The following is a 138,583-nucleotide window of genomic DNA, read 5'->3' on the forward strand; positions in this document are numbered from 1 at the left end:
GCACAGCACAGCATTGCAGCCACCCTGCCTCAGTTTCCCCAGCCTGTTCCAGCTGCAGATTAGACTCGGCAGGTAATGAGTTCAACCTCTTCTGGAGTAACAGCGTCCTTTAGACTTAGGCTGACCAGAGCCCAAAACAAACTTCTTTCCTGCCAGGCTGTTCCCAACTGCAAGGGCTCAGGCTAGCCCCACCCCTCCTCCATAGGAACAGAACAGAGCAGCCCCAATCAGCACCAGCTGCTGGACTCTCCACCTCTAGGGTCAGGTGTAGCAAGGCCGGGCTAATGGAACAGGGCTGGCTGGAGACCTTGGTTCTAATCCTAGCTCTGGCTTGCTAGGTGTGACCTTGGGCAAGGTACATCCCTGCTCTGTGCCTCAGTTTCCCCATCAATAGATATTCTTATGGCTCGGAAGGTCCATGGGAAGCAGGGCAGTGGATGCCGATCTACATTGCAGGCCAGCTCCAACTCCTCTTCCCCGCCCGGGGCAGGCTCCCCAGGGGGCTTGCATAATGGGGCCAAAGGCCAGGCAGGAAAGAGACCTGGGATGGGGACGAGAGCTGCGGAGAAGACTCTTGCACCCACAGAAATGCAAGGGGGTGGGAAGGCTTCTGAGCCTACAGGGGGGCCCTGCTGGAGGATCGAGCCCTGTTTGTTTCCATCCCCAGGGGCTGACGTCCGGGATAATCAGGGACCCCTCCTCTTCAGCACATTTAAACCCAACGGTCTCAGCAAAGATGACAATGCGGACGAGCCAGCCCAGCTGGACGATGCCAGTGCTGGGCTCAGCATGGCGCCAGCCGGGGCCCAGAAAGAGAAGCAGCCTCCTGGCTCTCAGAGGGACCAGGGCACCTATACCAGGGTAGGAATCAGCAGCTCTCGATCCAGCCCCTTGTGGCTTCGGCTCACAGCACCACAGACCCGAGAGGTGTCGGACTGGCCGTTCTCCAGTTGCTCGGGGCTGTGCAGGGCTCTGTGGCGTGGGGGAAGAGCATCTGGTGGGTGCAGAATGAGGGGAGCTGGGGGAGGGTGTCCTGAGTGTCTGTCTGCTAGAGCGGGTTAAATAATGGAACAAATGTGTGTGCTGGGGGGGGAAATGTATCGGGTACTGTATTCAGCCCACTCTTCTGTCCAGCCACCCATCTGTAATGAGGCATTCACCCTACAGCATCCATCCACTCACCCACCCACTCCACAGTATCCATCCATCTGTCCACTCCATACTGCCCGTCTACCCGACAGTACAGCATCCGTCCATTCATTCATCTGTCTGTCTACTCTACAGTATCTGTCCAACCATCCACCTTCTGTCCACCAGTCCATATGTCTATTCACTGTACAGAATCTATCCGTCAATCCATCCATCCATCCTTCACTAGCTGTCCATCCGTCCACCTTTACAGTATCTGTCCATCAGTCTATCCATCCATCCACCCTACCCTGTTTGTCCATCCAACAACCCTACAGTATCTGTCCATCGTCAATCCACTCTAGAGTATCCATTCATCCATCTGTCCACTCTATAGTACTCGTCCATCCGTCCATCCTTCTATCTCCCCCCTCCTATATCTATCCATCCATCTATTAGTCTATTCACTCGAGAACCCTATAGTATCTCTCCATCCGTCCGTCCATCCTGGCTCCTGGAGGGGGGGTATTTTTAATTGGTGCTCCACCTGGCCCAGTGGCCCGCTCATGGCATCTCGCCCAGGTCCTTATCAGAGAGGCCGGGGCCTTTGGTCCTAGAAGGACAGAAACCCCCGGAGGATCCTCTCTGGGTCTCTGGAAGCAGAAGCCTCTACTTGAGAAGCCAGAGATTAGCTCCCGAGCGGCGTCAGCACAAAGGGAACCCCAAGGGACTGCCGGAAAGAAGGGCCTTGGCAAAGGGTGCGAGGCCCCTCCTGCCCTCGCCGGGCCCAGGCTTGGGGCTCCGTGCTCCGCCTGCCACATCCACCATATGGCAGGGTTGGGGGGGGCTCCCCTCAGTCACTGCTTGCCCCAGCTTGGCACTAAGGGGGGTGTGCAGAAGGACATGGCCCCCATCTCCACCACCCCCTCCCCCATCTAGGCCTCTGTTGCTCTCACTCCCTTAGGCCCCTCTCAGCTCGTGGCCGGCGGCCAGTGCCAAGCTGAGCTGGTCTCTGCTCGGGGATCCTGTGCAGGGAGCGGAGACGCGGGCGAGGCTGGGGCCCAGGCTGGACCCTCCCGAGGCCCCGTCGGCGCTGCAGGCCCGGACCCGGGCGTGGTTCAAGCGCACGCAGGCGAGCCGGATCTGCCAGCAGGGGGAGCTGCCGCCCTGGTTTCACGGCTTCATCAGCAGGAGGTGAGGGGCCAGGGGCGCCTGGCAGGTACCCCGGCGCCGACGTGGGAGGTACGTGGCTCGGCCCCACAGCAGCGTCCCCTGGACCCTGGGGCTGTTCCCACAGGCAGCGCCACGCCCTGCTGCCACAAATAGGGCTAAGGAAGGAGTTTCACCCTCCTACCTAAATGAAGGGAATGGCAGCGGGGAAGGCTGCGGAGCCAGGACTCCTGGGTTCTTTCCCCAGCTCCCGTTCTAACAAGCTGGATTTGCCCCCACTCGCTGCATGCCAGGACACAGGAGGCTGCGAGCCTGCAGGAGTCCCCTTGCCTAGACTGCCCCTTTCCAAGCCCGGGGGGGGTGGGGGCTGAGATATTGTTCCTGAACTACGAGCATCACCTACCCCCGCCCTACCAAGCTACATCTCTTACCCAGGAGCTGCTGCCCCCTCGCTTGGCTTCTCACCTGGATTATTTCTGACCTCGTTTGTCCTTCCCACACAGGGACACGGAGCAGCTGCTGCAGGAGAAGCCGCTGGGCTCTTTCCTGATTCGCTTCAGTGAAAGCACTGTGGGATTTGTCTTGTCGTACAGGTGAGGTCACCCCTTGCTCCTAAGCCAGCCCCGCAGGTGAGATCTCCAAGCTGCCCCAGCCCCACTCGCTGCTCTCTGTGCTTCGTCAGGCCCCCATCGATGCTGGTTGCTGAGCGCCGCACTGTGTAGGGCTGGTCGGTCTCTCAGAGCTAGGGATCGTTGTTATTACATGGCCCAGCTGCCTGGGGGGCGGTGGGGGACAAGGAGCCACACAACGCTGGTGCTGTGGGTAACGTGATCGTGGGAGCATCTCTTCTAGCCCCACTGGCCTCCCTAGTTCCTTGAAGACCTGGAGGCCACTGAGCCAGAGCCACTGGGTGAAAATAGCGCAATTGCCATTCACTCTGGTGTGGATGGAATTTCACTCCCTGTGTTGATTTCTCTCTGGGCTCCAGGGGCAGAGATCGCTGCCGGCACTTCATCCTAGATCAGCTGGAAGACGAGTGCTATGTGATCCTAGGAGAGAACAGCGCCCATGTCGAGCTTCAGGGCCTGCTTCTGCACTACACCACCGCCCCTGTCACCCCCTACTACGAGTTCCTGACAGCACCATGCCCCAGGGTAAGAGAGTGACTCGCCCAGAGTGCCTGGCATCCCACTGCGTGCCCCGGGATCACTGGAATGCCGCAACTGCCATCATAAGAAAGGCATGAGAATGTGCTGGCTGGCTGGTGTCACCACTGCCCTCTGCTGGAGGGGATAAGAATTGTTCCACTGTGTATCATAGGCGCTGTACTGCTGATGGGGATTCCCCAGACCAAGCAGCGTGGGTCTGGGCTTGTGCAACAGGAGGTCAGCACCATGACAGCTGTGGAAGGCGAGGCAGTCACAGATGTTACAGTAATTAGCACCTGAATGAATTGTCCCCCCTCGCCCCAGACATGCAGCAGTGCAGAACTATCCCCGGTGCACTGGGAGTATTTCCCCACCATGAGGCAATTGAAAGGCAAGTTGGTCCAGGTGGCACAGTGAATCAGTGGCACAGAAGCTGGGAGTCCTGCTACCCTGTGCTCTGTTCTCCCCACTACACCCTGCACCCTAGGAAGAGAACCCAGGTGTCCTGACACCCAGCCCTGTGCTCTGTTGCAGTTTGTTATTTTTATTGCCGTAGCACCTAGGAGTCACAGTCATGGAACCCCAGACCTAATGCCACATCTATCGCTCAGGAGCTTTTCCCTTTGCCGCAGGGCGACAAGAGCCGAGGGAATGGTGGGATCCCAGCTGAAGCCGAAGCAGGGTCTGGTGCCCCACTCGAGCCAGCAAACGTCCCCCCAGCAGCAAGTGGCCAAGCATACAGCCTGGTTCTCAGACAGCCCCAGGCCCCCGGCCAACAGAGCCATCCCTGCCCGCTGGCTGCAGAGCAAAGGAATGAGGGATGCCCTTCCAAGGAGGTAAACGTGGGCACGGACAAAGAGGGGAGGAGCAGGGCTGCTTAGACGGAAGCTGACTTCATTTCATTCCTCCCTCAGGCTCCCTGTGCCATTCCCCTGCTCCCCACCAAGGCTGGCCCCACTTCGAGGCCGAGCAGCCCTGTGCAAGAGACAAGGGCCTCTGCAGAGCCTTACGCCCACGTCAGCAAAGCGCCCGTCCCAGCTGAGCAGCCCATGCCGGCCCAGCCCACAGGGGCCAAGTACCAGCAGCTGATGCGCTTCCACACCTACGCCGAGCCCCACGAGGGCTTCCCGCCCCCCGAACGCCGCATCTACTATGAACCCGACGAGCCCATCCCCTTCTACGCCATGGGACGAGGCTCGCTGCCCAACCCCAACCCCGAGAACGTCTACGCGGAGGTAGAACTGGCGTGCCGGCCCCGGCCCCAGGCTATACCCAGAGTCCTGCAGGACACGGTGTCCACCTTGCCTCGGGGCTTAACCAGATCTCCCGCCGAGCCGGCCCCAGGACACCACAGGCTCCGCCGGAGCATGTCGGGGCAGGGGTCCCGGAGGAGGCGGTTGCCTGCAGCTCTCGCCGTCGAGGGGGCCCAGGGGAGGCCATGTGGGCCGTCCTCGGAGGTGGGTGCCACGTGAAAGGACAAGTGGGGAGCGGCACTTTAAATGGCCACAAGGGGGCAGGACAAGTTGAGTCTGAGGGGCCTTGAAACACACTAGGGTCACTGGTTCACATCCAGCTGGTTATTCACACATGCTGGCTGTTTGGGGGCCTGTGTGCAATGAGTTTGGTGGGGCTCAGTCCCGATCCTAGTGGGTGGAGGTCTCTCCCACAGAACCCACCAATGCTATTTCCTCTCTCTGCTGGTAAAGAGACCACAGACTTAATGGGCCAAGGAGACTGATTTCCCCTAAACCTTCCACTATTCTGGAGTATTATGGTAATGCCTAGAGGCTGCACCTGAGATCAGAGCCTCATTGTGCTGGGTGATGCAGCTACATAGCAAAAGCCTGTCTCTGTCTTACAATCTATGCAGAGAAGACAGAGGGTGGGAGGGGAAACTGAGGCACCGAGCAGGGACATGACCAGGCTCACGCAGCGGAGCAGTGACAGAACTAGGAACAGAACACAGCTTCCCTGAGTCACATGCCAGTGCCCTACCCACAGACCCACGGTGTCGCTGAAGTTAGGGCTGAGGCATATGGGTGGGAGATGATGCATGGAGTGGGGGGTATAATTTATGCTTTTCCTGCTCTGTGGGTGCACCAGGAATCCATCCCCCATGCTGCCCGTCCCACGCCTCTCCCCAGCGCCACATGGCGTGAATAGGAATGGCACAGAGCAATTCTGTGTCCCTGTCACTTTCCCCCTCTCCTCCTTCCTCTCAGAACCCGCTGAAGTTTGACGACCCAGTTTACGGCAGGAAGGCGGCCACCCTGACCAGACCGGTGGCCACCACGGGACGGGAAGGTCTAGAAAACATTTACGAGCGGATTTCTGGAGACCATCCTAGCCCGCCCGCCTCGGGGAGCAGTAACTCCTAGGTAGGTATTAGGGAAAATCCAGAAGAAATTAGGTAGGCAGAAGGGGAAAGTCAGCCCCTTATGCATCATGTCAGCCCACAGCTAGTGTTCACACCCACTGGGGCAAAGGACACTGCAAGGCACAGGGGGACTCGGGCCCATGGATCAGATCCAGTCTCCATTGCAATGAGCCAGGATTTCATCAGGGGTAGGATCAGGCCGTCAGTGGCTGAAATTTCCCACTGTGCAGAGAGAGAAAGAGCATGAGGCCCGTGCACCACTGCAGTGCGGAACCTACCCCTGGGCGAGTGAGTGTCACTTTCGGGTTCTCACGCTCCAGCCTGCGGCCCTGCTCCGGCTCGCAAACGCTCAAGGGATTGAAGTGGGGGAGGACAGGACTGGATTTAATTAATCTCAAAGGAGAAGGGGGAAAGGCATTTCTTGTAGTAGCCTTTTGAGAGGAAAATTTGCTTTTTAATTAAAAAAACAAACAAACCCCACTTGTAGGCTAAACTGATGGGAGCCTCCTTTCAAAGGTGGGTTAAAATTTTAACACTGACTTGAACACAAAAGGGAGGCAGTTTGGTCTAGGGACTAGTGCATAGGACAGAGTCAAGGAACATCAGCTCTAGGCCCAACTCTGCCACTAGCCTGCTGTTGTACAAGTCGCTTTGCCAATCTGTGCCTCGGTTTCCCCATCAGTCAAATGGAGATAATGACATTGACCCACGTTGAGATGGATGGGTGATAAGAACCGGAGGGTGATATATTACCAGTTGCCCTATTACTGGGTTTGGGGCTGGGATGGATTTTCACCCATCTTTGCACTCCCCAAAAGCAGGTGCTGGGCCCTCTATGGTTCTCTGGCCATGCCCTTAATTCACCTCCTACCCCAACAGATGGGAGCAGGGCCCTTTCACCAGCTCCACACTACCTGGAGAGCTAGGGGATCTTCAGCCAGCCATTTCCGTCTGCTTTGCGGCCCCTTTGCACTCCAGGCCAACATGTGTAGGTCAGAGTTACTGAGAACCAGGCCCATAGAGCCGCATCTTTACATTCATCGCAGTATCTAAATTCTACAATTCTTAAAAGACACTGGCTCAGCCTGTTTGCCAGTTAGTTTATCTGTAAACCAGTAGCACAAAATTAACACTGATGCAGTGAAAACAGCTAGCCACAGTCACCCTCGACAGAGTGAAGAAAGAAAGGATAGAGAACTACGAGATGGAGGGGACACTTGGGGGGTCTTAACCTCTTAGGAAGTGGCTAGATTTTCTCACAGGGATTTAAGTTTTCTGCCACCTAAATAGCAAGAAGTCATACGCTTCATAACTAGTGTCATTACACCCACCCACAAAAGCTGCCTGTGGTCCCTCATATCCCCCAAGCGAGCCCTGACACCCAGCCCCTGCAGTGCCTACCCTTCCCACCCTTCCCTGACCTGGGAAGAGGAAAATGGCAAATACGCAACCCTTTGGGAGGCTTGACACAAGCATTTTCACTCTTTTCAGAGCCCTCCCACATTCAAGGCAAGCCAGCAGGACACCCCCTGCCAAGGGTTCCCGGGCTTGAGAGCCGCCGGAGAAGACTTCTTCAACATCAGCTGCTCTCCAAGGATATGTCTACACTAGTGTAGACCAGGGCTAGGACACAGAGTTGCTGCAGACATAAGCCCTCAAGACACTGCTGCTCTGACCGCCTCTCTCATGTTTGTGCATGGAGCAGCCTCCTCCGTGAATTCAAGGATCACATGCTCTCCCCCCTTCTAAGGGTGGGAGTTTCAGGAAGCAGGAAGATCTTTCCATCAAAAGGACAATGAGATCCAACGCCAATAAAAAACCCAGTGAGGTCCTCGGCTCACAAAGTCTCTTCCTCACAGCTACAACACCAGCTCTGTCAGTTTTCCCATCCTTCCTGCTCTCAGTTGCTTGGTACTCAAGATTCATGGCTTTTTTGGACCCCTGATGTCATCTCCTGCCCCCCCCCCCCCACCACCACCACCCAGAAGGGGGTCTTTGCTTCTTGGTGTCATTGGGCAGTCGTAGAAGCTGCTTCATGGGGTGGAACTACCAAGCCCAAATGGGATGACGAACATCCTCTGGCGTTGGAGACACACACTGACTCGACGCCGCAGAGCTGCTCAGATAAGGATTCTTATTTTTAAATCAGGGGAATAAACAGAAGCAAATGGGATGAAATAGACTTGCACGCAGGGCTTAAATGAGGGGCAGCTTCAGGGTTTAAGTTCCATGTTAAGTCCTATGGACCCTCTGCTGCTTGATCTGTAACCATGATGGGCTGTATTTCGTTCCCACTTCTCAGGGCAAGAATTTATCACCGCCACGCACTGTCTGTAAATAAAAGCAATGGGCCTTCAGTGAGATGTGAACTGCCCTTACGGTGTCTTAGCATCCTCAGATAGAACAAATAGAAGTAGTATTTGATCCGGATGCTGCTCAGCCCAAACACAGCTATAAATCCTCCCCCCACAGATGGGTCACCAGGCAGGTTCAAAGGCAGCATGTTCAGAGAGGAAGGATGGTCTTTAGGCTCAGGCCCATGGCAGAGACAGGATTCCCTGCCCCCTTGTGTCATCGCTGCTGCAAGGAACAGCTGCCAGTTAAGAGCAGCACATGGCAGCGGGAAGGGGCACAGAGCGTAGAGGTACTAGGGGATGTGGGAAGAGAGTGGCAGGGCTACGAAATGGATGGATTGTGGAAGGTGGTAGGCAGGAAATGCTGCATGCTACAAGGATGGTCTGCAAGAAGCCTCATTGCCAGGGGAGAGCAGCGGAGGGTTCCACTAGGTAACATACGGAGGAAAGGCCTAGGGAACGCTGCAGTTAGGAACAAAAAAATAAATTCAGAGTGAAGGTGAAACTTACAAGAAATCCTAAACATGTGAAAGGTCCCTAAGACCCCCAACACCTCTTCCCCAACGCAGCCCGCTCTCCTGGGGGTGACCTGACTCAAAAGTGTGCACCTGGCAACATGGCTACTAAGCAGCAGGCAGCCAGAGAGCTTCTGGTGTCTGCCTAATTCTTCCCCCTTCTCCACCCCAAGACCTACCACTTCTCTGTGAGGAGGGCAGCCACAAACCCTACCACCAAACAGACCAGCGTAAAAGCAACTGCCAGGCTCATATGAGCCAGCATCTGGGCCAATAGGCTCCTCCATGTTTCAGCTCCATTGGAAGAAGCCATTTGAATGTTCCATAGCCCTGAAGTCTCCCTTTAAACTCTGGCTTTCCCTTCACACATCACCTGCAGGAGAAAGGTCTGAGCAGTTGGCACTTTGAGAGGCAGGCACCTCTTCAGCCCCTCATTGACCTGTGACCGCCCCAGCTTTTCAATTCCAGGGGAGGGGGGAATAGTTTTGGTTTCCACCTTTTGCCCCACAAGGTCACCTCCTATTCTCCAATGTAGAAATACTGCCAATACTCAGGCACAAAGTCGCCTGTGTATAGGTTTAGAGTAGTCCCAGATGTTCCGGGTCCTGGTCTCGATTCCCATTAAGACTAAGGCAGGGTCTACACTACAGACTTGTGTCAGTACAACTGCATCACTCAGGCATGTAGGAAATCTACACCCCAGTGCCGCAGTTATACCAACAGTACTCCGGCTGTACGCAGCACGATGTCAACAGGAGGGCTTCTCCTGTCAACACAGACACACCTCTCAGGGAGGAGGAGTACCTACCCCAACAGGAGATGCTCTCCCCTGTCAGCGTAGGTAGCATCTTCATGAAGCACTATGGCAGTGCCACTATAGCACTGTCTGTGTAGACAAGCCTTGAGGCTCCTTTTTCACAACTCTGCCAGAGGAAAGGGGCCTTAAAGTGGGTGTAAGTTACAGCGGTATCCATTGTAAAGCTCCAGGCCAGTAGGGTGCAACCAGGCTTTGGCGCACAGGAGTCAGGCCCTATGGGTTCAGTATTAAAACTGGTAAGATCTAATCACTCCTGTGGCAGTCCAGTTCCTGAGAGGGACAAGAGGGTGTGAACAATCCCATCCCCTGGAGAGGCAACCAGAGGGGTGGTTTGGTTTGTTTAAAAGTTTTATTCCTTTATCAAATCCCTTTTCAGAGGATTTCACGGTACAGATAAGATAGGAATAAATTACTCAACAGTAACACTCAAAACGGGCTTTGCAAAGTACTAAAACATCCAGGGAACTAACCTATAAATCTGATTTTAAAATACTGTCAGACTTCATTTACTGTGTCCTTTTCTTTGGGGGGGGGGGGGGGGGGAGAACAGGGTAGACGGGAGCAAGCTGCCCTTTGGCATTTTCCTCAGTGGAATTGCTGCAATTAACTGCTTTAGTTGTGGTACAACAAATAAAACCTTTGATGTCAGGAATGTAACTTAAAGAACTGGACCGACTCGCTCCTTGATTCAGCATCATAAGAGTTCGGCAGCAAACAATGAACTAGGAAGTAAGGCCAGCAAGAACAAACTGATGCACACATATCTGAATAGCTGGCCTGTGTACTATTTGCAGACATGCCCATCTCTGCCTCTGGGAAGTCCACCATCTTAAGTGAAATGAAGAAACTCATTTTTCAAATGTTCTATGAAACAAGTTTAAGTCTAGACATTGCCTCCCTTTTCCAGCCAGGTGGGTGGAGTTAACGTTTAAACCAGAATTGATGCCTCAGCAGGAACTAGGCGTTATAGAGATAGGTGGATAGGTTAAAAAAAAGTGTGTTGTAGGCAGTTTTTGCCTACGTTTGGATTATTACAGGAAATAATGCGGCGACTTCAGTTTGCTGCGAGCTGCAGGGCACCATCTCACCCCAGAAATACTTGGATTCAATTAGTATTTGCATCAGATTTTTACAACACTCTGGGCCTTGGCTTGGGGACACACACCCACACCTACCCCATTCTTATATGTCCCAGAGCTTACAATAGCTTCTTGTGCTGGCAGAGGAAACCAGAATGTCTTCCGCAGAGTCGAGAAATTGCTGTTTTCAAACTGAAACAAGCACCATCTTGTTAGCCAACATCCACCTTGAAAACAAAAATGTCCCCTCAAAAGTGACTCAAAATTTACAGGAGGGCATGGCAAGGAAAACAAAAGAATCAGACACACTTCAAACCTGCTGAGATTGCTTGTAAGAAGAGAAATGTGTCTACACAAGTACACACTGAACTATCCCAAACGGTTTTTCAAATAATAATACTACAAAAAGTTTGCCCTTGAAACTGCCTTTCAGAAAGGAAATTACACTCTTGACACACGGTAGGTCCAAAGAAAGGAGCAGTGTTGGACTTGGAAATTTATTGAGACTCTACCTAAGGTTCTGGTGACTAAAGAAAAAAATTGGTAGTCTGTACACCTACAGGATGAGAGCTCAAAACCTTGTACCAGTCATGTCCTCTTTGGACAAGCCTGTGGCTGTCCGGTGCTAGAGTCCCCAGCTGCACGAACCAGACTTGATTTGAGCCTTCTACATTATCATTAAAAAAATTACAGCGTGGGTTTCAGAAATGGTTAGTATTTAACCCTTCTCTTCACAGACAGGGGAGTGCTGTATCCTCCCACCCACACAGTTAGATCCAGGGGCCTCCTCAATTCCTGGTAGGCCAGGAGGAGTCTGACATGGTAGGTCACCTGGGCTAATGCCCACAGAATAGGAGAGGTGCTAAAATCCATATTTGGCTTGGGTCTGACGCCGACTGAGTTTGTTTTCGGACCATGTGTTTTTCAGTTCCAACTCTCGCTCCTTCGCCTGCAGAAAAGGGGGTGGAGAAGAGATCAAAATCAGAACAGTTGTTCATTGTTTTAATAGTCCTTTGCTCTTCTCTATCCCTTCACAATGAGAAGCTCAGAGCACTTTAGTTAGTTCTCTGGTACCATGGTTATGGGTTTTCAATCGTTTTTCATTTGTGGACCCCTAAAAAATGTCAAAGGGCGATGCGGCCCACTTTGGAAATCTTAGACATAGTCTTCAGACCCCCAGGGGTATGCGGACCACAGGTTGAAAACCATTGGTGTAATATAAATATCCTGATAGAGACCCTGATGTAGAGAAGCCAAGCTGGAACAATGCTCAGAGCTCAGATGAAAAGTGCCATGGGGTCCTTCAGTGGCCCCAGGTGGCCAGGCCCTGTGGTTTAAGTCCCATCCACAGCAGTACAGCACCCTTCAACTTGTGCTTGGACACTGGCTCAGCGCTGATCCTACAGAACCACTTCCTGCAGCAGCTAGTTCCTTAGAGGTCTCACCTCGGAGACTCCCCAAGAGGTTTAATCACAGACACACAAAGTCCCAAAAGCCCAGTGGCACAGGCATTCCACCACTCTGCAAAGTGAGAGGACGGGGGCCACAGTAGGTTAATGTGCCTCAAACCCACATAGCAGGTCAATACAGAGCCAGTAACAGACCCCGGAACAGACCCCAGGAGTCCAGACTCTCAGGCCTCCGTTCTAACCACTAGTCAACACTCCCTTCAGCCAACTCTAACAGTGGGTGGCTAACCCAGTGGCCTCATGCCACTGACCTCCAAACACAAACCATCTCTCTAAAGCTCCACATCAGGGTGCTGGGCCTCAGGTAGGAGGAGAAAATATTCTCCTGAGGAACACAACTGCAGTGACGCCCTCACCCTCCAGCCAGGAAGCCAGAAGTGGTGGCGATGATATCCCAGCAACAGGAGACTCTCTGCCATCTAGTGGCAAGACACAACTGGCTTCTGCATTTGGTCCCCATTACCTGCAGCCCCAGATGAGGCGGGAGGAGTGCCGGTGGGGAGGTCAGGGGAGTTATCAGGGATCTACCAGAAATGCCTTTAGGAGGTACTGTCTGTCAGGATCCTCACCTTTCCCTCTGGCCTGGGCATGGCTTTTCCTAGTGTTCCAGCTGTGCTGCCCACTGAGAGGCTGGTACACCTAATCAAGTGTCTGGGGAATCCAGAGAAGTTGCACAAGAACCAGCCTTGATGCACTTACTGCCAAGCTTGCCAAAGGGAGGTCCAGGCTGTAGACTGTTTGCATGAACCCTCTCGACCTACCTCTGTTGATTGGTTTCCCTATGTCGTAGGCATAACCCCATTAGGCTGGTGCCAAAGCTCCATGGCTGAGCTTTTGCTCATGGAGCAACAAAATCGTGACTTCAGACAAGCATCAAGGCCATCTGCTATTCCAGACACACATGGCGTCACTGCACTCTCCTCTACCATGTGGCTTTGTCGTCATCTCCTAGGGCTTTTATCTTCTGCAGATCAGCCATACATATACCAGCCAGCACAGCACAACAGAGGCAGCACGTTCACCCCAGCTGGGGAGGACGGAAACAGGCAGAATGGAAGTGGCTTGCATTACCCTCTAATGACCCTTTCTGGCAGATGCATGGCACACAGGAGTTGAGAGGGAGATGAGGAACGTTCGGGGCTCGGATGGGATCTCAGAAGACACAAATGGATTCAACCCAAGGGCAGAAATTATTGATGCAACAACAGTGGTCTCAGCTCTGTGCAAGGAGCAAAGGAAGCCCTGGCCTCTGCCCCATACAGCTTGCTGCAGCCCTCAATTCCCCCACAAAACCACTGCAGGTTTCAATGGGAATTCTTCGTGCATAGATTGAGGTCTGCCTGATGTAGGACACACTGGGGGGCTTCTCTCTTATAACTGCAGAAGCTATTGACTCCATCAGCTCATTTCCACTGATACTCTCTGGTCTTAAGTGATACCACATTTGTAACATTGTCAAGAGCTGTTTTCACACCCATGGTTGGCAGCTGACCTGGTGGATCAGGTACGTGATCTGGTGTTTTCTTCTCTGCTGTCCTGTAGGCTGCTCTCCTTTTTTCTAAAGGAAAAACAAATTCAAAATGACTATCAGTGCTGGAAGGATACTGCCCCAACTAGTGAAGTCAGCGAGGGATGGTGTCACATGGACAGAAGGCAATGCTGCAGAAACCAGAAGTGTCTGGTTTGCTTTAAAGCCCTTGACAAGGGTTGTGGTAGATTCTCCATTACTGGCAATTTTTTTTTTCTTCTAAAAGATAAGCCCTAGTTTAAAAGGAATGACTGTGGGGCAGATCTCTGGCCTGTGCTATACAGGAGGTCAGACTAGATGGTCATGATGATCCCTTCTGGCCTTGGAATGTATGAAACAACAGATCCCATGTTGAGGCAGCTTCTAGTCAGTCTTCACTGCTCACACACTGGGGCTAAGCACCTGTTTCAAGATGCTCTGCAGCCATGCTGTGCCTAATTACTTTGTACTTAAACAGTACCTTCCTCCATGCGCTCTGAATTTCATGAAAACTGATTAAGCCTCACAGCATATACAGAAGCTAGGCATTATACCCATTTTACAGATAGGGGAATGGAAGCAGAGACAAGTGAAATGGGTTACAAGATCAGAAAGAGTCAAAGCCAAGCTGGGAATAGAACCCAGATCTCCCATTCTACTCTATACAGGGTTGCATTCTCCCTACATAACTGTAGATCCCAGTGCCTTACAAATCAAGGCATGGTTCCTACCCTGAGCAGTGAGCTAGCTATGGGTTAAGTTCTCAAGGTGCTCCATTACAGGAGCAAACAGCCCTACTTCTCCTCCCTTTGACAGGGTTTGAACTCAGAGCACTGAGGTTGGGAAAGGCAGACGCAAACTGCCTCTCTGGTATCTTTATCCCAAAGTCTAGTAGCACTTTGGGGCCATCTCCAGAGCTTTGCTGCTTCAGTTGTTCATTCCCAACAACCTCCCTGAAAACTTCATTGCTGTCCCACGACCATTGGTTTCCAGTGATCCACTTGCGAACAGCACCACCATACTGGCCGCACTGTGTGCCCGATTGCTTCCCAGATGCCCTTCCCTTTGCAGCTGGATAACTGGAAAGGTGTATCCTTTAATTTCTATTCCCCTCTACATTAGATTCACAGATTGTAAGGCCACAAGGACCACTACATCACCTAGTCTGATCTCATGTCTTTCAAAGGCCAGAGATGCTCACCCAGCTACCCGTGTTGAACCCAATAACTTGTGTTTGGCTAAAGCATCTTCCAGAAAAGTATTCAGTTTGGATGTGACGAGTTCAAGAAATGGATAAGCCACCATTCCTCTTGGCCATTTGCTCCTGTTGGTGCATGTTATGTCTAATTTGTATCGATCTTGCTTTAACTGCCAGCCATTGGTTCTTGTTCTGTCTCTTTCTGCTTGAATAAAGAGCCCTTGAGTATGCAGTGCTTTCTCCCCATCTAAGTGCTCTACACCATAATCAAGTCATCTCTTGATCTTTTTGATCAACTAAAGTCTCTCACTTGTAAGACATTTTCTCCAGGCCTCAAATCATTTTTGTAGATCTTCTCTGCACCCTCTCCAATTTTTCAGCATTCCTTTTAAAATGCAAGCACAAGAAATGGATGCAGTATTGGTCTCGCCAATGCAATTCAGAAGGTGAAAACAAGTTCCCTAAGGCTCTGAAGGGACAGCCAAACAGCAGCCCTATGGCTTGCCATCCCTCTGCTACCCATCTATTTATCTGACCTGCACCTGAGCGGCTCACAATCATTAATGGATTTTATCCTCAACATCCCCGTTTTACAGATGGGAAACTGGGACACAAGGTTGATGAAATGACTTGCCCCTGGTCTGGGGCTGAGTTAGGACCTGAAGGCACGCCTTTTGCATCCTGGTCCAGTGCTCTACCCACCAGGCAATATGTCCTATCCATACCTTGCTGAAAGATTTCATGGTCTTCTCCTCTGTTAAGGATTTGGTCATCCATTGCTGGGCTCCACTCAGCTGATCATCCCCTTTGATCTCCACAAAGTTGATCTCCTCCCTCCCACGGTTCCGTTTACCTTGGAGACGCTTGAACTGAGAGAGGAATTAAAACAAAGGTCAGAAGAGAATTACGCTCATATTACATGCCTCCGATACACCGTACCAAACAAAGGTGACTAGGGCTTGGAATGATCCAGCTTATCATCTGAGGTGCTGGGCCACAACCATGCTCATCTTCCCAGCCAGAGAGTCCTTCGTTTATAGTATAACTCTGCTCTTCTACAGATCAACAGATCTCAAAGCTCTTTACAAACAGTGAGCCCCACAAACTCTCTCCCCCACACCTAACCCATGAGGTAGGGAAATATATTTTAAATATGGAGAGACAGAAGCAAGTGAAGACATTGTCCCATAGTCACTGGCAAAGCCAGGAACAGAACTGAGCAGTCCTGGCTTCCATACCCCCCACTCTAAGAGTCAAGGAAGCACTGAAAATGTTGTCACTGGCAAATGCACCTTAAACAACTGAACAGGTATCCAAAGCAACACCGCAGGGTGGTGGCATATGAAATGAGCTGAGGCTGCTGGAAGGGAATTGCACACAACAGCCAGTGCTTTCTGCAGCATCATTTGATTCCAGATGCCAGCTTTGCTGCAGTTTCTGGAGAGCAGCAGCAATCTGTGGTACATTTCAAATGGAATTTGAGGTGAAGCTGCTGAGCCCTAGGACATGAATGAAGCACATTGCTGCATTAAGTAAGGTAGATCCAAGGTCTTTTAGCTGCAGTTTTTGTATTGCTTTGCAGTTGTAAGCCAGCTAGCACCTGTGCATACCACACCGTGTTGTGTGTGACATCCACTCTTTGCTACATCCTGAATGAAGATCACGCTGGACTTGCTGGATTGTCTCCTGCTGGAAATATCTGATATCAGCTTATAAAGCAAACCAAATCCCCTGGAGCAGAAGATCTGAAGATCACTGGAAGGGTCTGGGGTGTGAGAAAAAGTGCTTCTGAGCTGCCCATCTTGCAATCAGTGATCTCATAACGAGGACTAGTGTAAGAGGGAAAAAGGCAGGAAAGCCTAATGCCATACCTAGTGGTCAGGGCCACAGGCTTTGCCAAACATTCTTCCAAGAACATAAACACAAGAATTAGATCAGTTCATGGAGGATAGGCTCATCAATGGCTATTAGCCAAGATGGTTGGGGATACAACCCCATGCTCTGGGTGTCCCTAAGCCTCTGAATGCCAGATGCTAGGACTGAAGGACAGAGGATGCATCACTTGATGATTGCACTGTTCTGTTAATTCCCTTTGAAGCATCTGGCATTGGCCACCGCCAGGGAGCAGCATACTGGGCTAGATGGACCACTGGTCTGACTCAGTATGATCATTCTTACGTACAGGCAACAAGGACAGATTCTCAGCTGATGCAAGTTGGTGTAGCTCCACTGATTTCACCATAAACCACTGTAGCTCCACCAAAGTCAGCAGAGCTCCCCTGACTTACAACCCAGAGTTAGTTTCCTTAGCAGGGGAGATTTATTTATTTCTGGGGACTGGTGTGAGATCAGTCAATGTTAATACTGCTTCTGATCGCTTCTTGTTTGGCTATGTTGCTTATCCAGATTGGGGGATGGGTAATGTTTTTGTAAGGCACTCAACACCATTTAAAGCAAATGTATTATTATTACATTTAAGGAATTCTTCCCTTTCCCCATGGCATACGGTATTACCAGACTGACTGTGTGTACTTTAAGGGAGTGGAAGTGGGCATCAGCAGGTATCAAACACTGCCCACAACAGAACGTTAGACCTGAAAGGACAACAGCCAGATCTGGCATGGCAAGTAGCGAGGCACCAGGCTTAAGAGGTCAGTGTTTTGAGCTGCCAAGCAGATCCTATGTTCCTATAACCCCATAGCATCTAAATGTGAACTCTGTGGTAGGATATATAATAAATGCCAACCGCTTCATCATCCATGAAGGACGAATCGGTGCCCATCTCCTGTGCTGGTCCTAGGGCTGGATCCATCTCTGGGTAATAGCCACTGGGGTAGTAATCCTGTAATCAAGAGGAGAATAGGTTCGTCATCAAGGTGTGATCAGACAGCTACTGGAACAAAACTGGACCAGATCCAATGCTGCATCTTGGTATCTGTGAACCAGATGCCCTCAGGATAAGGTACCTTTAAAAGGCCACCTTCAGGGATATCACCTGACCTTAGAGGTGTGTTAGCCTATTGATGCCCATGAGGAGGCATGCACATGCCTTGCCCTGAGCCCAACCAGAGAATTTATTTCCCCGCTCAGGGGGACTGCATCCTGCTGTAAGCACTTATCCTCAGTTCATCACTACTTTGGCAGAGCCATTGGACTGAGTGGCATTTTACACATGTGTATGTAGCAACTACTATCTTAGAATTCAGAGTAGCAGCCGTGTTAGTCTGTATTCGCAAAAAGAAAAGGAGTACTTGTGGCACCTTAGAGACTAACAAATTTATTAGAGCATAAGCTTTCGTGAGCTACAGCTCACTTCATCGGATGCATCTTAGAATGCAATCAGTTCTGCTCTGGCTGGAGCCACAGCTTTGTGTCTTCGCAACCCCACCTAAAGTGTTCCCATCCCAACACTCTGATGTACTGTCCACTGCACCTTTGCCTACTTTCAGTATAAACTGACATGTGTGGATTTCCTTCTGCACTCAAAAGGACTCCGTAAATATTTGGGGAGCTCCTGAACTCCACTACACAGACAATCTGTTAATGCTTTCTCCCTGCCCTTGGGCTTCATGTGGAAAGTAGATTAATGAAGGGTTAATGCTGGCAGGTGAGACCAAAAAAGCAGACTCCGAAGGCTCTAGAAGCAGGGTTGGCATTTCAGTACATACTGACTCAGTAGGAAGCACCCATCAAACCAATACCCTAGCACAGTGTGAGGAGGTGCTGTCATTCGGAGATGTAGTAAAACCAAGTCCAAGAACGCAGGGGACCTTCTGCAAGAGCAGAGATGTTAACTCCTAGGATCCCATTTTGGGAACTACATTCAACCTGCCTAACTACCCTTGCAGTGTGAGCTGGGTGTGGTGTTTGCTTCCTCATTTCCTTTCCTAATAGTTAAAAAAAAAACACCCTAAAGACCTTAAAGAACTTTCTCGCCCACCTTCAGACATTATGAAGCAGCAAATAGGACACACACACCATTTTCCCCCTTTTAAGATCTATTATTGGCTACATGTACTCAACTGCTACCTCCCCAGCAGAACCCTCCTGCTGGATCAGCAAGAACCAATCCTGTCTCAGACACTGCCCCCAGGTTTTGTAATGGCCTTGAACAGGCCCCAGATTTTGCACCCAGACAATGGCAGGTGCAATTCTGTGGATGCATTTCAAAAGTTAGGTAAACATTTATACTGCAGTCACGCCTTGAGACCTCCTCACAGCAGGGGCCTCAGTGTGCTGGGGTGTTTAGCCCAAAAGAGTTCACACAGGCTCAATCTCCAAGTGCTATAACCTGCTCTGGTAAGTAATTCAAAGCACCAATTCAAAGGCTGCTTTTGACACCAAGCCCATTGTATTTTGCACATTGGTAATCCTGGTTCTTACCTGGTAGTATGCCCCCGGGACACTGGCATCGCTGTAGCCAGGGAACTGGTTAAATGGCTGGTTGCCATAGTCTTCTCCAGGTTTGGGGGCCCAGCTGTGCTGAGTGGTACTTGAACCCGCAGCCGTCTTGAACTCCAGAGGGGCATTAGCAGCAGCATCCTGGAATTCAGGCTCTGGCTCCGTCCCAGGGGGCAGATCCTCTGTCACCACGGTGCCGGAATACACGTACGTCTCCGTGCTGACCACGCTGGGCTCACTTTTGTCAGACAAAGAAAAGAAGTTCTCTGGCTGTAGCTCTTCATCACTGTCATCCTCTTCCTGGGTGATCTGCTTGGTCACCTGTAGGGCAGCACTCTTGGCAGCTGCCTTGATAGCAGATGGCGAAGGAGTCGTGGCCACTGCTGGCTTGGACAGAGGTTTTGGCTTGGAGGAGGAGGTTGGAGCCTTAGCTGGTTTCGACTCAGAGGCATTTTCTGCCGCTTTCCTTGAGAAAGCATAGGGCAAAAGCAACCGGTTTGTCTCTTTCACCATCAAGTTTTTGGGTTGAGGAAGCAAAGCAGACAAGCCAGAGCCCTCGCTGAGTCCCTGATGGTTTCATTCAGAAAATATGGTTCATAAAAATAGGAGACAAGAAAATAGATGAGCGAGTTTACTTTCTTAACCCAGTGCCCAATATCTACCCCCGTTTCACTTTATCTAACCTTGCCAATGGGCACCCCCCCTACTCAGCGTGCGCTGCAGGGACTGAAAATTACATTGGCCTGAGATACAAAGGAGGCTATATTCTGCTCTGAAGCAGTGACAGAAAAATCTGACAGACCAGAGGACCAGGAAGGGTTGTAAGGGGTTTTGCAGAATGCTAGCGCTGTGAACTGAAGCTTTATTTCACTTCTACAATGGAGAGGGGGAAAATGCCAGAGGCTTCCTTATCCAAAAATAAGAGGGCTTTTAAGGGAATGTATAGCTCTCAAAGGCATCAGTCTATGTTCTCCAAATTAAAGCACTGTTCAGAGCATTATCCTAAAGAAACCTTTAAAGAAAGGTATTTGATCACTTATACCTTAGACCAGTGGTGGGCAACCTGCCCACCACTGCCTTAGACCCTCCAGTTTGGGGTTTAATCCAACTTTCATATATACAGGCTGATTGCAAGTAAGGGAAAGATTGAAGAATTGTGCGTTTGTGCCAGCTTTTCACACCACACAGCTTAGTCTTCACCCTGCAGGCCTGCAATCTAAGCATGAATAGTGCGTAAGTGCTCAGGGTTGGGAATCTCTGCTGTATTTGTCATCCTAGCACAATGAGGCCCTGAGCCACAACTGGGGCCCTTCAGAGCGATCATAATACAAGTCATAATAAATTCCATCATCAAGTTCACACCTGAAAGCAACGCGAGGCAGAATACCGGGGGGAGCAAGACACTAAAGATTGTCCTGACAGCACCATGGTTTTAAGCATGCAGTGACTAGATCTCAAAGTACTTTACAAAGGAGGCCACTATCATTATCCCCATTTTACAGAAGGGAAACTGAGGCACAGAGCGGTGAAACCACTTGACCAAAGTCACCCAGCGGGCCAGTAGCAGAGCCAGAAAAAGAACCCAGGTCTCCTGAGTCCCAGTCCCAGATTCTATGCACTAGGCCACACTGCCTCTCATGACCGGTGTTTTTAAATAGATCAGCCACTCCTGAACAATGTTTAGACCCATATAGGACAGGAAGCAATAAACTTGTTACCTTCAGTTCTCCTGTTTATCCAAGCTACTTGCAGATGCAAGTACACTACTCTTTTTTAAATGTTGCTTCTATTAGGAACTACCACCAATCTCTGGAGATAGAGTTTTCTTGGCTGGTCGTTTGAAAACACTGAAGTATCCAGCTTGTCAGTGGAGGTCTAAGTAATTTGGCTAAGTAATAAAGACATGGACCCTTGGGGGGCTTGCTGCCAAAGTGCAAGAAGTTGCAGGATCAGGAACTAAGTCCCCAAGGTGTCACAGAGAGTCTGTGACAGAGCCAGGAACTGAACCTACAATTCCCAAGCCCCATTCCAGAGCCTTGATCAAAAGGCCAACCATTTTGAAGTCAATGAAATGCCTTGATTTCAAAAGGAGCACGGCTGGGTTTACAATCATTTTTCTGAAGTACAGTATTTTGAAGTCTGCTGCATTTTGATAATCAAGTGTCTGATTACTTTCCCTCATTTTTATGGGCTTGGCAGCAGGTTCAGAGTTCCAAGTGACTTGACTGTCAGCCAATGATTCTGTTTGCTACTATAGATTAAGTTTCATATATCATCTAACCTGTGGCAACTTGATTCAACTGCCTTATTAAGTTTTAGCAGCAGCCTAACCAGTTGTTGTAGAGCCTGAATATACCATACTTGTATGCCACAAAAATAGTCTCTTTTAGGAACTCTGGCAGTTTGCTACTGTACACTAGTGCCCCCTTAGTCTTGATAGGAGCCTGCCTGAGGGCCCCAGCTGTAAGCCCAAGATTTTGACAATCAAGTTGCTTCCACAGGAAGTAAAAGTTTGAGAATTACACTTTAAGACATTACCTGAAGAGAGTTTTTCTTCTTTGCTGGTTCATCTTCCTCTGAATCCGACTGAGAAAGGAAAAAAAAAAAAAAAAAAAATTTAAGTAGCACTTGTGACAGTAAAAAAAAAAAAAAAAATAGAATAAATATACTCATTATCAAAGAGATCATGTTAGCAGTAGGGCCAGCTTTTTGATTTGCAAGGACCCTAGCTGCTGAACAAGCGGTAGGAGATCAAAGTTCTTTCACCTCCAGTCCTGCTGATATGGGGAGATCAGGTCAAGAAGTGCTGTCTCCTTGAAAGCCAGCCCTGGTTACTATCATGAGAAATAAGCAAACTGTCCACAATGGACTGTGTGACTTGCAGCTGTGTTTAGCAACAGTTGTAACTAGTGCAGTTTGGACACGGTCATGTATAAAGCACTACTCTACTGTAAAAACTATAGCTATATAAACAAGTACATTGGTGTTAGTTCTTTAAATCTCATAATAGCAATTTCAACGCAACTGAACAATGATTTGTCCAACTTAAGATCAATTTCATCTGTATAGTATGTGGACCAAAAAAAAAACCATTTACTTAAAATTAAGTCAGGATTTAAAATTTTAAGACTGTCATTTTAATATGTTTACAAAGCAGGAGTGAGTGGGAGAAAATGAGAGGCACAGCTTACACAAATTTAGCTGCTCACCAGTGATTAGTACACGGAGTACCAACAGCTCTGGCATTTTAAAGTTTTTTGCTGTTGTCTTTTTAATACAAGAAACAAAACATTGAGAAAAAACTCAGTTTCAGTCTTTTATAAGTCAGGCTCTGTTTTGAAATCACAAAAAATGCCCACCCCAAAACTGACAGCCCTCTGGCTTTTGTGTTTAGACAATGTAAACCAAAATGGAAACACAAACTCATAACATTGTGGATCTGGTAATTTAGCATGGTGATTTTTCAAAGGTGCTTAGACATTTTGGACACTCAAGTCCCATTAGAAATTAGTGTCTGGAGACTGATTCTCTTATGCTCTAGGCCCCTTTCCATGCTCTGCCATCATAAAGGGGCTTTACTGTACAAGAGAATCCAGCCTTAAAGATGTATACAGTCCTATAGCTTTCCACGGCAATTTACAGAGATTAAGAGAGAGACACTGCCCAGTTTACTACCTAAATTATACAAATGTAGAACATGAAGCTAGATAAAGAAAACAGATAAGGAGAGTTAAAACAGAACTCATCATGTAAGTTCTGATATGCTGAAGCAGAAACTGAGATAGAATTTCCCGGTTGGGACGCAAAGTGAAAGAAGGGAATTTTGAGGAAGGGTTTGAAGGATTAGAACGATTGTCACAATGGAAAAGAGGTATGGAGTAGTGAAAAATTAAGAATGGCCCCATTTTTATGCATTTCTTTTTACTGACCCTTACTCATCAACATAACCACCAGTGATAATCTGTGCCACATAACTGTTCAAAGTTAATATGTTGCTACATGGGGGTGGATGGGATGGATCAATACACGAAAAGAAACAGATCCCTTTCATGTAAGACTATCCCACAAGAGTTTTCAATAAGCCTCCTCATTAACATTACGGCAACAGGTTGGCATCTGTTTTATTATGAAATGTCTGTTTCTCAGCCAGATGCTGTGAAGAAGGGAATGAGCAAACAGGGGATGTGAGAGAGGAGAACACTTCTAATTAGTTTGCTAACAAGATTGATCAATACATTGCATTGTGCAACAGATGTACATCGTCACTGGAGCCAGCAGAAGGGATAGAAATAAGAGGATTATGACACAGGGATATTAGAGATGGACAGAGTGGAGCACACCTAAAGCAAAGCCATTTCCTTCCCCATTACCCTAACTGGGATGGAGACATGCACATTGCAAAGCAGTGTGAAGTGGAATGAATGAATTATCCTGTTGTCTGCCATGCTTTGACTAAATTCAAGTTCACTATAAACAGTCCCAAGGTATAGCAACAAGATATTCTCTGTCACATATCTTTTGTTTTGGTCATCTTGGCAGAGGGATCTATGGCTCTGGAATTTGTTAGGCTAGGCCACTCAACAGCCAAACCAGTGCTGAGTTGTTGGGACTATGGAGAATAGCGTACACTCTGGAGTGTCTCCTATGCCATCCCTGCAGACTTCCAGCAAGGTGAGAGGGGAATTGACATTGACACAGTTCCAGATCTCCCAAGGCTAAGATGCTGGCTGACCAACTATATCCCTGCAACTATTTATAAGTTCATAGTCAGAGTCCACCTCCTGCAGCTGCCTGTCTCAAAATAGACAGGCAGCTCTCTGTGGTCTCTCCAGGACTTCGCTGATTATTCTTTGCATCCCACAAGAAGTAATATAAAATAGGTAACACCTTGACAGGGAACAGGGAGATAGCGTGCCAGTAAAAATGCCATCTTTCAGTAGAGACCTAAAACAAAGTCCTGACCCTTTGTGGGGTTTAACTACAATCTGCCTCCTTAAGCTTTTGCCACAACTGCGACTGGATTAGGATAGGTTTCAGAGTAGCAGCCGTGTTAGTCTGTATTCGCAAAAAGAAAAGAAGTACTTGTGGCACCTTAGAGATTAACAAATTTATTAGAACATAAGCTTTCGTGAGCTACAGCTCACTTCATCGGATGCATCCGATGAAGTGAGCTGTAGCTCACGAAAGCTTATGCTCTAATAAATTTGTTAGTCTCTAAGGTGCCACAAGTACTCCTTTTCTTTTTGGATTAGGATATTCTTCCACTTCCTTTCCTAGTCTTATAAAATAGGATTGCTGGACACTGTTAAAAAGCTGTCACTTTCCACTCAGGAGGAGGTTGCATTTTAATGGTATACAGATCAATCCCATTCCCACACATGGTTTATAATTAAGTCCTTAAAATAAAATATTACAGATTCTTTCAGAATAGAAGGCATTGCTGAACCAATGTGTCTCCTAATGGGAGTAGTCCTAACCCAACTAGTTTCACTATTAGGGTTGACATATGTATGTCCTAGAATCAAAGGTTTGAATCCCAGCAACACTGATTATCTCCCTAATCCTTTACGGTAAAAGAACTGAGTTTTGTGGAGGCTCTTTCAAAAGAGAAACTGAGGTCCCATCAGTTCTGCATACTCTGAGAATGACACTTTCTGCTGGAGTGGTTACCCTCTGTTTTTGACCAAAAATATTCCCTTCCCCTCCCCTCCCTATTGTACAGCACATAACCAGTTGCAATTTCATGGTGCTTAGGGACCCAGTTGGATCAGATACACTACGAAAACACAAAGGCAAGCTACAGATAACCTATTACCTAAACGTCCCAGGGGGAACCTAAAACTTTCAGATAATTAGTTTTAAATAAACAAATTTTACTTTTGATGTGAAATTTGGGCTAGCAAAATAAAAATTATTTTGGATATTCCAAAACTGGCTTCGACTCATTAACTAGTTAACTTTTCTAACGAACAAGCCTATGGATAATCTAGTTTTGCTGTATTGTGAGTGTAAAGAAGCTTTCTATGCCAGCTTAATTCTGCAAAGCACTTTAGGATTAGAGTTGCCAGCTAGGACAGGTCTCCCCTGAGACGCTGCAATGTCAGAGTAAACTTTTTTTTGGCATCTTCTTGTGCTAGGATGCTTGGGATCATGACAACATTTCACAGTCGCCTGAAACAGCCATAGGATCACCCCAGTAAGAGAGGGAGAGCCGACGAAGGGAGCTGTAGCTCACGAAAGCTTATGCTCTAATAAATTTGTTAGTCTCTAAGGTGCCACAAGTACTCCTTTTCTTTTTACTCTCCCAGGGGGTGCTCCCCTCCCAGGGCACCCCCATTCCATTACCGGAGATGCCTTTTTATGGGGGCACCCCCCGCTCGGGGTGGAGGCGTCACTGGATCCCCAGAACACAAGACTTTATTTCATACTCACATCCCCCTTGTGCAGCTCGGGCGCCGCAATCCTCTTCTTCGGCTTGGGGAGGCCGGAGCCGGCCCCAGCCCCGGGGGGAGCAGCGGAGGCCACAGCGGGAGGGGGGAGATTCAGTCCAGCGGGGTCCCTGGGCGGGGGCAGGGGGAGCCCCCCAAGCCTGGGCTGCTCCCCCGCCAGGCTCCCCAAGGCTGCTGGCTCAGGCAGGCCCAGCCCCAGAGCAGAGGCCTGGGCCGGGCTCATCCCCGGAGGGGGGGTGCTGAAGCCCCTGACTGAGGGAGGGGGCCCCAGCAGGAAGGGAGGGGGTGGCCCCCCGTGGGGCGGGGGCAGCAGGGGGAAGCCGGAGCCCAGAAGCTGGTGGGGGGGCAGCAGGGGGAGCTTGGGAGGGGGCAGGGCAGAGAAGAGCCCCCTGCCCGGGGGGGGCGGGACGGGGGGGGCCTCCTCTTCCTCGCCGGAGGCCTCCTCCGCATCGCTCTCCTCCTCACTGCTGCCATAGGCCACCAGGGACATGGCCCCCGCCCCGCGGCCGGCCGAGGGGCAGCCCTGGGCGGCAGCGGCCGCTACGCGAGCCCGGGGATCCGCCCGCTCGACTAGGCCGCGCCCGCTTCCGCGGTTCCCGGAGCTGGGGGGGAAGGGGAGCGGGGCTAAGCCGCGCGGGCCGCCATTGCAGCTCCACCCCCGGGTGCAAAGGGGAGGCGAAGGCTCCGACCCAGCCGCTCTCAGCCAGCCCAGCGCGCACTCAGCTAATGGCCGCCGAGAGAGCCCCCCTCCTCAGCACAACAAAACTACAACTCCCAGAGGGCACCGCGGCCGAGCCCCATTGGCTCTCCGCAGGGGGGCCGCCGCGCTGCACCTCGGGAAGTGGAGTCCATACTCACCCAAAGGCGGGACGACAATTCCCAGCCTGTACCGCGACTACCGGTAGTGACGACAGCACCGTCGCCTCCCAAGAAAACTGAAACTCCCAGAATGCACCGCGGCAGACTGGCAGTTCATTGCCCCGTTCAATCGAGGGAGACTACCAATCCCAGAGTGCACCGCGGCAAAACGTCTTTGGTGCCCACAGAGACAGGAAGCTGGGCATCCTGGGATTTGTAGTCATTTCGTCACTCTCCCCGCTGTCTCATACGGCCACTCCCAGAGTGCACTGGGCCCGTAGGGATTTAGTAGCTTTCCGAGACTCAAATAACGGTAACTGCCATAATGCATTGCAATTAATGCCCCCTCCGACTCCACCATTCATTATCTGCAAAAAAGGTCGGCTAGAGATTTGCGGACATAAAGACACGACTACAACTCCCATGGTGCACTGCAGTGGGTGGACTGCAACGCCCACAAAGCACCACGGCGAACTCTTCATTGGCTGAGAGAGGGCCCTGACGCAATACGTGCCAGGACTGTTAGTTAATCGCCAAATCAGGACCCGGAGTGCCCTACGGCAGATAGACTACAACTCCCACAATGCCAAGGGAGACTCGTCTCAGTCCCTAACAGCAGGGGGCGCTGCAGTGCACGCTGGGACTCGTAGTTAATTGCCCCGTGGCCAGCAAATGGTGATCACCCCTTTGAGTCGGTGCTAACTCAAGTGCCCCTGTGCAGTGATAGATTACCCGCACTCACTCTCCTGAATTTTCACACTTGCTGTCTGGTCACCCTAGAAAGAAAAGGAGGACTTGTGGCACCTTAGAGACTAACACATTTATTAGAGCATAAGCTTTCGTGAGCTCTAATAAATTTGTTAGTCTCTAAGGTGCCACAAGTCCTCCTTTTCTTTTTGCGAATACAGACTAACACGGCTGCTACTCTGAAAACTGGTCACCCTAGAGTCACTGCTAACCCCAAAGCCCAGCGTGGGGAGTTGGTGTCAGGGGCTGGAAGCTGCAGGGACCGTTGGTAGGAGCCCTGCCTCCCAGTGTCATGCTCTTAATCACAGCCCCGTTGCTCCCTTAAACTGTTCCCTTGTTCCCTCAATGCAAAAGCCACCGATTTTCACCCTCTGCACTGTTTCCAGTGATACTATTTAGGTCACACATGTCAAAGGGGTGCAGCAGCAGGCTCCTGGCAGCACATAAAATAGTTATGCTGTAATTGGGCCCATCTTTGCACAGGACTCGCAGTCAAAATACCTACTTCCCTTATGCGCCACATACTAGATTCAACGCTCCCAGCCTTTCCGTGTTACTGCACATGCTGCTTTGCCATATCATTGCACTGTGTTTACAGGAATACTACCAAGTGCAAAACACCCAGCCAAATCCCTCAGTGCCTAGAATTTGGACCAGAAAGGGTTGAATCTGGCTTAGCTACAAACTGAATAACTATCACCAAAAGTCCCACTTCTCATCATGCTTAACAAAGGGCTGTGTGGTCCAGGGATGAATTCTGATTGAAAGACCGTTGTTCTATTTCCATTTCTTCCACGGATTTGCTGCTTAGGCAAGTTTCTTCTTGCACTATGTAATACAAACCAGTAATCATAATAATCTCATGCATGCTGTTTTTACACTGGTATCACTCCAGTGACTTCAATGGAGGTCCTCCAGACATACAAGAGCAGAATGAAGACTTGAGATCTTCTTCTTCTTCTTCAAAAATGTGGAGCCTGATCCAAAGCCTACTGAAGCCCATTTGCAAGTATACTGTGAACCATTAACATATATAATTAAAGTGAAATCAAGAGAAATTAGCAAAATACATTTTGTGATGCAGGTGCCTTAATTTTACCACTTTCGAAGAGTTGGGTATTGGCTAATCTGCAGTTGGTCACCAGCCTCTAGACATTAGCCTGAAGAACTGGCAAGTCCCTGCTGGGTTAAAAATGGATGTTCTCCCCTGGGTTATGAAGATCTCAGGTTTCAGAAGCTGAAAGAAGGTTAACCTCCAAATTTACTTCTCACTGATTATGATCTTTATTGTGAATTTCTCTCCATTTCTTATAAACTGGCACAGCGAAATGAAACTGGTTGGTTTCACTCTTGTTTTTAGTCAGTTTTACTCTCTTGGCCATGTTAGAGCATGCTAGAGGAAGACTGGTCTAGCGGTTAAGGTAGTGGTTTGGTACTTAGGAGAGCAGGATTCAATTCTTGCTACTGTTGCAGACTCATGGTGTGACTTCACAGAGTTGTTTCCCCTCCGTTCCCAGTTTGTGACACAGAAATATTAACCCATCCTCTGCCTAGTCTATTTCAATTGTAAAGTCTTCAGAGCAGGGCTGTCTTTCTCTCACTACATGGATGCACAGTGCCTGGCACAACGGGCCCCTGATCTTGGGGCTTTTATATGCTACAGAGAGAGAGAGACTGAGTTTCCATCACAGCTAGAAAATGTTTAAATCTTCTTCCTGCTCTCTCTCTTTTCTGGAGTTAATGAAAACCATTTCCACTGAAACTTACAACAACCAAAAAATTATGGAAGCTCATATTAGGTCCACTTCTGCAGTCACTTCTCAGGCAAAACTCCCACTGAAGTCAATGGAAATTTAGTGTCATGAGTGAAGTTAGAGTCAGGACTTCACTCCCACCTCCTTTGACACCCATCTCAAAAATCTATCCTGAGCTTCCAAAGACTACAACCGGCAGTGCTCCTTCACAAGAGATCTCTAGAGCTCCCTTAACGTACCCATTTGATCCCATGTTCTGTAGTTTTCCTTCGCCTCCATCGTATTTTTGCCTGTGGTTGTTCCTTAAACACACCTCCTCGTAAAAATCTCTCTAGTGCAGCACATTTGCACTGTCATTACAAGACCAAACCCAAATCATTTCCCAGCAAGGGCTGTTTCAATGCCAGAAGCCATCGAAATCCATGCAAGGGAATGAAAACAAAAAAGGAGAGAGGTCATCCCAAGAGTTACTGTGGGAGCTTTTTTGGGATGTTCACAAGTCCACATCACTAGGTGGCAATACGGAGCAGCTATGCCTCAGCTTTATTGAGCTGTAATCAGGCGGAAGGGGCTTTGGTTACTATATTTGTGATGTGGCTGGTTTTATATGGTTGTGTTAACTTTGAATAGTGGGGAGGAGTGATTTCTCCCTCTGTACATTTGATTGAGTTACTTAGATAACTATAATTATGCTATGTTAGCATCGGCAGCAACCTGGTCTAGTGGTTAGGGTATTCCCAGCTCTGCTACAAATCTGCTGTTTGACCTCGGACAAAGCTGTTCCCCACTCTGGGTCTGTTTTCCCTCTCCCCCTTTGTCTGTCTTGACTATTTAGACTGCAAAGATCTCCAGAGCAAGGGCTGTCTCTCTCTATATACACACACAGTGCCTAGCATGATGGGACCCTGATCTCAGTTGGGACTTCTAAGGGTTGACCTCAGCCAGGATCAGGGCCCTGTTGTTTTAGATGCTGTCCATAGACAGAGGGTTAATTATCACACCCTTACTCACACTGAGTAGTACACTGTTCCTCAAGTAGCTCCTTGACTTCAGTGAGATTATGCTAAGGATAAGGCACAATCTAGTGAGAGTCATAGTAGCATGATCTGGCTCATGGTAGGGGACAGTCCCTTCTGTCTTCTGTCACATCGGGAGGTGAAAGAAATGCTACTGGGGAGCCAACCACAATCACCAGATGGGATGAAGCATCCAGACTTTGGGGCTGAAGCAGATGGTTCTAGACACGGATGATAAAGGAAACTCTTAAGAAGCTGGGAATGTTTCTTCTCCAGTGAAATAAAATGGTTTCCTTCCTCCTTCTCTTACAGCAGTGAAATACTGTAGTTTGCAGCATTAGCATTACAATTGTCATCATGAGGCTTCAGAATGATCAACCCATTGAGAGGAATAGGAACGTTCAGACCTCTTGGAGTTATTGTTCAGGCGGGTGGCAAACGCAGGTAGACCTCACTGATTCAGTTTACAGCTGGTTCCTGCATCAGAAGTTATCTTTATGACCACAAGGGCTAGGACTAATGGTAATACACATACAATAATAATAATTAATAATAATAGAGACCTAATTTTTTAATTAAATCTGGATTTTCCACCAGCAAATGGGGATAATAGAATTTTCTTCTCCTCACCCTTTGTCTGTCTTGTCTATTGAGACTGGAAGCTTCCTGGAGCAGGGACTGTCTCTTGCTGTGAATACTCCCTAGCACAATGGGGACCTGCTCTCAGCTGGAGCCTTTAGCCACTACTTTAATACTAATTATTAATTTATTATTATTATTAAAGCCATTGGGGGGAAATTACCAGCTGACTAAGACCCTGATCCGGCAAGGTATCCAGCACTCTGATTCTTACCCAGCAAAACACTTACTTACAGCTAATCACCTGGATAGTCTTATTGAACTCCATGGGACGGCTCATGTACTTAAATGCTTTGCTGGATCAGGGCCAAAGCAGTCAGGCCGAGATCCTCAAAGGTAGTTAGATGCCTGTCTCCTGTTGAAATGAATGGAAGTTTTAGATGTGTAATTATCTTTGAGGATCTGGACCTCAGACTCTTGCAAGATCAAGCCCTCAGCTGCCAGGAGCTCTCCCTATTCAACCCCTAGCCCTGCTCTTTCGACTGTCTGTTGATGAAATGGAACGGGGAGTACAGAAGTGGAAATCCCCAATATTCAGACCTTCATCAGTTTCAGTCCTGATTTAAGATGGCTACTTTTAATTTTAGTTTTGGGGAAAAGTGTGGTAGAGAGAGCTTATGAATCAGACATTAACAACTCAAAAACTTCCCACCCTGATGGACTCTAACTTAAAATTCTCTGCTCTGTTCACAACTTTGGCTGCCATCCTGCAAAGACTTACGCATGCTTGATCTCACACATTGTGAGTAGTCCCTTTATTCAAGGCCCTGACCCTGGAATCGGAACCACACAAGCAGGCCGTTGGCTTAAAAATCACGAGATTGTAAACAACAACACATTTTGCGTTCTTTTTATTCCCCTTTTAATTTTGGAGCCTTGGGGGGGAGGGTCAGGTCACATTTCCAAGCTTTTATTTGCAACCAAAAGGGCTAGAAACATCTCTTCTTTAAATGAAAGTCAAGATTCTTACCTAATCCTATGACTCCAGCTTTAAGGAACACACTAAATATAGCCAGAGTTGGCCACATTGACATATACACATAAGTAGCTTTATTGTTGGGGCCTTAAGTATTTGTGCCATTGTTCATAACCGTAGCTGGAAACTTTATTTACTTATTTGTTTGTACAGGACCAATAGCAGCTCTGAACCAGAATGTTCTGTCCATATAAAGTATCTTTAGTTGGATTATCTTGTATTTTCTTTTTTTCCGATATTTTTTTCCTACTTTGTTTGCAACAAGACACATTTAGGCCCAGCTCCTGCAACCACTGACATGAGTGATTTCAGAGTAGCAGCCGTGTTAGGCTGTATTCACAAAAAGAAAAGGAGTACTTGTGGCACCTTAGAGACTAACACGTGCATCCGATGAAGTGAGCTGTAGCTCACGAAAGCTTATGCTCTAATAAATTTGTTAGTCTCTAAGGTGCCACAAGTCCTCCTTTTCCTTTTGACATGAGTGACTAACTTAAATACCCTTTGTAAGCCACAGTTAACTCAGTGGAGCTACTCATAAATGGAAAGTTACCTGGGTGCTTAAGTGGTTGGGGAAATGGGGATCTTAACTACATTTATTTTTTCTGGATTTAAAACAAAAGCTTGATCCTGCAAATTGTTCCAGAGCTCTTTGCAAGACCAGGGTAGCAGACAAGTTGAAATCAGCTCAGGCCCTGATGACGGCCACATGCTTAGCTTTATGCCTGGACATAAATTCAGTTGATAGCAGTGGGGTTGGTACATTTGTGAAGTTAAGCAGGCGTATACATTTTTGCAAGACTGGGGGCCCGATTTTGAGTTAATTCCGAGGCAAGGAGAGAGGAAACTGTTGCTAAATATTTGTGGCTTTACCTTGAAAACTGTGGACCAAAATCCTCTATAATCATTTGCCAGATTGTTCATAATTCATTAGAAACCAGATATTTTGTCATTAGGTAATTATTATGTTACAACCCACCCACTGTAGCTGGAGGCTTCCCCCCTCCCCCGAGGCTAAATACTTTAATAAGCATTGTCATTAGTTTGCAACAAGACAAATCTAGCCGAATGTCCCCCCCACCACCACCTCCAAAGAAGTCACCTGGATGCTGTATTTGTAGGACTAATAATTGTCTGGTGCAACGTGACAAAATGTAGCTGGATTCCGCCTTCCCAACCTGGGAGCTGGACGCTTCATTGATCCTTTTTTTTTTTTTTTTTGAAACTATCAATTATTGATTTGCAACAACTGTAGCCAGATCCCTCCCCGGAAGCTACCCCTCTCTGGATACTTGATGATTAGGAATATTTGCTTTTGCTACAAGACAAATGTAGCAACGATGGACTCTCTCTGTGCAACTTGTGTTTGCTCGCACCTGACCGTTTGCACGCTGGAGTCTCTCTCTCGAGTCCCCCCCCTTGTATCTGTTCGCTCTGAGTTCTGCGCCTTCAGCCTGCTGACTGTACCCCCCCCCCCGCGCTTTTTGCTCCTCCTTAGGGGGGGCTGAGGGGGGAGCTTCACATCCAGTGGTGTATCTGGGACGAGGCAGCAGCAAACGAGCCTCCGATCGCATCCACCGGGAGGGGGGTGGGGAAGGGAGGGAGCAATTGAATTTCAAACACAAACAACTGCATGGGGCACCGACCCGTCTCCCGGGAGCCAACCTGCTGCTAGCACCACCGGCTCCCATCCCCCACCCCCACCCCAGCCCCCAGGCCGCTTGCTCTCCGGAGGGGTGGGGGAGAGCCGCTTGCCGGATCGCTGGGGTTTGCCTCCAAACTTCACCCTCCTCCCCCACCACCTAAGCCCGCACCCCCCTCCCCCCACTTTCCAGCAGCCTGGCGCTCAAGGCGAAGATGTCCCGGTCCAACAGGCAGAAGGAGTATAAATGCGGGGACCTGGTGTTTGCCAAGATGAAGGGCTACCCCCACTGGCCTGCTAGGGTAAGGAGCCTGTAAGGGGGATCGGGGCTGGGTGCAAACGAAGGGGGGGTCGACACTGCCCCCCTTCAATGGGATTCTCAGTTGCATAACGCGGGCTTTTGCACGTTGCACGGGGGACACAAGGCCGACCAGACTCAGCGCCCCCGGCTGGCCCAGGCTTGCACCCCCCGCCGGGCAGAGCGCACGTTGAGCCGGGCATGGGAGCCTGTAGCTTTAGATTACTGGGGGCCTGGGGATCTGGGAGGGGGCCTGGGGATCTGGAGTGGGACGCAGCCCGTGCATGGGATTGTAAACCTAGCCTGGGAGTTTATAGGTGTGGGGGCCAGGAGACCTGGAAGTGGGGCACCACCTGGGGAGGGAGACTTGGATTATAAACCTCTGTGGATCTGAAATTAAACGTAGCCAGGGAACCTATATAGACCAGCCTTGGAAAACAGAGATTAGACGATAACACTGTAAAAACTGGGATAGAACAGGGCCCGGGAGCCTACAGATTACAAGTGGAGCGCTGCCCTGCTTTCCAAGGATTTAACCCCTATAACCCGTGTGTAACTCTCAATGCATCCGATGAAGTGAGCTGTAGCTCACGAAAGCTTATGCTCGGATAAATTTGTTAGTCTCTAAGGTGCCACAAGTCCTCCTTTTCTTTTTTCTCAATTTTACCTATGCCCAAGAGAGTGTAATATCGGCTTTCAGGTTTTGTAGTTTCTTCATCTCTCTTTTCAGCCATTTTTCATAGGATCAAATTTCAGCTTCCATGTGAGAGGTGTATTTCATATAGTTTGTGTCAAATCAGGTCAGATAAATTATATAGAAAAAAGAAATTCAGTGTATATGCTGTTATCTGTGTGAGCGCAAAAACTGCAATTATACCATATAATAAATAGGTAGGAAACAACGTAGATTTATAACTAGGTTAATTTATTACTTTGTTTTAATGTGTTTTTATATATGCTGCCCTGTGCATTTTCATGCTGGACAATACATATATTGCTCTGACACAAAAGCTCATAAATATATGGAAGACAGATGAATATTTTTAGTGTTCCATGAGTGTTTACATGGTCCTGTCTGTTTTCATGCTGTGCAGTACACATCTCTGGGCACAGAAATTAGTTCATACACATGTATCTGGGAGTCAAAGTAGATTATAATAAATATATACATTGTGTTTTTGTGGCTGTTTTATATGACTGCACCTTTATCAATATTTTCTATGATCGTGCATTATTATTTCATCAGCACTAAAAGCTGCTGCAACTTAAAAATAAATATCACTTGGTCTGCTGCCTGCTAATGATGCAGTTTGTTTAAAAAGTGAACCTGGTTGTATTCAAAGTTTCCTGCTAGGAGGGTCTCTTGGGTTTTTTTGCTAATCTCCTTGGAGACAGTAAGTGAAACTAAACTTTCTCTGTTGTGTTTTAGTGGGAGGAGGGGAACTGGAGGGGGTACCAATGGGATTGTCCTATTTCATCTTCAGTGCAACAAACAGAGTTCTTTTTTATTTTTGTAACATTATTCTCCAAATAGAATTAAGGCTATAGTCGGGGGTCACTGGTAACTGCTTTTGCAGTCTTTGTCAGAGTTTTAAGGGTTGTTGTTTATTTATCTTGTAAGTTTAATTTAAAGGGACAGTAGTTCCATTTAGGTGCCCTGGGCCCTATGGGCCAAATCCCCAGATCATGTAAAGTAGTGCCCAAGTGTTACACCAGCTCAGGATCTGGCCCTTTTGGGGGTTCCTTTTGGCGTTTGGTTGGAATTTTAATTTTGCATGGTACTAAACAGCAAATGCCGAGCTAGTGCTAAGAAAGTTTCTCTACGAAGCTGTGTTGGCTCAGCCTAGGAAATGCGGGTGTAATTCTGGAAGCACGTGTGCTGGTCCATTGCCTGCTGGGCGGGGGGGGAAGGTTTGTCAGACCAGGCCTGCAGACGACACATCTTATAAGCTGGTAACACAAACGTGGACGTGTGTTTTCTTCATTAGTTCAAACTAACGGCGGAAAAAAAAACAAACCAGAACTTCAGATCAGTTGTTTCCTTCTTATTTTGATCTAGTTTAGTTTTGTGCCTCTGTTAGAGTGAAACTCTATTAATAGACCTGGGTCCTAGGCCCACAAGCTCAGACTTCTGACCATTTGGTTCCCTTATTGGCATTGGGGCCCTGTTTTGTGTGTGTGTGTGGCTTGATTGTAACATAAGTCCCACGTGTTACTTCCGAGCACATGTGGGGCTCTTAGAGTCATGTGGTGTGCCAGATACCGTGAGGCTGGGCTAGGGAATTGTACCCCATTGGAACTACATGGGTGATGATACACCAGTGCAAAACCCTATAATGCAGTCGTGCTGCACTGGTACAGAATGGGGTTACACAGCCATAGGGTTAAGGTGCCGGAGAAGTTGTGCATTGGTTATAATTTAATTATACAGCTGGATATTGTAAAGTGGGATTCATACATGATCACCCCGATTCTGCAATCCGATCAGCACCTCTGGACCCCTGGCGTAGCTCCCATCTCAGGATTGGGGCCTCTCCAGGTCTGTGCAGAGAGCCTGATTCTGTTGCAGCTGGCAGGAGTTCTGCCCTTGTTTGAACTGGAACCAGGGTGGGGCTGGTTGGAGCGTGTGTGAACAGCAACGTTTTAAAAATCAATATAAATATTTGGAGCGTTTTGTGGGAGCGTTCTGCTGCTCCCTGGGCTGGGCCCATCCAAGCCAATGGCAAAGTCCTGATTCAGGCTTTTGGGCTCTGCCATACTGTCGTCGTTTAATAATAATAATTAACAGGAGTAAGATCGGGCCGGTGTGTGGGCCTAAGTCCAGATTCAGCAAAGCACTTGGCGCATGTACATAACTGAGAGCCGGGAATTTAAGCATGTGCCAATGCTTTGCAGAATTGGGACCTCCACCCTCACTCTCCTGAGCCCTGCTGATGCCCCCAGACGTAGGTGTGAGCAGGGGCTGCCGCAGGATGGGGGTGCCCAGGATGGGGGTGGTTTTCCTAGCTGCTTTATCTGGGCTCCTTGGGGCCTGATCCTGGGCTCTTATGGAAAGACAGCAAGAGCCTTCACCATGCACTTCAACGGCAACCAGCTCCAGGTCTTTAAGAGACAGACTTCGCCAGGAATCCAGTTGCTCCGGAGCGAGAGGGTGGGGAAGACAGACTCTTGCTTCAGAATACGTTGCTGGTTATTTTTAAGCGGTTGATGATGCAGTTTAAAATTTCCTTGGAGGATTTGCCCCCGCCCTCTTCCTCCTCAGTATAGACAGGACAGGCTGAAAACGAAAGCGATTTCAAATGGAAAAATCGACCCAAAGAGCAGCTTGTTTGAAAGCCTGAGTTTTGCGCACCCTCGCCCCTCCCAACCTCCTGGCTTTTGTGGAATTACTTCTGTTTGGTTTCATACCATGTGGGGGGAGGGGGAGGGGGATTATAACTTGGCTCTGGCCTGGAAATGTGTTTGAAAGCAGCTTTTCGGGGAGGAGCCAACAAGTGATCCTCAGAATCAGAATGTTTCAGCGTGTGTGGGAGGGTGTTACTTGGGGGGACGGGAAGGGGGCAGCATGGGCCGAGTTCTTGTTCAGGGGCTTTTGATCTCCGGCTTGAGGGGAGCATGGATTTTGCTCTTCGAATCTGTTGCGTTTCTCCCAGCCCGATTAAGGGGGTTGTCAAAAAGGAGCGTGAGAGGCTTGCTGCGTTTCTCTGGGACCTCCCAAGGGGACGTGTCTTTTCATTCCCGGCTGGAGTTTTGCTTCAGGAGAGGAAAATCTCTTCCTTTGGCTGCGTGTGGCCTTGGGGGCTTGATTCTCCTCTTCAGAGGAGCCTAGGAGAGTGTGGAAGGGGTGAATTACAGGAGCACCCACTTTAAGGCCCCTTGACGCGCCTCAGGGCGGGGCGAAGCGGGCCTCTCCACGGTCACTGGGAATCGGGCACTGAGATTTCCGCTGGGAATTCTGCGGGGGGAGCCAGCTTGTCTGAGCTCCCTGCAGATCAAATTATAAAATGAGTGTGTGGGGGAGGAGGGGAACACAGGCAGGTTTCATTTTGGGCATGTGATCCGCGCAGTGCACACAAAGAACTGCTCTATTATTATTATTATTATTATTATTGTTTGTAGGCCAATAAGAGCTCGAGGCCCCGGTCAGGGCCCCATTGTGCCGGGTGCTGCACAGACACACAGCGAGAGACATGCCCTGCCCCGAAGAGCTCACGGGCTATTATTTCTCTGATGGCAGGATCAAGCTTGTCCCTTCGCAGCCGTGTAAAGATGAGGGGCTGGATCCTCTGTTCCCTGTGCCTTGTGCAGCCATTCGCACCAGTGCAAAGTGATGTAAAATGCTCCCACATCACAGCTGCAGTGTTTTTTTTCTCTGTTTGCCTTGTGTAAACAACCCAACAAGCTTCAGGGCAGCGGGAAATAGGACCCAGTAAATTTGCTCCTGGTAGTAAGCACTGGGAATATCCTGCAACTCAGGGTCCAATCCTGCAACTCCTTTGCCAGTGAGCAATCCTTAGTCAGGGCAGGAAATGTCTGCAGGATGCAGCCTTGGAAGGGCAGATACTCCTAGCCTTACTCCCACAGATAGGGTGACCAGATGTCCCGATTTTTATAGGGACAGTCCCAATTTTGGGGGCTTTTTCTTATATAGGTACCTATTATCCCCCACCCCCATCCCGATTTTTTAACACTTGCTATCTGGTCACCCTGCCCACAGATTATCCCATTACTTGTGTGAGTAAACCGAGCAGAGTTGCTCACCCAAAAAATGGGTCAATTTCTTTAAACCTTTAAGATTTTTTTTTTTAATGTGTTTTGGTCTGGTGCATTTGTGCAAAAAATCCGGGGTCTAAATCAGGTGTGAGCGGAAGCTAAAGAGACAATCAATACATTAAAAATAGAGAGGCATAAACAGGAGGGAGGTGTGACGAGGGGGGACTGCTTGAAAGCCATTTTATTTAGATCATAGCTCGGGTAGGTCATCGGCTCTTTCAGGGCGGGAGCTGTATGGGAGCCTGTACAGCGCCTAGCACAATGGAGTTCTTGGCTGGTCCCTAGGCTGTACTGTAATTAATATGACTGACCAGCTTTCATTGTTAACATGTCTTGTGAGTTTTAGGTTGAGATTTACCGGGATCCCCAGTGGGTTTAAACTCCCAGTTGCCATTATGGGACTTGAGCAGCTTTGAAAGGCTCACCAAACGGCTGTCATCACCACTACCGCCTAAAAGAAGAAAAAAATCCAAACAAACCTAACCCATGAAATAATATTTGTAACCAAAGGGATGGAGGGGAAGGTTGGCCTTGTGGTTGAGGTGCTAGCCTGGGACTCAGGAGATCAAAGTTCAATTTCCAGGTCAGTTGGGTCCAGTTGCTCCATCTCTCTATACCTTTGTTCTCTATACTAATAATTACACCTATTATGGTAGCACTTAGAGGCCCTGACCAAGACAGATGGTGCCAGGCACTGTACGTACGTGTGATAATAGACAGTCCCTGCCCTAAAGAGTTCACAATCTAAATATAGACAAGAAGTTGGAAGGGAAACTGAGGCACCAAGAGGGACAGTCACCCAGAAGGCCAGTGGTAGGGATGGGCATAGAACCCAGATCTTCGTAACCCAGCTCTTTAAGCACAAAGCCGCTCTTCCTCTTGATTTTAAGACCTTGGTTGTGTTTATTCAGAATTCCAGCTCTGCGGAGCAGGGATTGCATCTCCCTCTGTCTGTGCAGCCCCTGGCACAATGGAGCCCTGATCTCTGCTGGGGCCTATCGGTGCAGGTAGCAATACAGGGATATGTGCAGCACGCAGCTGCTACAGTCGCTCTGCGTTCCCGACCTTAGGGACGTCCCCTCTGCAGCTATGGGATCCAAGTCCCTTCTTAATTACAGCCACATTATTTATTTACAGACAATTCAGAGGAGGTGTTGCAGGTTTGCTCCTGATCCTTCTGGGGGAGAAGGGGGGGGAGGTGCTCGGCACCTTTCAGAACCGTGGCCCCAAGAGGCTTGGCAGAAGGCTCATGCTGCTGGCTGCACACAGGGCTCCTAGGTGCTGAGGTTGTGCGGAGAGGAGGTGGATCTTTGGCATCCTGCAGGATTGGGCCCTTCAACTGTTCTTGGCGCTTCCTTGCTTGTGCGCCCTGCCTCTTTAAACAAGAAACTGGATCCTGTTGACCTCGTTGCTGCAGGCCCCAGGCTCTGCTGCCGCTTTAAGGAGCTGGTCTCTGTGGGCCCATGCCATTTGTTCTGAAAGGCAAGAAACTAGTCGGGAGCCTCTTAAAGGGAAACACCATCTAAATCTGCACCCAGGCCCCTGCTGTCTCCTTGCAGCGACACCACCGGGGCTCTCTTCTTTCTCGATCCTTCGAGAGTGAGGCGGAACCCAGCCTGCCAAATTCTGACCGGGATCTCAGGTTTGGTCTCGGCCCCGCCATCAGAGCAAGGGGGCGGCCACATCCCTAGAAGCAGCGAAAGGACAGGGCTTGGCTGATTATAAAGAGGCTTTTTTATTGTGGCTGCTGGACTCGGACAGACCCTGTGGTCCTCTCTGGCTTCCAGTCTTGCCCCGCGTCGCTCGCTCGGGCTACCTGTGCACCGCCCATAGTCACCTGAATTTCCTCCTCTTGCCTCCCCTCTGTTAACCTCAGTTTCCCCATCTGTTAACAATAGGGGACTTGCCCAAGGGCATGTGGCGTCTGGCAGAGCAGGAAATTGAACCTGGTTCTCCCAGGCGAGTGCCTCGAACGCAGAACCAGCCTTGCCCCGTCTGTCCTGGCCTGCAGGGCAAGTCCCGACATTTCGCTCCAGGTACAAGCACAGAGGCTGGGTGCGGTGCTGGAGTGGGAGCGGCTCCAGGGCGGGCCCCTGGGTCGCTGCGTTCTGCCCTCTGCAGCAGCCAGGCCCTCCTGGATAACGCTGTCTGAGCCACGCCCTTCTCGGTGCTGGGCAGGGCAGCTTTCTAGCCAGGCTGGTGCGCAGCGGGGGGGCCCCGCCTGAACAAAGTCGAGGCTCTGCTGTAGCCAGGGGCCACTGATTGCCGCAAAGGTCTGGTTGAGCAGCCTATGGGCCCGATTCTGCAGGGTACAGCGTGCCCCGGTGTAGCGCCGAGCGCTCTTGGCTCCCAGCGGCTTCCATGGGAGACCCTGCCAGGGGCTGAACTCCCAGATTCCAGCCCTGTTAGCTTTGGATCCACCTGGGATGGGTCTGTTTCCTTGTGCCTCTAGGGTGCCCTGATCCTCAGTGATGCTGAGGCCACTCTGGCAGCTGAAGGGGTCGAAATGGCCCCTTGAGAATTGCCCCCTGAGTAGGGGAACCCCTGGCTGGTGTGGGACTGTCATAACCCTGCACCCACCCTGCACTGTGGCTGTTCCCTGCTCCCCGGGGGCACAGAAACGGAGCGTTAAATAAGAGCAGCCCTGAGGCTGCTGTGATTGGCAGTGGGGCCCTGGAATCGGGGGAGCAAAAAGGGGGCTCAATGCCCCAAGCCCAGCAATGGAGTCGCTGAGAACCAGGCTGCACATGGGTGTGTATCAGACCTGGCCAGACTTGTGACATTACAGAGCTTGAGAAAGGGGTTTCTGGGTAGAGTCTTGGTGGGCTCAGCAGATCGAAGGGGAGCTGCCGCTGCGTTTAATTGAGGATCTCAAAGCACTCTCCAGGGAGGACCAAGGCTTCGCGCTTCCTCTGCCTGGTGGTTCTGGCTCCCCCTTTCCCCCCCCCCCCCCCCGCACGCCTGAGCCATCTGATCAACACTGTTCCCAGGTGTAACTCTTGCTTCGGGCCTGATTCTCCGTCATGCTCAGCCCCCCATGACACGGGTGGCTCTGGAGGGAGTTTTTTCTTTAGAGGATTTTCCAGAGCAGCCTGTTGCAGTATCCAGTCTCAGCACGACGTTGTATCCATCAATATCCTCTCCTAGCAGCTTGTTACATGCCCAAAGAGTGATGGGAAACCCAGCCTGGGCAAAGTTCTGGTCTAGTGGCTAGAGCATCAGACTGGGAGTCAGGAGAGCTGGAATCTATTCCTGGTTCTGTCGCTGGGCTGTTGGGGGACCTTGGGTGATCACTTCCCACTCCGTGCCTCAGTTTTCCCATCTGTAAAATGGGGATAATGACACCGACCTTTTGGAAAGTGCTGCAAGGTCTACTGCTGACGAGCTTGGGGTTATTATTATTCATGAATGGGGTGTGAGGAAGGCTGGCCCTGGGATTAGGGCCCGGAAGATCTGTGCTTGAGTCCCATCTCTGCTGCTGGCCTGCTAGGTGACCTTGGGCAAATTGCTTAGCCCTTGTCTACACAAAACAGCAGGCCCTTTGTAATGACACTGGTCTAGTTAAAGCGGTACAGTGAGGGTGCAGGTATACTGGCATAAAGGTGCTTAAACTGGGGGAGTTAGTCCCATACAGGAAGGCGAATAAACTATACTGGGCTAAGGCACTTTTGTACTGGTATAGCTGCATCTGTGCTAGGAGTTGCACTGGTATAACTAGATGGGTGAGAAAATCATGCCCCTAACTGATGCAGTTATACTGGTATAAGGATTGTGGGTGGATCTGGCCACATTGCCTTGCTATTGGAAATTCCCCCTGTAATAAGGTCTTGTTGGGCTTTGCCAGTGTGATACATTCCCAAGCGTTTTCCTCTCTTTGACTGATGAGAGGAAGGGTCTTATCAGCCCAGAATGAGGGGGTAAGTTAAGGAGATGGGATTGGAACGTGCCTGGGATTCCCACATTAAGGTCCCGGCCTAACAGATCAGCTGTGATCAGGAGCTGCTGCGTTTAACCGGGCACCCAACCCACCCCTAGCACTGACGATGAAGGGAGAGCGCCCCCTACTGAGTCACACGCACTACTTCCTCCAGCACTGTGGCTGAGGGAGAAGTTTACACCGATTCTGGGGGACGCGTGGGTCCTATTGAATCACCAGTACCACTTCCAGCAGGATGATGGGTTTCCCATCCAGTCACGGAGCGAGGCGGACCTTGCTTAGCTTGCACTGGCCCACCTCCTGCCCAAAGAAAACCAGCAAACACCCCAAGGAAGCCAATTGGGTCGGCCACACCAGTGACACCACACCAGACCCTGGGGTAACGGGCAGCATGGGCTGCTTCTCCTCAATGCATACCCAGCACTTCAAATGCATCGCCCTGAAGGCCTCTCCCAGCCTCTGTTTCCCCAGGGCATGGTGCCCAATCTCAGGGCCTTCTTCAGGCCCGGGCTGGCTCTTACTCTTACTGTCTCTTCCATGACTGGCTTTCGTTTGGCATCGGAGTTTCCAAATTTCCCGCAAAAAGGAATTTTTGCAGGTTTTGTTTTGTGGACATGTTCATTGTATTATCGCTTATAATGTCAACTGTAATTTAGGCTGTCCAATTTCAAAATGGAAAGTCAACATGCTCTCTTCTGCAGATGACAAAAATTGAGCATTGCGATCTTATCAAAATGCTTCGTTTTGATTTCCCCACCCCACCTCCCCAAAAAACCCTGACATTTTGTCAAAGTCACCGTGTTCCCGCGGAAAGTTTCCATTTCAATGCAACAGTGTTTTCCAATGGGAAAAAGCCCGGCTGGGAAATTCTCACTCAGCGCTAGTTCTGAGGTGAAGTTCTCCTCAATAAATGAGACTGCAACAGATTTTTCCATCTGGATCTCGGTCTTGGAGATGCTGATTTAATTCCAGAGTTTTTCTGGCTTGACACTGAGATTAGAGCCTGGCTGGTTTTCTGCGCATATGCAGGGAGCTCTATGACTCTCCAAGCAGCCTTTTGTCACCCACCTGAGAGAGTTGGTTTGGAGTCCTGCTTGGGAAGGCAGATGACATGAGTGTGTTTGCCCCCAGCCCAGCCTCTGCCTGTCCTGGTGGACGTCTGTTTGCCTCACACGGCGTGATCCGGGCAAGGGAAAGGGTCGGGGTGCTGCTTGGAGGAGGAGGTGCAGAGGCCAGCTGTGTGGATGCCTCAACTGGTGCGTCCACACGGAGCAGATACTGCCCCAGAGCCCATGGGAGTTAATCTGGTCTCGCCTTGCCTGTCTCCTCTCCACACTGCTGGGAGCCTCCAAACTGCTCACTGCTCCAATCCACCAGGTGCCCCTCTACAGAGCCAGCCCAGCCCCCCTCCCCCTGCCCGTGTGTGGGACGTGCAGTAATGCAGACACGTCGCATGCCAGGCTGGCTGAGGGGGTGTCTGGGGCTCTCGGGTGGCAGAGAGTGAGTGCAGCCTTATTTTCTTTTCTCTGGCCTGTTCTTCAGGCCTGTCACATTCCCTCCTGCACAGCCCTGTTTCTCGGGGCAGGGCCCGGGGCTGTTGTCAGAGCAGCATCCCTTGCTGGGGGAGCTGGCCTCTCTCTAAAGCGGGGACTCTGGCGTTCAAGGATTCAGCATATGCTAAAAATGTTACAGTACCAAGCCCAGGATCACATTCTCTGCCGTGGCCTCTGGGCCTGGCGTGGAAGCAGCAGAGACAGAACTCTCAGCCTCCTGCTCCGAGCTATGGGAGAATCACCCGCTCGCGGAGTGCAGTCTAGGGCCTGTGACACATCACTGAACTGCTCAAATTCCATCCGGCAGAGGGCAGTGGGGCACGTCTTTGCCATTAGCATGGTGGTAGTGGCTGGGAGCCCCACTCGTGGGCCAAGACCCCATTGTGCGCGGTGCTATACAGACATATAATAAGAGACTGCCCTGGCCCTAACCAGCTTATAAACTAAATAGCCAAGACAGACAAAGAAGGGGAAGGGAAACTCGGGGACAGGAGGGGAAGCGACTTGCCCAAGGTCGCCCAGCAGGGAGGCCAGGTTTCCTGAGTCCCACTCCAGCGCTGTAGCCATTAGGGTGCACAGCCTGTCCCCGACACTCTAGGTAACAAACATTGTCTGCTTGTCACACTGCTACAGCAACAGTCTGAATTTTCACCATGTGCCCCGTGAGGGTCACGATCCCCCATTTTACAAGTGGGGAAACTGAGGCATGGGCCTGGTGTGGGAAGAGCTATGCCCGAGTTCCGATAAGAAGTGGTGGAAGAGAGACCCGCAGTGCGCTGATGGCTCAACTCCCACCCCCGGGAAGAGCCACGACTGGGAGCTGAAAGTGAGCTGGAGAAAGTTGGCCCAGGGAAAGCCACTGAGCACAAGCAGGCTGAGCAATCCCCTGGAAAAGATAAAGGAGCCCCGGGTTATTGCGACCTCTCCCTGCACAGAGCCTGCGCACGGCAGCTGGGTTGCTGCCTGACCTTCCTGCTGATTAAATGTAAACATGAAACCCCAGGGGCCTGATTCTCCTTTGCACCCAGTCTCCTTTACGCTGCTCTAGGGCCTTCCGGTGGGTGTTGGTTATATTCCCTCTCACCCAGAGCGCGCTGTCAGCTACAGCCAGGCCGGGTGCATCTCCTGCTGGTCCCTGACGGGCCTGATCCTGCAGGGAGACAAAGGCACTGGGCAATTCCCCGGCTTGGATCCCAGGGCCCGGATTCATTTAGACCCTCTTGAAAATGTCACCCGTCGTCTCTCAGCCCCTGGTGCCCCCCGGGGTTCGTGCCTCGTGCACACAGCAGCTCCCGGGTCAGGGTGCCAGTGCCTCTCACTCGCGTGGTGCTGGAGTAAATGGCTGCGCAAAGGGGCAGGGCCCTGGAGGATTGGAAGGAAAGAGGGATAACAACACTCCGGGCGGGGGGAGGAAGAGTTGGAGCACACGGCCACTGATGCTTCTGGGGAGAGGGGGGACACCTTGTTACGACTGCGACGCCAGGTGAAGGCAGTGGAGTCTGTGAAGGCCTTGATCCTAAGCCCAATGGAGTCAGATTCCTCTTGAATCATGCGCTGGGAGAATGGGATTAAAGGTGAACAAGGATGCTGTGCTGTCCAGTGGTCGGACCTGGGGGAGGTGGGGATAGGGAATCCCAAGAATCAGCGCCATCTCTGCTATTGACTCTTACTTTGGGAGAGGCTGGGTGGGCTAATGGTTAGCGTCCTGCACCAGGAGCCCTGGGTTCTGCTCCTGGCTCTGCCACTGCCCTCGGGGAAGTGGCTTCCCCTCTCGCGCTGTCTCCGTTTTGTGTCTCGTCCCTCCATCTGTCTCGTCCTTTCACACTCAGCTTTTCGGTGCAGGAACTATCTCTTGCTCTGTGTCTGTGCTGTGCTCAGTACAATGGGGCCCTGATCTCACATGGTGCCTCAAGGTACCGTCGCAATACACAGAATAAGTAACTGTGGGTGAGTAGCTCGGCCCCTCACTGCCTCAGTTTACCCACTTGTAAAAGTGGGTGTAATCCCTATCTCCCAAGGGTACCGTGTGGTTTGAATTAGGTCAGTCAGACTCTGGGCCCATCACGTGTTTACACCAAGGCTCCTTTACGCTGCCCAAATTCACACAACACAAATTCTTAAAGATTAAACCCTGTGATCTTGTAGTTCGCTAGCACAGCCTAGGGCGTGACAGCTGCGTGGAAGGGTGGGCCTGATCTTTGTCCTTTCGAATCAGGCTAAGGAACCAATTCCAACCCGCATCAGCCGTGCTGGGGCTGCTGGTTGGCTGGGGCCGGCCCATCGCCAGCTGCTGCCTGGCACGTTCCTGCTTGGGCAGCAGAAGCAATGGGGCCTTTTCATATTGCAAAATGGAGACTAGTGATCATCTGAAGCACTTTGCAGACACTCAGCCTCCTAGCACAGCTTGTGAATCAGGGGAGGCCCCGGGGAGTGTGAGCACAGTTGCAGGGGCGGGAAACCCAGGGCTTGGAATAGCAGGGGGGCTGCAAATCAGGATTTGAGAGGGCACTGACAGAGGTGGGCAGGGCAGAGGCTGGGGAGCAGGGGCATTGCAAGTTGAGATAGCCCCACTCACCCAGGAAAAGGGCTGGGGTGGCAGGGGGCGGGATTGGAGGGCACGCGCAGAGCGGTGACAGGGAAGCTTGCCTATTGTCTGCCATCGCATTGAACAGAGGCAAGTTCGATTAGTCACCAGCCTTGAGTCACTTCTCCCCGGTCCGTACGTGACCGTATGACAGAGCTTTCTGTGTTCAGCCTGTCTGGTGTGGGTGGGCAGCGGCGGCTGGTGCAGTAGCTTAGGACTTGCCCCCTGCATCTCCAGGCAGCTGAGCTGGGTTCGATCCCCACTCCTGCAGCCCAGACCTCTTCCTCTGGGTGGGTGGGACTCCCCGGGGCCGTGGAGGAGAACGGCGGGGGAAAGCAACAAGCGTCACTCAGCTTCTGTCCAGCGCCCCCCGCCAGACATTTTTTTCATGTGGTTTGCACAACTGAAGCACACTCGCCTCACAGGGGGGGCTCTTATCCCGCGGGGCTGGGCCTGGCTCCCGCCCCGGACGTCGCAACTTGGCCTGTGGGGTCACAGCTCAGCCCTGGTTTGGCCCAGTTGCCTCTCCCTTTGATGGTTTGGGGGGGCTCTCAAATGGGGGGCCTGAGGCAGATTGGCACCCCTGCACATGTGCACGACTGCGGGCACCACTGGTTGTTAAAGACAAAGGCGGGTGGCAGAGCTGCAGAGCTCTGGGTGCTGTGATATCAGGAGTCACAGACATGCCCCCCAAGGTAGGAAGGAGGGTAGTGGGCAGGGCACTAGAGTGGGAAGTAGGATATCTTGGGTTCAGATCCTGGCATTGCTATGGTCTCCCTGTTGGACCTTGGGCCAGTCATTTTGGCTCTGGTTTAAAAGGCACTGAGGCATTGCTGTGCTCAGTGTTGCAAACGTAACAAGTTTAGGAGCCTAAGCCTCATTTTCAAAAGGGATTTAGGCACTTGAGACTTAGGCTCTTCAATGCGTTAAGTTTGTCATGCTGAGCCCTGCAAGCCTTAAAAATCTGGGCTTTGGTCGCTGTGTGCTTCAGTTTCCCCATCTGTGAATTGGGGATAATCCTTCCTGGCCTCCCAGGGAGGATGGGAGGAATGAAATCCATTAATATGAGGGGTGGAGGGCAGTGAGGGAGTGTAAAGATACTTTAGTACAGTAGCACTTAGCTCTTATGCTGGACTTGTCATCCGTGGATTTCCAAGGCCTTTACAAAGGGGGTCACTGTCGTTTAGCCTCATTTTCCAGCTGTGGAAACTGAGTCACCAGGCGGGTTGACTTGCCCACAGTCATCCAACATGTCAGTGCTGGAGCTGGGAATAGAACCCAGGTCTCCTGATCCAGTATTCAGAGTAGCAGCCGTGTTAGTCTGTATTCGCAAAAAGAAAAGGAGGACTTGTGGCACCTTAGAGACAACACATTCATTTGAGCATAAGCTTTCGTGAGCTACAGCTTACTTCATCGGATGAAGTGAGCTGTAGCTCACGAAAGCGTATGCTCAAATAAATTTGTTAGTCTCTAAGGTGCTGCAAGTACTCCTTTTCTTGATCCAGTACTCTATCCACTAGGCCACGCTGTACCCCCTGCAGCTACTGTAATAGCATAGCTGGTGCCTCACCGCATGGGTCCTCACTTCCAGACAGTAGCCAGTGCGTCCTCATCATGTGACTCCTTATTTGCATCTGGCCTCCTTCTGGCCCTGGTTATCTGGTACCCGCAGACACGGCAACGACGCTAAGACTCTTGGTCTGTGTCGCTGCAGGCTCAAGGGATCAGTGGGATTTTTGCACCCGTGTCGCTGCATCAGTGCAAATCCCTTGGGTAAATTCCTTGCAGTGGTGCAAGTCACACGGGGGGCCAGTCACTTTTTTACATCAGTGCATGAGTGCAACGACATCACTGGAATCCACCCCATTCCCACTGGTGCACGCTGGCATTAAACAGAGTCTCATGCAATTAAACTGATATGGGGTCAGGAAGTTTCCCTCCACCTGGCCCCAGCCTGTGTGTTGTGCTCCTGGCTCCCAGCCCTCCGTGCGGCCCACCCCTCTCTACCCCGGTGTGACTGGGGTGTTGTAGGTTGCTGCTGCCCTGGGGGGTGAGATCTCAATGCAGAGCCGGGCACAGATCCACCTGGGGAACAGATCAAAACAAGAAGGCCCAGTCCAGGGTGTCGATGGAGCCAACCTCCCCACCCCACACCCAGGGTTGCAGAATCCATGTGAAATGACTTGGGTCTCCATGATTTTCTAGGTGGCTGGGAGGCGGGGGGGGGGGTCAGGGAGGCAGCAAACAGCCTGAAATCGAAAACCCTGTTGCTTCCTGTTCGTTGCAGGCTAACAACTTCCCTGGCTGCGGTTACAGTCACTTGGCAGGTATATTTCGTGATCCTGCAGCTTTGGCACATCCTCTCCCAGCAAGGAGAGCAAGGAGTAGATGAGAGGCGACCTGACCGTCCTTTCCCAGGACGAGAGCCAGGTAGCCGAGGTCCCACAGCACGCCAGGGGAGCTGAGCTCCAGCGTGCGCAGAAGGGCAGGGGGCCATGTTGCAGCTGAGTTCCTGCCACACTGAGCAATGAGGCGTACAGGTCTAGAGAGGCCCTGCACTGCTGGCACCCCTAGGCAGTGCTGTAATAATAAAAATGGCCAGAACAGAAGACTGAGAGCTGGAAATCAGTGAGGTCTTGTCTTGGCTCTTGCAAAGCTTGGATTGGTCCTTCTCCTGCTCTGTGCCTCAGTTTTCCTATCTTTTAAACAAGGATGGTAATATTGACCTCCCTGTTTCACCAGCCCAGGAGGGTAAAGTCAAGGTGTTGATATGTGCATGGAATTCAGGGCTGTAGAGCAGCCTGTGTGGTGAACGCAGCTCCTTCATGAGCCGACCCCTATCCTCTCTGTGGTTTGTATGTATTAAAGCAGCCACCTCGAGGCACCAGCTGAGATCAGGACCCGTTGTGCTGGATGCTGCCCACACACCCAGGGAGAGACAGTCCCTGCCCTGAAGAGCTCACAGCCTAAACAAAGGATGGGTGAAAGAAAGGATTATTATCCATTCATAGATGGGGAAACTGAGGCACAGAGCGATGTCATGGCCTGATTTCCAAGCAGTTCTGGACAACAAGAGCTGAGCTCTTTTGAAAATTCACCCCTCCGTTTTGGGTGCAGGGCATTTGAAAATCCAGCCCCACGTTAGGCGTAGAATCCCCGTGTCCCAGTCCAGTGTGTGGCCCACTGGACCCCACTGCCCCTCTGTTTGAGAGTGACCAAAGACTGTGCTAGGTAGACTCCCGATCCAACCCATCACCAGTCTGGCCATTCCCACGCGGGGAATTGTTCAGATCTGGCCCTTAGGTTTTCCTAGACGTGAGCACTTTGCCCATTCAGAACACACTGTACTCTGGGTTCCCTCTGATTGAAGTCCATATTGATTGATTTGTAACTCTTGTTAGCAAACAGCTGCCAAGAGTCTGGGTCTCCCCAGTGCTCGTTGGCTTTGGCATCAGGGGCTTTTTAAATACTGGGTTGGGAGCGGAGAGTTCTACCACCAGAGTGGAGCCAGGATCTCCTCCCCAGGTCACAAAATAGCAACCCTGCTTCACCCTGCAAAGCACCTTGGCTAATCTTTAACGTGCTCTCTAGCACTGTTGTTCGCTCTGTGCTTGTCCAATAAAAAATCTGTTACCTTAGACTTAATCTACTGTATATATGATATTAAAATGTGCCCAAATATTGTGATGTGCCTTTGCAGCCTTCCTACCAAGGATTACTGAACCCCCTTTTTCAAACCTTAACTAACTTCTCCCCATCAGCTCTGTGATTTAGGTAGGTCTGATGCCCATTTTACGGATGGGGAAACTGAGGCACGGGGAGGCATGTGACTTGCCCATAATCACGCAGTGAGTCAGCGGCAGAGCCCAGGAGTCTGGCTCCCAGGGGTCGGTGTTTTTTGATTCCAGCACCTTTCTACCCAAGAACAAGCTCTGATTCCTCTGAGGTCCCACCAGAGTCGTAGGAAACTGACCCGTCTCACAGGCTTTCTTGTGGCCCTCCTTGGTGGCTTTCTCTGGACATTTTGTCTGAATTAGTTCTGGCTGAACTTGGAGCTATTTCTAGAAACTATAAAAAGCTTCCAGAGAGTGACTTTTTGCTTTTATTCACACATGGATGGTGTGTGTGTATGATTTTTATTTGCTGAAACAACAGCATCTGTTGTAAGCTTTAACTGGCTGTCTTTGGGGGGAGGATGAGGGAGAAGGGGACGACTAGAGAGGAAAGATGGTTTAGTGCTTGGGGCATTGGCCTAAGACGTGGGAAGATCCCGGTTCAATTCCCTGCAGTGCCATGGACTTGTTATGTGACCTTGGGCAAGTCATTTAGACTACCTGTGCCTCAGTTTCCCATGTGTACAAGGCGGGGTTTCCCCTATCTCTCAGGGCTGTTAGGAGGACAAACCACACTAAAGATTGTTGAGTGCTTTGAGATTTACCGATGAAATGGCTATGTAAGAAACAGGCTTTGTTAATGAGACCTGAACTAGGTATAAACATCCTCCAGGGAATGATGGATCCAGACTCGGAGCCGTAACCTGAGCTGGTGTGAACTGGTGCAGCCTCACTCCCCTCTGCTGATTCATACCATTGAAAGATCTGGGCCTTTACCTGTAGCTGAGCCGCAAAGCAAGAACAGGTTTCAGAGCAGCAGCCGTGTTAGTCTGTATTCGCAAAAAGAAAAGGAGTACTTGTGGCACCTTAGAGACTAACAAATTTATTAGAGCACTAATAAAGCAAGAACAGCCATTCTGTAATTTAAGTCCCAAGGCCTCATGGGAGGTGTAGTCTGGCCAGGGAGCCAGGCCCATCTTGGAAAATTGGGGCAGGAACCAACCAAACTACAACTCCCAGAAGGCACTGCGGCAGTTTACCAAATGGAACTATTTTGCTGTTTTGGGGTTTTTCAGCCAGAAATGGAGGCGTCCTGCCAAAAAAAAAAAATCCTTTGATCAAAACTTGAATTTTCTTTGCCCCCAGCCAGAGTTAGGAACCCTCCTAGCCAGTCGCTAGCTGCCTGGTGTCAGGACAGATCTCCCAGGGACAGACAGGCTGTGCCATCGCTGCCCGTTCCTGCGGTTAGATGCCTTACGCTCCAGCCGGTGGGGCAGGAGGCTGGGCGGGCCAGCAGGCTGGAAAAGATCACAGAAAACCTCCGCCCCAGTTGGCTGTAGTCCTTTAGAAAAGAGGCCAAAGCTCTGAAGGCCCATTTTGCCCACTAGATTCGGGCTGAGGCATGCACTGGCAGAGAGTAGGGCGCATGGGAAACTGACCTTGCCTGGGGCATGCCTGCTTTGGGCACAGACAGAGGTCTCTGTTCTCCATCCTAGCCCACTTGCTAGCTTCTGCATAGGGGGAGGGGCGATTCAGGGTCCCCCCCCACCCACCTTGCCTGTGGTATTGTGTGGCCAGGCGTCTTTATCTGCAAAGGCAGGTGCAGCTTGTGTTTCCGGCTCCCCAGGGAGAGCCCCTCACACCTGGCCCAGCTCTGGTGCGGTGGGAGGGTGCACAGCCAGCCCTGACACCATGAAGATGAAAGCCGGGGAGCTTGTGGTTTTCTTTTCCTTTTTAAACAAAGAGATTCAAAAGACAAGGGTTGAATAGGCGGGAGATTCTGGCCTGGCCTTGATCCTTCCGGCCAGAGCCATCGGCAATGGCCCCTGAATATTCCTGATTAACTCCCAGTGCAGATGCTCCAATTCCAGAATCAAAGCACCTGATTCCGAATTCCACTTGGTGTGCGGCCCATGCACGCCAGTAATTGGGAGTAGTTAATCCTCTCTGCATTCACACCCTGCTTTATTGCGGATTAACTCTCACGTGTAGCCAAATCCTTGGGCGGGGGAAGGGAGCGGCCGTTCTGTGCCTAGAGCAAGGGACTGGGAAGCAGGAATCCTGGGTTCTAGGCCCAGCTCCAGGAAGGAAGTGAGGGGTGTCTAGTTCTTAGCATGGTGGGAGGTTGGGAGCGAGGACTCCTGGGTTCAGTTCCCAGCACTAGCTGGGGATGGGGACTAGAGATTAGGGCAGGGAGCTGAGAGGCAGGACGCCTGGGTTCTATTGCTATCTCTTCCATCAACTGGGGAGGAGTAAACTGGGTGAAGCCTCGTGGACTCACCGCAGGTGCTGCCCTGACAGCATGGCCCTTAGGGTGGGGTTCAGGGTTAACAGCTTAGTTTCAGCCGAGGGGCTGACCCAGCCTGGCCCTCCAGCCCTGTTACCTGCTTGCCAAGGGGCTGGAGGTGCCCTCTGTGTGGGTGGGCAAGGGAGGGGCACAGAGTTGATTTGCTCTGCAAAGGGGACATTATCGTGACCCCTGCCTGCAGAATAACATGCCCTGGAAAAGTGGGGAGGGCATGGGGTGCAGAAGGGCTGGAGCTTTGCTGGTTTGTTTCCCAAAGGGGGATATTCTCCCCCCCATCAAACAGTGGGGCAGAGCCGCTGGTGGCAATGAGATCATAAGCCACAGCTGTAGCAGCTGGAATGTTTAGCCCTGGGAAAAGCAGAGGGAGGAGGGGACGGGGACAGGGGTCAGTTGTTCTCCCTGGCCGCTGGAGGCAGGACCAGGCATAACAGGGTGAATCCTGCAGCAAGGGAGACTTGGGTTTGATATTGGGAAAAACTTTCCCCTTATGGGGGGTTGAGCTCTGGAACAGGCGTCCAGGGGAGGTCGTGGAATCCCCATCGCTGGAGGTTTTTCAAAACAGGCTGGACAAAGCCCTGTCAGGGATGGTCTAGATTAACTTGGCCCTGCAACAGCGCAGGGGTCTGGCCCTGATGATTTCTTGTGGCCCTTCCAGCCCCATGTTGCTCTGATTCTAGAATAAAACCCAAGACAGGTATAGGGAGCAGCTCCCCATCCAGGGGAAGGATGTGGGGTTCTGCACTGCACCGTCCATGCTCTCCCCTCCCCCCGCATCCCATTTGTCTTTTTTCCTGAGAACTGCTTTGTTTTTGTAGCTTTGATCTGTGTAATGTTGCTTCTGTTTGGTTTCCACTTGGATGCCTGACTTCACATCCCAGCACTCTGTCAGGAATGTGGTCTAGAAATCAGAGCATGGGGAAGAGAAGCCAGGACTCCTGGGTTCTATTCCCAGATCTGGGAAGGGGGTGTCTTCTAGTGGTCAGAGCAGGGAGGGGTGGGGGGAGGCAAGATTCCTGGGTTCTATTCCTAGATCTGGGAGGTGAGTGTCATCTATTGATCAGAGCAGGGTGCTAGGGGAGCAGGACTCCTGGATTCTCTTCTTAGATCTGGGAGGCCTGTGAGCTGCTCCGTAATAATAGAGATGGGTCCATCCTGAAACCTCCATATCCAAACTCCCCTTGGCGGGCATGGAGAACAACACCACCTGAATTCTGTAGCTGGGGTCCGTGCCTCCGTTCTGCCCCCTGTTCCTTCAGTTGTCCCAGTGCTCTCCACCCAAGTTGCACGGGGCCACATGTCGGCGACTCGCCTGTTGCACTGTTGATTTGGGCACGTGCGGGTTTTCCTGTCTGTCCCTGGCGTGTGATGATTCCCGGGAGCTGGGGGTGTGTGTGAGGTGGGGGGAGGACAGAAAGCATGGCTGGGGGCAGGGGATCAGGTCTGGCCAGGAGATTGTGGTTTCCTTTGTGGCGTCTCTATCAGGCCTGGCAGTGGGTGGCGGGGCAGCGCAGGGAGCCAGTTATTGGACAGGCCAGAGAGCCAAGGGGAGGAGCATAGGGTGGCATACAATGGTGTGTGTGTGCGCGCGCATGCAGGTTCTGGTGTGATAGTGGGGGCAATGGAGGGATGCATTGTGAGAGTGGTGGGAGGGTGTGTGTGTGTGTGTGTGTGTGTGTGTGTGTGTGTGTGTGTACACAGGAGGGGATCTGCTCACAGAGGGGGAAGGAAACTGTATGTAAGGGGGGGAGGGGCTGCTGCAAGCCTGCATGGGGGAGGGGTAGTGTGAGACGTTGTGAGCCTCTGTGGGGGAGGGGATTAAGGTGGGGTGCAATTGTGAGCGAGCGACTGTGATTGTGTGTGGAAGAGCTGGTGTGACAGTGCGGGGAGCTGGTGTATGGTCACCTGGTGGGACTGGGGGGCCGGGTTATGTGGGAGGGGGATGGAATTGGGTGTGTGTATATAGGGGGTTGTGGGGAGTCGGGGGGGGTTGGGTGTGTGTGTGGAGGGGGTTGGGGGGAATGTAAATGGGGGGGGTGCAGGCCCAAGACCAGGGGATGTTTGAGGTGTTTGCACTTATACAGATCTCAGCGCTCCTTATAAACAGCTTATCCCGCATGTCGTAGATGGGGAAACTGAGGCACAGAGTGTGGCGGAAGTGACTCGATGAAAGCCACACTGCAAGTCAGCAGCAGAGCTTCCGGGAGGTCTGACACGCAGGGCCTTTTGCTCTAACTCCCTGGACCACGCTTCCCTCCCAGGACTGGGATTAGAACCCAGGAGTCCTGATTCCCAGCCCCCCCTTCTCCAACCATAGCCCAAGCCCCTCGCCTTTGTAGATGGTTTTTAACCGATCCAATTACAGCTGAACTCCTTCCCCCACTCCTTCCTACTTTCTAAACCAAGGGAGTGGAGGACGACAGAAACTGGAGGTGATTATTGCTTTTTAGGCAAGGGACTTTCTATTCCCTGCATGCACAGGGCCCCGGGATATGACCTCCCACCCCCTAGCTCCCCCACCCCACTCCAGACATCCCGCAGGGCAGCCTTTGATCACCAGCCAAGTGGAAAAGCTGCATTGTTATCCCAGCCTGCTATGGAGAATTTTAATGTTGTGGTTGAAGTCAGACACCCCATGCAGCGGAGGTGTGTGGCGGCTGAGGAATTTCTCTGTGTCATGGTGTAGTGTTCCCTAGACCAGCTGCTTCTCGGAAGGGCAATTTGTGAAACAAGGGGGATGGGGGGATGCTTTGGGTCTTGCATGTTGTATTCTGTCCAGCCTGTTTTTTCCTGGATACCAGCACTGCTTCTAGAAACATTTTGAATGTTTGCTGTGGAAATGACCATCTCTCTAGGCCTTCGAAATGCTCAGATCTGGTGCTGGCATGAGAAAGTGATTTGGAAAAGGGGCCTTGACTCCTAGCTTGAGCCTTGGTGTAAAGAAGATAACTGTGATGTTTTCTTGGAATCAAGACTATTCAGTCTGTTCCTTCCCCTTGCTTATTTTCCTACCCACCCGCCAAGCCCCCTACATCAGTGCAAACCCCGTTGGGCAGGATTTTTGCAAAGATCTAAAATGTCACATGAGAGAATAGTTTTAAAACAGTTTGACCTTGTCACCGCATGGGGACCAGTTCTGAAGAATCATGGAAAATGGAGGAATAACCGTGTGTCTTGCAATACCAGCTAGGGCCATGGTCAGGGCTCCCTGGTACCACGCACTGTGCAAACACAGACCCAAAAGATGCTCCCTGCCTACAGCATCTGGACCTGGGTAGGGGGCTGGGTGGGGAATTCCAAAGCTTGTTGTGAGGTGTAGATTGCTCTAGACCCCATGCTCTCTCTGGCTCCTCCGTGCTAATGGACTCCACCCCAGTGAGCCAACTCCACTGTTTTTAGGGTTACACCAAGTCCATGGACCCTCTGCCACTCTAGATCCATGGATCCTTGGTCTACCTCCACCCCCCAGCCTCCCAACCCACAGATCTATGTATGGTTTCAAAGTAGCAGCCATGTTAGTCTGCATCCGCAAAAAGAACAGGAGTACTTGTGGCACCTTAGAGACTAACAAATTTATTTGAGCATAAGCTTTCGTGGGCTACAGCCCACTTCATCGGATGCATGCAGTGGAAAATACAGTAGGACAATTTTATATACACGTTTTCTAACGTGCCACCAAGTACTCCTGTTCTTTTTTTGGAGATCTATGTATGTTTCACAGCAGTAGCTCTCAACCTTTCCAGATGACTGTATCCCTTTCAGAAGTCTTATTTGTCTTACGTAACCCCAGGTTTCACCTTACTTAAAAACAAATTGCTTACAAAATCAGACATAAAAATAAAGCAGTGTCACAGCTCATTGTTACTGAAAAGTAGCTGATTTTCTTATTTTTACCATGTAATTATAAAATAAATCAATTGGAATATAAATATTGTGCTTACATTTCAGCGCACAGCACATAAGACAGTCTAAACAAGTCATTGTCTGTATGAAATTTTAGTTGGTACCGACTTCACTAGGGCTTTCTATGTAGCCTATTGTAAAACTAGGCAAAGATCTAGAGGAGTTGATGTACCCCCTGGAAGACCTCTGCGTACCCCCAGGGGTACATGTACCCCTGGTTGAGAACCACGGTTTCAGATCATGCCCCCCCCCATGAGAATAAAAAGACAGAAAATACGAGCAGGCCCAACTCAATTATACGGGAGGAAAAAGCAACTCTGATTGTTGGAAATTTCCCCTTCCCCTTCCCCATCCCAGCCCTGCCCTGATTGGATCTGATCTGTGGGTGGGTGGTTTTTTTCCTGCTTTGTTACAACTGTCCCCAGATTCTCTGAAACTGACATTCCTTTTAGCACACGGCCCTAGCGCAGCCCGCGAATTTGCTGAGCTAAATATGTCTGAGCCAGTCTAGACAAGAGCTTATGGTTGGCTAGGAAAACAGCCAATCCTAAATCATCTCTCTGTGTTCGGGGCTGTGCCCTGTGGTGTCCCCAGTTGCAAAGGCTGGGTTTGGAGCGGGGTGGGGGAGAGCAGGAAAAGGAAGTTTTTAGCAAGAGGGAGGCTATTTCTGTGGCGGGAGTAATTTAGTAGCGAGGAGTTAACTGGCTGCCTGAGAGCTTGCGATGTTGGAGAGTTCTGAGAGCCAGCAGAAGTTGGAGTAAAATGTCCATGACTGCTAGGGAGGTTATTTGCACACCCAGCCTATGCCTGCTGGGTTCTTTGCCTGTATTTCATTGCTACTCCCTGCCTGCTGGAGACATTCACGCCAGGCCAGATCCTTGGGGGTTTGGTTGTGTTTCAGCCCCCAGCTTTGCACTTGAATGGCCGTGCGAAGGTGGTAGAGGATCATGCCCCTATTTGCAAGGTTCAATATGTTAATGTCTGCAGGGTGAAATGTTCAATGAAGCTGGGGGCCACTGACTGCCCAGGGATCAGAGCTATGCTTCAAAGTTATAGCTGCTGGCCAGATTTACCCCATCCACTGTGCCCAGGGACGTAGAATGGTTGGAAATGCTGTGGGGCAGGGACTGTCCTTTTATTCTGTGTTTGTACAGCGCCTGGTGCCATGGGTGCTATCACAGAGCAAGTTAATAAATAATGTTGGTATAAAACCAGCATGCAGGTCCCATCAACGCTATGGGTGCAACAACGTACCCTCGCACTGCTCTGGCTGACGACGACTCGCATGGGGAAGTTGTGCTGACGGGGCAGCTTTGGGTCCCAGCCCTACCACAAGTCACCTGTCTGGGTGCAGCTGTACTGCTACCAACCATGACGCCTGACTGGTGCATTCTGGGAAAATGGTTAATAATTCCAGTAATGTTTCGCCGGTGCTCAGATGGCTCAGCCGTCATGCACAAAACAAGAGCCAGTCCCTGCCGTGTGTGTGTGGGCAGGGGAGCCCTGGGTAGCTATCCTATAATGCCACCGCAAGGACAGACCACCTGACCAACACGCATGCAAAGAAGCACCAGCAACGGGTAGAGCAGTGCATTCTGGGATGGCTGGTGTATATAGCCCAGGTCTCGGGATGTAAAATCCCCCTTTACACTGGGCAGAGGAAGCCTTGTTAAGAGCCCCCTGGGAGAAAGGGTGGGTGTGTGGGGAAGGCACTGGGCTGGAAAGCTGGCTTTAATCCCTGGTTCTACCCTGTGCCTCAGTTTCCATTCTGTAAAGTGGAGGTAATAAATCCTTCCTTTATCTAGACTGGAGCTCTGTGCCGCATGAACCATGTCTGGCCCTGATCTCCACCTATGCCCTGATCTGTGTGCGACCCGAGACCAGACTGGTGCGGCTAGCTCCTTTCTGCTAATCTGGCCCTCGGCTCAGGGCACGCAAAATAATATTCCCTGCCAGTATTGCGTTAAGATTCTCATCCCCTCCAGCACCTCCCCTGCCAATTGGTCAATAATTTAATTTGCAAATAAATGTTTTCATTCCTCATCTAGCCCTGCAACTAGTTGGATACTATGTCTTAAACACCTTATTTGCTTTTTTCTTGTGTGTTTGTGAGTGTCTGTCAGTAAATGATTCATTTCCAAGTAAATGGAAACCAGCCCACGCCATGAAACGTCACTTAGCGCATCCATGAGGCTGTATATACCTGTCTGTCCTGGGCCACTCTTTGCACAATCTCTATATCTCAGCTCTGCCTGCTGGGTGACCTTGGGCAAGTCACTTCCCTGCTCTGAGCCTCGATTTTCCCCATCTGTAAAATGGGGTTAGCGACATTGACCTTCCTTTGTGAAGCACTTTGAGATCTGCCGACGAAAGGTGCTCTGGAAGAGCAAGGCGCTGTACAAACGCGGGAGATTTGGGTTGTTACAGCTCATACATTGACCCTTGCTGAAGGATGGAGGGATGCTTTCCATTGGCCTCTAACACATGACCCAAATATTTCCATCTTCTTTCCTGGAGAACTATGGAGATCAAGGGTTGCTGAGCTCCCTGGCCTTTGTTCTCAATTCATCTCTGAGCATTGTTGTGCCCAGCTGAGGCTCGAATGTGCCGTGTAAAGATTGGGGTGTGCTGGCACCTAAACAAACCAGGCTTGAGTTTTGTGTGTAACTCTTGGATGAGAACAGTTGCAGGGGACGAGCTGGGTCTGTTTAGCATGGTTTTGGGTTGCAGCATAGAGGGCTGTTTGTTCTCTGTTTCTCACCCCACGATTTGTGTCCCCTGATCAGATCGACGAGATGCCAGAATCTGCCGTCAAATCCTCCTCCAATAAATACCAAGTCTTCTTCTTCGGGACCCATGAAACGTGAGTGAGATTTTCAAATGGGGGTGGGTGGGAGAACACACGTGCGTGTAAGGGCAGGGGAATGTGTGCATGTTGGGGGATCGAGATGCGGGTGTCAGTCAGAATCACGTGAGCAGTGTTCAGGCAAATGCATGAGTTGGCCAAGAGTAGGGTCTTGGGTTCAGACCTCAGCAGAGCTATCAAAGGGCACCCAGTCTCTTGCCAGCAAGACCCCCACCGTGCACCCGTGACATGAGGCATATTGGTCGCTGGGACAGCCTTCCTCCTGGTCACTTGCAGTCGGGGCAGAGGGGAGATAGTGATGAGGAAGGGGCATGGGAGCAAGATAAGGGGGGAGGCCTAGCATGAAACGACAGCAGAGAGAAAATGGTTTCTGTTGGCGCCTTCCCCTTACCTGTGGTGTAACTAAAGCTGTCCCCTCTGTGGGGGGGAGCTTCCCTCCTCCAAAAGACTGGCACTAAAAATAAGATGAATGTGATAGACCAAGATATTCCCATTGTAAGCTCCTTGGGGCAAGGACCATGTGTTTGTACAGCACCTAGCACCATGGGCTCTTGATCTGTGGCTAGGGCTCCTAGGAGCTACTGCAATGCAAATAATAATAATAATAGAAATGTTAATATCCCCCGACCAGCGTTTGCCTGTCTGCCTCCAACCAAGGAGCAGCCTTTCCCAGCCCTATCCCTGGGTAGGGTCACATCAAGGTATTTAATACCACCGTGGGGGATGGTTTGATCATTGTGGTGCTAAGAATTTATCCAGATTTGCTGTATTTGGGCGGGTGGGGGCAGGGGAAGCTGTAGAAACATCCACGATCTGGATCATGGAGACGTTTCAAGAAACACGCCGCCCCCTCCCCTCCACACTCCCTCCATGCAGAGTTCTGTTGAAATAACGGAGGGTTGCTGTTTTTGCTAAGCCCCAATATTGAATTCACCGACAAAAAACTTTGATAAGGCAGGTCCAGGAAATCAGAGCTCGAATTTACAAAGGTCCTAAGGGACCAGCTGGCTTTCTGTAGGAGTTGGGTGTTTCTCTCCCTCAGATGCCTTTGAAATCCCCAAGTTATTTCCATGCCTGGCACCTCAGTTTCACCATCAGACCCTGCCTCCCAGACAGGTCGCGGCTGGCACGCTTGCTTAGCGCTCCTCAGCTAGGGGGTGTGGTGGAGGCGTATTGCTCATGGTCTGTTATTACTGCTTCTTTCCTTTTCCACCATGCAGGGCGTTCCTGGGTCCCAAAGACCTCTTCCCTTACGAAGAGTGCAAGGAGAAGTTCGGGAAGCCCAACAAACGGAAAGGGTTCAGTGAAGGCTTGTGGGAGATAGAGAACAACCCGACTGTCAAAGCCTCTGGGTATCAGGTGTGTCTACCTATTAAACCTCTCTGCTGGCTCCCGGCTGATTCACGTAGGGCAGAGCTCGTCCTCAGGAAAAGGCCTGCGCATCCCTTGCCCAGAGGGGAATTTCACCCATAGCGACTCCACTCTGGTCTCCTATGTTATACACGAAAGCTGTGGCCAAATCCAAACTGGCATTGTGGCTTTCGGCAGGGATCGAACCCAGGACCTTTGTCAGCAAAAACCCAAGCATCTTCCACTGGAGCGAAGTTGTGATTTGTCCCCGTGTGCGCCAGTAGCAGGTTGTTGTAGTTGCTGAGGCCAGGCACTGGAGGGACAGGTCCTACATACTAAGTCGGGGTTTTGGGGAAGGTGAGCAGGGGCAGTTTGAAGGGGTTAAGAGACCCCAACCCAGTGATCTTTTCAGGCATAAGATCAAGATACCACTCTCCTAAAGAAGATGATAATCGTCAAGGAGAGAGGGAATTTAGTCATGTGGGTAAGTATGGGGCTGGAAGTCAGGACTCCTGGATTCTGTCCCTGGCTCTGGGAGGAGAGTGGGGTCGAGAGGTTAGAGCAGGAGGTGCTGGGAATCAGGACTCCTGGAATCTATTCCCAGCTGTGCCCCAGTTTGCTAGGTGATCTTAATGAGTTACTGCCCCTCTTTGTGCCTCGGTTTCTCTGTCTATAAAATGGGGATAGGACAGGAAAGCTGATCTGAATCCCTCCTGCCCTGATCCAAAGTTGGTTGAAGTTAACAAGAACCTTATTCCTTTAGCCCCTTATAGATGGGGTAGAGGGGCTGGGTGGTGGTAAGTGAAGATAGTGGGGAAATTATTTCTCTCCTCTCCCCTGCCCCCGATGAAAAATTTTAGACTAAAACTGTTGAAAAGCCAAAATCTCCCAAACTGAAAATGTTCAGGTTTAAAATCGAAAAATGTTGGCTTTCCGTTTTTCAGTGACAAGCCATATTATGATGATTATTGTGTTGACAAAAGTGGAAGTTTTTCACAAGATTTTTGGTTTTGTCGAAAAGCCACTTTGGAGTGGTGGGTGGAATCTCTACAGGAAAACTTTGATCAGCTCCAGGTTCCAGAATTAATCTGTTTTAATTGTCCATTATTGATGATCATTATGACAGTACTGGAGACCCCAACCCTAGAAGGTGGGAATAAGCGACGGGATGGATCACTTGATGATTCCCTGTTCTGTTCATTCCCTCTGGGGCACCTGACTCTGGCCGCTGTCGGAAGACAGGACACTGGACCTTTCATCTGACCCAGTCTGGCCATTCTTATGTTCTTAACCGATATCAGGAGGGAGGAGCAGTATGTCCAACACATTCTGAATACACCACATGAGCAAAGTGTGGGAGAGGAAACTGAGCCCGGGGGGGATTTGCTTGAGATCCCCCAGTGGTAGATCTGGGAATATAACCAAGATCCCTTGAGCCCTAGTCCACTGCTTGAGCCATGGGTTCATGCTGCCTGCCCTCTTTACCCTGCCAAGAGTAAAAGCTTCTTAAGGTGCAAAGGGGGGAGGTGCAGGTCTCAAGCTGGGTGCGTCTTTCATAACTTTGAATCAGTGAGTGAACCCGCTGCACTGACATTTCGGGGGTTGGTTTTCTCCGCAGGCTGCGGAACATGCTGGTATCAAAGCAGCTCTGCTTTGCAATCTCATCTAAAATATTTCTCTGGGGAGCCTGCAGCAACCCTGCTGCGATGCTCTCAGGTCTTATTAGCTAAGCGAGGGCTGGGCTGTGGATGGGAGACCTCCAAGAAATGTCTAGGTACTTGGCAAGTGGGGTGGGGGCATTCAGAGGGGAGCACTTCTCTGGGAGGCAGTACCCCAGAGGGTGCTTTGCTTCACTTCGCTTCTGGGAGGTGCCATATTCTGGAAGATGGCTAAAAGCAAGGACTTATGGTCATTCAAGACCCATCTTTTCATAGGCGTTGGGGGTGTTTGCCTGAGACCTGGTCAAAAATCTGCAAACTCATTCCTGCCTCCCTAAATTCCCACTGCCATTTAAACTTTTCTGCTTCCTTTCCCATGAGCCGTTGTCACGCTCCACCCCAGAAGTGGCTTCAGCTCTCTGTATGTCCTTTGGCCACGGCTGCACATTGGTTTGAGTCCCCCTGCTGCAAGGCGCTATAGAAACATAGTTGTGGAGAGAAGGTGGTCACTGGATAGGAGACCCCCTCCTATTCCTATTTCCCTGCAAGGGGGAAACTGAGGCACAGAGAGGGGGACGCTGAGCCATGACTGGTGGCTGACCGGTCTGTGCATCTCCAAGGGTACATGTTAAAATGCTTGCCAGGCATAGAAATGGTTAATTTTTGAGTTGTGGGGGAAGAAATGGGCTGTGTAGAACAACCCTGACCCTGAACAGCAGCTGGCACTGGGGAGCAGCTGTCGGGGGTGATGGGCAGAGACCGGGCACTGATCTTCCTACCATCTTGCAATAACTGTGTCCCCCCCTTCCATCTTCCTCTGTCGGTCGGTTTATCCTCCCTCCCTTCCCCTGCCACCCCTGTGTCCTCCTGCAGCCAACCCAGAAGAAGAGCTGCCCAGAGGGTGCTGAGCCCGAGCAGGAGCTGGAGGGCGACGGTGAGAAGAAAGGCAATGCAGAGGGCAGCAGTGACGAAGAGGGCAAGCTGGTGATCGACGAGCAAACCAAGGAGAAGAACGAGAAGGCTGGGATCAAGAGGAAAGCGGAAGATGCCTTGGAGGTAGCGGGGTGGGGGAGGCCCCCGGTGACCTGCCCAGGGATGGAGTGGGCTGTAGATCGGAGACAGACCAGGGCATGGTGACAGTGCTGTCTGGAACTCGGAGCCCAGGGATAAAGATCGGGGCCCATCCCTGAGACTGGGGAACAGGGCTGGTCCCTGAGATGGGGATTGGAGGATTGGGGCTGGGCTCTGAGAAAAGATTAGAGGACCCCCCCCCCCCCACCACCACCACCACCACCAACGTGTGGGGGTATCTGTGCCTGCAGGCAAGGGCCTAGCCCAGAGGAGCATTAGCCAGCTCTGGACCTCTCTCAGCACCCGGGCAGGGAGGGGGCAGCCCAGTCATTTGTCCTGGTTGACCCCTTCCCGTTGGCAGGACTCCCCTAAACGCGCCAAAGAGGCGGGGGGCCAGGAAGGGGAGAAGAAAGTAGAGAACGAAGACGTCCCCAAGGAGGGAGAGAAACAGAAGCCCAGCCCCCCCGAAGGGGAGAAAGAGAAGAACAGTGACCCCGCTGGAGTCCTGGACGCGAGAGAGGCCAAGCCAGAGGGGAAGGAGAAAGCTGCCATGGAGGAAATCAGAGATCACAAGGAGAGGTAGGGACTGGAGGCGGGCGTGGTCTGGCACGTCACCCCTACAGAATAGGGAGGCTAGGGGTCTGGTTCCCATCACAGCATCAGGCCCTAAGGGTCTGGTGCAGGTCACGTGGAAATTAGCAGGACTTTGCCTGTCTGCTTCAGGGGGAAGGGGACATAAGAAACTGGGGAGGATGGGAAGTGTCACAAGGCCTCAGCTCTTCTGCTGGGGTTAAACGGGCCAGGCTTTGTTACTCCTTGGATGGGAGAGCTCCAGGCGGGATCTGATTGCAGGCGCACAGCCCCCCGCGCCCCCCCCATTATCCTCTGCCACGTGGCCCCGATCCTGATCGCTGCCACCGTAACGTTCATCGCCCTTAATGTTCTTCCCTGTTCCTTCTCCACTCCCGCAGTCTGTAGCTGGCCGACCTTCCCAAGCTGAGCTGATCGTCTGGGCTGTTCCTTTCCCGCTGGGTTCCCTGGGTGCTAAACAGTTTCGTTCCTCATCGGCTCGTCGTGTCTGCAATTTGGGAAAAAAAGAAATAAAAAGAAACCAGTAACACGAACCATCCCGTCTCTCCCCCTTCCCTCCCCCCGCCCACCCGTAGCAGGGCGCATGCTTGTAATAGTGATTTCTAGGGGGCGCTGATCAGTTGATTTGAAATAAAAGCGATTCATGCCTTTTTAAAATGTTTCCTATCACTTCCTACAAATTGCTTTCTCTTCAGTGGTGCTTTCGCGAGGGTTTAAAGTCAGGTGATCTCCGGGGAGGAGGGGCAGAGTTGGAGTCTGTCTCTTTCAAGAATTGCTGGATAGTTCCATTTTGTTTTTGTGGGGTTTCCTTGATGAAATTTAGATGAATTGGGCCTTATTCTCATTTACACGAAGGCCCCTTGATGCTGCATGAGCCTTGTTAAAAGGGCCTTAAAGTGCGCACAAAGGACCCTTTACGTGGTCAGAGCAATGTCAGAGGGCCTTCATGTAAATGTGAATCATGGCCCATTGGTCTGTTTCCAGTTCTGAGTCCCAGAAGAGCAACAGCAGAGGGAGATGCACCAATCAGATTTGGAAATCTTGCTCTTGTGATGATGCAGCACAGAGATCCCTGACCTAACTGTGCATTCCCTGCTCCATAAATGGGATTCACCATTGGCTTATGCTTCCTGCTTTGTTAATGGGCACGAGTTCTTTTAAACAGGACCAGGGGCGTGATGTCCTGCTTTGCCCCAGCTGCCGTTTTCCATAGCCGCTGTCCATCAGACAGGCTTAGATAGGTCTTGTTCTTTGTAAGGTCTCCCCTCAAACTCGGTGTCAAGCGATGCTCTGCAGTTGGTGCCCACTTTCTCAAGGCATCACAAAACGCCAGCCTTGCTGCCGTCCTAGGCTGATTACAGGAAGTGCACCTCCGTCTTACCAGGTCATCTTTCAGCGGGTCGATTGGCTGAGCTGCTGCAGGATGGGATTGGATGGCTCGGGGATAGAATTGGCTGAATTTTTTTTTTTTTTTTTTTTTGTTTTGTTTACCTCTGTGGAAAATTTAGATTTTTTGGCAGGAATTTCAATACCAAAAACATTTGGCCAAAAACTAAAAAAAGTCAACTGGGAAATGTTGCAGCGGCTCATGTGAGTTGTAGTTCAGGTCAGACTCCCTGGTCAGAGTACATCTCCCATGATGCACCAGAGTTTCCCTTCTTGGAGAGAAGAACCAGTTCATCCTGGGAGCCCCTGGCCATGGTGCATCTTGGGAGATTCCCATGATGCACTGTGGCAGCATTTCCAAATCAACATATTTCCGTTTTTGCGCATTTGGTTTTTCAGCCAAAAAAAAAAAACATTCAAAATTTCTGCGGCAAAACAAATTTTTCTTAAACTATTTTATTTAGTCGCAAACCCAATTTTCGGACAAAACCCAGTTTTGATGGAAAAAACTTTCAGCCAGACTCCGACAGGAGATTAGTGGTAGGCTTTGAAGTTCTTTGTCTCTGGGGCCCCATTTTGGATGCAGTGCAATGGAGGACGGTTGCGCCGTTTTGTGGCCTTCATATGGTGATTGACTGTTCTTGGACCAGTGGGCAGATGTGTCTGAAAACCGTCACCATTTGCCCCTAAATTGCTGAGACTGCCAGAGAAGCCAATGCCTGAGTGAGCCACTCTTCCCACTGGGGAAGCGTTGTGGAGTGATGTGTGCGGCCCAAGCTTATGAATCAAGAGGCCAAGAGCTGTCCCTCCAGTACCTTTCACCCAGCACTAAATTCATTTTCAAAATTTCAAAGACAGTGGTGAGGATTGCCTATACGCCTATAAGGAGAGGGACAAGTTTTATCCACCATTTCTATCCTGTCTGTGATCCCAAGAATCCGGACAGTCTGTGTTTCTGGTGCCATTCTGTAGATTTCAGCGGAAGCTACAAGCAGATCTGAACTCTTTTGACAACAGCTCACAAACTCCTGCCTCCAAATTGTTCAGCTGATCAGAAATCCCTCGATTTGCTGCACACTCTGCCCCCTCTTCCTATTGGGGGAGGTAATGAGTGAACCCACGGAAATCCATGAAGTGTGCACTCTGCTATAGGGACATCTCTTACTTTATTTCAGTAGGCTTTTTTTTAATTATTGTTTTTAACTGAATAGCTAAAGTGTTTTAATGCTTCTAGCCTCCATGTGGCGGTTTGGAATTAGCAGAGATCTGTGATCGCTGCTAGTCCTGGTTTGGTCTGATCAGTGATATTGTGGCCAGTTGGGCTAGACAGATTTCTGCATGTTGCTATGTTTTATCTGGGTGTTTTTTTACACTGCTGACAGGCACAAGATTGCCAGAATTTATCGGCGAGGAGGGAAAAAATTTAGGAAAATGCTGACTAATTGCATGCAATTTTACCTGTATTTCAAGCAGCTATAGAGCTGATTGACAGATTTGAAAATTTCAGTAGAGGAAAAAAATTGGAGATTTTTACCAAAAAACCCCCAAAACCCACCCAATGGACATGAGGGTGCAGTTAGCGACCTTCAGACGCCTGGGTTTGCCAGTCTGGTTCAATCTTTTAAGGGATGCAAAGGATACACCCAAAGAGTTGCTCAACGAGATGAGGGCTTTGATACAGTTGGCTGCCACCCACGTGATATTTCTGAAACTTTCGTGACCAGAGCTGGTCAAAATTCCTGCAGGAGTTTAAAATTGTGACACAATTCTTGTTGGAATGATGAAATTTCGACACAATTCTTGCCTGACTTTTGAAACTTTTGCTGCCATTTTGACAAAGATTTAAATGTTGACCACGTTTATTTTTAAAAAATGGGGAAAATTTCTATAGTTGAAAAAATTCAAAACCATTACTTTTTTTTTTTTTTTGAGACAATAGAGGAAAAAATGTCCCCTCCTTACTGGCCCTCCCACCCGTAACCAGCTGTATTCTTGACCATCACGTTGAAGGACAAAGTAGCAAAACCTTGGAGGATATAAAGCGCTGATTTGCTGGCACGTTGCTGCTGACTGTTGCCCAGAGGCGGAACAAAGCTCTGGGTTGAAAGTAGTTTTCATTCCGAATCTAGTGGCTTGGCGTGGCTATGCAGCCACAGGGCTGGGGTTCCGTGTAAATCCTACGCGGTCACAGATCAAGAGGTCTCCCAGCAGGGTGTTTTTGGGTTATTTGAGCTCTGGATTTCGGCCTTGATCCTGCTGCAGGTTTTTCCGTTTGACATGAATGGGAACAGGGGCAGACTGTGCATTGCCTCGAGCCCAGTTTTTTGCCTGTCTAATGGGCCTGGTTCTCCAGCGCCCTGTGCAGTCGTTTACGTAGGTGGAAAATGCTACCGATGCCACCCACTTGTTTTGCTCTGGTGTCAAGGATTGTCCGGCGGGCAGGCCAGTGGAGAGCTGGGTACCAGGCATTTGCAGATTTCAGTGCCAGGAACTAGCAGGGCAGCTGCTGTTCCACAGAGACAGCTGGAAGATTGTCCCTCTGATTTTGCAGGACTTTTTTGGAAGGTCTATTTGAGCATTCTGCTGGGCAACAGCAGGAGGTGGGCTATTGTTGGGCAGAGCCTTTCTAGGAGATATCTGTGTGAGGAGGAGTCTTCCCTAAAGGAGACCCCCTTTCTCCAAAAGCCCCACATTCCAGCAGCTCCTGTTGGCTAAGGGGAACCCATCAATGATGCCATTTTGGGGGTGCTCCCTTTGCTAGAAGCTGTGTGTGCTGCTCCTCCAGGGCTCCCAGACCCTCCATCCCAGGAAGCGAGGACAGGAATGGGGGCGTCCACCCACAAGAAACTGGGGGTATGCTGCCTCCATGGCGCTTCCAGCCCTCACCAGACAGGGGGCACACCTCAAAGCATAACAGTCTTAGCACCCTCAGGACGTCTGCCGGACTCCTAAATGGGGTAGCCAGAGACCAAGTCTAGGGCTGAAATCCCAGAGGAAGACACTGGCTTGATTCTTGGTTGCTCTGTTCCTGTGCTTGGAGCAGGGGTTGTGTTTGGGATGGTGGGGGAGAGTTGCTTTAGAGCTCCTTTATGGTCTCTAGACCCAATTACCCTTCACCCAGCACCTTGTGTGCTTACTTACACCAGTGGCTGTGAATCAATACCAAAGCATACCGCAGAAGGCACAGGGCAATGGAAAATCAGGCCTCCTGTGATCCATGAGCGTGCAGAAACCCTTCCCAGTCTGCAGTTTAAATTAGAGCAGCCTTCGGGGTGCTCTAACTTATGCTCTGCTCCCCATGTCCCTTAAAGGGCCCTGGGAAGCAGTCACATCCCTGATCTGCCCCCTTACACCAACTCCCCGCCCTGGTGTGGGATTCTCAGAGAGCCAGTTCCACCTATATTAAGGCTCCAAACGGCCAACCTGAGCGTGACTGAGAATCAGAGCACTAACCTCAGGGGCCGCCAGTTTGACCCCAGGGAATGTGCCTATAAAATAATGGGAACTAGACCTCACTTGTGATCCAAGTGGCAACCTGAGTCCAGGTCTCCAGGGGGATGTAAGACACATTCATTCAGCACCTGTTGTGGAAATGTGCACGGATGGTTTGTTCTTTTTTTCCCAGCGCAGCTTGTGGTCATGGATCCGAAAGGAAATTCACAAAGGCTTCTGGGGAATATTTATCAAAATATTTTTTAAAAAGGAAAAATAAAATAGGATGGCATTTTTACCAAAAAATAAATATATATTAAAAAAAGTTCTTAAAAATGAAACAATGATGAATAGCTGGAAAGGTAATTGGTTTAGTGAATGACTTTTTTTTTTTTTTTTGTAGTCTGGCTTATTTTTAAACTTGTGTTTCTACCTTTCCCTGAGCCCAGGTGTCTCCTCTTTTTCTCTGTCTCGCTCTCCCGTCTTTCTCGCTATGTGCTGTAATCGTATTCCGATTTGTAACATACGGAGGAAAATAAAAGACAAACAACCCTGCCTTGGTTCTTTCTGAGGCTGTGATGAACACTATTGTTGAATTTAGCTTTGGAATAGTATAGAGAATAAAAAAACCACAGAAAAATGTAGATTTCAATTCTCTAGGACAATAAAAAATGTTGATTATTATAAGCGTGGCTGTTTATTGTGGGTTGTTTTGAGGTTCCATGGCTTTGACTTTCAGTGGGCCATAGTACTTACTTCTCTGCCTATGGCTTCCCTATGGTGTCTACCTACTTTCTGATCCAAGTGATTTAGCTGGCTCCCATTAATTAGCACCTCCCAATCTTTAATGTATTGGTCCTCACAACCCCCGGTGAAGCAGGGCAGTGCTGTTATTCCCCCTTGTGCAGATGGGGATATGAAGGCCAAAGAGGCTCAGAACCAGATTTTTAAAGAAATGTAGGCAACTACCTGAGAACATACTTTTTGTCTTATTTTTTTTTTATCCCTTTTCCCTAATCGTTCCTACCATTCTGTTGGCTATTTTGCCGGCCGCTGCGCCTTGAGTGGATGTTTTCAGAGAACTGTCCACTGTCCAAGAGCTCTATCTTGAGCAGTAACCGCTAATTTAGACCCCATCATTTTGTGTGCACAGTTAGAATGATACATTGCAATGTGCATTACTTTGCACTTAGCAGCCTGGAATTACATCTGCCAGTATGTCACCCGGTTTCGTGAGATCTCTTTGTAGCTCTTCGCAGTCTGCTTTGGACTTAACTATCCTGAGTCATTTGGTATCATCTGCAACCTTTGCCACCTCTCTGTTTACCCCCTTTTCAAGTTCATTTATGAATATGTTGAACAGAACTGGTCCCAGTACAGACCCCTGGGCTCCCCCTTCTTTTTAACTCTCTCCATTGTGAAAACTGACCATTTATTCCTGCCCTTTGTTTCCTGTCTTTTAACCAGTCACTGAGCCAGGAGAGGACCTTCCCTCTTCTCCAATGGCAGCGTCCTTTGCTTAAGAGCCTTTGGTGAGGGACCTTGTCAAAGGCTTTCTGAAAGTCCAAGTCCACTCTATCCACGGGATCCCCCTTGTCCACATGCTTGTTAACACCCGCAAAGAATTCTGATAGGTTGGTGGGTCTTAGTTACCTTTTTAGCAAATCTGGGCTTAAGTAACTTCAAGGACACACACGGCGTGTGTGATTGATCTGGGTCTTCCAAATCCCAGATTAGCACCCTGCCCTGTGGGCTATGCCTGCCTGTGACAGCGACCTACCTGCTCCCCTCTATTCACTCTGTCCTCTTGGGAAAATTGCTTTCCCCACTCTGTGCCTTGGTTTCCCCATCTGTAAAGGGAGAGGGTGACTTTTAGCCCTCTTTTGTGAGCCACTTGGAGAGCTAGGTGAAAAGCCGGCTGCGGGGGGGGAGGGGGTTACGGCTAAGGCACTTGCTTGGCACGCAGGAGAGCGGCGTTCAATGTCTGGTGCCGCTGTGGGCAAGTCATTTAATCTCTCTCTAAACCTCGCCGCCTCTGCCGGTGGGGTCGGTGCAGCAGCCGGCACGATGGGGCCATAATCTCAGGGCCTCTGGCTGCTACCGCAGTGCAAATAATACATCATAAAACCAGGAAGCTCATCCCCCCTTTCCTGCCCGTTACCTGGGGCACGGTGCCTACAAACTGGATTTGCTTAGATTCTACGCTGCAGGGGGACGTGGGCAAACGTTTTCTCTGTTTGTAAAAAGCCCCAAACACAGCGATGCTGCTAAGAAATATCCCCAGGCTCACGCCTGCAGGCCCCCCTCCCTGGCCCAGAGTTTGAGCTGCAGCAGGCGAGGGGGAGCTGGAGGCCTTGGACGTGCCACCTCTCTGCTGAAGAGAACGTGCCCTGAGCTACAAGCACGTCCACGTGCGGAGGAGAGATCTCAGCCCACCAGGCCGTGCAAAGCCCAGGGGCACCATAGAAAATGGAGACGAGCTGGAGTATTGCCAAGTGCTTCCAGCAAACTACACGTCCCAGCATGCCCCTGGTGCCTCTTTTGAGCATGTGCAATCGTCCCTGGTGCTTGCTTGCATCTGTTGCGGGCAGATGAGGTCAGAAAGCCTTTGGGAAGATCCCTAAGCAAAGGAAGCTGCCATGGGAGAAGAGGGAAGGTCCTTTCATGCATCAGTAACTGGTTAAAACATATTTCAGAGTAGCAGCCGTGTTAGTCTGTATTCGCAAAAAAGAACAGGAGGACTTGTGGCACCTTGGAGACTAACAAATTTATTTGAGCATAAGCTTTCGTGAGCTACGGCTCACTTCATCGGATGTTAGTCTCTAAGGTGCCACAAGTACTCCTTTTCTTTTTTGGTTAAAACATAGGAAACAAAGGGCAGGAATGTGTTTAGAATGGAGAGAGGTAAATAGTGGTGTCCCCCAGGGGTCTGTACTGGGCCCAGTCCTATTTAACATATTCATAAACGGTCTGGAAAAAGGGGTAAACAGTGAGGTGGCAAAATTTGCAGATGATACAAAACTACTCAAGATAGTTAAGACCCAGGCAGACTGTGAAGAGCTACAAAGGGGTCTCTCAAAAGTGGGTGACTGGGCAACACAATGGCAGATGAAATTCAGTGTTGATAAATGCAAAGTAATGCCCATTGGAAAACATCATCCCAACTATACATACAAAATGATGGGGTCTAAATTACTTTTTACCACTCAAGAAAGAGATCTTGGAATCATTGCAAATACTTCTCTAAAAATATCCACTCAATGTGCAGCATCAGTCAAAAAAGCGAACAGAACATTGGGACTCATTAAGAAAGGGACAGAAAATATCGTCTCGCCTCTATATTAATCCATGGTACGCCTACATCTTGAATACTGTGTGCAGATGTGGTGGCCCAATCTCAAAAAAATAAACTGGAATTGGAAAAGGTTCAGAAAAGGGCAGCAAAAATGATCAGGGGTATGGAACAGCGTATGACGAGAGATTAATAAGACTGGGGCTTTTCACCTTGGAAAAGAGATGACTAAGAGGGGATATGATAAAGGTCTATAAAATCATAACTGGTGTGGAGAAAGTAAAGAAGGAAGTGTTATTTATTCCTTCTAACACAAAAACTCGGGGTCACCCAATGAAATGAATAGGCTGCAGGTTTAAAACAAAAGGAAGTATTTCTTCACCCAACGCACAGTCAACCTGTGGAATGCTTTGCCAGAGGATGTTGTGAAGGCCAAGACTATAACAGGGTTCAAAAGAGAACTAGATAAGTTAATGTAGGATAGGTCCATCAATGGCTATTTGCCAGAAGCTGGGAATGGGCGACAGGGGATGGATCACTTGATGATTACCTGTTCTGTTCGGTCCCTCTAGGGCACCTGGCATTGGCCACTGGCGGAAGACAGGATACTGGGCTAGATGGACCTTTGGGCTCGATTCCTAAGGCTCCCATCATATGGCGCAGTCACATCTCCCGTAGCGATGTACAGTAGTGACCAGAATGGAAAGTGGTCAGGCTGTGGCTATTACAGTGCCAGGCAACCATGTGCTCCGGGGGCTGGCTGCAGAACGCAGCAAGGTGGTCTGCATGGAACAAAAATCCCTGTGAATGTCCTATGATTTGAGCACACTTACCAGAGGCCCCAGGCAGAAGCAGGGCCCAGTTGTGCAAGGTGCTGGACAGGCACGTATGAAAAGACAGTCCCTGCTCTAGAGTGCTTGATAGCTAGTGACACGGAATGGGTTTTATAGATTGGTCATGCATGGCGTATATAGAAACTATGTTCTGAAACTATGGGTCTGGCAAAAGCTGCTGCTGTATAAAATGAATCAAACCCTGCCCAGCAAGGGAGATTTAGGTTTGATATTAGGAAGCACTTTCTAACTGTAAGGTTAGTTAAGCTCTGGAACAGACATCTAAGGAAGGTTGTAGGATCCCTTCACTGGAGGTTTTTCAGAACAGGCTGGACAAACCCCTGTCAGGGCTGGTTTATGTTTATTTGGCGCAGGGGATGGACTTGGTGAGTTCTTGAGGTCCCTTCCAGCCAGATGTTTCTACAATGTGATGATCTGAGCAAAGGGGACAAAATAGATAAGGGCTGTGTCTAGTGAAAGGTTTGCTGGTGGGGCTGGTCAACAAGTCTCCATCAAAAAACTAATGGAAAATTGGGGGTGGGGAGGATGGGAAGGAGTTTGCTGAACCACTTTTTCTTTTGCAAAAAGTGTCTGCTTCCCGTGGAAAACTTTGATTTTATGTCAAAAAGACGAACACTGGAAAACTTAAGTGTTTTGCTTCCCAGCCAAAATTTTTCAGTATTCAAAAAAAAAAAATTGCTGAAAAGTCAAAAATTGTTAAAAAATTGACAGTTGATTTCATAGCCCTGTTCTTTACACATCTGCATTGTGATACACATATGTGGGCATCATAGAATCTCAGGAGGTCATCTAGTCCAACCCCCTACCAATCCCCAATATTTGCTCTGATCCCTAAATGGCCCCCTCAAGGATTGAACTCACAGCCCTGGGTTTAGCAGTCCAGTGCTCAAACCACTGAACTAGCTGTCCCCTGGGGATATCTGTTGTTGCCCATTCCTTAGTGAGGTATGGGGTTGCTAGAGGTTGCTTGTCTGTCTCCCCCCCCCCCCAGTTCTCTGTCCATGTCTGTTTCCCTAGCTCCCTATCTAGTGACTCTCTGAGCCCCTATGGAAAGTGACCTCCCCGCATCCATCTATACCAGTGCACACGTGTAACATGCTTCTGACATGCAACATGCTCTTTCTGTACTGGGTGAGCGAGCACAGCTCCAGCTCCCAGAGGGCCAGAAAGCAGGGCACCAAAATAGGACTCTACCAATCCCACAAAACACTGCAATGCAGCCGAGTGAATGGTACTACCACACCCAGAATGCAAAGCACTAGCACAAAGACGGAGGGGCGCAGTTGCAATATCCAGAATCCCATGCAACACGACAAGGGAGGAGGAGCTGTAACACCCAGAATGCAATACACCAGGACAGATGGGGAAGTAGGAGAGGACGCTGCAATACCCAGAATGCCATGCAACAGGACGGGAGAGGGGCTGCAAAACCCAGAATGCAATGCCGGGGGGGAGGGAGCTACAAAACCCAGAATGCAATGCAATGTAATGGGGGGGAGGGAGTTGCAAAACCCAGAATGCAATGCAACAAGGTCGATGTTGGGAGGAGAAGGCGCCCCGAAGCCCCAAAGGCAACGCAAACAGGCAGAGGCCGGAGGACGGGAGTGCAATACCCAGAAATGCCGCAAGACCTAGGGATAGGACTACAAATCCCAGAGTGCAATGCTGCAGAACTATGACCGCAAATCCCAGGATGCATTGCGATTGGGTCTCCCTGTCCCAGGGTGCAGTGCTCCTTGTCTTCTGAAGACTCATGTGCACAGTGTATTGCAGCAGCAGAGGAGCAAGGTGAGAAGGGGTGCGGCTCCTCCTGGTTCCTGGGGGGCTGCCCGCTGGCCCCCCCCAAGGGCTGGGTTGCTTGGCTTGCATGCAGGGGTCGTGGGGAGTAGGGGGTGATGCAGTGGGATGCTGGGGGGGGGGTAGGTGTTGCACGAAGCAGGGTTACTGGGAATGGGGACCTGAGCAGGTTCGAAACCCCCTGGGTAAAGCTACCTCCCTGCTGATGCCCCCCTTAAAATCTTTCCCTCATGCTCTATTGCTGTGCGTAGACCAGCCTGGACTCCTGGGTTCTTTCCCTGGCTCTGGGAGGGGACTGGGGCTTTGTGGGTTTGGGAATTGTGGGGAGGGGGGAAGAGACCGGGCGATGGGACACCTGGGTTCTGTTTCCTAGCTCGGCCGTTGATTTGTTTTGTGACCTTAGGCCTGCCCTCTGCCAGATCTGGTGACCCGTGACCGTCCTCGCCGAGCGGGACCATGCGTCTGACCACCCTGCTGGCCATGGCGGCCAGGATGAAGCTGCCTCCGGACTATCGCCACGGCGTCTACCGGCCCTGGACGGCCGCAGCCAAGGCCAACAACCCCCCCGGGCAGAGACGCAAGAAGGTGTTTGTGGAGCCCATCAGCAAGGAGGACTGGAAGGTGTTCCGTGGAGACACGGTGAGCCCCAGGCATAAGTAGTCCGCCTTTGGGATTGTCTAGCATGGGGCGTCTCTGAGTTTCTGTGCCCTGGGCCGGAGGCTCCCGGATGAAGTTCTAATGGGGACTTGTTGGGTTTCAGGTGGAGATATTAATTGGAAAGGATGCCGGGAAGCAAGGAGTGGTGAACCAGGTCATCCGAGCTCGCAACTGGGTCTTTGTGGAAGGTCTGAATACGGTAAGGGAAGGACGGGGGAAAAACCTCAATCTCCCATGTGTTGGCCAGCTGGAATCAGAACTGCTCTGCTGTGTCATACATCCCATACTGCCAGTGGGGATTCTCCTTTGGCTCAGGCAGCTGGGATCTCAGTGCAGGAGGATCTGAGTTCTATCCCCATTGCTGCTTGGGTAGTTCTGGGTCTCCGGTGTGCAGTGCCCAAGGAACCCCAAGAATGACTGTTCAGTGAGCCTGTTCCAAGCCCTGGGGCAAGTCAGTCCCCTCTCTGTGCCTCAGTTTCCCCATCTGTAAGATAGGGATAACCTATACTGCATGGGTGGGCTGTGAGGTTTAATCAGCTTGTAATGTGCTTCAGAATGGTGGTATTATTTCTCCCCCCACCCCCCTAAATAGTCACTGGTGCTAGTGACAAGGGAGAGTGTAAAAGGCCACAACCCAGTTCAGCCACTGCCCTGGCTGGGATGGTCTCTTTGCCCGAGGGACCCCGGGGCGATGCCAGTGGGTGAGGAAGAGGCGGTGGTTTGAAACCCAGCTCTCTGTTTCCAGCATTACTGCTACATCGGGAAAACTGCTGATTACCCGGGGATGTACATCGCCAGCGAGGCACCCTTGCTGCTCCGACAGGTTGCCCTCGTCGACCCTACAGACAGGTAATCCCGCTCTGGGGCACCAGGGGTATGGCCTGGGTCTCGGCTGGGCACACTGGCCTCCTTCCAGCTGCCCGTGGGAGGCTGGTGCTGTGTTAAACCCTCACCTAAGGCACTGCCTGCAGCCGTGAACCTACCAGATCTGTCTAGCTAATCAGTGCTAGGCCTGGGCAGTACTTGGATGGGAGACGCTCAAGGTTAGAGTCCAAACTCTTTGGGCTAGGGCCTGTCTTTGTTCTGTGTCTGTACAGCACCTGGCACCGGGTGGGTCCTGGTCAATGACTCGGGCTGCTAGGTGCTCCTGTGAGGCAAAGGGTAAAAAGGGAAACCAAGGGTCAGGCCAGAATTGGCAAGTAATCAATAGGTAATGCAGAATTGACCCCAGTGTGGTGCAAGGGGGCGCTGTGCCCGAGGAAGTGAGGGGCTGGGGCTCTGTAGAGGGCGCTCTTCCCCAGGAAGTCCATGCTGTCCCCAATGCCCCAGCATGGGACTAGGGGACGCTGTGCGGGAGGGAACAGCGTGGGCGGGGTTGGGAGGGGGTGCTCCTTCCTCTGAGTCAGCGTTAACTGCAATGGCCTTGCAAGGTGCTCGGGGGCCCTGTGCTGTAGCAAGAGAGAGGCTTCCAAAGACACCAATAAAAACCTCCCCCAAGGCTTTTGGCTGGTCTCAGCAACCCCCCCGGGGGTCTCATCTGATCCCACCGCCCCCTGCCCTTCCCCCCTAGGAAGCCCACCGAGGTGGAGTGGCGCTACACTGAAGAGGGTGAGCGAGTGAGGGTGTCTCTGCGAACTGGCAGGATCATCCCTGCACCTGTCCACCAGCGCCGGGACGGCATCATCCCAGAGCAGTGGAAAGGTGAGCAGATTTGCCGGGGGCCTCTTCCACCTGGCCCTGGGCTATCCGACGTTGCTTTCTGTTGGGAACTGCTGAAAGGTGCCCGATGGACAGGGCTGAAATGGGATGGTGTCTGTGGCATGTGGCACGCTTGGGGCCTGACTCTGTCGCTCCATCCCTGTGGATGGCTCTAAACCGCCTTCGTGCTCTGTGTTCTGGAGCCGCGCAGACCTCGGTGTAAGTGAGAGCAGCCACGGAGCTGCTCTAATTTGCAATCTGCTTCTCAGTGCCAAGGGGCTTTTGAGTGGGTGCTGGTAAAGGTTTTCCTGTGGGCACGGTGCAGAGAATCTGGCCCAGGGGTTTAAAGTGTTCTGTGGAGCCTGCTTTGCAGCTGGGCCAAGGAGGGGATAGTGTTTCCTGGAGTTATTTGTACTGTCAGTTGCCCCACAGCCTGGGCACTGACTGCATTTACAGCTGATAGCTGGGGTGAGGACCCCAGGTTGGGAGAGGCCAAGGCTCTTCCGGACATGGGGAAGCCAGGAGTGGGTTTTGTCACACTTGTCTCTTTAGCCGTTTCCACTGACCTTTGTTTCCCAGCTGGAAAGCGACTGTATAAACCCACGTGGCTTTTGAGCTTGTGCCATGGTGATCCCAGGTCCCAAGAGATGGGCCTGATTCTCCCCTGCCCAGCATGGATCCGCTCAGAAAAGCAGCAAGCCCCCCCGGGATCTGCGCGTCGAGCTGGCCTCGTTCCTTCTTGCCCTGGGCATGACGTGGCCCGGTCCAATTCCCCTGAGACATGAGCCGAACTAGAATTCGGCTCCTCCCAGAGCTGGGCTGGCCCTTCAAGGCTAACGGGGCTACATTCGAGCTCCCTCCCTCACAGCTGGTCTGGCCCCGTGGGAGCGAACCCCCTTCTGCCCCACAGCTGCCTGTGCTGTGCAGATCTCAGGTGGAAGGGATGCAGTTCTCCACAGCCTCCTGGAGACAGTGCTGAGATCGAGGTTGTAATGGACTCCCCTCTCCCTGGCAGATGGGCCAAAGGACACCTCGGTGGACAATGCGCTGGACAGGACCTATCAGCCATCCCTGAAAATATTCGAAGAAGAAATTCTGGAGCTGCAAGGCATCGTGGAGACGCGCCGAGCCAAGAAATCCTATTGGTATTAGCGCTTCTGCAGCGAGCGGCCTCTGACCGCGACCCCAGCGCTAACGCCACGTGGCTGGTGGGCGGCCCGCTCTCCTGGAGTCCCCAGTTGTCTTCATACGTCTGGACGGCAAAGGCCTGGCTGCCCAGCCTGAGGTGATAGCTGTGGCTGCAGGCCCCTTGCAATCAGGGCCTGCCCCTCCCGCTGGCTGGCCGGCAATAAAGACATCCTGACCTGTTTTGTATGCCAGCCTGGGCCATCTTTGTTTCTGAGCTGCAGGGCATGGATCCCTCCTCTGTGGCAGCGAACGCGGCCTCTCTCGTTGCCACCGCCTCGGTAGAGACCCGCATGGAACTGGGTCGGGCTTATGAATCCTGTTGGTTACGGCAGAGCCCGAGTGGGGCCCCGCTGTCCTCGGTGCTGTCCAGACACAGTCAGAGCGGAGAGTCTGACCAGCCACGGGCTCGGGAAAGGCGGCACCCCTGAGGAGCCAGCGCAGCGATGGCAGCCAGTGGAATGGGGTTTTTTTGGGGGGGGAGGGTTTAGTTGGCAGGGAATGAACGGAAAGAGCTGGAGCAAACAGCCAAGGCTGAGACAGTTGAATCAAAATAGCAGTAATTTCCCCCCCAGGCTAAATAGGGGGGAGGGCTGGGTAGCCCCAGTTGTCCCTGCACCTTAGGCTGTAACTCTGTTTGGTTCAGCCTCTGGGTGCAGAGGAAGGAGGCCTGGCATCTGGGGTGCCAGTTTGGGATCAGATCCCAGTTCTGCTACAGGCTGCATGGGTGACCTTAGGACAGTCACTTAACCCCTGTTCCATTCCGTACAGGGATGGGGTGGGGAATAATTCCTTCCATCATGTGCGGAGGGTGGGGAGTGGGATAAGTACCAAAGGGGTGAGCACCTTGCAAGATGGGACGTAAGGGGAGCCGTGAACTACCCCCATTAGGATTAACTGCTTGTTACGGCAGTGCCCAGCCACGCGCACGGCCCATCGTGTTCTGCACAGATCCGTGTGAGGGTCGGTGCCTGTCCCCATGCAGACGAGGCAAGGAGCAGTGACGGACAATGCAAACCACTGCTCTTTGGGGGCGGTGTTTATTTTGGGTGAGAGGGTCAGCTGAAGGGGAGGGGCAGGTAAAGCAGGTAGAGGTGCAGAGACTGGGCAATTAGCCAGTCAGCACCTGAAGCAGCAGGTGCTGCCTGTTGTCCTCGACTTGCTGCTGCAACCCAGCCCTGCTGGGCTTTCTCTGGTGTCTGGGGCTGGCTCCTCCTTGGACTCTTCCAGCCCAAGGAAACGGTGGGTTGGGGGGAAGAAACCTCCCTGCCCTTGAGTGGGGCTGAAGGGAGGAAGGATTGGTCCTGGGTGGGCCACATCATCTCCCTCCCCATGTGCAACTGCTGCTGAACTTTCTGAGGCTTCTGTAGCTTGACTGCCCCAGTGCCTGCCTCTTCTCACAATGAGCACCGCCTCCTTTCCCATACGCTGTTAAACCGCTGCCACGTTCCTCCCCAGAGGCTGCTGCAGGACCGCAGCCGGCGATTCCTCTGCATCAATGGACGCTGGTGCGAGTCAGTCTTCCCCTGCCAGCGTGGATAACGCAGAGTCCAGCCCAGCCTTGGCCGCCACGAGCACTAGGTTCCGGGGCGAGAAGCTGGGGTTAAATAGGGGAATCAACTGGCACTGGAAGCCTGCAGGGGAAGAGGGGGAAGGATACAGAGTAGTTCACGGGTGGGCGGCCCCTGGATTTGTAGTGAGTACTTACAAGTCTGGGGAGTGGGGGGCCGTACAGAGGGACACGCGCTTGCTTGCCCGGCGAGTAGGTGGTAGAAGAGACAGGAACACGCCAGCTCGCTCGCTGGGTGAACGGGAGACTGTACGGCTGGATCCGTACGCTTGCTAGCCCAACAAATGGGGGGCTGTACAGAGGGGGACATGCGCTCGCTTGCCCAGCGAGGAGTTAGCCTGGGGAGTTACTGGTACTGAGGCCTGGGCTCTCTGTGGACTACACAGGGCTGCTATTGGCGAGGGGCGGTGGAGGGGAAAACACAAGGGTGCTGCATCCAGCACCCCAAGGATGAACGTGCTTGTCCATACCAGGCGGAGGTGGGTTTAAATCCCTCCACGCTGGAGACAAAGGGCTATAAGGCGCAGCTCAGGTTAAGTGCAAATGGCCGTAGCCCTCCCACGCCCCCAAATGTGAAGGAGCTGGATGTCTCTGCCCTGGATCCCAGGCCTGGGAGAGGGGTGGGTCGGTCCGAGGCACTCACCTTGCTCCTGCAGGTAGATCATCCTATCCAGCAGGATGAGGGTCTCCACCAATGGCGCCAGCAGCAGGGCCAGGCTGAAAAAGGCCACCACGTTCTGTTGCTGGGCCAGCATGCCGTCAACGCAGGCCCGATCCAGAGGGGCGGCCGGGTCCAGCCCCACGCACTGCAAGCCCAGCCGGGCGTACCTGCCAAGGTGAAGCAGCGTGGCCCCATCAGCTCTGCGCCCTGCTGCCCACCCCAAGGCAGCTCAGGCGGAGCTGACTGGACACTGGCAGGGGCCCCAGCCCAACCCGACCCACTTGCCACCCTGCCCCTAGCTCTAGCCACCAAACCACATTCCCATCCCCAAGCAGGGAAGGGAACCCGGGAGTTGTACACCACTCATGTATATACATCTCTGGGCATCAGTTGTCAAAGGCAGCATGGTAGCAGTCTGGGCATGTGCCCAGAGCCCATTAACTGCTGAGTTACCCTCAGGTTAGCCAGTCAGATGGGGGATCAGTGACTTCACGGCCCTGTGCCTCAGTTTCCCCAGCTGTGAAAAGTGGAGAGTTGTGCCCCTAAGTTGTTTAAATAGCAATCAATAGGAGCTGAGAGCCAGGTGCTAGGAACCAGGGGGGAGTTGCCTCCGTCACTTTCAATGAGGGTCTGTATCCAAACAGCTCCTGAGTTCTGGGGAATTTCTGAGCATGATCAGCCCTCCCATCTCCAGTAAGGAGCCAGAACCGGAGCCCTGTCTCCGGTCTCCCCGGCTTCTAGGGCTGTTGAGATGGGATGAGGCCCGTCTCTGCTGCGTGGCCGTTGGCTGGTTAGCGAGGCCAGTCTTTGCTAAGACACACCACGCCTGCTGACTCACTCCTCGAAGGCTAGCTGGTGGGCCTTGTTGATGGTCTGCACCCCGAGGCGTCTCTTTGCCGGGTCAGCCGCCCGGATCAGCATCTCCAGCGTGGCGCGGTAGCAGTGAGTCCGCAGGACGGGGCTTTTGCTCCTCAGCCGCAGCGTGTAGTCCTCTATGGCGTGGCAGGCCACTTCCCGCGCCTTGTAGGAGAGGGCGTGGCCCGGCAGGCCGGCCACCCAGGCACTCAGGGGGTAGCCGTACTCGGGCCGGTCGGTGGAAGGAGGCGGCGGTGCCACGAGGCCTGGGGGGGTCGGCTCCTCCTGGGTGGTGAGCTTCATGTAGCAGCAGGCCACCGAGGTCATGGCCACCACGTGGGGGCAGCGGGTGAAGTGTCTGAGCAGGGCTACGCTGAGATCCCCGCACGCGTGCAGGCCAGTCAGGAGCAGCCTGCCCTCCGCCACTGGCCCCAGGGGATTTACTGCCATTGGGCGGCTCGGTCGATACAGAGGGTGAGGCCTGTTGGGAACACAGCCACGGCCTCTGCTTCCGAAGGGATCTGGGGATCTCCCATGCTCCTCTCTTGCAGCAGCCATGCAGCCCCATCCTCCTGGCCCCTTCTCTCCAGCCTTGCCCGTCTCTGCCACGTCTCTGCCACCCCCACAAGGGGCTGTGGGGGGAATGCTCTTCCATGGCCCTGGCGAATTGCAGGTGGCAGCAGCCTCTGGGGACGGGCCGCTTTCTGCCATGGGAGATTGAGCTGTGTCTATTCCTCGCTGTGGCAGGAGGAGGAACTCCCGCCATGGTGCTTGGGGGTTGACCCAACCCGCCACGTGGCTTGGCCCACGGAGGGAGATCTCCCACGGATCCTGCAGGAAGGGAGAAACAAAAAGTCACAGACAGCCACTCAGTGATGGGTGTCTGAGCTCAACACTGCAGCAGCTGATCAGACTATGGGTCTGGCTAGGCTGGGGTCCTGCTCCAAGAGAGGCCAGTGCTGGCAGCCGGAGAGCCAGGTGCAAACTGCGCCGTCACAGTGGGCCACCATGGAATAAAGGGCAGTTCCTTCACCTCTGGCAGTAAAGGGCTAACTCCTTACAGACTGATTACAGTCTGAGCTCAGGATACCCTGGCCGTCCTGATCAGGGGGCAGCTCAAACCCAATAAGCTGTTAACAAAAAGCCACCAAGCAGAGCCAGGATGAAAACCCCGATCTCAGACACACAGTTCCACACTGTAGCTACTAGACTTTGCTCCTCCTTTAGCCTAGCTTCTTCCCTGGACAAGCTGCAGGTAAAAATATGAATAATCTCTCCTTAAATGGGCCACAGCCTGGATTTCCTCCTGGCGGGAAGCATCAGGAGGATATATCTCTCCAGCATCGGGTTATCTGAGCACCTCACCATCGGAGATGGACCCCTGGGAGGTAGGGAGCTCAGTCCCGTTTCACAGATGGGGAACTGAGGCACAGGGTAGATTAAGTGTTGCTCAAAGAGCCAGAAACACAACCAAGTCTCTTGAGTCCTAAGCCAGTGCCCTACCCTCTAGGCCGTCCTTCCGCACCCACTGGAATTTAACCATTGCCTGGTGTGAAGAGCCCACTGATCTGCACAGGGCATTAGCCTTGGGGCCCCTCCTCCGCCCCCCACTGCACCGTTTACCTTGGCTCGTTGTGCTTGCTCCTTCTCCAGCGCCCACACCAGTTCTCGGTCAAACTTAGTGGCCATGTCAACCAGGCGTCTGTCTCCCTCGATTGCCGTGACAGACAAACCCAGGCCAAAGGCCAGAAAGCGAGAGAGATGGCCCTTAAAGGGGAACATACACTGACTGTCAACACTGCTGCTGCTCTGGGGGTTTCTGAATCCTCCCTCCCCTCCCTCCTGCACTGGAAGATTCAAGGTTATTAGGGAGGAAGGGGGATGTATTTCCCCGCACTGGGGCAAGTCATGATTTTTGAGTGCCTGGGTTGGGGGCCTGCGACAGAATGCTGAGAACCGGCAGCTGAATCAGCACTCTGGTCACTGGAAATTCAGTTTGTTCCCCTCCCACCCTCCCAAAGGACCTGACTGAGGGTGGGAATGGCTAATGTCTAGATCAGCCTGAGCTGGGGACAGCTAAGGAGATCATTAGACCATTAACTGCAAGAGTGGAAAAAGGAGCACAAGACAGAAGTGCAAAGAAGAGAGAAAAAGAAAGGCAGGCCAGCAAAGCCAGGGTAAAGGGAGATCTCTGGGTGGAGCCCTCTCTTCTCTCTGGCCCAAGGACAATGACTGTATGTTACTATAAACAGAATTGCTGCATGGGACTGTACGGGGTGGTGGCTGAGATCATACAAATAAAAGACATAGTGGTGGTTACAAACCAGAGTTGTAGGGCCCTATCACAAAAGCACAGTGCATGCGAAGCAGGATGTGCAACTGATTAGAAGCTGCATAGGGGACTATACAGAGACAGCTCCTAGGTGAGTTCGGTCTCCATAATCCATTCGGTTCTTGGCCTCTCCGCTAAGGCTGCCAGCAAGGGAAGCAGCTGGCACCGATCATGCTGGTGAGTTTTGGGGTACAGTCTCCTGGGAAGTGAGCTACTCCCCACTATGTCACAGGCGCCATCAGCTGGCAAGGTCTTAGGGTCACCCACAGTCCAGGGCAGGACTCCAAATGGGGGACATAAAGGTGAAAGGAACCTTGTGAGCCAGCCCATCACGCAGCCTATGCAACAGAACAATGCACCTCACCCCTCCAGGAAGGGATCTGGGACACAAAATATAATTCAAACCACGGAACTACAGGCTCCCAGTGACCTACCTGGCCAGAGCCAATATCTACCACCTGGTCGCACCTTGTGATCTCGCTCAGTTTCTTCACCACCTGAGGAAAAGATAAAGGTGCAGACTCATCAAGGAACTTGTCAGCAGAAAGGCCCAGGCTGTCCAGCTTGGGTGCTGAGAATTAGCCACCGAAATCCATGTTGCAACACCTAGGGAGGTGGCCTGCTTCTCAACGCAGCTTCCGCTGACCTCAGGGCACAACATCTTGACAAATCGGGCCCCTTTTATTGGGCTGCGCAGTCAAGGACGCAGCTAGGAGAACCCTCAGCTAGGAGAACGTTGGCCAATGGCCTTCGCACTTTTCCTTACCATGACCCTATGTTACAACCGAAAACCCTGTGGGGACCCCCTGATAAAGGGAGGACAGCAGTGACCACTCTTGGACCCATATGTGACGCCCTTTTCCTCTGGAACTGCAACTCCCCAACTGGAAACCCATGATCTTGGCCTTTGCCAAAGGAAAGGCTGGACTCAATCGCTGGTCTTCCTCCTCCAAGACATGCCATTCCTAAGAGCTGAGGAGAGTCACCTTCTAATGAATCTGATCACTTCATCACCCTGACCCTGCTACTAGGAATTATACTATGGAGGCTGTTGCTCATTCTGCTTTGATGGCACTCTAGCCACATGGGCTGGAGACACAGTGGAGACATGGGGAAGGATACAGCCAGCATGATAATGGAGTGACTTGGTGGTACGTTAGGCTGCCTTTGCCTACCATACAGAATTGCTCTTAATGACTTGTGTTATCGTAGTGCTAGGAGCCTCAGTCATGGACCAAGACCGGGGTTCCAAGGAATCTTCTCTCTGTGGTTCTGTTCCTGAGCACACCGCACCTGTTCCAATCAATAGGCATCTTTCCATCATCTTCAGAGGGCTTTGGATTAGGCTCCTAATGAATAATATTTTCATGCAGGCTGTCTTCCAACATGGTTTACGGGGCTTTAATAAGCGGCGACACCAGGTTCTGGCACTACCGAGACCTCAACATTCACCATACTGGCCACGGTACCATGCTGTCTTCTCTTCTGACTACAGGGAGATAGAGCCTGCTCCAAAGCCCTTTGGATTTGATGGAAAGACTCCCGCTGATTTCAGCAAATGCAGAGTGCCCAACGGTGCATCTTGATGCTCCTGGGGATGTGAAGTGGGAAAGGAGGCTAGGATAAGAGAAAGCGAGACCCCAGAGATGGGGGTAGACTGGATTCACTAGGAGGGTGGTGAAGCATTGGAATGGGTTCCCTAGGGAGGTGGTGGAATCTCCATCGTTAGAGGTTTATAAATCCCAGCTTGACAAAGCCCTGGCTGGGATGATTTCATTGGGGTTGGTCCTGCTTTGAGCAGGGGGTTAGACTAGACACCTCCTGAGGTCTCTTCCAACCCATATCTTCTATGATTCTATGATTCTGTTGGATTCACAGCTACAGTGATAAAGGAGTACTTGTGGCACCTTAGAGACTAACAAATTTATTAGAGCATAAGCTTTCGTGAGCTACAGCTCACTTCATCGGATGCATTTGGTGGAAAAAACAGAGTAGAGATTTATATACACACACACAGAGAACATGAAACAATGGGTTTATCATACACACTGTAAGGAGAGTGATCACTTAAGATAAGCCATCACCAACAGCAGGGGGGGGAAGGAGGAAAACCTTTCATGGTGACAAGCAGGTAGGCTAATTCCAGCAGTTAACAAGAATATCAGAGGAACAGTGGGGGGTGGGGTGGGAGGGAGAAATACCATGGGGAAATAGTTTTACTTTGTGTAATGACTCATCCATTCCCAGTCTCTATTCAAGCCTAAGTTAATTGTATCCAGTTTGCAAATTAATTCCAATTCAGCAGTCTCTCGTTGGAGTCTGTTTTTGAAGCTTTTTTGTTGAAGTATAGCCACTCTTAGGTCTGTGATCGAGTGACCAGAGAGATTGAAGTGTTCTCCAACTGGTTTTTGAATGTTATAATTCTTGACGTCTGATTTGTGTCCATTCATTCTTTTACGTAGAGACTGTCCAGTTTGGCCAATGTACATGGCAGAGGGGCATTGCTGGCACATGATGGCATATATCACATTGGTAGATGCGCAGGTGAAGGAGCCTCTGATAGTGTGGCTGATGTGATTAGGCCCTATGATGGTATCCCCTGAATAGATATGTGGACAGAGTTGGCAACGGGCTTTGTTGCAAGGATAGGTTCCTGGGTTAGTGGTTCTGTTGTGTGGTGTGTGGTTGCTGGTGAGTATTTGCTTCAGATTGGGGGGCTGTCTGTAAGCAAGGACTGGTCTATCTCCCAAGATCTGAGAGAGCGATGGCTCGTCCTTCAGGATAGGTTGTAGATCCTTGATGATGCGTTGGAGGGGTTTTAGTTGGGGGCTGAAGGTGATGGCTAGTGGCGTCTAGTGGCCGCTATTCCTACCTACATGCCTCTAGCTTTCATCCAGATCATACCACTCGATCCATTGTCTACAGCCAAGCGCTACGATATAACCGCATTTGCTCCAACCCCTCAGACAGAGACAAACACCTACAAGATCTCTATCATGCATTCCTACAACTACAGTACCCACCTGCTGAAGTGAAGAAACAGATTGACAGAGCCAGAAGAGTACCCAGAAGTCACCTACTACAGGACAGGCCCAACAAAGAAAACAACAGAACGCCACTAGCCATCACCTTCAGCCCCCAACTAAAACCCCTCCAACGCATCATCAAGGATCTACAACCTATCCTGAAGGACGAGCCATCGCTCTCTCAGATCTTGGGAGATAGACCAGTCCTTGCTTACAGACAGCCCCCCAATCTGAAGCAAATACTCACCAGCAACCACACACCACACAACAGAACCACTAACCCAGGAACCTATCCTTGCAACAAAGCCCGTTGCCAACTCTGTCCACATATCTATTCAGGGGATACCATCATAGGGCCTAATCACATCAGCCACACTATCAGAGGCTCCTTCACCTGCGCATCTACCAATGTGATATATGCCATCATGTGCCAGCAATGCCCCTCTGCCATGTACATTGGCCAAACTGGACAGTCTCTACGTAAAAGAATGAATGGACACAAATCAGACGTCAAGAATTATAACATTCAAAAACCAGTTGGAGAACACTTCAATCTCTCTGGTCACTCGATCACAGACCTAAGAGTGGCTATACTTCAACAAAAAAGCTTCAAAAACAGACTCCAACGAGAGACTGCTGAATTGGAATTAATTTGCAAACTGGATACAATTAACTTAGGCTTGAATAGAGACTGGGAATGGATGAGTCATTACACAAAGTAAAACTATTTCCCCATGGTATTTCTCCCTCCCACCCCACCCCCCACTGTTCCTCTGATATTCTTGTTAACTGCTGGAATTAGCCTACCTGCTTGTCACCATGAAAGGTTTTCCTCCTTCCCCCCCCTGCTGTTGGTGATGGCTTATCTTAAGTGATCACTCTCCTTACAGTGTGTATGATAAACCCATTGTTTCATGTTCTCTGTGTGTGTGTATATAAATCTCTACTCTGTTTTTTCCACCAAATGCATCCGATGAAGTGAGCTGTAGCTCACGAAAGCTTATGCTCTAATAAATTTGTTAGTCTCTAAGGTGCCACAAGTACTCCTTTTCTTTTTGAGAATACAGACTAACACGGCTGCTACTCTGAAACCTGTGATTATGCAAGGCACTGAATTTAGCCGTATAGAGTGGAAATCTGTCAACTTCATGAAAAAACTCGCACAGATACAGACAGACATCATCTTCCTCTCCAAATGCAAACAGATGGACATCATACCGAAAGGACTGAAGGTAAAAAATCCATTACAATCTACATACCACACAGACTATGCTGACAGCTTGTGCCACACACTCTCAAGGAAACTGCGGAACCACCTGATCAACATCCTCTACAGCAAACAGGGAAAGATTAAGAATGAGCTCTCAAAACTGGATACTCTCATAAAGAACCAACCTTCCACACAAACTTCCTCGTGGCTGGACTTTACAAAAACTAGACAAGCCATTTACAAAACACACTTTGATTCTCTACAAAAGAAAAAGGACACTAAGCTATCTAAACTACTATATGCCACAAGGGGCCACAACAATGGTTCCCGTAACCCACCCAGCAATATTGTTAATCTATCCAACTATACTCTTAGCCCAGCGGAAGAATCTGTCCTATCTCGGGGCCTCTCCTTTTGCCCCTCCACCCCCACGAACATGATACAGTTCTGTGGTGACCTAGAATCCTATTTTCGACGTCTCAGACTCAAGGAATATTTCCAACACACCTCTGACCAACATATTAACCCACAGAGACCTTCCTGCCAACACTACAAAAAGAAGGATTCTAGGTGGACTCCTCCTGAAGGTCGAAACAGCAGCCTGGATTTCTACATAGACTGCTTCCGCCGACGTGCACGAGCTGAAATTGTGGAAAAGCAGCATCGCTTACCCCATAACCTCAGCCATGCAGAACACAGTGCCATCCACAGCCTCAGAAACAACTCTGACATCATAATCAAAAAGGCTGACAAAGGAGGTGCTGTCGTCATCATGAATAGGTCAGAGTATGAACAAGAGGCTACTAGGCAGCTCTCCAACACCACTTTCTACAAGCCATTACCCTCTGATCCCAGTGAGAGTTACCAAAAGAAACTACAGCATTTGCTCAAGAAACTCCCTGAAAAAGCACAAGAACAAATCCGCACAGACACACCCCTGGAGCCAGGACCTGGGGTATTCTATCTGCTACCCAAGATCCATAAACCTGGAAATCCTGGACGCCCCATCATCTCAGGCATTGGTACCCTGACAGCAGGATTGTCTGGCTATGTAGACTCCCTCCTCAGGCCCTTCGTTACCAGCACTCCCAGCTATCTTCGAGACACCACCGATTTCCTGAGGAAACTACAGTCCATTGGTGATCTTCCTAAAAACACCATCCTAGCCACTATGGATGTAGAAGCCCTCTACACCAATATTCCACACAAAGATGGACTACAAGCCGTCAGGAACAGTATCCCCGATACTGTCACGGCTAACCTGGTGGCAGAACTTTGTGACTTTGTCCTGACCCATAACTATTTCACATTTGGTGACAATGTATACCTTCAAATCAGCGGCACTGCGATGGGTACCCGCATGGCCCCACAGTATGCCAACATTTTTATGGCTGACTTAGAACAACGCTTCCTCAGCTCTCGTTCCCTAATGCCCCTACTCTACTTGCGCTACATTGATGACATCTTCATCATCTGGACCCATGGAAAAGAAGCTCTTGAGGAATTCCACCATGATTTCAACAATTTCCATCCCACCATCAACCTCAGCCTGGACCAGTCCACACAAGAGATCCACTTCCTGGACACTACGGTGCTAATAAGCGATGGTCACATAAACACCACCCTATATCGGAAACCTACTGACCGCTATTCCTACCTACATGCCTCTAGCTTTCATCCAGATCATACCACTCGATCCATTGTCTACAGCCAAGCGCTACGATATAACCGCATTTGCTCCAACCCCTCAGACAGAGACAAACACCTACAAGATCTCTATCATGCATTCCTACAACTACAGTACCCACCTGCTGAAGTGAAGAAACAGATTGACAGAGCCAGAAGAGTACCCAGAAGTCACCTACTACAGGACAGGCCCAACAAAGAAAACAACAGAACGCCACTAGCCATCACCTTCAGCCCCCAACTAAAACCCCTCCAACGCATCATCAAGGATCTACAACCTATCCTGAAGGACGAGCCATCGCTCTCTCAGATCTTGGGAGATAGACCAGTCCTTGCTTACAGACAGCCCCCCAATCTGAAGCAAATACTCACCAGCAACCACACACCACACAACAGAACCACTAACCCAGGAACCTATCCTTGCAACAAAGCCCGTTGCCAACTCTGTCCACATATCTATTCAGGGGATACCATCATAGGGCCTAATCACATCAGCCACACTATCAGAGGCTCCTTCACCTGCGCATCTACCAATGTGATATATGCCATCATGTGCCAGCAATGCCCCTCTGCCATGTACATTGGCCAAACTGGACAGTCTCTACGTAAAAGAATGAATGGACACAAATCAGACGTCAAGAATTATAACATTCAAAAACCAGTTGGAGAACACTTCAATCTCTCTGGTCACTCGATCACAGACCTAAGAGTGGCTATACTTCAACAAAAAAGCTTCAAAAACAGACTCCAACGAGAGACTGCTGAATTGGAATTAATTTGCAAACTGGATACAATTAACTTAGGCTTGAATAGAGACTGGGAATGGATGAGTCATTACACAAAGTAAAACTATTTCCCCATGGTATTTCTCCCTCCCACCCCACCCCCCACTGTTCCTCTGATATTCTTGTTAACTGCTGGAATTAGCCTACCTGCTTGTCACCATGAAAGGTTTTCCTCCTTCCCCCCCCTGCTGTTGGTGATGGCTTATCTTAAGTGATCACTCTCCTTACAGTGTGTATGATAAACCCATTGTTTCATGTTCTCTGTGTGTGTGTATATAAATCTCTACTCTGTTTTTTCCACCAAATGCATCCGATGAAGTGAGCTGTAGCTCACGAAAGCTTATGCTCTAATAAATTTGTTAGTCTCTAAGGTGCCACAAGTACTCCTTTTCTTTTTGAGAATACAGACTAACACGGCTGCTACTCTGAAAGCTACAGTGATGTCATCATTCCTACTGGGGACAAGAAATGCTAGTAACAAACCTTCCCGAGCTGCCGGATTTCATGCTGCTTTTTGGGCTTCACGTGCTTCCGGAAAAGGGGGTTAAGCTTAGCACTCTGGCACCGGTTCTCCCTGAACTCCTCTGGCCTCCTGGTCGCTGACGTGCCGCTTCTACCACGAGGTGCTCTGGAGAAAGCCAATGTGTGCGCTGTAGCTTTAAAGGCCAACAAGGAGAGTGGCCACACCATGCTGTAACTGACAGCACAAGGACAGCAGTTAGTGTATGGACAAGGAGTTCCCATTGCTGTCGCACCAAAGGGACTGAACAGACTACAGCTGAACAAATCACTTCACCCACCGGGGAAATGCGGCCACCTCTGGAGTAGAATGTGGCAGTTGTTTAAAAGCACAGAGGAACATTATGTGGCAGTTCAGGATGGGCGGTAATGAAGCAAATCATATCCAAGTTGAACTGCATGCGGAATTTAAGGAGGCAGAATGCTGGATTTAGGCCACTCGGAATACAACCCTGACTCTTTCGAATAAAAAAAGTGCTGTGGCATCTTTAAAGGCCATGAGTCTCTGCCTATCTGTATCTCTAAGCCTTTTCAAAGCACCTGTCAACATATCTAGCCACTGAGTGGTCGGGGTTTCGTACCCTCTCTGATAGGCATTACCTCTATCACCACAGCACTCCCTAGCAGGCTTTGGTCCAGAACTGACTCAGAGGGGAAACCATCCTCTGCTTTAAATGAGAATGCAGCCTGCAGACACAAGCCCTGCCTGTGGTCATATGCCCCTTGCCAACCCCTGCAGCGAAAAGAAGCCCACAGAGGACACTAGTAAAGCCCCTTTAACAGAAGCATGTTCTTACCAAACTTCCTCTGGTTTTCCTTTCTCCAGCAAGACGGCAGCGAGTTGTGGGGAGGGGAGATCGGTGAGCACTGCCTGCCAAGAATAAGGAAGCTTCCCCCAAAGATTATCGGTGAAAAACTCCTGCAGGGAAGAAAGGGTGATGGGGAAGGGGAAAGTTCAGGCAACAGCACTCATCATCCAAGCCCACCTCCAGCACTCAAACCCCAACCAAGATAATGCCCCCATTTTGCTATGCGCTGTACCTATACATAGTGAGAGACAGTCCCTGCCCCAAATTGTTTACAATCTAAATAGACAAAACCGACAAAGAGTGGGAGGGGAAACTGAGGCACAGTGACTTGACCAAGGTCACACAGCTAGTCGATGGCAGAGGCAGGCCATCATCCCAGGCCAGTGCCCTACATGCCGGACCATGCTGCCTCTTAGCAAAGTCTAACCAGGGTTTGAATAGGACTCACAATGATGTAGGAGTCCACAATGGAGCCATAGAGAGAGAGGACATGGGTGATGTTCACTGCTAACTGCTTCTGCTCCTCCAAAGAGAGGGGCTGGCCGGAGAGCACCGTCATGGCAGTGGGGTGAACCGGAGAGATGGGAAATGGTGCACAAAGAAAGAGTTAAAACCTCCTAAAAGGAAAAGGGGAGAGAATCACCGAGCAGGAAGGTCTGAATGAACGCGCTTGCCTCCTTTAATGACTCTTTGCAGCATGGGGGCTCTTATGTAAAGGAGGTGAGGGGCACTTCCTGGGGGAGAGGGAAGGCCAGTCCAAAGGGGCATTCACCCCCGGGCATCTCTGCCCACTAGGATGCCAGGCATGGGGGTGGGTTGGTGATGTGGGCTCCTTTACACTAGCAAACGGGCTGAGGTCCAGCAAACTCATTTCCCGTAGGATGCAGAACAGCTCTCCAGAGGTCTGGATCCAGGCTGGTGCTTGAGAGGGGAAAGCCCCACATCCCCTCGTGCCACTGCTGCGCTGTGCGGTGTGGCACCGTGTTGGCCTGTGCTGTGCCATCCGGGCATCGGCTGGGCGGGGCGCTGGGGCTGCACCGTCACACGGTGCATTGTGTCGTGCGACCGGGCGTGCCATGACGTGACACTCACAAGACGTCGTTGTGACGTGGGGACATGGGGCATTAGCGCGGCATCGCTCAGTGCGGTGTTGCTGTGACACCACGGCACTGTGACATCACCCCGAGGTGTTGCCAGGACGTTACATCGCCGCATCGCATTGCTGCGGCGGGGCACGGGGCATCAGTGCGGCGATGTCACGCAGTGAGGCGTTGCCATGACGCTGGGCTGTGACCTCACCAGGAGGCGTTGCCATGGCATTACACAGCATAACGGTGATGGCATGGCATGACGTCATAGCACTGTGATGTCATCGCGGGGCACGTCCTATGGCATCGCCCATGACGCAGTTCTGCCGGTGTCGCCAGCAGACGTCACCAGCCCGAGGGGGCGCCTCGTGCGTCTCCTGGCCCCACCCCCTCCCATAGCTCCTGTGGCCCCATAGAGCTCACCCTCCGCACGGCTAGAGTGCCCAACTGCACATCGCGCCCACTCCCCGCTCTCTATGGTCTCCCTCGCCGCAGGGCCACGCACGCGCAAGCGCCCTCCCAGCCTCGCGTGCCTCTGGAGGTGCACACGCATGCGTACAATCTCGCCTCTGTGCCGCAACAGCCTAGACGCATGCGTAAACTGTTTTACGGCGGACCCCCTCCCCCCACGGCCGTCGCGCTCACTCCTGACGCATGCGCGGGACTCTCCGCGGCCCCTGCTCCTTCCGGGCTTTTGTTGTGCGTCCCTCCCTGTGTCCCCCAACGGCGGGGCGGTTTGCACTTCCGCTTCCGGTTGCTGCTGCCTGGCTTGGTCTGACTGGCCCAAGGAGAGAGGGTGAGGGGGGATGGGGATCAGTGGGGCGATGGGGGATCTGAGGGGGCGGGGGCTGTGGATCAGTGGGGCGATGGGGGGATCTGAGGGGGCGGGGGATGGGGATCAGTGGGGCAATGGGGGGATCTGAGGGGGCGGGGGTTTGGGATCAGTGGGGCGATGGGGGATCTGAGGGGGCGGGGGATGGGGATCAGTGGGGCGATGGGGGGATCTGAGGGGGCGGGGGATGGGGATCAGTGGGGCGATGGGGGGATCTGAGGGGGCGGGGGATGGGGATCAGTGGGGCGATGGGGAGATCTGAGGGGGCGGGGGATGGGGATCAGTGGGGCGATGGGGAGATCTGAGGGGGCGGGGGATGGGGATCAGTGGGGCGATGGGGGATCTGAGGGGACGGGGGCTGTGGATCAGTGGGGCAATGGGGGGATCTGAGGGGGCGGGGGTTTGGGATCAGTGGGGCGATGGGGGGATCTGAGGGGGCGGGGGTTGGGAATCAGTGGGGCGATGGGGGGATCTGAGGGGGCGGGGGATGGGGATCAGTGGGGCGATGGGGGGATCTGAGGGGGCGGGGGATGGGGATCAGTGGGGCGATGGGGGGATCTGAGGGGGCGGGGGATGGGGATCAGTGGGGCGATGGGGGGATCTGAGGGGGCGGGGGATGGGGATCAGTGGGGCAATGGGGGGATCTGAGGGGGTGGGGGATGGGGATCAGTGGGGCAATGGGGGGATCTGAGGGGACGGGGGCTGTGGATCAGTGGGGCAATGGGGGATCTGAGGGGGTTGGGGATCTGAGGGGCGGGGGTTGGGGATCAGTGGGGCAATGGGAGATCTGAGGGGGTGGGGGTTGGGGATCAGTGGGGTGATGTGAGATCTGAGGGGGATGGGGATTAGTGGGGCAATGGGGGGATCTGAGGGGGATGGGGATCAGTGGGGCAATGGGGGGATTTGAGGGGGCGGGGGTTTGGGATCAGTGGGGTGATGGGGGATCTGAGGGGGCTGGGGATCAGTGGGGTAATGGGGAGATCAGAGGGTGAGGAGGTTGGAGGATCAGTGGACGGGGGAACGGGGAGATCAGGGGGGTAATGGAGGGCGGATCAGTGGGAGAGGGGGCTGGGGGATGGGATAGGAGATCAGTGCGGGAGGCAGTGTCAGGGTGATGGGTATCAGTGGGAGGAATGGATGGGAGATCAGTGGGGGAGAGATGGGGGGATTAGTAGGGGGAATGGATGGGGATCAGTGGGGGAGGGAGATGTTGGGATGGGGATCAGTGGAGGAGGAAGCTTTGAGATAGAAGAGGGTCAGTGAGGGAAGAAGGCATTAGGAAGGGGAGGGGACCAGTGCGTGGAGGGGGTATTGAGGGGAGGAGATGGGGGAGTGCTGGGTAGGGATGGGGGAAGAGTAATCACTGAGGGGGTTGATGGATGGTAGGTGGGGGAGCAGCAGTGTTGGGGCTGGTAAGGGGTGGTCAGTGAGGGAGGACAGAGGAGGGGTTCAGGAGGGAAGAGATATTGCTGAAGTAGTTGGTGAAAAAGGAGGTCATTGGGTGAATGAGGGGGAGGGATGATCTTGAGGGGGAGAAGCATCACTGAAGAGGTTATGGGTTCATGGGGGAGGGGATGAGCAAGAAGAGGGGGTCAGCACAATATATCATTTCTAAAAAACCCACAAAAAACAAGACACTTCACTGCACGTGCATCTCCCCCGGGGAGAGGATGAGAGAACAAACATGGAGCAGATGTGGGTGCCGTTGCTTAATGCGTAACTGGAAGGCGCCCAGACATGGTGTTGAGGTTACGACCCGGGCAGAGACTAAACTAGGCAGTAGCAGGGAGTTTTAGTGGAGTGGAACACATGAATGAAGCACTTGGGGGTCAGTGGTTGGGAGGGGGGGAATCATGGAGTCTGAGTGGGCTGGGACTGGGGGAGTTTGTCAGTAAACTCCTCTCAGCTTCCGTGGAGATGAGGGCATTGGCAGTGCCCCAGACCCCCACCAGATCCATGCTTTTATCTTCAATGGGCTGCTGCCAGGACGAAAAAGACCATTTCTAGCGCCCTTTGCTGCGCTACGGCTGGGGCTGTGAACACCGAACACATTTTTTAAAATCCCAGTTACCTTTCACCATTTGGGCTCTTTCACTTTCTGTTTCTCTGATACCAGCACAAAGCTGGTTTATCTGCGTCTCCAGCACTTCACTGGAAGGTTTCAATCCAAATTAAAATGGGTTATGTTGAAGGAGTGAAAGCAATGCCTTATGTACTTCTACACATGTTGGAGCTTGGTCTTTTACACACCCCGTGTATGTTCCCTAAATCTACATTTTGTTTGGGTATTTTCCACACGTTGGGCTAAGGAACCGAACCAAACCCCAAAAATGAGTCTTTCATTATTGGTTGGTTGATAAACCGTCTAATGAGCTGTCAGATGCCACTCATCCAAATTTCTCATGGTGGTTGTATCTGCAGCCATAGTGCCACAAACTGATCTCATCAGATCACAGGCTGAGTCAGTATCACACTGTAATGTAAAGCCTACAAGACAAACCCAGGGGGTTCCCTGCAATGTGGTCGGATATTTACTAGGTGTTTTCCCCTCTGGGGAAAAGTCCCGGGACCCATGTGTGCCCTTTTCTACTGCCAGTGTCGATTTTCAGATGAGACATAAAATGGAGACCTTGATCATTCCTATAAACTTAAGTGTGTTAGTCCTCATGGCCTGGCTAAAGCCCCAAATCTCAGTCCTCCCTGTACTTTCAGCTGACTGCAGGATTTTTCTTTACTTACTGGCCTAATTTGTGGTGTAGCATGGCTGTGCCAATGGCTACCACTAAGGTGGGGGCATGGAGTGATTCTAATGCGGGGAGAGTTTCTCAGGGACTTTGAGATCCCTCTGTAAATTAGAATTCTTCTGATGAGTGGAAACGTTCTTGACTTTCTGTTTCAGGTGAGGGCGTGAGCCTCTGTCGAGCAGTGTGTATGGGGCTGGATGCTTGAGGGGTGAAAGAGACCAGGGCCCCTTCTTCCCTCCTCCTCATGTTGGCCGCCTTCCTCCAGAACCCACCATGTCGGATTTGATCATAAACCTGGACTTGGGCCTCCAGCAGGTTCCCAAGAGGGGAACCAACAGCAACCAGAAACACCAGCGCTTTGTGAAACGGCGCCGTTTCCTGGAGAGAAGAGGTTTTCTGAAGCAGAAGCAGCTGCCACCGCCCCAGCATCATCCTCCCAAAGGCCAGGTCTCCCATCAGGACTCCAGCTCCTGGGAGAGGACCAAGAAGAAGTGGCTCGCTGAGGATCAGAACTCTTTCCAGACAGATGGGCTTTCCCATCAGCCAAAAACCTTCCCCAAGGCAAATAACCATTGTCGCTTTGCCCAGCCCGGTGCCACCACGGACTCTGGTTCCCCTCTGCCTTGTTTTCCATCAGGGGCGAGGAAAGTGGCATGTAGATCAGCTAAGGCCAGTGGGATCCCTGGGAACCACAGCACCCAGCCCCTCGCTGGCATGCAAAAAGCCAGCCTGCTGAGTGAGTATGACAGCGGCCTGCCCCCAGTGCCCCAGCCGGGCAAGCCCAGCAAAGTGGTGGCCATCGACTGCGAGATGGTGGGCACGGGCCCCGGTGGCCGGATCAGCGACCTGGCCAGGTGCAGCATCGTGAGTTACCATGGAGATGTGGTGTATGACAAGTACATTCGGCCCGTCGACCCCATCACTGATTACCGGACCCGGTGGAGTGGCATCAAAAAACATCACATGAAGAATGCCACTCCGTTCAAAACGGCCCAGAAAGAGGTAAGCGCCCAGGCCATTGACTGGGCTGGCAGGGATTCAATAGGGGGCGCTCTCCTCTCTCAGCCAGTGCCCATCCCAGTGCCCTGGCCAGGAGCACCACAATGTGCTTGACTTAGGAGGGGGCGCTCTCTCTTCGGAGTCAGTTTGGGGTAAAGGTTTCCGGTGCCTCTGGGAGCTGCCCTTCAGAGGCCTTAAGTCCCTGCCCTGCTTGTCTTCCGGGGGCCCTTTGCTTCTGCATGGCTGGCATGAGGCCTACCCCATCCTTTCCTCAGGTCCATGAGCCCGGATCTCTGCTACGGCCTTTAGGCATTACCGTAATAAGAGAGCCAAAGGGCTGGGAAGTACGGGTGCTCAGCATCTCTGAGGAACAGGCCCTTTGCGGCTACACTAGAGATTTGAACCCATGCTGAGCTCGCATTGGCTCTCCCCAGGCAGTCAGCACCTCTACACTAGCCGTGCCCAAGGGGGCCAGAGTCCCATGCTGAGCCCTCTGCTTAAACACCCTCCCTGCCCACTGAGCTGCACTGTCTCTGCCTATCTTCTGTTTTGTCAAAAGCCCACTAGAGGGCGCTCCAACCCTCTCTGTAATCAAATATGCTGATGCCTTTATTTTTTGTTCCCTCTGATACTTCTCATGTCTAATTTGATGGTGGTTGCTGGGTCTTCCCAGCGTCAGCTCTGCGCATCTGAGTCTTGGAGGCTTTTGGACACCTTGTGGAACGGTCCACGGAGCTGCCACTTAGAACGCCGTTACTAGCGAAGCTCAAAGCAGCGCGATGCTCTAAAACAAAGGCGAAAGGGTCACACTGGTGTGAAATAAGCAGACAGGCAGAGCTTGCAGACAAAGCTGGTTCACTGCTGGAACCAGAGACCAGAGGAGATCTTGGGGTGGTTCGGGAACAGTGCGGGTGATCAGTAGGGGGCGCTCTCCCCTCTGAGCCAGCATTGACCCCGATCAGACTGCAGCAGCACGTGCCTTGTTGCCTGAGCGCTGGTCCCTGGCGTTCCCAGCCCCTGAGCTGCCCTGGTTCTCTCTCAGATCCTGAAGCTCCTAGTGGGGAAAATCGTCGTCGGCCACGCCATCCACAATGACTTCAAGGCGCTGAAGTATTTCCACCCGAAATCGGTGACCAGGGACACGTCAAAAATCCCCCTGCTGAACCGCAAGGCTGGCTTCCCGGAGAACGAGTCGGCCTCGCTGAAACGCCTCACCAAGCAGCTCCTGCACAAAGACATCCAGGTACCCCCGCCTCTGGGACAGGCCCACAGGCACCAGCCACGCCCGTGCTTAGCAATGCCCCGGGCCGTGCAGGCAGTCCTAGAAATCTGGGCCCAGGCACACGTCTTCTCTCTTCCCGGCTGCCTGTGCTGTGTCTGGCCACTTCCCCATCCTGAAAGTCCCCCCTGGTTCTCAGCATCATCCACAGGGGGTCGCTCTAGAGCAGAGCTGCTCCTTCAAGGAGATGCGCCCTCCAGAAGCCAAGGGAGAACGAGGTCCCTGCATAGAAGAATAAAGTGGTGTCCCCTGGCTGGCCAGGGGGTGTCACCAGAGAGTGAGGGGAGGCATTTCCTCTCCCAGGAGTTGCTTTCTGTGTGGCCTAGTGGATAGAGCACAGACCTGGGGCCCAGGAATTCTAGTCCCAGTTCTGTCACTGGGTGACCTTGGGCAAGTCATGTCCCCTGTCTGGGACTCAGTTTCCCTATCTGTGCAATTGGGCTAATGAGGTCGGCATTAGTAATGCCCAGTGCCGCAAGCTGCCTGCCGTTCTGAGTGTGCTGATCACCTGGGGAAGCAGCCAATGAGGATCAGAGCTCTCGGCCAGCTCACACTGGCTAACGCCCTTGATTCTAACACCCCCCCATGGATCGTCTCTCTCTTCCCTTGTTCCCTGCAGGTCGGCAAAAACGGCCACTCCTCGGTGGAAGATGCCAAAGCCACCATGGAGTTGTACCGGGTGATTGAAGCTGAGTGGGAGAGGCAGCTGGCGCTGAACCCCGAGCAGGAGTGAGTGGCCTTGGGGCCCACCCCCGTGCTGCCAAGGAAGGAGCAGGCCTCAATCCCCAGAGCAAGCGAAAAGGGGGGCTCAGCAAAATGCAGGGCGGGAGGATCCTAGGCCAGGCCAGGGAGTAGGATACGGACCAGCTGCCTGGGGCCAGTGAAAGCAGGCGAGGGGGAGGCGGGCAGGCAACTGGAGCCTGGTGCAGCGTTTCTGACGCAGGCGGGAGTCAGAGGCATGAGGAAGTAGCAGCTGTCACGCGTCGCCTCCGGGTCTCTGCCAGCACATGGGCCTCACCAAGGGCTGTCTTTTCTGTCCTGTCTTAGCCCCGGAGGGGAACTGTGCTACCTCCCAGCTGGGGCACCCACACTTTGCCCATCCACCCAGGCATTCCCTGCCCGGATCACACCGTGGGCTCTGCTGGCTGCCCCTCATGTCCTAGAACCCGCTTCGTCCAGGCCTCTGGGTGGCATTCGTGCCCTCTTCCTAGGTGGACAGGCCCTGCGTCACGTTCTCGTTCTGATCTGATTTCCGTAGGGGGCACGGGCCAGTCGGTGAGTTCGAATCAGACTTTTAGGGGAGAAGATCTCTGGGGCTGAAAGCGACGCTGGTAAATAAACATCTCTGAATGTCCTTTCCCTGGGAAGGTTTCTGTGGCACCCCAGTGGTGTTTGGTGGCTTCCTCACCCCTTCAGCTTTATTTTGGATCAGAAGTAAGGGACTCTCAGAGTTCCCCCACTCTGGGATGCAGGGGAGATGGTTTGTTGCAGCTGTTTGTGAGACTCAGAGCCTCTAAGGGGCCTGAGGAACGGCCCTGCAGAGCTCCAGCTGGTTGGTCAGCGGCCCTCCGCTGGCACTGTGCTGATCTATCCCAGAGAATCGGGTCCCAAATTCCTAGATCCTGGGCATCAGGGCCCCGTGCCGCCTGCCATTGCCTGGGGATGAGATTCAATCCTCCCTGGCCTGTTCCCTCCTTGGCTCCTCTGCTGAGACTGGCAGTTACGGCTGGAGATGGTGGTGGCTTGTTAATGTGGGTGACAGGTCGAGACCCACCAAACTCATCTCATGCAGGGAGAAGGACTCTGCTGAGATGCCCAGCCTGGGCTAGACTCGGCAGTATCCAGCAGTGAGGCTCTGTACCCCGTCTTTGGCCCCCTGAGCCAGCCGGCACCATCCCATGATGGTGGCCTCTCTAAGGCAGCATGGGGTCGCTTGGGCCACTGAAAATCTCCATTAGAAGCCATGGTCTCAGCTGACTCATCTCTATCCCCCCCCCTTGCTTCTGCACAGGGCCGTGCCTCAGCCTGGGGGAATCCCTCTGGAGTGGCAGCCCGTAGCCGCTGCCCTCCCTGCCTTGAGTCCAGCAAAGGCCCTGATCTTCTGGCTCTGGCCAGGAGGCGCTCTACTACGATTCCCATCAGCCTCTGGGGCAGGGCTTGGCTGAGCACGGAACATGGGGCAGGAATGTCGCTGTGGTTTTGGATGGCCCTGATTTCGAGACAGCAATGGGTGGGATCTTTGAGGTGGAGCAGCGTCCGATCTGCAGTGCCCGGGGGCAGGTCACCAGACAGAGACGGACTTCTGGGTCTGTTCCAGTAGGCAGGACGCGGGTAGCAGACGCACAGTCTGGGTGAGTTTAAGGAAATCAGTGGAGATATCCGCTCCCCCTAACAACCCCCCAGTCTCCAGATTGTGCCAAACAGCGAATTTTCACTATAAGGGATGAAGGGAGGAGCTTCTTCAGAGACAAGTCTGCAGGAGAGGAAGCATGGTCTAGCGATTAAAGCAGTCGCCCAGTTGGGAGAGTGGGGTTCTCATTGCTGGGGTCATTCTGGGTCGGATTCGGCTCTCATTTTCATGGGCATAAGTCCCTTTGACTTCAATGGAGCTACTCCTGATTTACATTGACGTGTCTGAGAAGCGACTTGGGTCCAATGCGTGACCTTGTGCAAGTTGCGCTGCTGCTCTGTGCCTCAGTTTCCCCACCTGTAAAATGGGGAGGATGATCCTGACCTCCTTGGGGTGCTGTGAGTAGAGCTGGCAAACGATTTCCAAACCCACCACTCTTCATGAATTTGACACCATTTTGGCCGATCACAAAATGGCCCAAGTTGGCGGCGGGAGTGGTGTTGCCCTGTACTTAGGACACTCATCCGAGAGGTGGGGGACACAGGATCAGATTCCCGCTTCTGAAACAGACCTGAAACGGCCTTTTTGCCACTGAACCCCAAAAGTTAATTATTTGCCCCGCTGTAGTTGTGAAGTAAAGTCCTTTGAGATCCTTCACTGGGAAGGTCTATAAAAAGATGATTCTCATTTGGCAGCTTGCATTTCAAATTCAGATCTCGTTCAAATAAATTGGCACTGACTTCTTTAAAGGACCGGATCCTCTGGCATGGTCATTTCCACCAGTGCAAAGTGGTGGTGAAATGTTGCCTGTTCCGAGCTGGTTCCGTTTCCCCCCTGCTTTGTACTGGTGTCGGTGATGACAGGAGCGGCAGAGTGCTGGAGAACCGGATCCCAGCTCTAGCAGTGGAGCAGGGCTGGCGTCAGCTCTGGGGCTCAGTGGTTGAGCCGTTGGTGAGAGGGCTTGCCCAGGTAATGGTTACTTGAATCCGTCTTTGCCGTGATGCTTGGACCAAACCCTTTGTCCAGGGAGTGAAGCATGGTGCTTTTCATATATGTGTACAGCTCCATGCACGAACATCTTCCGAAATTGGAGTGTTTCCGGGTCCTTTAATCCCTGCTGCAATGAACCGCTTGGTCCTTTGTGGGAGAGTTGCGTTGTTTGAAAATAAAATGTGTCACTTTTGAAATCACTTGTAAAAAAATAAATCCTAAAAGATCAATCCATTTCTGCTTCTGCAATGGTGGGGTGCTCACAACGGGCTCAGAATATCTGCTGCGGAGCTGTAGGTTTGGTTCTCGCCAGGGGCACTCTACAATCCCCATCAGATACCAGGGCTGGGCTTGACAATGCTGTGTTATCAGGACAAGATCTGGGGGCGGCATGTAGGTGGCACTGATTTCTAGGCACCCAAAGACAGCCATGCTCTCTGCCTGGGTGGAGGCTTGTAGGCAGCTCGGTGGAGCTGTGGTGCAGGAGCGCTGGCTAGTGGCATGTTCTCGCTGGCCTGAGATTTTCAAAAGCAGCCTGTGATTTTAGGGTGCTGCTGTTTTGTGGGATGCAACTACAGACACTTTAGAAAGGGTCTGGTTTTCGCGCAGGCCCCTTGCGGGGCTCTCCCCTTGGGCCCCACAATTCACTGGTCAGTTTTAAAAACATCATAGAATATCAGGGTTGGAAGGGACCTCAGGAGGTATCTAGTCCAACCCCCTGCTCAAAGCAGGACCAATCCCCAACTAAATCATCCCAGCCAGGGCTTTGTCAAGCTTGACTTTAAACACTTCTAAGGAAGGAGATTCCACCACCTCCCTAGGTAACGCATTCCAGGGCTTCACCACCCTCCTAGTGAAAAAGTTTTTCCTAATATCCAACTTAAACCTCCCCCACTGCAACTTGAGACCATTGCTCCTCATTCTCTCAGCTGCTACCACTGAGAACAGTCTAGATCCATCCTCTTTGGAACCCCCTTTCTGGTAGTTGAAAGCAGCTATCAAATCCCCCCTCATTCTTCTCTTCTGCAGACTAAACAATCTCAGTTCCCTCAGCCTCTCCTCATAAATCATGTGTTCCAGTCCCCTAATCATTTTTGTTGCCCTCCGCTGGACGTTTTCCAATTTTTCCACATCTTTCTAGTAGTGTGGGGCCCCAAACTGGACACAGTACTCCAGATGAGGCCTCACCAGTGTCAAATAGAGGGAACGATCACGTCCCTCGATCTGCTAGCAATGCCCCTACTTCTACGGCCTCAAATGCCGTTAGCCTTCTTGGTAACAACCGCACGCTGTTGATTCATATCCAGCTTCTTGTCCACTGTAACCCCTAGGTCCTTTTCTGCAGAACTGCTCCCGAGCCATTCGGTCCCTAGTCATCTTCCCCTCCCTCCCATAACCTGACTCATCCAAACTAGCCAGACCAGGCCCAGCCTCCCTGCTCCCACCCAGGCCCTCCGAGCGCTGTCATGGGCGGTAATTCTCCCCTGCCACCTGGGGTCACTGTAACCCAAGGAACTGGGAAGAGCTGCACAGCGGTGGCATGGCAAACCCTGGATCCCAATGGATCCTTTGGGGGGCACTATTCCCTGCTCTGGGGGTTCCCTGCACCCCCAGCCATACCTCGCTCCCGGTTTGTGGGGGGAGAAGCAGGGGACTGAGGCCCAGCGGTGAGCTATGGAAGAGGCGCACGTGAAGTAGCCTTCGTCGGAAGACAGGGGACGCAGGCTCTGTCTCAGCCCAGGATGCCCTGCTCGGGAGGCTGGAGGGAAGGATGCAGCGACTGAGTTCAGAGGGTCCCCGGAAGAGAACCATCAACCCACCAGTGATTGTAGTCCGCTCCCTGACCAGAACCTGCCCCAGGGGGTCAGTGAAACCCACGGCGCAGCAGGGGCAGAGGATGTGTAGCCTTGTGGTTAGAGCACCAGTATGGGACTCCAGAGAGCTGGGTTCAGTTGACCTGGAGTTGAGTCACACGTTCAGGTTCTTGATGCCCATCTACCATGGTGATGAGCACCCTTATGAAACTCTTGCTTTTGATGGCATTGCCTGTTCTCGGGTCTGTGCAGCGCCTGGCACAACGGGGCCCTGATCTCGGTCGAGATCTGTGCAGTGCCTGGCGCAATGGGGGCCCTAATCTCGGTTGGGGTCTGTGTAGCGCCCAGCACAATGGGGGGCCCTGATCTCAGTCGGGGTCTGTGTAGTGCCTGGCACAATGGCGCCCTGATCTCGGTTGGGCTCTGTACAGCGCCTGGCACAATGGGGGGCCCTGATCTCGGTTGGGGTCTGTGTAGCGCTTGGCACAATGGGGGGCCCTGATCTCAGTTGGGATTTGTGTAGTGCCTGGCACAATGGTGCTCTGATCTCAGTCGGGGGCTGTGTAGCGCCCGGCACAACAGCGCCCTGTTTTTGGTTGGGATCTGTACAGCCCCCGGGGGTGGGATCTTGGTCAGGCCTCGAGGTGCTACTGTCACTCTCCCCAGCGCCTTTGCTAAGCCAAAGTGAACTGTGTGACGGCCTCTCCTTGTACCGGCTCCCCAGTCAAACCTGGGGGAACAAGGAGGAAATCCATGCCTGCACCACTTCCCCCCCCCCCAGGTGCGCAGAGAGGAAATGACACATGGGATTCTTTAAAAATCTGGAGCTCTTGTTCAGACCCCCAGCGAATTAGGGGCTCTGATCAGGTCCAGGTGGGGCTAGGCTAATACAGCTGCAACCTAGGGCAGGGTTTTGATTCCAATCAGGCCCAGGGCTTCCTGGATTTTGGCTGAATTCCTTCTTGCAACTTTCCAGAGAGAGAGAGAGAGAGAGTGAGTGTGTGTGTGGCGGGGGGGAGGGGGGATGATGGGGAAAGGGGAGGAAGTTGGGGGGTGTAGGAGAAAGGGGGAGGAGAGTGTATGATGCAGGGGGAGTGTGTGTTTTGGGGAGGGGGTATATGGGCATGGATGGAAGGGGGATGCAGCTGGGGAGGGGAATGCATGGGGGAAGGGGGGCAGGAGAGAGGGGTGTATGGGGGGCAGGGAGTATGTGTGGGGAGGCGGGTGTATAAGGGGGGGTAGTCACACTAGTACGGCCAGATGATGAAACCCAAGGGCCTTCCCTCCCCCCAACCACCCGATCTCTCCCGTCTCTGCTCCCCTGGAGCTGGGCTGGGCTCTGACCTCCCCCCTGACAGCTGAGGCTGAGCAGACCCTGGAGTTGCTGAGGGTGGGGGGAGCATTTCCCACATCTTTGTTGCACTGGGGCTTAGCGCCTGGATCCCCTTGATGTTGCTTTTCCAAATCTAAACCAGCCCGGGAGGGGAGTCAGTGAAGGGACAGCGGGCGATGGGGGGGGCATGGTTGCAACAGCAGCTTTGCACACCGGGCAGGGCTGCTGGAACAAAGCAACACAATCCCACCCCCCATGCACAGTGCCAGACTTACGGGGTGCTTTGGCAGGGCTGGGATAGCAGGGGGTTGGGGGTCAGGACGGGGGCATCGGCCAAACTGGGGAGGAGGTGGGGGTCCCAGAACTGGAGCAGCAGGGCCAGGGCCGGCACTATAGCCAGTGGCCGAATAGACCAGAGGGACTGAACTCCCCCCTGGCCCTGTAGAAGCTGCCCTTCCAGGGAAGGCCCTTGGCAGGCTGATGTGTTTTGGGGGAGGGGGTATGCCCTGTGCTGCCCACCCTCTGTGGGCCCAGCCCCGGGGCCTTCCCTCCTGCTCTGAACTCCTTGGGCAGGAGAAAAAACCTCCACGGAACAGCCCTGTTCCCCGACTCCCTGTGAGAGCAGCCGTGGGGCGTCTGCAGCAGCTGAGATGTCCTGCAGGGATTCTGTGGCCCCCCGGATTCAGCGCTGGGGAGCACAGAGGCCACTAGCCCCCTGGCCAGAGCCCTCTCTCGAAGCTTGTGCCGCCGTAGGCGCTCGTTAGCGGGAGACGGGAACGATTATAACATCTTAGTGTGGTCACAGCAGGGGGGTCTGGGGATCTATTCCCAGCCCTGGGAGTTTGAGCTAGTGGTTAGAGCAGGGAACTGGGAGCCAGGACTCCTGGGTTCTATGCTCAGCTCTGGGAGTGGATGTGATTAAGCAGTTAGAGCATGTGGCCGCAGGAGATCCTACTCCTTCCCGACGTTGGATATAGACCCCAGGCATCCTGACTCCCAGCCCCCTTGTCTTAACAGGCACGCAGCGCCTCTTGCATTCCGACAGCCCCCAGGATGCTGCAGGCTGAGGTGGCCGGGCGAGCCGGGGGCTGATGGCGATTCCAGGTGGCTGGGCCCGCTCCAGCCCTCGCAGAATGGGCTGCGGGACTCCGAGCCTGCCGGGAAATAGCAAGATGAGAAGCTTTTCCATGGGAAGCATTTTTGCATCCTCCCCCCCCAACCTCCCTGCCTTGCTGGCTGCAGAGCCGAGGGGAAGGGCAAGCTGGCTTTTAGGGGGGTGGGGGTGGCTGCAGCTCCTGGACTGAGCTGTAGCGGGGCGACGCTAGCAACAAGAGCAACGGGAGATGGGAGTTGAAGGCATCGGTCTCCACGCAGCCCCTAGTGCTGTGTGGGCAGCAAATGCCCCCCAGGGCTCCTGTCAGTGCTGGGGCTGATTCTCAGTGACGCCGTTGGCCTGCTGGGGACAGTGGGTGGAAACGGCCCCCTAAAAATCCCCACTCCACCCTATGCAGGTGTGGAACTGGGGGAAGGGCCCTTTACCCACTCTGCTCCAGCACCCCGTAGAAGGGGCATGGCCAGAGCCCTTGCTGCTGTGGCTACTCCCTGCCTGCCGGGCCACAGGGAGCCAAGTGTAAATTAGAGCAGCCCAGAGGCTGCCCTGACTGACACCAGGGCTGGGCTGTACAGCCCCATACAGGGAATGCAGAGGGGGCTTAAAGTTACCTTAACCTGCACCCCCAAAAGCACAGGGACGGGGCAACATGGAACAGAGGCCTGTGTTTTTTCCTTTGGGCCTGATCCTGATGTAAATCAGGAGCAACTCCATTCCCTTTAACCCCTTATCTCCTGCAATTCCCTCAAACCCTCCCCCTGAAATCACACTCCCTCCACCTGCCTGCCAGGTCCCATCATCCCTTTGTCTTTGCAATTCCTCAGCTGTCCAGACGCCCCTCCGCCTGCCCCACAGCAATGACAGCTTTTTCCCCGAGCCGCGGCCCCGACAAGTTAGAACAGGGGGATTTCTCTTGTCTGCACAATGGAAAAGCCCAACCCCCTTTCTGGGGGACCCATGTTCTAACCCTGGGGGAGACTCAGGCTAGGGGGCTCTGGATGGCTCCCCTGACCACGAAGGGACTGTCTGCACATCAGTCAACCCCCAGCTGGTACCCAGCCTCAGCGCCCGGGGGCAGCTGACATGGGCTCAGGTCTCAGGGCTAAACCTTGCAGTGTGGATGTGCGGGCTTTGATTGCAGGGCAGACGTACCCACAGGCGAGCTGAACGTGGGTTATCCTGACTGGGGTTACTCAGGGAGATGCTGATGCGGGAGGGGGGGATAGGTGTCTTGAGCCTTTCCCCTCCCCTGGTGTTTGGCGCCTAGCTCTGCTTCTCCATTAACCGGGGAAGTCAGGCATTGGGGTACCTACAGGTGAGTCCCAATCCTGTAGATGTGCTCGGAGGGGGCCTGCCAGATTGGGCCTCACGGATGATATCACACACACCAGCTGGTGGGGGAAGTGGGGACGGACCTCCCTTTAGCCTGGTGGGTAGGGTGCTCAGCTGGCATGGGGGAGACCCCGGTACAAGTCCCTCACTCTGCCTGATGAGACGGGATTCAGGGTGCGAGGGGCTGGGGGCTAAGCCCTGGGCGAGGGGCTATCCACGCTCAGTTTCTCCCAATCAAACGGTCCCACTGTAATTAAATAGTTGAATAATTAACTAGGAAGAAGAGCTAGGGTGTCTCTCTAGTCAGTGGTGAGGGCACGCACTGGAGAGGGGGAAGATTCTCACCAGGCATAGGGGGGACTGGGCCCAGGGGTGTCCCAGGTGAGTACCCGCACTGCTGGGCTATAAGGGAGGTGGGCGTTTCCCTCCCACCCCCGAGCTGTGTGCTTGGGGTGACTGCTCTGAGGGCCCCAAGCCGGTAGGTGGCTGCTGAGACACCGATTAGATCAGGTTTCACAGGTAAGGTGGGTGGCCGAACGCCCGGCCTGGTGCCTGGGTCGCTCAGGTGGGAGCTGAAGGTCTGGGCGCCCAGACCTGGAGATGCCTGGGGTCCTTCTGCTGCAAAGTCGTAGGCGCTGCGCGAATTTAGGAGCCTGCAGGTTCAGCAGGACCGTGGATCGCAGCAGGATCTCAGAACGGGAAGTAGCCGCCTGAGTGAAGCCCATCCCGAGTCTCTCTGACTCTCAGGTCCACTCTGGAAAAGGGGGCTGGTTCTCCTTTGTCTGCTTTGATTGCAAGCTCTGCTGGGCAGGAACTGTCTGTACAGCATCCAGCACAGTGGGACCCTGATTTTGATGATCAGGTGTCCTTCGCATGGGGACAGGGCTGTGGGGATAAATACAGAAAAGGTTCGGAGGAGCCCAGATGCTACAATGATGGTCACTCTGGGTAGATAGGTAGCCCTGGGGAAGGTGTGAGGCTAGGACTCAGAGCCAGCTCCTCAAAGGGATTTGGGTTCCTAGGAGTTAGTAGCCTAGATACTTTCCTGGATTGGGGCCTACGTCCCCAGCAGGTGTGGAACTGAACCCAGATTTTCAGAGTCCCGGCCCTGAACCCTAGGAAATGGGCCAGTACCCCTAGGCGGAAGAGCTGAGCTAATACCCTCCCCTGGATAAATCAGCTGCAAGCCCTGGCCCGTCTAAAGTGCTCCGAGGGGGAAGCTGTGTTCAGGCAGCGAGGGGATGCAGGCGTGCAAGTAAGAGTGGTGGTGTAATTAATTAGGGAGGCATTCCCTCCCCGCAGAGAGAGATGGCTCCTGCTGATAGCACCTAACCTCCTCGTACTTGGCTTTTGATCTCCCTGTTGCCTGTCACATCCAGGAGCCAACTTCACCTTGGAACTTCTTAAAGTTTTGCTGTGAATCAGGATGGTTTTCGAGATTAGTGTGTTTTGCCTCAAGCAGTGGTTTGTGGGGGTGGGCTGGGAGTCAGGACCACTGGCTTCTAATCCCAGCTCTGGCAGTTGTGAGTGTGATCTAATGGTTAGAGTATAAGACTGAGAGTCAAGACTCCCGGGTGTGTCTGCAGCTCTGAGAGGGAAGTGGGGTCTAGTGGTTAGAGCAGGGGACTAGGCTCCTGAATTCCACTCCCTGGTTTCCTACTGACTTTCTGTGGCAGCTGATCAGGTTGCCGCTCTGTGCCTCAGGTTCCCTATTATAAATTAGAGATCATATTTCCCTACCTTACTGGGGTAAGTTCAGGCTAGTTAGGAAGGGGAGCGTTGGTTGTTAAGGCCGTGTACAGTAGTGGAATACTGTGCCAGGTATGGCATCGGTCATTCCTTTCACTACAGCTCTGTCCTCCTTAGTGCGGTGTGACAGCTGTTTATCAACCCTGCTTCGCAGGGTTCAGTCACCCAGCACTAAAATGCAGCCACCTCTCGGGTGGGACACAGTACTGGCTTAACAGTCCTCAGCAACGTTGCACAGGGTTCACTCATCCAACACTGAAATGCAGCTGCCTCTGGGGTGTGGCAGTGGTTTTACAGTATTTTGCAATGCTACACAACAAAGGGAAATCTGGGGAGGCAGGGCATGGAATTAATCTAATTAGAATTTGGGCAGGAAATCAGTGTGCTGAAGGGAATGGCCCGGTGACCCATCTTTAAAAATGTCTCCCATAAAATACAGCTGTCTAATGTTTGCGTCCAACTTTTTCTTAGCTGATTTGCTGAGGATTTCCAGGGCCTAGTATGCACCAAGTGGGGGGCAGGATGGATTCTGTCAGGCAGCTCTGCAGGCATCACCAGTCACCCGCCAGCATCTGCTTCCCCAGGAACTCTTTCCTCTTGTGCCTCCCGCCTGTTACAAATGAGCTTCCCCCGCCCGACCCACAAACCCTGACACGGGTTGCGCCAGAGGGGCTGACAGCCTGGCTAAGTGTTGATGAAAGATGGCTTGGCGGGGCACTGGGGGGAAAGGGGAACCCACCGTGCAGCTATAATAACCTTTCCTGCTGTAAGGCCAGGCAGGCCATGTGTAAAAATCTGTGGAAACTCCAGCTGATGTAGAGGTGGCACTGTGCCATAGTGAGCTCAGTAGGGGGTGCTCTCCTCTGGATCAGTTCTGAGCCCCGTGTCCCGCAAGGTGCCCTGTCGCAGGGAGCAATATCTTCCCTTTCAGAGGAGATGAGAAACCGGCTCTGATCCCTTTTGGTCTGGAAAGACCAACACCCGCCGGAGGTCCTCGGAGCCGACACCGCTGGGGTACCTGAATTTCCAGGGGGTTATTTTTATTTATATTTAGGCTCAGCCGAATTCCATTGCTAGAATCCCGATGTTTATTTTTAAGCACGTTTTTAGATTTTTATTCCATTTACGTTTTCATCATGGTGCAAAATGATGGGCTGTGTGGGGCCTGATGCCATCATTATGTATTGACCAGAGATGTTGAGACTGAAAAAGTTAAAGCGACCTAACTGGCGCCACTACTCCAGCTCCTTTGAGGCCAGCCTGATGACACATTTTGCACACGTGAAGGCAGGACTCTAAGAAATTCTCAGGTGGCATTTTTCTTACCTTGCCAGACTGTCAATTTCAATGATCATGTGGGCTTGGGTGTAGGGTGAAACTGACGTTTGTCAATAACAATCAAACGCTTCCAAGCCTATTTATATTTCAGTAGCACAAAGAGATCTTTCCCAAGATCAGCTCCCCCTTGTGCTGGGCTCTGCACAGACACTCTGAGACAGCCCCTGCCCCAACCCGCTTGCAGTCTAAGCAGACAAAGGGAGGCTTACGATCTCTATTCGACAGAGGGAAAGTGGAGGGCCGGAGGGATGAGGGGAAGCTGGGGCAGAGCTGGGGTTTAAAGCCAGTGCCCATCCGCTGCCTAAAACACAAAGCTATTCTTTTGTCCTCAGAGTGTCTCCAGTCTGTCTTTACCTTTGCATAGCACTGGATGAAACCCAGCAAGTGCTTTGCAAACAGCACCAGTTCCCCCCACCTCTTTGCCTGCTCATCTTGCATGCCCTGACCCCAGGAATAAATGAAACAAGCCATAAGGCAAATAACTTGGGGTCAGGTCCCTGTTGCCCCTTACTCCGAACTCAAGCAGACCACCTCTGTGCCGACCCGCCTTCTCCTGGAGCCTTTGATCTGTGGGTGTCCTCCATTCCTCCAGAGTCATAACAAAGAATCGTATCTGAGAGCTGCTCAGGACGCTGCCAGGAAAGACCCTGGGCTCAGCTTTTGTTTGCTTAAGTGTTTTCAATCTCCCCTGTGCGGTGGGAATGGCTGGGCTGGCGTGAAGGTTAGAAACAGGCCCTGTTTACCCTCCGTCCTCACCCTCGGGGCCCTGCGAACAATGAAAAGTGAAAACACCCGCCCAGCGTTATGATTGTAAAACCTCTGGACATGCCAAACTAATTAGAGCCTCTGGCTAGCTCCTTTCACATCTGCAGGGTTTCTCACGCCACTTGGGGAGCTGCGTTTGGGGTGGGGGCTGCGCGGCTAGGGGTGGTGGGGGGCATTGGAAACAGGATACAGAGTCTGTCACCTTAAGGTCACTGGTTTGAATCTGAGCCAGGCTGGGTGTGAGCAAAAACTGTTGCAGATTTGTTCGGTGACTTGTGCGAAATGAGTCAGGAGGCAGGAGGGGTTGTCTCAGATGGCCCCTTCACTGAACAGGGGACCCCAGGACACCCCCATGATGCTTGTGGGTCCAGATGTCAGGGGGGTGGGAGGAAGGCTGGTCCAGTGGTTAGGACGCTAGCCGACAAAGCAGGTGACAAAGGTTCCAGTCCCTGCTCTGCCACAGACTTTAGACCTGCTCTGTGCCTCAGTTTCCCCATCTGCACAATGAGGATAATAATGCTGCCCTGCCCACAGGGTGCTGTGAGGATAAATACATCAAAGAAGGTGAGGTTCTCGGATACTTGTACAGCCCCTAGCACCGTAATAGTGGAAGCCTTAGATAGAAGGAATTGGCTCCCCAGCCTGTTGCACCTGCTCTGGCTATGATAGAGGGACCCCCTGTGTAGTGGCTGGGCACGGGAGTGTCATGGGGAGAGAATGAGCTGCATAGAAAAACAGGGCTGCTGTCTGCAAGGCTGGGCTTCTGTGGAGCAGATGCAGACGGCCCCAGGAGAACAGAGATCTTGCAGTGCCCAAGTCCAGCCCCCGCATCTAGTGCCCCTGCCAGGCTGGAAATAGATTCCAAGGCCAGAAGGGACCAACATGATCCTCTGGTCTTACCCCTCCTGCGAAGCACAAGCCAGAGAATGTCCCCACACTAATGCCCAGGGCAGACCTTTAAGAATGGAGCCGCCCCTTGGTCAATTGTTCCAATGGTTAAGAATTCCCACTGTTAAACATGTACAGTCTGGATCTGTCTAGCTGCAGCTGCTGGCTCATGGGAGCCCTTTCTCTGCAAGATTGAAGAGCCCGTTAATTCCCTGTTTAGGGACCTTAATCAAGTCACCCCTTCACCTTCTTTTCATTAACCTAAATAGATGGAGCTCCTTGAGTCTATCACTGGAAGGCAGGTTTTCAAATCTCTCCCGGGGCTTTTCTCCAAAGCCGCCGTGATTTATCTCTCTTGAATTGTGGGCACCAGGACTGGACACGAGATCCTAGCAGCGGTCGCACCAGTGCCAAGTACAGAGACAAAATAACCTCTCTGCTCCTACTCAAGATTCCCCTGTTTCTGCATCCCAGGGTCACATTAGCCCTCTTGGCCCAGCAGTTCTCTGGGAGCTCCTGCTCAGCTGATTATCCCCTGCAACCCCCAGATCTTTTTCAGGTCCCTTTTCCATAAAGGGCTTTCCAGGCTGTTCTTCAGCTGTGGCGAGCGAACAGCAGCACGGCCCAATGGGTAAGTCTAGCCTGCGAGTGAGGATTTCTACTCCCAGCTCCACCCCTCCCCTGCTGTATGATCTTTGTCACGGCCCTGCACTGTGCCTCAGTTTCCCCTCTCCCTTTTTGGGCTGCTCAGACGGTGAGCTCATTGGGGCACGAACTGTCTCGCTCCATGTCTGTGCAGCGCCTGGCGCGAAGGGGCTCTGAGCTCAGCTATGACTTCTCTGGACAAGACTGTACCACAAACAATAACACAGTCATTGACCCAGAGCCTCTTGCAATTGCTGGATGCTTCCTGGGTGGGGCTTACCCCCCTGCTCCTACGGGGCAGTCCCTGCTCCATGTCCCAAAGGAAGGAGATGCCATCCTTTATCCAAGGTCTCTGCTAATATGGTCTCAGATTTTGAGCATCAGGATAAATCGCTGACTCTGAACAAGTCACCCCTGGCTTACCGGCTAGGCATGGAATCCTAGATCACCACCAGACTGCCTGCTCCTGCTGCCTCTAGGTGTGTCTGCATTGTGTGCTTCCAATCAATCAGTCAATCAATCAGGTGTGGCCCAGGGGCCTTTACAAACACAGTTCTTTCCCCTTCCCTCTGGCCAAGTTTTTTCCTTGGTAACAGCCAGAGCAGTAAAGCTGGAGAGGGGGAAATCTGTCAGCAATTGCACTCTGTCGTGGTGCCAAAAACAACACCCCCTGCCTGGACACATGGTAACAATGCAAAGGTAAGGGGTGTGTTTGGAGGGGCTGGTGGGATGTGTTATAATCTGGGGTTATCCTGGTTTAGCCAGCAAACGCATCCAACTTAATGGAGGGTGTTGGCCAGAGGCCCTGGTGATGGGAGCAGAACTCCAGAGCCCGGATGTGATCCTTCCATCAGCTAGTCTTCGGGGAAACCCTGTCTGGTGACCTATATAGCCCAGACGAGAAGCCAGAAAGAGCAGCAAGGTCTGTCTGTCCCTAGCAGCCCCCTTCGTATTCATCACAGCCCAGCCCTTCCTCTGTCCTATCACCAGGGGTGCTACAGGCAGCTGTAGGCTTTGGTAATGTTTGATGTGGTGGCTGTATTTAGCTCGGGGGGGGGGGTTTGTAGCCCTGGAACTAAAGCTCTGGAAAAGCAGGGAGCCTGCCAGGGGATGTTCTTGTTCAGCTTGCTGTATTCTCTGGCCAGCAAGGGTATCTGGGAGTCTCCCTTCCTCCTTGCCAGCACAGAGAGCTTGCTCAGTATCAGAAGCCCCAAGTGTTTAGAATTCATGAGTTGGGCCCTTAATGTTGAGATCAGCTTAACAAATGTTGGGTTCTTTTTATTTGCCGTTTGATGTCTGAGCCTTGAGGGGGCCCACGCTTTCTAGCTTGGCTCTTCTTTTCTTTAAATGGAAGCTGAGACTCTGCCCTAACCACGTGACTCCAGGAGCTGGGGATTAAAGGGCATCGCCAAATATGGTGGAAGCTGGCAAGCGATGGGTGGAGGAAAAAAATGCAAACTGACGGGAGCCGCTGTCCAAAGCAAAACATGCTCCTCCACCATCCACTCACCCCTCCTTCCAGGGTGAAAGGTTGGGCTTTGCAGTGGGACCTGAAGGTTCCCAGGTGTTGCCTGTGGTGAAGCAGCAGGGAATGTGAGCTGTAGAAAGTGCTGTAATGTTAGAAGTACCCTCAGTGCTGGTAAGATGCGCAAAATGATTCTCCTGGCCATTGAAGATCCTTGGTGCCTTCTTGTGTGTGCAAGAGTTGGGGGCTTTAATGCCAGAGAGCTGGCCTAATTCCAAAATGTGTCATTACGTTTCACTTCCATAACTCCTCTCTGCTTTCAGTTGTCTCCAAACACGCCCAGCTTCCTGGCTTGAGCTGTTGCTGGGCTCTGTTAAACAGCTGTTGTCCCCCGCCCCAGAGACTGCTGCATTTCAGTGATGAGTGAATGATCCCTGTGCCATGTTCTGTGTGGCTGTTGTATGGTTACCAGGCCCCACCCCAGAGGTGGCTGCATTTCAGGGACAGGTTTGTAAAATCTTTGCCTCTAGATAAATTCAGGACCCGTTAGCTGTACCACCCAAGAGGAATTTAAAACATTCCCCTTCAGAGTCATACTCCTGCATATCAGGTCCTGGGAGATTTTTACTTTGATTGTTAGCTGCTGCAAACATATCACACCCACAAAGGAAACACGGCTTTTGCATTTAAATTCAATTTCTGTGGCATTTTATGGTCTGGGATGTTTGTAGCATAGATTTTTTTCCTGTTACCATGGTGCGATAGTTAAACTGAACTAAGCAGTGGTGTTTAAAGCACCAACCTTCCAGATGTTCAACCTTATTAGAGGAGAAGTGAAATAGACGTTAAAACAATTGATGCCCAGAAATATTTCAGCCGTTGGAAAGGACCCACTAGCCACAACATAGTTGGAATAGTTAGTGCATATATCCAGGGGTCAGAGGGAGTGTATGGGAGACCAGATGTGGAGAAGGAAATGTTCTGGTGATGGATGGAGGTACTTCATGTGGGGACATGTAACAGAGAAATGGACTAGCTAGCTCAGGTGTTCCAGCATCTTTCCCAGCCTGTTCAGGGGTTCAAAGCTAGCCCCAGGGCAGTGGTGATTAAAAGTTGTTTGAGAACAACTGTTTAGGTGCCAAGTTCCACCTCAGAGGTGGCTGCATTGCACTGATGGAAGGGCTATCCCTCTGGAGGAAAGCTGTGGCAGTTGCTTAAGCACAGGGAGGAAAGGTGGTGTTTGATTAAAGAGCCCTGGGCTTGGTTGCTGGCTCTGCCTCAGGCTCCCTGCCTGGGTAAATTACTTCATCTCTTCCTGTGCCTCAGTTTCCCCTCCCAATAATGAAACTTCCTGACTTCACCGTGAGAGAAATGGCAGCCTGATAGAGAAAGGTACTGTGGGGGGGAGCCCTCTCAATGCTGCAAACACCTCCCTCAATGCTGTCCCGGACAAGGTGGCAAACTTGGCCATTGGCAGAGGTGACCCATGGCTGGCTGCCACAGTTACCAGATGACCATTCCCCAGGTGCTGGGTGGACATTGGTTTGGCTGGGACTGGCACTGATCTAAAGAGCCAGGACTGCCGACCTGTACAGCATGTCCAACACATCATCTCAGCCCCGATTCAGATGGGGACCCATGACACACACGCTCACCAGTGGGTTACAGCTGCACGGGACACCTTCTCCTCTAAAGCCATGGGATCTGGTGTGTCCCCTTTAACCCTCTGAGCTTGGAGTGCTGCTTGAGGCATGACAAATAACCCATTTTGGCAGCATCCAATTGGGCAGCTGAGCTAGAACTGCAGGGAGTTTTTTAGGTGTGACAAAGTGGGGATAGTTTGTAATATTTTTAGGGTGCCTGTGTGTGCCTCAGTTTTCCCTATATGTGCATGGTTACTGAGTGGATGGACAAGGGCTGTCTGCTCTCGGGGGAGGCTAAGACACTGGTGAGAATGGCGCTTAGCTGTCCGGCGTTTATGCCCCACATCAGCGGAGCAGCTGAGAAGACCAATGGCAAATCCAGTCACCCAGACGCCTAGCAATCCACAACCCAGAGGGATATGGACGTTCCCACTTCAGGGTGGCCGAGCAGCATTTCCCCAGCTGGAGGGCAAAGGACCGGGAGGTGAGGTGGGGGATCCGAGCTTGCTGCTGGAAGGAGTCAGGACTCTCAGCTGGAGTCAGAGGAAGGAGGCCAAGTGGAGGGTCAGACAGAGCTTGAACCAAGGGCTAGCCACATTGGATCACGCTTTAACCTTCTCTGTGCTACTCTCAGGACTTCCCAGGCTGTGTTCCAGATGACGAATAAACCCTAAAGTTCTGACAGCAGCTGTGCGAGCATCTCTGCAGATGCTGGGCAAGGGGCGTGAATCCCCAAAGAGTGTACGAGTCTCCTTCGGCATCTGTCTCAGTGGCCCTCACTGACTGGAGTTCGCGGTGTGAAGCAGGGGTGCTGCTGGCCCAGAGGGCCAGTTTTAAGGAGGCGGTGAAGCCACCTGGCCCTACCCTGGAGGGAGTGTGAGACTCGTAGGCAGGGGTCTGGCACTGGTGGGCCCCTCCCAGACACTATTCCAAAGCTGAGGCCATGTCATGGATCTATGCTAAAAGCCTAGCGTGTACCTTGAGAAATCGGACCCAGGAGTCTTCGATCATGCTGCCTCTGGCTGTCCCCTAGAAAGATAATGACTGTGCTAATTAGCATCCAAAGGTTCCCACAGCACGCTGCCTGTTAAATTATACCCAGACCTGTGTATATAGAAATCACTATCAGGGCCAGGAAATAAAGTTTATTCTCTTACTAACCCTCCGGTGTGTTATGCCTTCGTTACAAGCTATTGCCGTCCTGGCAGTGCAGCTGTCTCTGCGGTGGAGCGCGCTGGCTTGCCTTGGTGTTACTATGTGCTTTGGAACACGCAATGCAGGAGAGAATAAGTGAGGAAGCCCATGAAGGTAGGAGGAGCCTAGGGTCAGATCGTGGCTTTAAATCTTGCAGAGAAAGTACCACTGGCTCTATTTGTAGCTCCAGTGTTGCAGAGAGCCTCACAGCCACTAATGGATTTGACCCTCCCAGCACCCCTGGGGGGGCAGGGTATGCTCTTATCCCCATTTTACAGATGGGGGACTGAGGACCAAAGAGATTAGGTGACTTGCCCAGGGACTGTGGCTAAGCTGAGAATTCAACCCAGTTCTCCTGAGTCCTAGCCTCATGCACCATTCCTTAGACTTCCCTTCCCCCCTCTAGGGGTATGAGAAGTTGCTCTTCTGTTCCCTATCAGGGCATGGGTTGGATGAACCTACTGAATATCCAGCGCCTGCTGCCTTCATGACCTCCCAGCGAGTCTCTGATCCAGTCTAGCTCAGGAGGGGTGGTGATAGGGCGATAGCAAAGGAGGTTACTTGCCCCGCTGCTCCAGGGAATGTGTAATTTGGGTGGCGTTTTGTCTGGGTAACAACCCTTCCCTGGTTCAGCAGCAGGGAGCCGGACGTTTTGCCCCTTCCTGAGTGAAGTGACATGCACAGCAAGTTGGGGCAGAGCCAGGAACAGATCCCACGTTTCCCAAACCCCAGTCCGGAGACTTAACCACGGGGCTATCCTTCCCCTTTCTCTGGTCGCACTCTCCTGAGCAGCTCTCAGCTGGATCCCGCACAGCGGCCCATCGTGGTGCAAGGGAGAGGGCTGAGCAGCGCTCGTGCCGGAGCGACCCAGAAGTGAAACTAACTAGCACCACGAGCTGTTTTGCATAATACCCGTTCTCAAAGGTGAACTGCATTACATAGTTCCTCTTTGCGCCAGGCCCTGCTTCTTCAGCCCAGCTGTCTCCAAGGCTTTGCCGGTTCCTCGGGCACGCCCATGGTCTCTCTAAGGCCTGGTCTATGCGAGGAAATTAAGTCAGTATAACTACATCGCTATGGGGTGGAAAACAATCCACCCCCCTGAAAGACGCCGTTAACTCGACCTAACCAGCAGTGTCGACAGTACTAGGTTGATGGGAGAAGTCTCCTGTTGACTTAGCTGTCACCCCTCGGGGAGACAGAAGGGTAGTGTCTTTGCTGCAGCTGCACCCCTTTGCTGTGGTGTTTTATGTGTAGACAAGACCTACGACGCTGCACTGGGATGGTCTTAACACAGAACTGTGTGCAGAAGGGCTCGGCAGGCCTTCAGAAAGTGCTCAGCTCCTGGTTAGCCACCGAAATAAACGGCCTGATTTTTCAAAGAGCTCAGGGCCTCGGGCGCTGAGCCCCTCTCGCAATCTGGCCCTTGTGGTGGGTCCTGAGGCCGAGAATATCTGGCCACCGGTGTCTTGTTCTATAGCGATCGCTACTGGTCCTGCTACAGCACCTCCCATCTGAGGAGCTGTAGGGATGCTAGCCCTCCAGGACTGTCCTGGAGTCTCCAGGAATTAAAGAGTCCTCTTTAATTGAAGATTATGTCATGTGATGAAACCTCCAAGAATACGTCCAATCCAAACATCTCCCTGGGCTTTCCAAAAGGATGGGCGAGGCTGGTTTTCCTGAGGCCATGCCAGGAATTGGCTGGAGGTGACAACCTCTAATGGAAGGTTTAATAGCCATGTCCTGGAGTGGAATGTAGGAATTAACAGACCCATGTGCCATTCACCCCAGTTTCTGGTCTCTAAGGCCTTGTCTAAATGGCTGGGGGAGGAGAGGGCCAAGGTATCTAGCACTGAGGTTTTTGCACACTAACGGTTGCAGCTGAGAGAACCTGCAATACTTGCGTACACATGGCCAGCTGTTTCCTACTTCGTTACATCTACACAGCGGGGACTTAGTCTGGAGTAAAGCGATCTGGAGGGGTATCTCATGGTGCTTTGCCTTGATGTTGAACTCTATGCATTCTGGGATGTTTCTTGATGAGGGGGTACATAGAGGAAGCAACTGGAATTCTGGGACATAGGAGGATCAAACTCAAAAATTCCCAGATTCAGAGGGAGGCACAAGAAACTTCTTCGCGAGCAACTATGGAATAATCTTGCCCATGGAAGAAATTTCTTCCGAAGCCCCGGCGGTTGGAGCTCCGACCCAAAGAATCGAGGGTGACAAGTGCTTTCACAGACATCTAGGGCTGAATTCTCACCTGGGATAAATCCACCTCTGAAGTCAATGGCGCTCCAGCAGTTCACGCTGGCTGAGGATCCGGCCCCAAAGGCAGCTGCGTGCCCATACAGGACACATATCCACCAGACCCTAATCTGCTGGGTTACAACTTTACGATCAAATGTTCCTCAAACATGAACTAACCAAACATATTAATTCAACTGTTAAAACCACATTCGCTCTCGCAGCCTTTGAGCGTAAGCTTTATTTTTGTTGTTCAAGCTGCTGAAAGCCGTTTGATAAAGACACACACATGATGGTTCAAGGGTTATGGTCTCATCTGGAAGGATTTATGGCTGCCTGTAACAGAGATCCATCTTAGTGGCTTCAGAAATGTAGCAACTTGGGGATTCGTTCTGTAGCCATCTGCAGCAGCCTGGGACTTGGCGACTGACTCCTGGGTTCTTTCCTGGCTCTGCTAGGTCAAGTCACTTACCCTCTGTGCCTCAGTTTCCCCCCTCCTCATTTTGTTTGTAAGCTCTTTGGGGCGGGGGTCTGGAGGAGGTGTGGCCTCTGCCTTAGCCATTCTCTGCTGCTACAAGTTGCAGGGGGAGGGTGCACGATAGGCCACACCCCTATTCCTAACGTCGGGCTGCCCAAGCTTATAACATGGCCTCCCCAGCAGCAATCTAGGGGAAGTGCAAGCATAACCCACTGGTGAGTGTGTGACAGGCCTCCCTCGGTGCTGGTCCACATGAGGAGATGAGGCTGTTGCTGCCCCAACCAGCTGGCTGGTTCTGGAGGTCCCTGGTTCAACCCCTGATATATCTACTACGGTCTGGCAGTCACACAAGCAGCAGTCTCTAGTGCTGCTGCAGGGACCAGTCTGGCCCTGTGGGTGCCTGGGATGATCGAGCTAAGAGCTCGTTCAAACTAAAGGAACAAAGTCATGACATCGCCCCATGTCTCTGCCTCATAAATAAGTTAAATCACTTGGGTTTTTTATGACCCTGGCAAGGTGAAGGGGAAAACTCCTGTCGCTGCCTGCACACTGTCCATGTGCTTCTGGCATCCAACCCTCTTCTGGCCTCCTCTCTCTCTCTCTCTCTCTCTCTCTCTCTCTGCCTAATTCCTAGGAAAGCTTCATCCAGCTCCTCCCCTGCACTGATTGCCAGCCTGTGGTGAACTGGATGTGGCCCAGGGACCAGATGCAGACTCAAAGTCCCCCACAAGAGGAACATCTGAATCCAGACAGAAGAAAAGGAACATGGAACATAGGGATCGCCCGACTGGATCAGACCACAAGGTCCATCTGTTCTGCTGTCTTTATTCTGATACTTGCCAGTACCAGCTGCTTTAGAGAACCCAGCAAACAGCAGAAATGAAATCTTCCCCCGCCCAAGAAATGTTCCTTCCTGGCCCCTAGTAATTAGTTGTTGGCTTATGCCCTGAAGCATGAAGGTTGAACTTGATATCCCTTCCAAAAGCTGTTTTTGGGAGAGCCAAGTTCCTAAACTCCATGGTTGCGAATGACTTAATATGATCACCAAGCTGTTTGTTCACATGGCTGTGCCCTGCTGGGTCAGATATCACCCTGTGCTAGGGGGCTGGGTTTTTATTTCCTTAGGCTAGATGGAGGGAAGGGCTGGAGGGTGGCAGTGGAGTAGCCTGAAACAGCTGACCCTGATGCTAGGGATGGACAAAGGGGTTTAGGTGGAATAAGCCATCCTGATGGATCAGTATTGCAGCAGTGCCTAGAAACTCCTACCCGGATTAGGGTCTCATTGGGCTAGGGGCTGTACATGTACCTAGTGAGAAACATTCCCTGCCCCCAAGAGCTTATCTAAATAGAGAAAGGGTGAGTAAGGAACCTGAGTCACAGAGCGGGGAACTTGCCCAAGGTCACCCAGCAGGACTGTGGCCGAATCAGGAATGGGACCAAAGTGTTCTAGTCCAGGGCTCTGTGAAATCTGCACAGAAGCCCAGCCTCTCCTCTGGAGGGACCCGCTCAGAGTATCCCCTGAGGACAGCTCCCCATCCCCTTTACAAGAAGGACAGCGCCTTCCCCCCCGCACACTGTGCCCTGCTTGTTGCTACAGGCAGGTTTTACTGGGCTGATAGGACTACCTAGTTCCCAGTCTGGCCTTTCTGTTTGTGAGGGTACCCCTTAAACCAGCCCGGAATCAGGTTCCTTCCTTTTCTCTCCCTATGAGGTTCTGCCCGCTACTCTCATGCTGAGATGTTCCTGGGTCACTTTGCAGGTACCTGATCCTCGAGGCCGGGGCCCCCCTTCCCCAAGTTCATTCCCAGGAGCTCCAAGGTTCAGGCAGATGAACAGTGCAAGGAAGCTTTCAGAGGAACTTTCGTTAGAACAGGGGCAATGACTTCCTTCCTTGTCACTAAAACGGGAAGTCATAGAAACGTCTGAGCGCTCCAGGGCATAGAAATGACAGATGGCCATAGAACGGCAGGAAGGTCATTTACATGCTCCGAAAGCAACCCCGTCCTGTAGTCCCCAAGCCTGCTGCAGCATCGGCCAATGCACTCAGGGGGCTGGATGGCGCCGAGTAATTGTGGGGATCGCCCTGTGCTGAGGACAGCTCCCCCACCGCGTGTTGTCAGGGCTGGATTCTGCTCTCAGTTCCACCTGGAGTAACACTAATCCTAGCAAGGGGGGCTGCAGGGTCTGGGTTTATTGAGACCAGGCTGGCTCTTCATTTCTTATTTAATTTTTTTTTGAGAACCAGCAAGGCTGGTTCTTCATGGGGCCGTTGATCTTCCCTGGACCCCAGTTTGAGAACCCCTGGCTCAAAGGATTGCAGATGGCGCACCAGGATCAGCCCAAGCCAAGTTGGCAAAACTGTTGCCAGCTGATGGACATTCGGTGGCTCTGTGTGAAAGGAAAGCACGGGTTTCTAAGGGGTAAACCTCCTCCAGGCAAAGCAAAAGGGTCTATTCGGTGCAGTTCCTGGCCTGCTGGGTGAGCTGGGTGCAAGTCGCTTCCCCGCTCCTTGCCTCCATTTCCCCATCTGTAAAATGGGGATAATAGTCTGACCTCCTCGGTAATGTGCTTTGCGGTGTGTGGATGGAAAGTGCTAGGTATTATTGTTGCTTACGAAAGCCACGGGCACTAGCCAGCCGCATGGTTGGCCGTCTGGGCACAGTCGCCAAGCGTGGAATGAGTCACGGAGAGCGACTCCTCCGGGTCGGGGGCAGAGATGCTCTGTTGGCCACGCAGCAGAGGACGGCGCTGGCGTGGCTTTTCCCAGCCCTGCATCTGTGACCAGCTGCTCAGTGGAGGCCATCCGCCTCCGGTCATGTCCGACCTCTCCTGGGATGGGCCTTTCCTCGCCCTGGGGCTGGAGAGTGCTGTAAATAAGCCAGTGACGTGGCCTTTCCCAAGTCGCAGAAATCATGAGGACGCAGTGAGTTTACCCAGCACGCAGGCACCTGCCGTGGCATTGACCCTGACTCTTTCCTCTACGTCCCAGCATGATGCTGGATTTTTGCCCCCACTTGGTACCGGCTGCAACGAGGCATGGGGCTGTGGGGAGTCAGTCTACCTAGGGGTGAGAAGTCAGTGGTGTTGCTAGCCCCAGCTTTCAGACAGCAGGGCCAGGCTGGGTCACGTGTCCTGTTCCCACCGAGGCTCCTTTCTGGCCAGTGGAGGGCGCCGCTGCTCCTTGGGGGGGGGAGCATCCCCTTAGCTCACCAGCAGAGATCCGGGGCTGGGGGGGAGAGGGGTAGCTGGACACTGTCCAAGACAAAATTGCTTTAATAGTAGTTCTGACTCAGAGGCCTGGTTCTCTGGCTCGCAAAGGCCGGAGAGACGAGATCATCCAGATGCTTACGGCTAAAGGGGCTGGTGGCATCTCCCAGGCTGCCCGGGAACCAAAGTGGGGTCTCTGCATAGGTGCTGGAACGAGGGGTGCTGCAGCACCCCCTGACTTGAAGTGGTTTCCGTTATATACAGGATTTACAATTTGGTTCAAGGGCTCACTGCACCCCCATTATACAAATTGTTCCAGCCCTCCTGGATCTCTGTTGGCTGGGATGAGCTAATTCTTCCCCCAGCCCACCCCCCCAGTAGAGCCGGCTTGAGGTGCTGACAGTTCTTCAAGAAAGATGGGGTGAACGTGGGGGGGGGAAGCAGGAGAGGGAAGCAGGGAGCTTTGGCTCTGGCCCGTGTTGCTTTCCCAGCCAAGGTCAGCCAGGGTTCAGAGCCGGCTGCTTATCACCCAGACGGGCGCCCCTGGGGAGCTGGTCACCTCGGGTTCCCCCCTTGTGCCTCGCTAGCACTCAGACTCCTGGCCGCCAGTGGCATCATCGGGCAGGAAATGTGGAGGGGGGCCAGTGGGGCACGGCTGGGGGCGGTGGGTTCTGAATCTCGCCCTCCAGCTTCGGCTGAGCCGCGGTTACGTGCTGGAACCCAGTTGCCGAGTGGGGGAAGGAGAGGGACCGGACCACCCCCTTTGGAGGAACAACCATCTTCCCTTCCCCCACCCCACCCCCGTGGCCGTGGGGCTGGGGACCTGTTCTGCTTTAATTCAACTGGAGAGGAAGGGGCCTTCCATGCCCAGCCACGGCGTGGGGCAGGAGGACTGGGCCCCTGCCTCCCCATGCATGCTCACCCCCAGCCCCTCTGGCTAGCGGTCCATGAGAAACCCAGCACCCCTGGCAAGATACGGGCCTGCAGGGGGTGCTGCAGAGGGGCTCACGGGAGTTGGGCCTCCAGCTTGGGCCCTTGGGAGCTAAAGGACCAGGGCTGTTAACGCCGAGGCAGGTGCAGCCTTATAAGCCTGTCAGTGTATTAGGTGTGAGTTACGCCAACCCCCCAGCCTGTCCCTGAATCACACAGAATCGGGGGCCGCTTTATCCAGCTTCCTGCCCTGCCCTGTGAGTTGCGTTTCCACTGGGAGTCTTGAGGCCTGGCTTCTGTTCCTAGCTCTGCCGGGTGCCTTTGATCAAGTCACTGTGCTGCCCTGTGCCTCAGTTTCCCCACCTGTACAGAAGTGATACTGACCTCCTTTGTTAATGTGCTTTAAGATCCACCTCTGACAAGTACTAGATAGCAGTTGGGCCTTTATTTCCTAAAGGGACTATAGTGGCAAATGCTCATTGTGGCAGCCCAACAGCTGGGGGTACAACCAGTGGACTGGCAGTGGCCCCCCCCACCCCATGCTTCGCTCTTGGACTGGAGGAGGCCTGGAAGGGGTAAGAAGCAGAAGGGAGGAGGGCTGGCCTGGTGATTCAGGCACAAGGCTAGGCCTCCAGAGATCAACTCCCAGCTCTGCCGCAGTCTCCCTGTGTGCCCTTGGGGGAGTCGCTTTGTCCCCGCGCCTCAGTTTCCCCATGTGTGAAATGGGGTTGCTAACTTGTCCCCAGTTGAGTCTGTAAAAGTGTCGGGGGGAGCGCAGCCCCTTGTACGTGGAGTCGGAGCCTCCAGCGGACCCTGCCCCAGGAATAGGCCCAAGGCCAGGGGCGCAGAACTGAGTGGAAGGATTGGGGCTTTGCGTGCACCCACGTGAAGGACAGTGTGGGACGTATGTGTCTGAAGTTCACGGTGTTAAACACTCCTGAATGGACACGCAGCCGGGGGGTTCACCTGCCCCACTGCTGCTGGCCTCAGGAGCTCTGACCCATGGTTGGATGAATTCCAGCCTCTGGGAAAGCTCTTGAAACTGGCCCCAGCCCCATAGCCTGGTCTCCCCCCCCCCCAATCCCGTGCATCCCCACAAAGAGAGATAAAGCTGGTGCTGCCCAGCTGGCCGCAGCACCAGCCCCCGGGCACAGCACCCCCACAGAGCGAGAGCCCGGCCCAGCTCCAAAGCTCTCGCGGGCTGAATAGACCAAGGAGGGACGATGCTGTTCGTGGCGGAGGCAGGGATGGAACCCAGATCTCTGGTGCCCCATGGCCACCTTTCCTCTCGTCCAGCTGCGCCATCTCATTGCCCCCACAGCTGGCAGCGTGTGGTAACCCCACCACCGGGCACAGCCCACCGCTCTCCCTCAGCCCGCGAGAGATGAAAGGCCTGGCCGCTAATCCGGGCTGGGGGAGAAGGAAGTGCCTGTCAGGCCAGCTGGCTTTCTTCATTCCTTCCCATCAATTAACCGCCTGCCCCTCCCGGGGCAAAAGGCCCTCCGCCGCTACAGAGGGCTAGCCAGCCAGGGGTAGGGGAGCAGGAGACCTGGGGGGGGCAGGGGCGTGGTGGGCAGGGGAGATCTGATTTATTTTCCAGGCCTAAGCGAGTGTTAAGAAAAGGGGCAGAGCAGTGGGCTTGGATCCACCACATCGCGCCCCCGCAACTCGCGGCAGGTTCACCTTCCCCGCTGCAGGCCCTGCTCTTCCGGCCGTTTAGTCCCCAACTAGCTGCTGTACTGGGGTCACCTCCTGCTACGGCAGCCTAAATTCTCCCACCCCCAACACCCCTTTGCTCGCTGCTCCCCCAATTCCCCAGCGCTACCTCAGCCAGAGTTAAATGGAAAAGGCTGCTGAGGCCAGCCCAGGGAGAATTCCCTCTACCCCTTCCAGAATCCATCCCGTGTTAGCTGTGGTCTTTTGGGAGGGCCCTTTATGAAACGAACTTCTCCCCCCCTTACAAATATACCTTCATTAAACTACAAAGGAAGCATGTCCTGACAGAGCAAACCCCAGGGAAGAGCGGGTGTGCAGTGGAAGGGGCGGGGAGTGAACCGCTTATTTATTTGCCAAGGAGGAGAGCAAAAGAAAAGCCGTTAAAGTTGAAGGCACAAAGGAAGGTGAGAGTCAAGAGAGGAGTGAGCTCAGGAGCCTTTGTGTCTGGGCTAGATTGGGAGGCAATTAAAGCAGAGGGTTTACGATCCGGGTTATAAATGGCTGGGTCGTTAAAATTTTTTATGTCTTTTGTAATTAGAACCATGCGTGCCCGGCCCCATCTTGTTGGCAGATGTTGGACGAGCCCCTTCGAACAAGGGGAATGCTCCCTTGGTTGGGTTGTTGGCACGAAACGTAGACGGGGTCAGAGAGTGGCTGGCACGTGGGAGGGGGCACGGTGAAGGGAACCGCAGCTGGGTGAGGTTCAGCCTGGAGAGATCTTGCTGGCATGGAAACTAAGCAGCATATGGACCTTGGGATCAGGAGACTGGCAGCCCAGGACAGGTCAGGGAGGGGAACCTGAGCTAAGGTGGCTCTGAATCTGGGAGGTTTTATGTCTCTCCGTTGGAGACAGAGCCCTTGCAAAAAGGTACCCCTGGGACCTTTGAGATCACGCACTTTAAAGGGCCTCGATCTCTGTTCTATGCGAGGTTTCAGAGTAGCAGCCGTGTTAGTCTGTATTCGCAAACAGAAAAGGAGTACTTGTGGCACCTTAGAGACTAACAAATTTATTTGAGCATAAGCTTTCGTGAGCTCTAATAAATTTGTTAGTCTCTAAGGTGCCACAAGTACTCCTTTTCTTTTTGTTCTATGCGAGTTCTTCTTCCGCACTCCTCACCATGGCATGTGGGCATCTTTAAGCAACGTGACTAACGCTTGCCACGTGTCTTCTTCTCTCAGCCTCTCGCCCAAGGGAAACGCACATGCAGTGGAGTGTCTTGTTTTGATAGGGTCTTTTGCGGTGGGGGTGAGTTTGTTGTGTGTTTAATACCCATGCTGCTCTGTGTTAATGGCAGAGAGGCCAGGCCAAAGAAATGGATCGGAAGGTGGCGTAAGTTTGTGATGGGACCCTTGTTCCTGAAGTTCATTCCCCTGGCATGGACTGGCCCCAGAGACACGCCAGTCTCCTGCCCTGATGGGACAGGTTCCATTTGGCCAGAGGAGCGGCCTTGTGGATTGAGGTCTTTTAGATTTGCGGGACCCAGACCACGGAGTTTGTCTTGAAGCAAAGAACCAAGACCTTCGAATTTTTACTGTCCTATGTGCTGGGTTGTCAGGTACGCCAGGGCAAAGCGGGCATAAAATTATTGTGTATCAGAATGGGAGTGGTTTGCATTCCCTGTGTGTCGGTGTAAACAATAGTGTCAGGTGCTGGGCAATGAGGAGTTGGGCCCTTTATCCTGACTGTAAAAGGTGCCTTCTTGCAGGAGAGCAATTACGGCAGCAGCCAACAAAGCACAGCTGGGCTGGGCCCAGATGCTCCTATCAAACCGCCCCTGAACTTGGGGGCTTTGGAGCTCACAACCTTGCCAGGCAGGGGAGCAATGCATCGGTATCCTGCTGATTGAATTTGATAGCCTTCAGCCTGGCATGGAAGCTCTGCTTTCTCCCCGCCCCACCCAAAGGGGATGCGAGTAGGTGTCTCGAACCCTGTCCCTACACTTGTGCAGGAACAGGCCGGCCCTGCCACGCTCTGGGTGCTCTGAACCATTATACTGATTCCCGGGGGGGGGAGAGGGGGAGCAAGGGATTTTGGGGGAAGGGTCAGTTGCTAGTGGAGGAGTTGGGGAATGAAACAACCCACTGAATCCTTTGTCTAGCCACAGCAGGCCTGATTCTCAGTTATTCTGTTCTGGCACTTGGGCATGGAATGGGGAGTTAAAGTGGCTTTAAGCTACTAGTGTGCATCTCAAATTCTGGGACCGCGCAGGGCCCTGCCCAGTGTCACTTAGAGCAGCCTCAGGGCTGCTCTAATTTACTCTGCCTTTCATGGCCCCTGGGAAGCACAAAATACCCATAATGCACTGTGCTCTGGCCATGCCCCCATGCTGGAGTCTGGAAGCAGGGCTGGGGCAGGTCACTTACATCTGGTCCACACTGGCTGGGTAAGCCCGCTGCATAGAGTGGGCTACTTGGGGGGGGCCATTTCCATCCCTTTAAGGCTCCATTTGGCTGCCAGAGCTGCACATAGGGACTTGACTGTAACAGGTCTTCTGTGTTAGTTAAGAGGGAAATTTCTCCACTCACTGTAATGGGAGTTGGGTCAGGCCCTGAAAGGTGGTGAGAGCTATGTGGCACCTGGGGCTGTACCACCAGCCCAGGATGGCAGGGTCCCAACTCCACCCTCCTTCCCGTCTTTGTGGGATGGGTCACGGCAAGTGTGTCCAGCTGCATTTCATTTCCCCCTGCAGAGCAGGGAGTGTGGAGTGGAATCAATCTTGCTTGGTGGTTGTCCAAACCCAGGAGCTGGCTGGGTCCTTCTGGGGCACACGGGACCTCGGCTCGGGGCCAGTAGGAAGGGATGAGAGGCTGGGACTTGGAAGCCACTGGCTGGGCCGGGGCATTGAGTCAAGCTGGGATGAGTTTTCACTGGGATACAGGGAGAGGGGATAACTTTCCATGTCTAGCAAGAGAATCAATCTCTCAGGTGTGGCTAGTTGTGGTGACCATAGGGGATGGGAAGGGTGTGGAACCTGGGAAAGAGAAATTAACCAGCTCCACCCAAGTCCAGTGGAAAATACTGGCTGGATCAGGTTTTCATGAACCTCCAGGTGGCTTTCGAGGATTTCAGGATTGCTGGCCCCAAACCCCCAAATATCATGAGCTTTTCTTTAAAAAAACCCACCATTAGATATGAATAAATCACTGTTGGGTTCTTCTTCTTTGACTTCCACTTTTTTGAGCCTTTAGGGGTCGGGTTTTCAAGCTTTGACGATTATTAGGTGCATTACTGTAGTGCCATAAACTCCTTCGTGCCAGGGGCTGTACAGACAGGACAAAACCACAGCCCCCAGCCGTGAGTAAGTGATTGCACAAGATGCCAGGTAAATGTGAAACGTGTCTGAAGCGCAGTGCAGTGGAGAATCAGGTAAATATATTTTTTTCTTCCCCCGAATACCTCCTCTTTTGCAAAGTTGAGTTGCCCTAACTGAAATAATCTGATGCAGCTTCCTCGGCTTTTGAGACTCACCGTGCTCTGAATCATCAGGTTGCCTCCCCCAAGGAAGATCTTATGACCAATAATCACATTAAGATATGAAGGGCTGAAGGTCCCAGGGCTTGGTCATTACAAAAATACACTCCTCCCTTCTCTCGCCAGACCTCTGATCTGATGAAGGGGAGATTAGCGGGAAGTCAGAACTGGGGTGTTTGTAGCCAGGTTGGGCGGGTATCAGATCCAGCCTGTTATAGAGGTCAAGGGTCAGACTCACTGCACGTGTAAATCCATAGCTGCATGGACTTATTAAATTCCAGTAGCACCGAGAGGGGTCCAGCCAGGATCTGGGCCCCTTTGCTCTAGGAGCTTAATATACACATAGTGAGAGACAGTCCCTGCCCCCAAAGAGTTTATTACCTAAATAGACAAGGCAAACAAAGGAGGGGAGGGGAAACTGAGGCACAGGGAGGGGAAGTAACTTGCCCAAGGTCACACATCAGGTCAGTGGCAGGACTGGGAATAGAACCCAGGTTTCCTATTCTGCTGCCTTATCCACTTAACACTACTTCCTTATACATTAATGTCCATCCCCCAGGCCAAAGTGAATTGTATAATATCTCAGGGTGCCATCCTGCTATGGGTTCCTTGAGTGTCAACTCCTGAGCCCCTCTGAAGTCAGCAGGGCTCTGCCTATCCAGGGCTTTTTGCAGAGATGGGATCCAAGGACTTGGTGTATCCTGGACCATAGGCACTGCCAGGCTTTGTGAGACCTCAGGTCTGTCTCATCCTGTCTCTGATGGTGGCCAGCAGAAGCTGCTTCAGTAGCAGATGTGAGATAATCTGCACCCGGAATATTAGGGCTTATTCTGATCTCTTAAAAACTACAACTGTGTTTATACCCTGAAGAATGAGGTTTAATTTTCCCCTCCCATAATTACTTCTGGATTGTCTTGTTATGGGGTTCAACAAAGTGCTATGCAGTCTAGTGGGTAGAACACTGAAGTAGGAGTCACGAGACTGGCCTCTGTTCCCAGTTCTGCCACTGGCTTGCTGGGTGACCTGGCGCAAGTCACTTTCCTGCTCTGTGCCTCAATTTCCCCATCTGTAAAATGGAGGTAATGATACTGACCTCCCTTGGAAAGTGCTTGGAGATTGATTGCTGAAAAGCTCTATGGAAGAGATTGTATTATAAATATTTAGTAAGTATTAAATATTTTATTAATATTTTATATTAATATATATATTTGATAATTTATTATTGTCTAATCATCCAATCCTTTCTTTTCCATTCAAAATGACATTTTGTATAGAAATGTTTGTTAATTAATTTATAATTTAACCCTTATTTAAAAAATGAAGAAGGTCAACATTGAAAAGAAATGTTTTGAAATAATCAAAATGAAACATGGACCCAAACTGATTTTTTTTTTTTTTCCTTTTGATTTTTTGGGTGTGAACATTTTCAAGATTTTGAATTTTTTGTCCCAATTCAGCGTCGGACTTTTTGAAATCTTGAAAATGTTCCTGTCACAGGAAACCCATTTCCTACCCATCGGTGTTTATTTTACTCAGGGAACGAGTATAAATTATGCTGGTAAAAGCACTTAAGCAGTATCAGCTGTGTCTACGTTAGAAAGACTTGCTGATATAACTAGCCTAGTGTAGCTCTGGCTTTGATGTACAGATTCTGAGTCATGGAAGGAATCTCTTCCAATGGTTAATTACCCAGTAAGGCCAAACTCTGGGGCTCAAAAACCATGAGTCAGATCTGGCTCCTAAAATCATGACATTTAAAAAAAAATAATTATAAATATGGAGTTTTTCTGCTTTTGCCTGCTGGATCACACTCAGGTCACATTTTCAATCTTGTCTGCAGTCACTCGGGCTAGAAACTTCCTATGTATATGTAAGATTTATTTAATGCAAGCTGAGATTCCCCCATGACTCCAGGACCTGAGGCTTTAAGAAACACACCAATTTATTGTGAGATATGTGATAAAATTGCAAGTGCTGACAACACTGGTTATCCTCCTGGTGAAAGAAATGGCCTTTTTTTTTTCTTTGTCCCCAGTCTGAATTTTTCCAGCTTCTCTGCTACTTTATGCCCTAATATAAAGCATGTGTGTTTAAACTTCCAGCTCAGATTAAGGCCAGAGGCTGGAGTCACTTGCTCCTTATTCCCACATTGACATTGGTTGCTTATTTCCAGATTCCAGTGGTGCATTTTGAAAGCATCGCTGCTGCAGGCTCCAGTGGCCTGGGTCATTCTTACAATGTGCATCTATTTGTGGCAGCCCCATCCCATCCCTGGAGAGGATTGGGAAAGCTGGGAGAAGGAGTGGGGCTTGGGGTTGGCGACGGGTGCATGGTGGGGTGGGATTTGCTGCTGGGAGAAGAGTTGGGTCCCTGGGGTTGGCTCAAAGGGCCCCAAATTAGGGACCTGGAACAGGGTGGTGGAGGCATACAGGGGGTGGGCAGCTAACACATTAGGGCCCCTAGCACATACCAGAGTTGTGCCTGCCTGTGGGGGGGGGTGGGAGGACAGAGCCCTCCAAATGCCAGCGGCCGGGAGATGAGACCACACTCTCCAGGGCAGATCCAGCTGTTGGCCTCTGCCACCCGCCAACTCATGCCAGGCGGTGGGAGGGAGCAGTGCTGCTTGGGAGACAAGAGTGCGTCTTGCCTGTAGCGTAGCTAGTGTCTCCTGACTGCTCCCAGCCCCAGCGCCCGGCCTTCCTGGCTATTTACTGTGCAATTTTGTTTTATGCGAAGATCAGAGTCTGGAATGTTTGTCTCTGAAAATCCTGCCTACCCCGGGGGCTCCCAGTGGGGAGAGAGAAAGGAAGAGAAGGGAGGTGGGGGAAAGAATAGGAAAAAGGGTTGATCTGACCTTAAAAGCAGAATTCTTTCCAGATGTGCGAGTGTGCCAGCTCGCGCTTTCTCTTTGTTCTGCCCTTTCTGAATAACCGCAGTGGGTTTCCAACTCCAGTGCCTGGTGGCTTTCCTTTCCCTGTCCCGTTTGCTGAGCAGAGGCTAAAGTTGGATCAGATGGGAACGGGCCACGGATCTAATCAGCGTGTTGCCTGTAACAGGAAAAAGGGCAGAACGCAGACTGCTGGTTAGAGCCGGGGGCTTGGCACTTGGGGTGCCAGTTCTGGCAGGGAGTTGGGAGGTCTAGTGGTTAGAGCGGGGGGGGGACTGAGTCACGATGCTGGGTTCTGTTCCTGGCTCTGGGTGGGCATGGGGTCTAGTGGTTAGAGACGGGGGGTGCTGGGAATCGGGGCTCTGTGTTCTGTTCAGAGCTCTGGGAGGGGAGGGCTGTCTAGTGCTTAGAGCAGGGTGGGCTTGGGGTCAGGACTCCTGGGTTCCGTTTCTGACTCTATGGGTGCAAAGGACTGGTGGTGTTACTCTGTGGGAAAACGGCCTTTCAGTTTGCGTCCTCTTTGGAGCCTGCGCCGGGTCCACCTGCTTTACATTTATCTCGCGGCTGGAGGGAGGGGTGCAGAGTTGCTTGGGAATGAGAGAGAGATTTTTTCCATTCTCCAGAAACACTAGGGTTAGCATTTCGCCATATGACTCAGGTCCTGGCCGCTTGTGGGCAGCCCAGATGTCACGGCATGGTTCATAACAGCAGAGGTGTCATCCGTGCGGTCCTGAGCAAGTTCCGACTGGGTTCACTAGATTCGGGTGCCCTACACTTCCCCCTGGAGTTTCAGTCGCATGCAGGATTATTTTCTCTTCATTCCCTGACCTGCAGGAGCCTTTCCCCAAATGAGAGATGCTCATAAACTTTAAGGTCAGAAGGGACCATGGTGATCATCTAGTCTGACCTCCTGCACAACGCAGGCCACAGAACCTCGCCCACCCACGCTGCTATGAACCTCTGCCTGAGTCTGCAGGGAGCCTGGGACAATAGCTCCAAGGGGTGAGCTGCCCCATTCACTTCAACAGGGGATGAATCAGGGATGATACTTGATATGCTAAAGTTGCTATTTCACTGCTTGGCTTTCAAAAATCTGGGAAACACTGGGCTACAGAGTCCTTCACTTCTTGTTCAAACCTGTATTTCCACTGGAGCTAGGATTTTGCTTCACTTCCTGTCCTAAACGTCTTTTTTCAGCTGGTGACTTCCGGTCCTAAACTGAATGCATCTGGGATCTTTGTTTGCTCCCTGGTTGAATCTGGGAAGCTTTTAAACAGCTGCCGTGCCCCACCCCAGAGGTGGCTGCATTTCGGTGCTAGAGGAGTGATCCCCCTGCAGCATTGCTGCGTGCTGTTTAACTGCTACCACATTCCACCCTAGAAGTGGCTGCGTATAACGGTTTGTGGGATGAGAGGCACTATATAGACGTATGGTATCGTTAGAGGGTCTGTGTATGTGTCAGTTCGGTTTCATGTATTTTGCTGCAAGCTGGGAGCATATGTCTGACCACCCACCCAAACTTTGCTTGCACCAGCTCCTCCTGTAACCTCAGTGTCCTCTTCACACCATAGCTTGCTGGTAACCTCATCCTTTTCCTCCATTCATTTATTATGGTTTTGCATTTGCGATGCTGTAGGTAAGGTAATGTCAGCCCTTTCTGTTATAAATCCCTTTCTTTGGGGGATTAGAGCTTGACAGTGTGTGTAAAAAAAAAAAAAAAAAAAAAAAAAAAAAAAAAACGGCACTCCAGGCCAAAACTTGGCTCACAAAAATTCCCAGCCTAGAAACTTGGGGTGGGGGGATGTGGACAGGGGGAGAATGTAAATCGGGGCAGGGGGGACACAATCAATCCAGCTGTTTTGCTGAGACAGAAATTGTACAAAGAGCTTTTAAAGGGGCCAGGGAGAATTTGGAATATCTAAGCTGCCTTGAAAGCAGTAAATACTTTGCTATTTTATTACTTTTTCAACCCAGTTGTGCTGCCGCTGGATCTCCAGGGCTGAGATGTCATCTGGTTTGGCTTAGTTAATATTATTTAAAACAATAATAATTAATAAGCTACAAATGTTGCATGGCAAGAGGTTTGTGATCATTCGTAGAAGAGGAAGGAAACAACCACAAAAAAGACCTCCCGTTGGTTTTGGGCCATGCAGCCTGTGCCCACCTGTATGCACAGATTTGGATTGGGATTGGGGTCCTGTCATGTAAACACACGGTCTGTCTTCATTGTACAGTTAACCTTGGAATTTAATTCAACCTCTGGTACCATCACAAGCACAAACCCTAATTCAGGTTTGGAGGTGCTTTAAACCCAGCTCAGCTGACAAGGCTGGGGCCATGGGTTAGAACTTGGCTCTGGTTTCACTTGGGCAGGAATGCACTCAGTTCACAGTAAGGATGCCGGCTAAATCACTCGAGTGCAGATAGACCTCTGGTGCCTTCCCACAGTTCCCCCAAAGGATGGACAAGTTCCCCCATGATTGACTGGGAAAGGAACCCCGGAGCATCTCGGCATAAAGACTCATGGGGGTCTGCTCGCAGACGCACATGGATGGGTACAGAAACAAGGAGGACACAGTGGGCCGGGCAGGCCTTTGCAGTGTGGATGCTTGCACCTAGGCCGGGCTAATTCAGGTGCTCAGACCCAGGTGTGAGTCATCCAGGTTAATACTAATGAACCCCAAAGTGAGAGCCAGTCCTTGCCCCGAAGAGCTTACAACCTAAGCAGACAAGACCAACAGAGGGAGGGTGAAAGGATGGATTCTTATCCCCATTTTGCAGCTGGGGGAAACTGAGGCCCAGAGAGCAATTCTTAGATGACCTCAGGGCCAGATTTATAGCAGCTCTGCACTCCCAATGGAAGCAGGTTTTCCAAAGACTGCAGCTCCTGCATCTGGTGCAGTCATTTACCCCAGGGCAGCATGACTGTAAAAAGCAGCTGTTCTGAGCTGGCCGTGTTTCACCCTCCCTTTGCACTAGCGGAAATGGCTTCATGACATGCAGGGCGATGGCGCATCGGGCCCTTAGTATGGAAAAGGCCCAACCCCCTGAACTATGAGTTTTGCAAATCTGAAGTTTTATGGGGGGGCCTGATACAAAGCCTGTTCTCATCGGCTTCAAAGGCCTCTGGGAGAGGCCCTTAATCATAGAATCATAGAATATCAGGGTTGGAAGGGACCTCAGGAGATCATCTAGTCCAACCCCCTGCTCAAAGCAGGACCAATCCCCAATTTTTGCCCCAAATGGCCCCCTCAGGGATTGAACTCACAACCCTGGGTTTAGCAAGCTAATGCTCAAACCACTGAGCTATCCCTCCCCCCCTTAATGTAACCACAGACTAAATTATTTTAATTTTAGTCAGTGCAGAGCCAGCCAGCCAACCCACGAATAGATCAAAAAACCTTCTCCATGGGGGAGAGAACATTTTGTGTGTGTGTGTCTCCTCTAACATGCTGCGTTGGCTCTGCTACACAAAATGGCTGACGTTGCGGCCAGTAGATTCCCGTAAAGGAAAGGTGCATTGCACAGTGAAGATTAGCTCGATGGGTGTACTCTGAGCAGAGAGAATCTGATTAGATAGATAGTTAGTTAACCTACTGTGATTAGACAGCTAATCTGATTTGATAGATGGTAATCTAATTGATAGACAAATAATGATCTCATTCATTTTAATTAGTGCATTTAATCATCTGATACAATTGCATAGATTATCTAGCTATCGGCCTCTTAATCGAGTCCTCCATTGTGAACGCACCTTCTACCCTGGCATCATGATGTGTAACGAGACGTAAAACCAGCAACAAAATCCGTAAACATCCGAAACTGTGTTGACAACGTTGCGTTCCAGATGATGCAAGGAGGCTGGGATACGTGCGCTGGTCAGGACATAGTGTCCGTTTCACTAGGGGATCTCCTGGGAACAAGCTAGCTGTTGTGGTCGGTGTGTGTGCGGCATTTGGTCAGCAAACAAGCGGGTGGGTTGGTTTGTTAAAGGAAGTGCAGTCGTTGCGTTTATACAGGGCAAGGACGGGCTTGGGGCTGGGATTTGGGGGACCTGGGATCAGCTTTTGCCTCTGACATGGACACTTTGGGGACATGTTTCTTCATGTCTCTGGGTTTCCTTGGCTAGCAAGCCCCCCTTTGTCTGCCTTGTCTTTGTAGATGGGAAACTCTTTGGGGTAGGGACGGTTTCTTACGCTCTGGGCTGCCCCGGGCACAATGGCGCAACGAGGCAATACTGTGGTACAAATAAAAGCCAATGGCATTCCCGCTGCAGGGTGGCTCCATGGATTTATGGTTAAGGCTGTTAGGCCCAGAGCCTCAAAATTATTTAGGAGCCTAACTCACCTGGGAAGTTAGTGCCTAAATACCTTTGGAGCGTTCAGTGTTAAGACTCAAAAGTCCTGGGTTAAATACCTTGCTCTGCTCCTGTCTCCCTGCGGTGATCTTAGGCTTTTGTTTCTCTGTGCCTCAGTTTCCCCATCTGTGTCACAGGGGAGATGAAACCTTCCCCTCTCCCGGGTTGTGAAGATGTGAAGGTGAGGTGCTCAGAGGCCAGGCCAAGGAGGACAATAGAAGTATTTAGAAAAGCATCTCTCCTCTTGAAATATTCCCATTGCCACTGTTCTAGGCTTGCCCCGGCACCAGAGGCTTTGGGCCTGATGATGAGTAATACTAGAATAGGGTTTCGCTTTTAGCCTTTGACTCCACATCCTGCAGCAGAAGGGCCCCCCAAGTCAGCAAAGACTCTTCGGTGTTTAAATAAATATGGAGAAACCCCAGCAAATAATGAATCATTAGAGCGGGGCCTAATTTCTCCCTGTTTCTAATCCAGCATTAGCAGTTAATCTTCATTCTTTACCCCAGGCCCAGAGCCAAAGCAAACTTTATACAGCACAGTAAAGTCTCGTTTTTTAAAGGGACAATGGCAGACCTGACAGGCTCCAGAAATTCCTTAATGAAAATGCCATGCCTTTCACCAAAAGAAGCTGACCTTCTGACCCTGGAACCATCAGTCAGGGTTACTTCCAAAAATGTCACCTGTTAGCTGGTGTGTATTACTGATGTCCCCTACTGGATGAAACCAGACCCTGACAACTGTGTGTCCTGGGCCCTGTACTGCTAATGGATGAGGGGGATTCTCCCTAGTTCAGGTGGCAGGAGGCTGGGTGGTAGGAGAAGAATCTGAGTTCTGTTCCCCCTTGCTGCCGTGATGTTCTGAGTGGTCCGGTGACAACTGTGAAGACCTCTGCCATTGACTCCTTGTGTGGCCTGGGCATCTCACTTACTCTTCCTGTGTCTCACTTCTCCCTGGAAAGTGAGGAGAACACTTTTTCCTTTCTCCTATTCTTTGTCTTGTCTACTTACATTATAAACTCCTTGGAGCAGGGATTGTCCCCTTATGTGTCTGTGCAGCAGTATCAATTAGCCCCATAGCATGGGGGCGGACGGGGGAAACTGAGGCATGGGGGCCATAATTTCCCCTCTAGTGTGGTTATTGGCATGTCATAGCACCTCACAGTTCCCATGGAGATCAGGCCCCCATTGTGCTGAGACCAGAGCCAGGCGCTGCCCGGAGGAGCTTACAATCTAAAGCAACAAGCCAGAGACGATGGATGAGGCTCCCCAAAGACCAGCCTAAGAAGGGTGGGAGGGGACAGCACCTAACTAAGGTCACACAGCAGTGCAGGGGCAGTGGTGGGATTAGGTCTCACCTCTGCTGACGCCCATCCCGGTGCATGAGCCACTGGGTGCCACTGCTCCTGGCTGTCATGGGTGGAATATTTTGAAAGTGGTGCTATTTTCCCCTTTGAGCTGCTCCAGCCAGAGGCACAAGAACCCATCAAAGTGCTATCTTTGCAGGTGACACCAAAAACAGATGGCCCAAACTCAGACCCCTGCCGGCTTAGAATGAGGGTGACATGTGGCATCCCCCTCACGCACCTGAGATCCAGCCGACGGCAAATGCCCTCTGCTTCTCCTAAGCCGCGTCCCTGGGTTGGGGCAGGACGTGAAGTTTTTACAAGCTTGCGGAGGGCTGCAGAGAGCTGTTGCTGAGAGAACAAGAACTGGAGACAAGCGAGAATAACGCAAATGGATGATCTCACCACCTGAGCTTGCCCGGCCCTCCCGGAGACATCGGATACCCTCGCCAGAGGGAGGAAATTGCCTTTGCTTATTTCCATTTTATTTCAGAAACAATCTGAATTCTTGGGACCTGATTCCCATTTACACACCACGGGCCCGTCACGCTGGCTGTGGGTGGGTTTTTCTTTGTGCCAAATGAGACTGCTCAAAAAATCAGCCTCTGATCAACTTAACTGTGTAGATTGCCTGCTCCTACTGTCATGGCTTTATTATTATTTGTAGCACC

At 51.9% G+C, this 138,583-nt stretch overlaps 6 protein-coding genes across 15 annotated transcripts in view; 4 read left to right on the plus strand and 2 right to left on the minus strand.

Annotated features, from left to right (window-relative positions):
• SH2D2A (SH2 domain containing 2A) overlaps nucleotides 1-9,397 on the plus strand; it is a 12,023-nt gene extending 2,626 nt beyond the window's left edge. Inside the window, exons 2-9 of one of the 2 annotated variants that reach the window (XM_038383397.2) lie at nucleotides 668-861; nucleotides 2,093-2,322; nucleotides 2,802-2,891; nucleotides 3,287-3,452; nucleotides 4,079-4,282; nucleotides 4,361-4,903; nucleotides 5,669-5,824; nucleotides 7,315-9,397. In XM_038383397.2, the coding sequence (XP_038239325.1) occupies nucleotides 668-861; nucleotides 2,093-2,322; nucleotides 2,802-2,891; nucleotides 3,287-3,452; nucleotides 4,079-4,282; nucleotides 4,361-4,903; nucleotides 5,669-5,824 (1,583 nt within the window). In that variant the 3' untranslated portion in view covers nucleotides 7,315-9,397. The remainder of the gene's footprint in view (nucleotides 1-667; nucleotides 862-2,092; nucleotides 2,323-2,801; nucleotides 2,892-3,286; nucleotides 3,453-4,078; nucleotides 4,283-4,360; nucleotides 4,904-5,668; nucleotides 5,825-7,314) is intronic. The other variant, XM_043501751.1, reaches the window with a different exon arrangement.
• Nucleotides 9,398-11,052: 1,655 nt separating this feature from the next.
• Nucleotides 11,053-26,486, minus strand: PRCC (proline rich mitotic checkpoint control factor). 2 transcript variants are annotated; one of them, XM_038382984.2, is made up of 8 exons: nucleotides 25,596-26,388; nucleotides 21,702-21,749; nucleotides 19,146-19,730; nucleotides 17,509-17,604; nucleotides 16,055-16,261; nucleotides 15,488-15,631; nucleotides 13,550-13,615; nucleotides 11,053-11,537 (listed from the first exon to the last, which is right to left on the minus strand). In XM_038382984.2, exons 1-8 carry the CDS (start codon nucleotides 26,100-26,102, stop codon nucleotides 11,451-11,453), a joined length of 1,740 nt encoding a protein of 579 aa, XP_038238912.1. In that variant the 5' UTR covers nucleotides 26,103-26,388; the 3' UTR covers nucleotides 11,053-11,450. The 2 variants fall into 2 exon arrangements, with proteins under 2 accessions (XP_038238912.1, XP_038238913.1); XM_038382985.2 differs by lacking the exon at nucleotides 16,055-16,261 and having other exon boundaries at nucleotides 25,596-26,486.
• Nucleotides 26,487-32,929: 6,443 nt separating this feature from the next.
• Nucleotides 32,930-69,469, plus strand: HDGF (heparin binding growth factor). Its single transcript, XM_038382883.2, has 6 exons — nucleotides 32,930-33,543; nucleotides 59,214-59,290; nucleotides 60,514-60,652; nucleotides 63,175-63,357; nucleotides 63,734-63,951; nucleotides 64,344-69,469. Exons 1-6 carry the CDS (start codon nucleotides 33,457-33,459, stop codon nucleotides 64,348-64,350), a joined length of 711 nt encoding a protein of 236 aa, XP_038238811.1. The 5' UTR covers nucleotides 32,930-33,456; the 3' UTR covers nucleotides 64,351-69,469.
• MRPL24 (mitochondrial ribosomal protein L24) lies at nucleotides 68,315-78,458 on the plus strand. 2 transcript variants are annotated; one of them, XM_043502299.1, is made up of 7 exons: nucleotides 68,315-68,321; nucleotides 74,775-74,780; nucleotides 75,144-75,363; nucleotides 75,485-75,580; nucleotides 76,127-76,230; nucleotides 76,952-77,082; nucleotides 78,095-78,458. In XM_043502299.1, the coding sequence occupies exons 3-7, from the start codon at nucleotides 75,181-75,183 to the stop codon at nucleotides 78,229-78,231; spliced, it is 651 nt and encodes a 216-aa protein (XP_043358234.1). In that variant the 5' UTR covers nucleotides 68,315-68,321; nucleotides 74,775-74,780; nucleotides 75,144-75,180; the 3' UTR covers nucleotides 78,232-78,458. The 2 variants fall into 2 exon arrangements, with proteins under 2 accessions (XP_043358234.1, XP_038238587.1); XM_038382659.2 differs by lacking the exons at nucleotides 68,315-68,321; nucleotides 74,775-74,780 and adding an exon at nucleotides 74,485-74,715 and having other exon boundaries at nucleotides 75,128-75,363.
• Nucleotides 78,459-79,288: 830 nt separating this feature from the next.
• On the minus strand, nucleotides 79,289-95,703 carry METTL25B (methyltransferase like 25B). 5 transcript variants are annotated; one of them, XM_043502296.1, is made up of 9 exons: nucleotides 95,605-95,703; nucleotides 92,166-92,292; nucleotides 91,706-91,827; nucleotides 90,873-91,086; nucleotides 84,117-84,179; nucleotides 82,974-83,117; nucleotides 81,334-82,181; nucleotides 80,478-80,662; nucleotides 79,289-79,898 (listed from the first exon to the last, which is right to left on the minus strand). In XM_043502296.1, the coding sequence occupies exons 2-9, from the start codon at nucleotides 92,274-92,276 to the stop codon at nucleotides 79,780-79,782; spliced, it is 1,806 nt and encodes a 601-aa protein (XP_043358231.1). In that variant the 5' UTR covers nucleotides 92,277-92,292; nucleotides 95,605-95,703; the 3' UTR covers nucleotides 79,289-79,779. The 5 variants fall into 5 exon arrangements, with proteins under 5 accessions (XP_043358231.1, XP_043358229.1, XP_043358230.1 ...); XM_043502294.1 differs by lacking the exon at nucleotides 95,605-95,703 and adding an exon at nucleotides 93,274-93,391 and having other exon boundaries at nucleotides 92,166-92,334; XM_043502295.1 differs by lacking the exon at nucleotides 95,605-95,703 and adding an exon at nucleotides 93,276-93,388 and having other exon boundaries at nucleotides 92,166-92,293.
• Nucleotides 93,461-102,233, plus strand: ISG20L2 (interferon stimulated exonuclease gene 20 like 2). Of its 3 annotated transcripts, none has more exons than XM_043502297.1 (5): nucleotides 93,461-93,601; nucleotides 96,537-97,383; nucleotides 98,423-98,623; nucleotides 99,279-99,388; nucleotides 99,918-102,233. In XM_043502297.1, exons 2-5 carry the CDS (start codon nucleotides 96,655-96,657, stop codon nucleotides 99,955-99,957), a joined length of 1,080 nt encoding a protein of 359 aa, XP_043358232.1. In that variant the 5' UTR covers nucleotides 93,461-93,601; nucleotides 96,537-96,654; the 3' UTR covers nucleotides 99,958-102,233. The 3 variants fall into 3 exon arrangements, with proteins under 3 accessions (XP_043358232.1, XP_038238585.1, XP_043358233.1); XM_043502298.1 differs by lacking the exon at nucleotides 93,461-93,601 and adding an exon at nucleotides 95,543-95,892; XM_038382657.2 differs by having other exon boundaries at nucleotides 93,470-93,601; nucleotides 99,279-102,233.
• Nucleotides 102,234-138,583: the final 36,350 nt, after the last annotated feature.

The sequence above is a fragment of the Dermochelys coriacea genome, chromosome 24 (genome assembly GCF_009764565.3).
Source record: "Dermochelys coriacea isolate rDerCor1 chromosome 24, rDerCor1.pri.v4, whole genome shotgun sequence".
In the NCBI taxonomy this organism is placed as follows: Eukaryota; Metazoa; Chordata; order Testudines; family Dermochelyidae; genus Dermochelys; species Dermochelys coriacea.

Bases quoted from the DNA above. Each gene is read 5' to 3' on its own strand.
- METTL25B (XM_043502296.1), bottom strand. From the start codon at position 92,276: ATGACGGTGCTCTCCGGCCAGCCCCTCTCTTTGGAGGAGCAGAAGCAG. The intron at 84,180-90,872 runs GTTTGTTACTAG...TCTTTTCCTCAG, and splicing joins AAATCCGGCAGCTCGGGAAG to GTGGTGAAGAAACTGAGCGA. The intron at 79,899-80,477 runs GTGAGTGCCTCG...CTTCCCCTGCAG, and splicing joins GATCTACCTGCAGGAGCAAG to GCTTCCAGTGCCAGTTGATT.
- PRCC (XM_038382984.2), bottom strand. From the start codon at position 26,102: ATGTCCCTGGTGGCCTATGGCAGCAGTGAGGAGGAGAGCGATGCGGAG. The intron at 19,731-21,701 runs GTAATGTCTTAA...TGAAACCATCAG, and splicing joins AGAAGAAAAACTCTCTTCAG to GGACTCAGCGAGGGCTCTGG. The intron at 11,538-13,549 runs GTCAGCTGCCAA...CCTTTTCTGCAG, and splicing joins TCACGTACCTGATCCACCAG to GCGAAGGAGCGAGAGTTGGA.
- ISG20L2 (XM_043502297.1), top strand. From the start codon at position 96,655: ATGTCGGATTTGATCATAAACCTGGACTTGGGCCTCCAGCAGGTTCCC. The intron at 97,384-98,422 runs GTAAGCGCCCAG...GTTCTCTCTCAG, and splicing joins TCAAAACGGCCCAGAAAGAG to ATCCTGAAGCTCCTAGTGGG. The intron at 99,389-99,917 runs GTGAGTGGCCTT...TGATTTCCGTAG, and splicing joins GCGCTGAACCCCGAGCAGGA to GGGGCACGGGCCAGTCGGTG.
- HDGF (XM_038382883.2), top strand. From the start codon at position 33,457: ATGTCCCGGTCCAACAGGCAGAAGGAGTATAAATGCGGGGACCTGGTG. The intron at 60,653-63,174 runs GTGTGTCTACCT...GTCCTCCTGCAG, and splicing joins TCAAAGCCTCTGGGTATCAG to CCAACCCAGAAGAAGAGCTG. The intron at 63,358-63,733 runs GTAGCGGGGTGG...TCCCGTTGGCAG, and splicing joins AAGCGGAAGATGCCTTGGAG to GACTCCCCTAAACGCGCCAA.
- MRPL24 (XM_043502299.1), top strand. From the start codon at position 75,181: ATGCGTCTGACCACCCTGCTGGCCATGGCGGCCAGGATGAAGCTGCCT. The intron at 76,231-76,951 runs GTAATCCCGCTC...CTTCCCCCCTAG, and splicing joins CTCGTCGACCCTACAGACAG to GAAGCCCACCGAGGTGGAGT. The intron at 77,083-78,094 runs GTGAGCAGATTT...TCTCCCTGGCAG, and splicing joins CATCCCAGAGCAGTGGAAAG to ATGGGCCAAAGGACACCTCG.